The following is a 144,179-nucleotide window of genomic DNA, read 5'->3' on the forward strand; positions in this document are numbered from 1 at the left end:
TGTGTGTGTGTGTGTGTGTGTGTGTGTGTGTGTGTGAGCTGCCGTATACTCCATCTAGCACCAAGGAAGTACCGATGACATCATGTCCGTCTTTGGACCGTTTTGCAGACTGCTTGCGCACTGGAATGAATCCATTGGCCATTCAGAGAAGAGGATGTTGGCTCAGCCCCCACTAGTACCTTGGATTATGATCGTGAAGGGCTAAATCGAGCAGTGGAACGGTTGGAGCAGGATTTGTTCAAACTAAAGCGCATGCAAACCCAGAGACAGCATTTCGAGGTTTGCTTACAGCGCCGGCTGGTGCCCAGAGGACTAAGGGTATTGAAGATGCCGACAACTGGCACCTCTACCCGGAGCTATTGTATGATTGGCAACAGCTTAATATTGAGGTAAGCCTCAAATATTTGAAACTTATGAATGCTTTTTTTCTCTCGTTAGAGGAGAAACTTAAAGAAGATGTCAGGAAGGCGAAGAATGAGATAGTCAATGTGTTTCCGGTCTCTGTCAGACCATACCTTATCTGTTTTGTTGGACAATGTTACGGTTTATGAGCGGCGCCTTCTGAATCAGAAAAGGCCAAGTTGCAGCGGACTCAACGGATTTCCGTCTGGGTAATATCTTCACTTGGCCCAGGCACAATGATTACAACAATACCAACAATACAAACAGTGCATTCCGTCAGGCCCCGAACTTGTACCTCTTCCTCCATCACCACAGGGAATACCAGTGACTCAGGAACACGGACCGTGCTCCCAATAGAGATGCAATCGATGTAGGCGGTTGAACTTCCTGGCTCATGCCTGGACAACGATCACACTGGCTCCAACAGCAACATTGGCCCAGCCATCCCCACAGACCAAGCTGGTCGTGCAGGTACCGTTGCCAATGCTGTACCCATCGGAACGGACTTTGTGCTGGAGCCGACAGCTACCACCGACTTGGATGCCAATGCTGATTCAGTAAGAAGGGCTGAATCTTTAGTCAGCAGGGCTGAACCAACTGTTCCGCCTCTTGAACCAGTCGTTAGGAGGAAAGTTTCCTCCCATGCATCGAGTAGAGATCCTGATGGACGGGATCCCATTTCCCCCTTGGATTCCACTTTTCATCATCCTCCCCTCCAGAGGGATGGCAGACACCCTTTTCCCATCAGGGTGCCTACGAACGAGGAGAAGTCGTTCCAGAATGCCAAGGGGAGGTACAAGAGGAAACTGCGGATCGCCCATCCAACCGGACAATCAAGAAAATGTGGGAGGGGAAGCATTAGGACTCGTGTTCAATTTGTCCAGTCATGTTTTAACTGAACATGAGTCACAAGTCCTCTCTAAGGGTCTCACTTTTATTCCAACCTCAGATAGTAGATACGAAGAGACTTTAAGAGACTTTAAGCTTTTTGTCAGAATTTGTCCCTGAAGGTTTTCTTCAACAGCACAGAGACAAGGCTAATACCACTGTGTTTAGGACACCTAGTACATTCCTCCCTCCGATACACCCTCTGGTTGCGTGCATATAGCAAACTGGTAGAAGATGAGATATATAGGTTGAATGGGTCAGAATCTGGCAACAGGAGAAGGAAATATAACCTCAGCCTTATACAACGAGGGCCTTGGACTCCCTACGTAACAACAGGGAGATTATTATCCGACCGCAGACAAAGGAGGTGGGATTGTAGTTTTGACATGGACAGGTATAATAATGATATGCTACTAATGTTGGCTGATGACAAGTTTTATGTTCCTATTACCAATGATAGGGTGGACAGCATCATTGAGAGCATACGCCCATATTATTTGGTCTTTTGATAATGGTGTTATTGATACTTCTCTATATGAATTTTTCAATGTGGTTCATCCCTATTACCTACCATTCAGGGTCTCCCAAAGATCCATAAGGATTCACTACATCCACCTCTTAGACCCATAGTTGCAGGGAGAGGGTGGTCAACTGAACCCCTGTCACTTTTTGTTGAGGCACAACTCAGACCATTGGTTGATGCCAATGGGTTTATTCTTAAGGATACCAGACAGTTTTGTTGGATTTCTACCAATATATCAACACTTGTTCTGTAATTGAAGACCTCATATGGGTCACCATGGACGTTCAGTCCTTATTTACGGTTATACCCAATGAGGAAGGTAGAGCAATGGTAGGTGCATATCTGAGGAGAACCGACCTCCCTCTGAAGTATGATGTTGATTTGATTCTTATGTTGTTGGCTGTTATTTTAGAATCCAATCTTTTTTGTTTCCATGACAAGATTTTTCTGCAGAAGGATGGCCTAGCTATGGGCACTTCCTGTACCAATAGCTACACCAACTTGGTGATGGCAGAGTGGGAACATAGCTTCTTGTTTCAGAATAGTTTGTTTCAGGAGTCAGTACCATTCTATAGGCGTTTTGTGGATGATCTCTTCCTTGTGTGGAGTGGCCCTACAATACAATTAGAGTCCTTTTTTACACAGATCAACATGTCTGTCACCTTTCTGAAGTTTACTATGGATTGGTCGAAGACCACTATTCCTTTTAGATGTCTTTGTTGATAAATTACCCTGTGGGATAGTCAACACGGGTGTTTATCGCAAGACCTGCTATAGGAATACACTGCTGCATCGTTCGAGCATGCATCCTGGTTATGTATACAAGAACATAGTGAAGGGACAATTAATGCGGATGTCTAGATATACACCCCTAGACAGTCATCTGGCAAGTGAATTAGGAGACCTTAGCAGCAAATTGAGGGAACGTGGCTATGACCACTTAGATATCTCCAGAGGGATGGTGGGCATTGCAGATCTGAGGATAGACAGAGCGAAACCATATTTCTCAGATGGTGCTGTTGAAATATACGCGGGAGAGGCCAGTGATGGCTTGGATAGCCAAGAGGGCGGTTCAAATATGGACAATGGAATTGCATTTCCCATTTTTTACACCAGGGATGTAGGTACACTTAAAGATATTTTCTCTAAGCATTGGCATGTTTTATCAGTTGACCCAACTATTAAGAGCCTTACAGGTACTCGACCTAGATTCGTTTACCGGAATAAAAAGAACTTAAAGAGTTTGCTTTGCTACCCAAGGGTCCATAATGATCCACCTGCTTTGTTGGGTCCCTACATGACCACATGCGACAAATGCAATTTTTGTCCATATATAGAAACCGACCCTGTCTTCCGATATCCATATGGTTCGGGTATTTACTACATCAGGACGAGGGGTAATTGTATGTCCAGAGATGTAGTTTACCTAGCCTGCTGCACAGTCTGTCCAGCCTACTATGTAGGCAAGACCAATAGGACACTGAGGGATAGGATTCGTGAGCATGTATACCACACAAGGAGAGGTACTACACATAATGCACTATCCAAACACACTAATGACAAAGGTCAAGAGCATCGTTTTAAGTTTAGGATCTTGGAACAGATCTCAAGGACATACAGGAGAGGGGACATTAACAATTATACAGAGACCAGGGAAATCCATTGGATTATTAAGTTTAGGGCAGATATCACCCCAGGTCTCAATGGAAGGGTTCCCCTGCGACCTCTGCTGAAATCAAGAAGGTTATTGTCCAAAAGATGTTAAGAGGCTATGAAGAGTTTTTTACTTTGTGGCCAGTAGGGTCTTTTTGAACCTTTATATGTATAGATGCTCTGTCAATGTTTTGATGGTTATGTTACTAAAATTTCCCCCCCCCATCTGTCACACATACTTTTGATTTATTTATTCCAATAATGGATATGAATATGAATGGCTTTGTTTTGAAATGCCGTACTGTTTTATGATGGTGTATAGGAATTTTATATATGACTTTTTTACATGATATTTTTAATGAGCCATGTACCTTTAAATAATGGACAGGATTTTGGCGCCATTTTGGCTTTTTAAACTGATGTTTACAGACAGTTTAGTTGTATAGGTCTGAAGAAGCTCATGCGAAAGCGCTCACCTCTTTTTATTAATAAACCTGCTTTTTACATACCTTGCCTGCACTTGGATTATTTACATCATTGGCTATTGGATTTAGGAGCTACTTGTGATTTAAATGAGACTGCAATCCTCCATTGTTTTGCTCAGCGGTGTTTGTTTTTAACTATTTATATATATCAGTATGTGTTTTCTGGTAGTTCACTATGCAAAATAGTTATGGCCAGTACCGCAGGTAAGATTGCACTGGAAGGCAATGGGGTGAGACAAAAGTGAACATCAAGGAAGCCAGTGATAATAATTCCACCCTTTGGCTAATCAGTATAAGGCTTATTAGGGTGTGGTAGGTTTTGGTCATAGCCCAAGGCAGCAATGTGTATTTTCTTTACACTCATAAGGCTATTCACCTCTTAGCTATTAATTGTTAGTAGTACAGATCTTGCAGTCATACCCCCCAACCATAGCATGCTATAAGTGCCAGTAGTACAGGTTTAAATCCCATAACATTATATATAAATTGATGACATCAAGTGGGATTATAGGCTTGTGTCATCAATTTATATATCACTAAAAAAACAAAAAAACTTACAAAAATAAAATAAAACATAAACCACAATTAGCCAAACAGAAAATGACATTATTGTCAAAACAGAGCAGAGACTAAAAAAATCTAAACTACAGGGCATTCTCCTTCACTAACCTAGTTTTTCATATTCTGCTCTCAACTTCCAATGCAAAACAGTTCTATAGATAATCTGTTTAAACTACAACTGTGCAATACTTGTGTCATTGTATTTTTATGTAATTTTTTTTATTTTTTTGTATTCTAGATTTTGACCCAACTGAGAAGGTCCGATGAGAACAGTGTTTTACCTTGTTTATCAATTAAAATAAATATCTGATGCAAGCAATGTTTGAAGTATGGCCTACCCTAGTGAAGCATGTGGTCATTCACAAAGATGCATTGCATGAATACAGCACTGTTCAAAGGCACTCTATTGGGCATTAGGTGGGCAGTATCTGGAAAAAGTCACAAAATATTCAGGATATGAATGACGATGTGAACTCCTTCTGATAACATGCAAAGAGGCACAGTATGGCTCTAAAACAGAATATGTCATTCCTCATGAATAATGCATAGAGAGTTAGGAAACATGAACAAAGTGGATGAGATGGCCTCAGCATCTGAGATGCAATCAGATGACAATGAAGCCCAACACAAGTCTGAATGAACAATTTTTAAGGGGATTTTCACCTTGACATCCAAACTGATATTTTGATTAGTTTATTTAGGCCTCCTGAGCTATGCCCAAGGTGCATGAGTTCTCAGTGTTGAGGGGCTGCCTGTTAGTTTTCTATTTTAGTAGGTCAGCAGTTACATAAATAATTTATAAAACTATGATTTTAATAGGATGGCTACAATATAATTAATTTACAAGTCTTTCCATTTTTATCAGTTAACTGTGCAATGATGTTCCACTCATATATTTAACTACATCCTGCTGTCACATGACAATTAATAGCAGGGATATGGAGAATGGTTTTATAGCACTTTTGCATTTGGTGGGAGTTTTGACGGGTGTTTTTATTTTACTTAGAAATTATTAAGAAACTTCAATTTGCCATAAAAGCATTTTACCCACAATTGAAAATGTGCATGGACACTCTTTTATGGAAAACTGAAGTTGCACTATCGAGTAAATAAAATTTGTTAAAATGCATGTTGCATGGAAATAATAAAAGAATGATAGTAAGTTTTGTTTTCTTCTTGATTACGCTATCTGTGGGATTCATGATCAATCATGTAGGCTTCACGCAGAGCCTACACAATGGTTGCATGTTAGCACAATAAGAAGCAATATTAATCACATATGCATGCTGCTTATCATACCTACATGAATACAAGCAAGTCTTCATGGCCAGCAACAGTGCTGGTGCCCAGAAAAATGTACTGAGCAGCATAAGCACACACAGTAAACAAACAGACTTGGCTATGGGCAAACCTGTTAAATGTGATCAAGTGGAAGCGCCAACAGCTACATAAGGCAAATAATGCATGCTGTACACAGGCAGGGAACATGTACTGAATCTACTGTGCACATAAATGAAACATATGAATACAAAATAAGTAAGAAGGAATGTGAAATGACAAAAGCAACTACAATGCATGAGTTACCAGACAGGAACAGTGTACAGAGGACAATGTGCATAGAAATCAAACAGGTGTATACAGAAATATGTAAGAATGGGAAGATAAATGTTCAAATTCTAATATGATAATTGATGTGAAAGTGCTTATGTCACAAAGACAAATTTGCAATAATATACTTTTGCAATATATATTTCAGAATAATTAATGGTGGTCACACTTCCTGAATAAATGTAGGTAAATAAAAGCAGACATGATATTATAGGATATGACATTTATACAAATGCACATTGTGACAGAGGGGAATTACATGACATATGAATATCATTCACATGCTCAGTTGAGATGACAGCTCTCAAGGACAGTACATACATTATGGAATATTTGTTCAGCGACCATTTCATCAATATAACATGTTGGAAAATAGAAATGTCTCAGAAGCCACAATCTCCTTTTGCAGAATCAAATCCATCCTATCAATGTCAACACTGACCTGTGTATTAATTATGTGTGCCACTGAAATCGGCCTAACACGTGTACAAGGCGTATTTATTGAAGGGAATTATGCACCTCAATATTCTAATGGTTCTGCACCCCATATGTCGGTGTATGTGGTTTTAGAAATGTGAGAGCAGAGTGTGCCGTACATTATACCCTTTTATAAGGCACTCCTGCCTGACACAGTTTTTGTGCCGACAGATAAGTAGAGATGAAAACACTACACTATGATGCAATATATTCCCAGAGCTGTGTATTGTTGTCATCTGCCACAGGATGTAGCAATTTGTATTGTGACAAACAAATGAAATTAATGTGTGAATTAAGAAAGGATCACTGAGAATGAATGTCATATCAGCATGTCAGATTGCTGTCAATTAAAAGAGTATGCTTGTGTGCATACAACTGTGATCAGTCCTGTATCAATGATCCATGGTGAAGGAAGGTTTTTCTGTATGTCTGCACACATACCACACAAAAACTGGAACACACACACATGTGTACACCACAGTACCCGATACATGTGCCAAAGTAACACTTTCAAGATGACATTGGCAGAGCAAATGTCTACTGCCATGAAATCCAAAGCTACATTCACATGTGTTCATGCAACATATCAAGGGATAAGATTGATGTGATATAATGGTTGTTGTGTGACATCAGTATGTTCACACAAAATTAAAACTTATGCTACAATTGAACATCAAGCTGCACAACTCCTCCAAATAACAGTCTGATTTTTATAGTATGACAGTCCACTTTATAAAGAATGACATCAGTGTGGTGTCACAGAGAAGATGATGTTGGCGGAAGGGTCTGACATAGATGTAGACTCACCCTTCAATGTTAAAGTACTTCCAGGCTACTAATTTATTGAGCCCACTAGTAGTTAAGGTCATATTTACAAAACTTCACACACACACACACACACACACACACACACACACACACACACACACACACACACACACACACACACACACACACAAACACACAAACAAGCTGACTGCTGTGAGATTAGAACACCCTATTTATTGATACAATCTAGAGGTCACAGTACTTAACACAAGTGCTATTGCAGAAGTCTGAGTTTTAAATTGTGACAGTGCAGTGTAGACAGTATTAGCTTCTTAGTCAGAGCAAATATTGTGATGTTGAAAGTTTTACGCAAATCCATATTTATTGATATGAGTAAGTGCAATGTTATGATCAAGAATACATACATACATACATACATACATACATACATACATACTGCTGACTTATGTCAGCTACGCAGTCATTAATGTATGTTACGTACTGATCTGTCTTGTGTAGATGAGACACACAGATGTGAAATACAGGATGGGCAATGAATCATTCATGGATCATCAGGTTATCATGATGGTATGTAAAACTTAATGAATGGTAATGATATTGGCAGTGGTATGTGTTCATGCATGGGCAATGTGGATTGTCAATACCAATTGCTTCAGTGCATAAGGAATAAAAAAAATTATGCTTTATGTGTCAAGTCTTTATGTGGTTGCATATCATTTGTGTCAGGAGTGCAGTGTAGATTCAACTCTCCAGAATGAAGTGTTCAGTTAAGTATACAGAGCACTGCATTTCACATGAGTAGATTAAAGAATTTCCATGCAATGAAGTAATATAATCCATTATTAGCAACACTTATTTCTGTTCCAAATGTCTTCCTAAAACACAATGCAGAGAAGTGTATTTGTGAGGATGTTGGCAAAGTGTTAGCACATGTGTGATTATACTTTTATATGTTGAACTCGGACTGTGAAGTAACAGTGGTTAGCAGTGTTCACTGGTGCTTCCTACCAAACTTTCCACAAATAAGAATCAGAGAGGAAATGTTGTGATTCCTATTATATGCACAACAGATCTGTTTTATTTTAACATGTTGCATACATATGCACCAGATGTTGTATTATACCTTTCCATGTTAGGTCAAAAGCTTAATTCAAAAATGAATTGTTGTGTTTGCCTTCCCCATTTGTGCAACAGTACACTGCAAGAAAACAGGCCTACTAATGAAGGAAAAAATGAAAATCTTAAATGTGGTTTGCCTTCTGCAGTGCAAATAGGCTTAGCAGTGATGTGTGGCCATCAGCACTCTGGATAGTACTTAGTGGAGAAAATCCAGCTGTCAAGCTACCTATCTCTGTGGCACAAGGTTTAAACTCACCAAGCTGAATTAAAGAGCAGAGTTGAACCAGGGTTTGACTCCAGTAGATGGATCATTTTCCAAGAGTCAGACTGTGATTACTATGGCAACATTTTATCATGACTTTAAGAATACTTAGGAATGACTATTATAAATATGTTGCCTGGGCAAACTGCGGGAGGAATAGCTACTGAAATAATCTTTTATACCTAATGCACAGGAGACATGCTTCAAGGGAAATCACAAGTTAATGGTGTGGACAGGGATCTTCCTTCACTTTGTATTTTGGTAGCACAGCAAGTTTAAGCACCTTTGCACAAGGAAAGCCAGACTACTGTGGGTGATGGCAGCAAATGAGCAGGTTTTGCCATAGGACATGAACAGCCATTCACCATCACTCAGCATTAGTGCACAATGCCAAACACAGTGCAAAGTCTGAGGACAGAAACTGAAGGCTTTCTTATTTGCCATTTCTGCCTATGCATGTGATTCTATTTTTTGACCAGATTAAACATGTGAAAATGGGGTTGACAGGAAAGTGGAGAAATGTAGGGACAGGCAAAGGAAAAGAATAGAGGAACCTGCAGGAAGGTAGTGAGAGGGAACCATAGCTACCCACTTCTTCACAGCATAACTGTAGAACTGTAGACAGAATTTGCTGAATTTGGAATGTCACCACACCAAGAGTAGGTGACAACAACAAAATGATGTTGTACAACCTATTGTATCAAATCACATGTTTCAAATCTGTTTTTTACTACAATAAACTATTTGCACTACGTGGATCGTGACTTTTCATTCTGGGGAACTAATTTTGTTTCGTGTGTATTTTCTGAGTTGGAGTTCCCTGGAAATATTCTTGGTAATCAAATCACATGTGTCAACAAGACAGATAGATGACATGGAGAGCTATGTATGGGTCATTATTTTTTGTAACCATAGCTCCCCAAGACAATCAGGACAGCAGATTCAAGGAAAAAATAGCCTTTAATGTTCACCAACACAGTAATAGCAGAAATTCACAAAAACACTATTTTTTCCTTGGATAACTGATTTTTTTTTGTGAATTTCTGCTATTACTGTGTTGGTGAACATTAAAGGTTATTTTTTCCTTCGATCTGCTGTCCTGATTGTCTTGGGGAGACGTGGTTACTGGTTGAGTGATTGTTCGTTTTTCACTTTCATTATTTTTTTGTGGAACAGGTGCCAAATTTTCAATTTTTTTTTACTTTCAAAGAGAGAGGGGTGCTGAGGAAGGTGGTTAGGAATGTGAGAGTCATGTAGGAAGTTTAGGTAAGGAAGCAGCCACAGATATACAGGACAAATAAGACAGACAAGGATAATGATGGACACAGAAGGTTGGGGAAAACCATGATTGGGAATAATTAGGGGACATCAGAGGCACACCCACGTCAAGCCTGAGAATAGTGAGAATCTAGTCCTCACCCTAAGAACCATCATCACTGGCTCCTGTCTCAGTTTTCTTTGTCAGTGTTCCATGTGGCATCATCTTTTTAATGTGACAAAGCACCTTGTTGACATGGCAGATTCAGGCACTGAGGCCCCTTTACATTATACCCTCCACCAGCCATGTCAGCTCTTGGTGGGTGAAAAAAATCAACACCTCCACTAATACTACTCCCACAGAACACCAGTGCACCAGCTGCTGGGGTAGAACTACCTGATGCAGATGGGGCAGGTAGGGTAGGGGTTGTGGAGGCAGTGCTGACAGCTTTGAACTCTAAAGTGCTGGGTGTCAGTGCTGGAAGAACGGCAGGCTGAGTCAAAGTGGTTGGGTTAACTCTCTGTGCTGTGTGTCAAGTTTTGTAAGCAAAAAATATATATATATGGGTGGGGTGAGACAAAAGAGACAGGGAGTTAGATCCATGGCATATCATAAGACTGTATAATTACAGAAAAAAACAATTATGATCAACCAGTCTATGCACTTATGCCACATCCAGGTATGATGGGAAGGTCTTACTCTGTTGTACCATTAATTAATTGCACTGCTATGATGTCTGAGATACAACTATTTATTCCAGTATTGACATAATATATACAATTACAATACTTATTAGCTTAACAGTAAGACCTACGCATACATACCCCATGCCTCTCTGAGACTATTTAACCTCTCTTGGTGCACCTCATGGTTCACTGCAATTTCTTCAGCAGCTGTATCACAGAGAATAGGAGACATGAAAGCATTTTGGATCACAGACTTGGCTGTGTCCTGCATTCTATAGCATTTAACATTGATGGGTCAGTATACTTACGCAACTGAGGGATGTCAGCAGTCCTAAACTCATCTTCCCATCAGCTAAGGAGGTCCTTCTTTTGCCATTTCAGGTCACTATAGTGGTGATACAAGTTCGCTCCAGTGTGTGGGATGTGTGTTGCACTGGAGACAGCCTTGACTACTTTATGTTCCAAGCCTCAGTCTTATACTGAGACCCAGTATCATCCTCCTGCAGCAGCCTATGGCTGTAGAACTTCTTGAGGAAAGCCACAAATATCCTGGACTCCTCAAACCAGCCATGCCTGCAGAAGTCAAGCAGCAACTCTAAGTCTGAAATGGCACCAAATTCTAATCTCACATTTAACGGCTAGGGCACAAGCATGCACAACCATGCCAACTGCATTTGTGCAATGACAAGCACAGAGAGGCACCTGTAAACAAAGCATAAGGTATTTTATCAAACAACAATGAATGCGTGAGACATGGCAGTGAGATTTGTCATGTGTGATACCGAACATATTCACACTTTTTCAGATGGTCAACACTGACAGCCTCAATGGCTTGGCTTATTATCCTTTGTGTTTAGGACATTAAATAGGATGACGTGGAACATAACATTCTGGAATTACACACAGCCAATGTGAAAATCAAACCTAGAGAAGAAAGAATGCATAATTTCAATCAAGATGATGATTTGTCAGTGCTACAGGAGGAGTCCCTTTCAAACATGTACATTACAGATAAACTGAATTCAGTATGAATGGAGATTTACTCCACATAGGCCTGTATGTGTGTGACCTTAGGAAGTACCGTGAAATGCATTCCCATGAAAGAGGCACTATTACAGTTTATAAATGTATGTCAGATGGATAAACTTTTATGAGCTGATTAGTACAGTTTGGGATATGATACATACATACATGCATACCTTACTACACATACTGTCCTAAGCACATAGTTTCCCTATGTGAGGAGAGAAGATGATTTTAACTTAAGTATTCTGTCCATCATAGATATGCTAGTGCATTTTTATTCCATTATCAAAAATATCCAGCTTAAACAATTACACACACATTCAACTGAAAAATTAATTTATCAAAGCATTAATGAATCATGTATTGCAATAAAATAATTATGATAGCCATTTGTATGTAGTGTTACCTTCCTAATCAAAGTGTTGTTAGAAATTGCATTCTGATACCCATTATAAAATAAAAAGTAAAACCAGCAAAGCTTTGTTGGTTTTGCTTTTTACTTCATTTTGTGGGAAAAGAGGTTACCATTATAAAATAAGTGTTATATGGATTTGAAGGGTCTACTTCAGAATGACGAAAACACAAAATGTCGAGCGCTCACATGAGCGAAAAATCAGGAATTTGGTATTGATTTTTTGGGATCGTAGTACAGTGAAGATCGGAATATTTGCCCTTTCCTCACTGTAGTGCGATCTCGGAGAAGGAATATATATTTAGCGGAGGGTGTGGGGGGTGCAGCCCCCACAATAGCGATTTTGAGTTACTGATTATTCACTCGTGAGCGTTCGATAGTTTGATTTGTCATTGTTCTGACATAGACCCGATTTGAACCCTCGATCACCTGTGTTCTGTCTTGAAAGTCAGTGCCACAGAGACAGTTACAAAACAGGTGGATGTTCTCCACTCACTTTTGTCCACAGTCCTGACATCTATGCACTGCTGCCAAGCCTGTTTGCACTACAGCAAGCTGTCCAAATAAAACTGTTTACTTTTTTTCTAAGCAGGTAAGTATGGTTGTGCACTGCTCAGCAATGAACAAGTACACTAGGCAGGAAAAAGAATGAAAGTAAGTCATAACTCTGGAGTAATAATTTACCTGTTTCCTTCACACAGTATGGATATGAACCACAGAACAAGTCTGTTAAGGTGCCAAAGTCAATAAATTTACAGCTTCTGCCACAGAAAGAGGTACTCATCACATGCACATCATTCAGTCATTAGTAATACTGTGCAGCAGTGCCAAAACGTTTTGCACTAATGAAGATTACACAAATTAAATTATTCACTCTTTCCTTCAACTGTGAGGCCCATTTGCACTCTGCTAAGCAGTGCTGAAATTACACAGGCAAAAAAACACATACATAATAATTTATATTCCACACAGCAAACACAAGCTGCATTTTTACATCTGCTGTAAACATTCCAAGCAGCATGTGGATTCAAGCCCTGCATCCTTTTTCCTGTTTATTTAAAGTCATTTCATTTAACCTTTTTGATGCAGCGATGCTCAGATACAACATAGAATTTTTTCTCTTACTGCTGTTCAGAGTACTGTAGCAAAGCACACCTTTGACACTGTGACATGCTACTGATTACAAGACAAATTACATTTTTTTCAGTTTGTACATTGGGCAGTGGACTCTTGTTCACTGCTTTTAGATGCTGCCAGTCAAGAATGCACTCTGCCAAAATGCATGCAAATGAGGAACAAAAAAAAAATAATAGACAATTGTCAACAGTACCAAATATAGGGTAATGATAACAAAAAGACAGGATTGTGACATTTCCCAGATATGTGTGTGGTACAACATGATCATATATTCAGAAAATACGCACTAACTCTGTTAGAACGCTATGTGTATTTGAACCCTTGATTCAGTGCAGTAACAACACCCCCTCAGATGTGTTCCGTATCCCTCTTTGCCACCAACACAGGTCCAGAAAATGTTCCTTTCTCATTTGCTTGAACATGTCTAACGCCATTTATTTATTTATTTATTTATTTGGCATTTGTTTACTGGGATAGTCCAACTGCGTCTAAACGAACCCATTTTTAGTGGAGGCCCGGAGAGAAAAGCTCCAGCCAAAGACCAAAAATTACAAACCAAAATTTACAAACATATGATGCACCAACATATAGTATACATACATAATACCTACATATTACAACTTCTTAGTATAATACAAAGAGAAAAAATAAGTGTTGAAATTCAAAAACAAACAACTCAACAGTTTAGAGAACCAAGTGGTATCAAGAATTTATACAGTATAATGCATGCATTTTTTTTACATAGGTTATGAGAAATGTACTTTTTTAGTTTTTATTGCATTTTTAAATAACGTGAATTCAAATACATAAATCAATAAACAGATGACACAAAAAAGAAAACAAATACAAAAACTATATACAGTGTCCATAACAAAAGCTGACATTGAATGACATCATTAATATTTATATAATAAATCTTTTAAGTTAGGTGAGTTAGGGTTAGGGCGCAGGTCAGGTAAGTGTGCGATTGTGTAGACTTGAGGGTTAGGGTGGGGTAGGGGAGTTAGGGTTAGGGAGCGGGTAAGGTAAGTGAGCGATAGTGACGGACCTTAGGGTTAGGGTTGGGTTAAGGTAAGTGGATAGTGTAGGATTTTGTGAAATATGTGTGTGTGTGTGTGGATTATTTATTTTGGTGTGCTTGTGTTGTATGTATGTTTGTCGGAACAGCGAATCTGTTCAGTATTCTGGTGTTTCGCTCTACTGGGGTCGATATTATAACATTCAAAGTTATAAGACTTTGATGTTATGATATAGACCCGATCTGGCCAAGGTGTTTGATACCATTCACATTCAGGAATCAAAGAAAAACTTACTAAGCTAGACATCAATCCCTATATCACTAGGTGGGTTGCAAACTGGCTCACAGATAGAACCCACAGTGTGAAAGTCGCAGACTCCAAGTCAGACTGCTGACTAGTCACAAGTGGAGTCCCACAGGGTTCGGTCCTGGGATCTCTCCTGTTTATTATCTCCTTCTCTGAAGTCCAGGCCAGCACAAAGTGCCTCTGGCTGCCAAAGTTTGCAGACAATTGCAAGTTGGGAGCTATTATTAACTCCCCAAGTGATGTTGACATCCTACAGAAAGGCCTCACTGAGACCAATGAATGGTGTCAGAACCATGGCCTTAAGCGCAATGCCAAAAATGTGTCATCATCCCCTTTGGGAAATACCTGGTTCCCATGAATTACCACATTGATGGTAGTCCACTGAACACAGAAGATGTTATAAGAAATCTGGGAACACAGGTTGACAGCAACCTCTCTTTTGACCACCACATTGCCACTGTGTTCAGAAAGTCCTTCTATGTGGCACATCTCATTACTAAGGGTTTAGCATCCAAGAAGAAAGAGGTCATTGTCTCCCTCTACTCTTCCCTCATTAGGCCAATCATCAAGTACAATGCCCCATTTGGCATGTACCTCACTAGACACCTGCAACAACTAGAGAGGCTGCAAACGTACCTCACAAAGAGGATCCTAGGCCTTAAACACTTGTTCTATACAGACAGACTCAAAAAACTCCAACTATTTTCTGTCTCATATGGCCACTTAGAGGCGTTCTCTGCTTGACATACAAAGCCATGTCTGATCCAGCTCTGTTAGAAATGCTACATCTAAAGAAATCCCAATCCCTCCGCACCACATGCTCCAGTGACCTCAACCTTATTATCACAATCAACAGAACATGCTGGAGGGACAGGTTCATAACCCAGAGACTGCCCTTGCTATGGAATAGATTTCCCATGCATGTCAAACAGAACACCTCACTGGCCCTCTTCAACAGAAACCTTGATGACTGGATGGGAAATAGAAAATTCACCCCAGGGATCACTCCAGTGGCTCTAGTTGACAGAGGCACTGGGAACTAAGGTTGGGTGGCATGATGTCAGGGTAATCCTATGGGTTAGGTTTGCAAAGGCTCCAGGGCCATTAGCCTAGTACACACCTATGAACCTATAACAGTTGTTTACCAGGAAAGTCTGACTTGAAACAATCCAATTTTCAGTGGAGGCCTGGGAAGAAATGCTCCAGACACGTCTTTGTAATGTGGGAGGAAACTGGAGCACATGCAGAAAACCCACACAAATGCAGTGAGGGAATGCAGACTCCACACAAAAGGCACCCCAGCCAAGAATCAAACCAAAGAACCTCTTGCTGTAAGGTGACAACAGAAACCGCTGCACCACTGTGCCATCCAATGTTACACACATTTGTTTCTAGACAAGAAAATTCTGAGAAACAGAAGCAACTTCTACTTTTCCAATTTAACATAATGACCTTTCTGGCAATAGCCAGGAAAGACCATAGGAGACACACTTGAATTTTGGTGATAGGACCTAGAAATGAAACATTAAATAGAATTAAATAATTCATTATATCACATTTGTCTGACCATAAGTCTTTAGCAAAATTTCTAAATTATTCCCAAAATGAGACAACCTTTTGACACTTTAGAATCATATGCTCCCAATCTGCCTCTAAATTATCATTGCATCTCCAACATCTTAGGTTTTCTTTTTTATAAAAAAGACCTATTTTGTACAGTGTTAAAAAACTTCTATACAAAAACTTCTAAGTAAAAACTCTCCAGTAAATGGATGATGTGAAGTTGCATACAGACTTTAAATAAAGCTTTTTGTTGACCTCTGAGAATGGTTCCCTGTTTATTTTTGGAGATTATTCCCAATGAGACGCATAAAAACTCATAAGTTTAGATCTTAAATGTAAATTTATTATTATTATTATTGATAAGTATGACTTATTTTTATATTTAATAAAGCTAATCTGAAAAAAGAATTCTCAAATGTTAGGAATGGATTTAGTATTCATGGCTAGTGGTATTTGCAAACTACTATTTATGAACTCACTTAGAGTCTGTATATCTAACCAATTTGTATTATTTGCATTATATCTAGCTAAAATTTGTCCTGCAGAAATTATTTTATTTCTGTCTAAAAATAGGTACCAAAATGTTAATTTGTTCTTTCCAAGATTACATATTATTATATTAAAAGATTCTAGACAGCCGATGGAATAAGCTATAGAAAAATCAGGAACAATAACTGCTAAACTAAATAATTACTTTCCATTGCCATTTTAAAATGGGTCTATATCACTTAATTGAATCTCACATCATTGAACCCCTCTTCAACGAACAGCTTTTAATCAAACTGTCAAATAAGCAAATGGAATATTAATCAAAAATGTTCCTAGGTCAGACCAATGGTGGCCACCCAAGTGACCATGGAAAAAATCAGAAAACTTAAAATCTACCCAGGTGGGGAGCTTTGCACCGCCACACCCCCCAATTTGGAGGGTTGCACTCCTACACCTCCCTAACTAAATATACCAGCTCCAAGATCACACTACGGTGTGGAAAAGGGCAAATTCCATATGGTGACCAACCATTGGTTTGCCCTAGGAAAAACTTTGATTAAAATTCCATTCACTTATTTGAGAGTTTGATTAAAAGGTGTTCAACAAAGAGGGGCTCGGCAATGTAAGATTCAATTAAGTGATATAGAACCTTTTAAAATTATATAGGGCATGTTTAATTCCAAAGGTATATGCATCAATTCTTCCATTATTTATACAATAGTCTTTTAGCACCCAATATATTACATTAATGTTTGATGAAACATTACATTTTGTTTCAATTACCATATTTGAAGCTAGAATTTGTTCATGCAAACATTTCCAATTTGAGCTATATGTTGAACTTAGCCAAAGACTTACACTGTTTAAAATAGTAGATTTAATATAAAGATCAATGTTAGGGGACCCAATGCCATTTTCTTTTCAACTTTTAGTATGCCAGTCATAGGATATTCTTGGCTTTTGGGAATGCTACAAAAATTTAATAATATACTATTTAACCTCTTAATAGTTTTTTTGGGGGTAATAATAGTAATGATTGATTAAGATATAGTATATTTGGTAATATTATCATTTTTATTAGTACAAGCCATTGAGAAAAAACATTCTGTTCCAGCTTTCAATTAGTTTTGAACTGCTATTTGTTATTTTTTTATAATTTAATGCCACTGTTTCTCTCCATTTAGTTTTTATATTAACTTCTAAATATTTAAGTTGTCTATTTTCCCAATTAAATGCTTTGTACTTTTTTATTATTGGCTGTAACTTTTTTATTTATTAACATTCTTTCTGATTTATTGCAATTAAATTTTAATCCAAAGATTTTATCAAAGTATTTTACTGATTTAATAATATTCTGTAATGAAGATTAAATATTTTTAGTAGCTAATAAAATATCATCCGCAAATAATTGGGTTTTGAGAGTTATACATATCATCAACTGAAAAAAACTTTGATTTCCTTATTGTGTCTAATATACACAGCAAAGGGTTCTATAGATAGGGCAAAAATTAATGGAGATAGTCAACATCCTTGTTTTGTTCCCCCTTGAAATTTTAAAAGAATGAAAAATGAAAGAATCAATTTTAGCAAAAGAAAAGGTGTTATTATATAATTTCATTACTATTTCTATAGTTTGGAGAAAAAATATATACATTAAGAACTTTTTGCAAATATAACCAATTATTTGAATCAGAGGTCTTGTTAATATCTAAAAATAATATTGATAACTCTTTTTTATTATTATTAGCTAAATCTATTAAAGATAAAAGTCTAATAATGTTTCTTGCACTTTTCTTTCCACGATTAATCCAGTTTGATCTTCACTAATCAAGTTTGGAATTATGTTTAGCCTTTTAGTCAATATGGCCATGAAAATTTCATAATCAACATTTAATAAGGAAATATGATGATATGAAGTGCACATCTTAGGGTCTTTATCTTGTTTTCAAATAGGGAAAATCAAAGAGTATTTTATGAGGGTGGAATATTTAATTAACTTTTAACTTCTTCAAATAAATTTATTACAGTTTTAGTACATTATCTGGAATTATTTTATATAATTCTGTCATTAAGCCATCTAAACCAGGAGCCTTATTATTTTTAGATTTTTTATTTGTTCTTTCAGTTCTCTAATAGTAATGCTTTATCTAACATATCATTTTGGTCTTTTGTTATTGTATGTTTTATATTGTCTTTTAAGAAGTTGTCAGTACTATCAGTATTATCTAATACTAGATCTATATTATTAATTTTTTTCATAATGTCTTCTAAAAGCTTCCAAAATGTCATTTGCTTGTTGCTCTTTTAAGATTATTATTTACTTGATATGAGATTTCTTTAATATGATTTATGCTATTTAATGTTTTTGATCTTATTGCTATTCTATGTAGATGTTTATTGTGACTTTCTGATTTAGTATTTCTATGTACTTTTGGTTCAATGTTTTTAATTCTGTAATTGTATCTCTATTGGAGGGTTTAATTTTAATTTTAAGTCATACATTTTTGATTGAGGCACATTCAATTCATTATCCCATTCCTTTCTTTTTAATAAATATCAACTCTTTATTCTACCATAAATATAGAGCTTTAACGTGTCCCTCAGGATAACATTAGAAACTTCACCATTGATATTGGTGTCCATAAAACATCCAGTTCATTGAAAAAAAAAACATTCTTTACATCCTTTAATTTTAACTACATATGCCAGTATTCTTTGCCAAAATATTAATTCACTTGTCTTTAGATTACATTTGAAAATAATGGCATTATGATCACACAAACAACAGGATGTTATTGATACTTTTTCTATTGTTGAGTATAGTCCATTAAAAGCAAATACTTTATCAATATTTGTTTGGGTGCCAAATCTATAAGAATAGTGTGTATAATTTAATATATTTGACAATTTTAGGTCTTCAATATCACAGATCCATCATATTGTTAAAATTGTTTAGTTGTTTATCAGTAGCAGTTATTTTGGGTTTCTTATCTTTGGCATTGTCCTTTTCTGAAAGTATAAAATTGAAGTCACCTGCCATTAGAATTTCACATTTGCATTGAAAGCTATACAATTTAAATACTTTTTTTGCTACTATGGAACCAGTTCCAGGAATCCAGTATGTATTAACAAAAGTAAACATTTTCTTATCTGTTTCAAGAACAACTAATCCCATCATACCATTTTGTCAGTGTAAAAATCAATTACTTTGGGTGTAGTTAACACTTTCTTCCAGAATATTATAGTGCCTCTTCTTTTGACATTATAATGTGAATCTGCCAGTATTGAATATTGTTTACATGTTAGTCAATATTTTTCATTATTAGATGTGTTTCCCATAAGAATACTATATTGGATTTATTCATTTTAAGATACTTAAACAAACTACCTCTCTTCATACGATTATTTAATCTATTCATGTTCAGTGAAATACACTTATATATTGTCATTTCTAAATTGTATTAAGTCTAGCAGATTTAAGTAATAATTTTCAAAAATTTGAAAGTATTTAGGTATAACATTTTTTATTATGGACAAAAAATATATATATACGGGTCTATGTCGCTTGGTCGAAATCCCAAAATCTCGAACAAGCAACATAGACACCCATAAGAGTGAAAGTGCACTACTGTGAAAGTGCATTATCGTGAAAGCCGGTTTTCCGAACCAGCAAAAAACAAAAGAAATACTGATAAAATCAGTATTTTGCAATGAGGCAAGCCCCCCTGCACCCCCCATTTAAATATACCAACTCCGAGATCACAGAGAAATATTCCCGTTACACGCTGTATGAAGATCTCCATGCAGTCCAGTCAAGCTTTCACAAACTCGATCATTTGGGGTGGGCCATATGAGGTTTGAGATTGTGGGAATTCAACCATTTGCAGTAGACCCGTAAATATATATATATATATATATATATATATATATATATATATATATATATATATATATATATATAGATAGATATATATGGGACTACTACACATGATCGATATTTCATTTCACTGAAATTAATTTGACTGAGACCATAATATCGAAATTTCAAAATACTAAAAACTCACTTGACTAAAACTCATAAGACTGAAACCTTAACAATGCTAGATTTCAACATACTAAATTGTAAATAATAGACATACTCACTTACAACACCAATGACTAACACTTTCCAGAACTGAAAAACTACTTACATACCCTCTTAACAGAAGCTGGATGATATAAGCCAAACTAGGTGGGGGGGCTACACATCCCACACCCCCCCTAACTATATATACTAACTTCATGATCGCACTACAGTGGGGAAAAGGGCATATACCTTTTACTTACCTTACAGTAGTCTAAACGCTGCCACTACTATGTTGAAATTTAGCATTGCTAAGGTTTCAGTCTTATGAGTTTCAGTCAAGTGAGTTGTCAGTATTTTGAAATTTCAATATTATGGTCTCAGTCAAATGAATTTCAGTCAAATGATATTTCGATCATGTGCAGTAGACTCATATATATATATAATATATATATATATATATATATACATATATATATATATATATATATATAATATATATATATATATATATATATATATATAAAACATTGTGCCACTGTTAAATCTATACTAATTATTAATGCTCCATAAATTAGTATAAACATATACCCTAGACATTAATGGTTAATTTATTATGCTTAAACATTGTTAATGTATCTGCCTATGACTATTTAACAAATTAATAACCAATTAATAATACACTTACACTAAAAGTATAATTTGTAACACTAGTACCATACAGAGACTACATGCTAGTTCATTTGTCAAATTCCCCCAATATTACCTAAAATCTTAAAACAAAAGATTGTATATTCCTATATAAGAGATTTATCTGAAAACAAAACAACATGTACATTTTCCAGCATCTAACAAAATAAACCACTCCTATACTTTATTTGACAAAAATATAGTAAATTCAAAGGTAATAAATGGCCTTGTCTTTGCCAAAGACTGATGACAACAACCAATCAGTAACCAATCTATAGATATAAACCCATTAGAAACTCAAATTTCATTTATTAACCCCCTTCCCCTCATGATACATATACGTATCATGCAGCTCGAAAAAAATATCCATCAACATATCATCATGCAGATAGTATTTTCACAGTATAATTTGCAAAACACATAAATATGTTTAATTTATATATATATATATATATATATATATATATATATATATATATATATATATATATATGTTACCTATTTATATACATTCTTGCCATCTAAAGTATAATTGAAGACATTCTTTGAGAATAGAGATAGATGGGAAGATAGTGGAACAGGTAAACAGCTTCAAGTATCTGGGAGGGGTGGTTGAGGAGAAGGGTAGTCTGAATGAAGAGGTCAAAGCTAGAATCAGAGGGGCTGCAGCCAACTGGCATAGAGTATCAAGTGTAGTATATGACAGAAGAATGCCAAAGAAGCTGAAAAGTAAGGTGTACAAGACAGTGGTGCAACCAGTACTACTGTATGGTACAGAAACCTGGGGAGTAAAGGCAGAACAGTTGAAGATGCTAGAGGTGGTGGAAATGAAGTGCCTGAGAAAGGTGGTAGGATGCACACTGTGAGACAGGCGAAGAAATGAGGACATAAGAGCAGAAGCCAAAGTAGCTCCAATTGCAGAAAAGATCATAGAAAACAGATTACGATGGTATGGGCACATGTGTAGAAAAGTAGAAGACAATCTGGAGAAGGAGATTTGGGACAGACAGGAAGAAGGTAAGAGGAAGCGAGGGTGTCCAGCAAAGAGGTGGATGGATTGTGTGAAAAAAGATCTGCGACAGTCAGGCATGAGTGTTGAAGAAGGCAGGAGAGTGGCACTGAATCGAGAGAGTTGGCGACAGTTATACAATACCCCGATCCCATGTAAATGGGAAAAAGGGGATGATGATGATGATGATGATTCTTTGTACCATTTTAACACTAACTTCCTTATATTAGATTTAAATAAGTTGTGCCAATATATATTCATCTGTTTGAAATTACATTTTGTTAAGCAAGTCATTTTCTTCTGACAAAGTTTAAGAACACCTTTAAAAAATAAAAAAAATTCCCCCAAAGGAAACTTGTACTGCTTAATATGGATAAAATACACATCAGTTTATATGTGTGTGTGTGTGTATATATATATATATATATATATATATATATATATATATATAAATAGTCATTTTGTGATGTTTCATTTCCATGTTGAAAAGAATAGACATTTGTCTTTGTTATTAACTTTCATTCATTTCAGATCTCTAATAATGCATCTACAAATAAAACTAGGTTCTAGGTAAATTCTAGAAGAAATAAAACTTAGTATATTATCTCTTACGTTTAGCATCACTTTAAGTATTTATTCCAAACATCTACCCAACTTATATTCAGGAGCATGGTAGTAAAAATAAGACAAAAGTAAAACTGTTTCCTTCAGTTTAATCAATGGAGTATTGCCATTTAAATATTCATGGTGCTGCTTTAACACTTTAACACTTTTTACACTATTCAAAATTTCCCATTTCCTCAAGAAAACATTAAATAGATTCATATATTTTATATTTTTCTATAAACTGCCTCATTTAAAATGAGACTAACATATATTTTATATTTTAGTTTTCACAAGTTTCATAAACATCTGCAGTTTTATTTTTCCATCGTTCATCTCCTTTCCATTTCAGCATTCCATTCCGATACTCTCTGCAGGGTTCAAAGGTCAATTTCAGACTGCTGGCACTTATGTTGCTTCGCATAGCTGCAGATTTTCTTTTCCAACTGAAAATGAATCTTGATCCTATTCTAAGCCTTGCAGTAAGGTAAAGTTTAAGATTTTAAGTGGGAACTTTTCTAAAAATGTTGTCAAAGTCTTTAAATATGCCTGTGACTGCTAAAACATGAGTTAAACAGTTAAAAAAATGTCCATAGAAGAAACAATCTACTGTGGTGTAACTAATATGTTAAAAACAGCTACTAGACTAGTTTGCAAGATTTAGGGAATGCCTAATCAATATTTATGCAAAGAATTCAATTAGTCAGTAGGGTATACACTCATTTAATGAGAGCTATAGAAAAGAGGCAATAATAATATTTGAAACAGCATTTCTTAACATATGTATTTTAAAAGGCCTCTAATTCACTCTGAAGCATTTTCTATTTTCCCCCAAAGTAACTCAGCATGTCAGTGTCTGAATAAATACTTTAGACTCTTGTACTAATAAAAGATATTCATTTAACTTATGACATTTTATAGTAGCCTGCATTAAAGTTTTATCAAAGTGTTAAATTACTCTGCAGATAGATGCTACTGTGCTATTTATGAATATTACTTTATGAATTATTATTTTTATGATTTAATAAAAGAGAGAGGATTACCTTGAAATATTTAGTTTCCTTTTAACTGTTGAGGCAACTTATATATACTGTAATAAAATATATTACCAGAGATATAGTAAATCCAAAAAGAGCAAGTAATCAGTAAAGTCCTTGTCACTTTTCTTTTAATTTTTTTACTGTTATTTTCTTTTGTTGACCATCCATTTCTGATTGCATGCCTCTTTAAACTTGCTGAGGACTAGTCCATTTATTTTCATTTATCTATAAGTTTGTTTTTCTGGGTAACATCAAGAGCTTCACCTAATGAGTTGAATACCTTCTGACCCCCAGATAGGAATATTTTGATTTTTGCAGGAAATAAGATTTGAGCCTTAGTATTTGATTTTTAAGACTCTTGATTAACGGGATGCAGGCTTTTCATTTAGAAATTATTGAAGAAGTATAATCATTATCAAATCTAATAGTTTTGCCATTGTAGGTAATTGGGGAGTTAGACCATGCTGTTCTCAGGACCAAATCCTTATCTTGTGTTGAAATAAACTTGACAATTATAGATCTCAATGTGGATGAGGTTTTTATTGAAGAGTTGTTTGAAAGAGACCTATGTGCCCTGTCTATTCCAAAAGAAAGTGACTCCGGCAAGTTCAAAGTTTTTTGAAGCCAAGTGTTTAAAAATCGAACACATTGTTTCCTTCTTCTTTCTCTGGAACACCATACATTCTTATATTGTTCCTCCTGGATCTGCTTTCAATATCATCTGCTTTTTCTAAAAGCAGAGTATTTTGCTTCAGCAGAAATTCAACCTTTCATTTTCATTTAATCTGCCATCTACATCACTGAGTGATTCCTCTATGGAGATGATTTGGTTGGAATGTTTCTTAATTGTTTCATTTAGTAAGTCAAGTTGTTTCTTATTTTCTTGTTTGATGCTGTCCATTTTACTTTCCAGTCTGTCTATTTTCACTGATATTTCCTGAATACTGGCTACAAGAGCCTGAAGTTCTTTCTTCATCCCTGACTCATGACTGCAATTAAGTGTAACTCTTAGGATTATAACAAAATAAAGTCTTCAAAAGTCAATTCTGTTGCTGTATTTTTTTCACACTGTATTTATTATCATATTAATGCTATTTTGAAGATAAATTATTTTTAGTTTTGTATATAAAAACCCTGTCAAAATATTAGTACAGAGGCAAAGTGGTGTTTTTGTGCTGTTAACTGCTAGGCATCTTAACCATTTCCCCAGTGTGATGTTCTTCCAGAAATGTACTTTTTTCATATGTTGCCCCAAATGGCAATAATTAAACTTTCTCAGATTGTTAGTGCGAGTAAAGAAAGCATTATTGGTAGAGAAGGGGGAGAGTAAAGGATATGGGAATAGTAGAAAGAATTCTATTACAGCCTGCACAGAAAGTGGTGAAATGACTGCTATGGAGAAGATAATTCTAGGGAGTGAATAATAGCCAGAAAAACAGGTGTGACATTAGCCAGGAGTAGAACGTGAGCACAGCTGTGAATTACTGAAATGTAGTTTTAGAGATGTTTTAAAGGCTCCTAGATAGGGAATTGTTCTGGAAGGTAGGGTGAGAAAGTTCCAAACTTTTGTAACAGAGTAAGAGTAAAGGCTCTGTCCTGGTTATTTTGGCATATTGACAAATACTTTACACTAATAGTAGCCCACACCATATTAATGTTTGGTTGCCAACTTTGCCGGCTATTTCTTCTCTTTATTTTCTAAACATCTTCCCTTCCTCTCAACTTAACTACAGAAATGCTATTTCATGGCCATTTATTTGCATCTTTGTTTCAATGTGTATTATAGATGATCAGCATTTCAGACACATTTTAAGCAGAGGATGGTCAGTATGCTCTTACTACAAGGACATTGATGATTTTGAGCTTGTTTCCATAGCTGTCAAGGTGCTTACCCTTTTTATTTTTAAGTCTATTCTGCATGACACAAACACTTCAAAGAGTAGAGTTTGTTCAGTATTGAGGAATCAGAACAGTGATACTTGCAAGCCATTAGCAGCTAAAAATTGTCATTGACCCTCCCTGCAGTCCTAGGGTGAGTGTATGCAATCATGCAGCTACTTACACAGTGTTTACACCCCCTGCACCAAGTAATTTTTTTTTTTTTTTTTGGTATTCAAGAATGCTAATGATTTCACACCTCATGTGCATCTTCACAGTGCTCTGAGGGCCAAATCTACACTATATAAACATAATGGTGTAGGTACGGAAGTGGAAGGAGGGGAGACTGATTGGTTACAGACGATTACTTCTAGTTACTTGGAGGAGATGGTTTTACAGATTACTACACTATGCCATATGGTATGTCTGTCCTCTTCATAAACTGCTTTTTCATATTTTGAATGTATTTCCATATGCATTCGAAAAAAGAATGTTAATATTAATGCAGTTTTAAAAATCACTGCTGGTGTACTGCACATTTGTCAGTTCTTGCTGTGCTTTCAAAGTTAGTATGGTTAAATCACATTATTTTGTTATTCACCAGGTACTGCAGACAAGTCTATTGTGTTTATTATCCACTTCAAGGGTTTGTGCATGTGTAGCTAATGGATGTGATAGGCTTATCAGATGGCCCCTGGTGACATCCACAGCAGTGGAAAAAACAATGGAACTTGAGTGGGCAGTTAGACTTTGAAATTTTGCCTAGTTGTTGATAATACTGTCATCAAACAGACATTTACACAACTGCTGTCATCATTACAGCTATGTTAACAGAATGGATGTAATGCTAACATATTAATGTTTCTTATTTTATGAGAGTGGCTCGCTCAGCTTGTCTGTGGTCAAAAATGAGGATTGTGTGTTCAGTTGTTTTGTGTTGAGGATGGGTGCACTGATTTGGTTTGAGGAGAATGAGTTCTGTATGTGTTAGAAATGTTTTTTTTTTATTCATGTCATACAGGATTATGGCACTCAGACCATCTGTTCCACAAAAGCCACCTTTCAGTGATATAGAGAATGAGGTCATCATTAAAGCCTTACGTCACCATGGATCCTTCTTGCTTGACAGAGGCAGAAGTAATATGTCAGCCAGGGTAGAGCATATAGCAGTAGGTGGGTGTTGACATAAACACAGTGGGTTGATGTGCCAGAAAATATAATCAAGTGTGGCAACATTCTACTGATATAATTACAGCTGCACGATAACAGATGTCTAAAGATGGGGGGGTCTTGCTATGGAACCACCACTCACTGAAAATGTGCATTTCCTGTCCACTGTCCAAGATCCAGACAGCTCACCAGAGAGTTCACACAGACTCCTTGATGTTGGTCCTGATGTGTACAACAGACCAAGCAGGTCCCAAGAAGAAATCCTAGGTATGCTACACACACATACACACACACACACACACACACACACACACACACACACACACACACACACACACACACACACACACACACACACACACACACACACACACATATATATATATATATATATATATATATATATATATATATATATATATATATATATATATAGCATGTAATGCCATTCTAGACGCCTTTATATGTTACTGCTTCTACATCTGAAAACATTGATACGTGTGCCTTACAAAAAAGAAGAGGCCAACAGAGATTATTTTGGGGAGGGGTGGTCAGTCTGACTGATTCTGAGATATTTCTTAAGGGGTAGATAGGAATAGCATTACTCTCTTGCCATTGTGTCATTTGCATCGTGGCATTTACTAGCTTTTTTCTGCTGCCTTCCCCTTTTTCCAGGAATAATAGCATTACCATATTAAAGACCATCTGCAGATGGTAAGCACAACCTTTCTTTGATTAGTAATAACCATTACTTAGATGCAAGTCCAAGGAGAGATTAAAAAGTACTGTATTGCTTTAACATCTGAAATTATTTAATGTGAGTGTGTAGAACCAAGTTTTGATCATTTTCAGTTGCTATTTCTCTCCTGCTTTTGTTTATTGATTGTTATCACACATGATCCTGGCAGTGGTAGTGTAGAACTCATACCAACTGATGTTAGAGTACTGGTAGCTTCTGATGATGATGATAGTGATATAGAGGCACAGTCAGGGTATTAAGAGGTTCAGTTTGACACTGAGGTTATGGCTCTCACATCCACTGGCTTTATTTTGGACACAGTCAGTATGCCTATGCATACCCATTTCACTCAGACCTCAAATATAGGACAGGTACAGGGTGACACAGTTGATTGGGGTAGTGTGGTTACTCCATTTGCAGAGCTAGTTGAGTCTGCCTGTAGCTACCATGAGGGCATGGCACCACTGAGGGTTGCTAGAGGTGCTAGGAGGAGGCCCACTATTCACCCTTGTACTATTGCTGTTGTGTCACTATGTGCCATGAGACACATGTATAGGGCCTTCATGGAGGCACAGGCACATTCCACCAGGGCCTTGGAAGAGATTATGTGAGTTCTAAATCTGGCACATTCTGAATTGTATAACTACCTCAACCATGCAGGTGACTCATTGGATAGGATGAGTGACACACTGGATTGGGCAGTGTCTGTGATGGAATGTCTGCTGGGGGAGGGCCAGCATCCACATATCCATAGAAATGCAACATCCTCTGGTGTTGTCCAACATGACCATGCCAGATTCCACTCCCATAATAGTGCTACTACCACTGCTCCATCAGTGATTGAGGTGTCCACACCCAAATATGGTACGCCACAGGGTCGTGGTCCTGGATATAGTCATGAAGACAACTCATCCAGCAGACATTGCTCATGTTTGGGTAGCATCCCCACTTTGAACCAAAGATGTGTAAGTGGCAGTGCAACTCCTGGCAAAAGCACTTTACATGGTTTGGAATGATGACACTGAACTGACAACTCTGACTTGCATGTCTCACACCTGTCCAACATGGCAGCTCATAGTACTAGCACAGAGCTTCATTGTGTTCATGCAGACACAGTCATTTCACAAAAACTGCCCATACTGTCCCACACACACACAAAACTAAGATAACCTTAACGTTGATTGGGATAGATCTCCTGCTAGTGGCCCTGAGATATTTCTGCTTTGCTGTATGTTTTGTGTTTCTTACTCACACACACTCACTCACTACTTTGGTGTCAGTCTTAGCCTACAGCCCCCCCTCCACCCTGTGCAAATGTTGATGATTGTACCATGTTGTTTGTTCATTTGAGTTTGACTTAGGGTTTCATATATGTCTGATGCACACAGTGGACAGCTAAGAGTGTCTTTCTCAGTATGTTGATTATATGCATAGTTGGTACATAATAGGATTGTGGATTTTTCTGTAAATACTAATTTCAGAAGGCTTTTTTTCATTTAGTATTGTGCGTAATTCATGTATTTAAGCCAGTGATATTGCATTCCTGTTTATTGCTGTACTTGTGAAACTGTTGATATAATTGTACTATTGACTGTTTTGTGTACTGTGGGTATGTAACTGGCTTGATGCCAGTTATTATCTATAATGCATACCTGTATATTGCAGATATCACTCCTATAAACTAAAAATGCCATTGGTGGACACCTCACACAGGTTCTGATTGAGTACCTTTATAACTGACAGTATACAGGAAGTTACACATTTGTTCTAAAATACAGGTTTCACATTAACTTGACATTACTGCAGTTATGAGTTTTGTGCTTTGGGGCTGCCTCATTCTGATGCTATCCATACACAGACATTACATGGGTAAGTAAAGCTGGTGGACATTGGATAGCATAACTTTTAATATTTGTATCTGCTTAGGTTGTTATGTGTATTCCTTTACTGGTGGGTGTGTGTGCTATTATTTGCCTCTTAATTGATGAGTGTGTGTGCTAACCTCTGAGTCTTAGGATGTGAGTGTGTGTGCTATCCTTTGCCTCTTAGCCAGGGCAAGGACATATTGTGTATGCCTACATCTGCCAGCTACCTCTGCAGCTGTAGATTCTCCCTCAGAATCCTCATGTGTGTGCGCTGGAGATGTTGGCCATGCCTGTGATCTAGGAATTTGTGGACTTGGCCCTTACTGTTCATCTTGAAGCTGTTTCCTCAAAATGATATTGTGCAATATTGTACAGACTGTGAGAATTTCTGTGCAGATGTCTGGGCCGTACTGCAGGGTACTACCTGTTGTGACTAGACAGTGGAACTGTGACGTCAGTATATCAAACACGTGCTCTATGATGTTTCTAATATGAGCACGAACATCATTGTATCCCTCTTCTGTGAGTGTGCGTGCATTTCTGATGGATGTCATGAGCCATAGTTTCAGGGAATAACCTGCATCACCCAATAGATGGCCTTGTGGAACATCACAAACCTTGTGCAAAGCTGTGAGATGTGCCATATGTGTGAGTCATAATACCTGCCTGGGTTACCTGTCCTGCACAGATATTGAGGATGATCTCTCGGGCATTACAGACAACCTGGTAGTTGATTGAGTGGAACCCCTTCCTGTTGATGTACGTCTTTCCCTGATCATCATGCGGTGCTTTTATTTCTATGTGAGTGCAGTATATGGCCTCCAAGACTTCTGGGAAGTGTGTTACAGCAAAAAATTCCTGCATTATTCTTCTCTGGGGTGCATGGAAAATATATATACTCCCTTACATGTTCTAGCATAGCATTGAGAGATTGGTGAAATATTCTGGAGGCTGAGGCCTGTGAAACCCCCTAGTATTTCCCTTGTGGGTCTCTGGAATGTACTAGTAGGTAATATCATTAATGCTACACATACCTTAATTTCCACGGGTATACCTTCTCCTCGAATTTCCTTGGGTCTGAGGTGGAGGTGGCAGAAGTTGCAGAGTTCCTGTAGTGTCACATATCAACTCATTATCACCCTACTATTTCAATGTCATGCACTCTGTGATATGTTAAACAGGATCTGAACCCCCGTCTTCTCTTTGGACAAGGTCTATCAGCAGCAGCATAGATTTGAGCCTGTTACACATACAGATGCAAGAGAGCAACAGCAACCCCTAACATTGCTTTTTTCTAAGTGTGATGGTTGCTGTAGTCCAATAGGTTTTAGTATTCATAGCAAAGGGCTACACCATCTCTACATGGTTACTTTATAGCTTTCTGAAAGGCTCAGCTATATTGGATTGGTTCATAGCATGTAATTTAGCTGACTATGCTTTCATTAGCATACTCTGCTAATTACCTTTGTTTGGCGTCTCTACACAACATGTAGAGCCATTTAATGAATAAAAAATGGTGCACTATCATATATTTGTAGGGCCATGACACACATACAAAAACAGTGCAGAAGTTAGTCGTTCATGAATCCAGCCTGTAGTATATTTATTTACTTTCTATTTGTTAAGTGGATAAGTAGACTGTTTCAAAGACCCTTTCCAGCCATGCCCCAGGCCCAAATGGGTATTACAGGTTCATAGGTTCATAGGTAGGTACTAGGCTATTGGCCTTAGGGCCTATATAAGCCTAGCCAAAAAAGGTACCCTGGCTTTCGCCACCCAAGAAAATTATTTTCCTGTGCTCCTGTCAAGCAGACCCACAGAGGTGATCCCCAGGGTGAATTTCCTATTTCCCATCCAATCATCAAGATTTTTCTTCAAGAGTGCTAATGAGGAGCTTTGTTTGATATAGATAGGTAGTTTGTTCCAGAGTATGGGAAGTCTCTGGGACAGGAATCTATCCCTCCAGTATGTTCTGTTTATTGCATTGACAAGGTTTAGGTCCCTAGAGCATGTAGCTCGGAGGGATTGGGATTTCTTTAAGTGGATTATGTCCAACAGGTCTGGGTTTGACATAGCTTTGTATGTTAGGCAGAGATCGCCTCTGAGTAGCGATATGCGACGGAGTAAAGCTGGAGTTTTTTGAGACGATCTGCATAGGGCATCTGTTTGAGGCCAGTAAACCTCTTTGTGAGGTATTTCTGTGGCCTTTCTAGTTGTTGTAGATGTCTTGTGAGGTACATCCCAAAAGGGGCATTGTACTCTATAATGGGGCTAATAAGTGACGAGTAAAGGGGAACAATGACCTCTTTTTTCCTGTATGAGAAACCTTTTGTGATGAGGTGTGCCACGTAGAAGGATTTCCTGACTACTGTGGTGATGTGATTATCAAAGGAGAGACTACTGTCCACCTGTGTCCCAAGGTCTCTTATCACACTTTCAATGTTAAGTAGACTACCACCTATGTGGCAGCTCATGGGTACAGAGTTTTTACCAAAGGGGATGACAATGCACTTTTTGGCATTAAGCTTGAAGCCATGGCTTTGACACCAGGCATCTGTCTCCATGAGGCCCTTTTGTAGGATGTCCACATCGTTCGGAGTTTTGATTATGGTTCCTAGTTTGCAGTCATCTGCGAACTTCATTAGCCAAAGACCTTTTGTGCTAGCCTGTACTTCAAAAAAGTAGATACCAAACAGGAGAGGACCCAGGACTGAACCCTGTGGTACTCCACTTGTCACTGGTCTGAAGTCAGATTTGGAGTCTGCTACTTTCACAGTGTGGGTTCTGTCAGTGAGCCAGTTGGCAACCCATCTTGTGACATAGGGATTTATACCTAGTTTAGTGAGTTTATCTATAATTCCAGAGTGGGGGATGGTGTCAAAAGCCTTGGCGAGATCTAGATAGGCTGTGTGAACCACCTTACCCTCGTCTACGGCTTTGGTGACTGCTTCAAAGAAGTCTATCAGGTTTAGGAGACATGATCTGCCTTTTACAAACCCGAACTGGGTGGGGTCCAGAGTTTGGAGATTACCACTGTCTTTGTGTATAAGATCCATGATGATACGTTCCATGGACTTGCAAACCAGGCTAGTTAGGCTAATGGGGTGGTAGTTCCCAGGGTCCATGGTGGCTCCCCCTTTGTGGAGTGGGATAACTGTTGCTGTGCACCATTCAGTGGGCACAAAGCCTGAGGTGAGGCTATGATTGAACATGGTGCTTAGGTGGGGTGCCAGTTCATTCTGCAGTTCATGTAGAACGCAGCCTGGGATGTTGTCAGGTCCCATGGATGCTGTGTTCTTAGCTTTGGAGAGTGTGGTTTTTACATGTGCAGCCATGATTACAGGAACTTTGCATTCTTCCGGTATAGAGATGGGCCCTTTAGGTGATGAGAGAGGGGTAAAGTTAGCTCTGAACCTATAGGCCAGGATGTTGGCAATATCAGTTGATTCTGTATATTTAGTGCCATTGTGCTGTAACTCAGAGCAGATCTGAATGTTGCCACTGAGATTCTTGACATAGCTATAGAATGCTTTGTGGTTGTCTTTAGAATCAGTGGCGATTTTGTTTTTGTAACTAGCTTTGGAGGATTTTATGGGGGATCTCAGCTTCTTAATGAGCCTGACCAGGGAGTTCCTCCAATCATGGGATTTTACTCATTTTTGCAATAGTTTCTTTCTTCTGTTGTTGAGTTTGTTTATGGCAGGGGATCACCAGATTGGCTTCCTTTTTTTGGAGGATAGCATCTTGGTTCTGTTAGGGATAGCATGATCCATGCACTCGTGTAAGCGCTTATGAAGTGAATTTGTGTAGGATTCAGCAGTATTGTAATACAAATATCAGTTTGTGAAAACATGCAATACAGGTACAACATCTATGTCACTTTTTTAATGTATTGTTTAATAAAACTAATTTTTAAAAAATTGCACATGTCCTTGAAGGGCAGAAGTATACAAGAAGACATATATCTTATATGATCAATTTCAAGGGAAATATATTCAGATTAAAAACAGATAAAACCACAAGTGAGTGTCTGCATAAGTGAGCAGAAAAAAGTCAACAGCAGAGCTGTAAGCATGATTCACTGAAAAAAGAAACCATGTGCAAAAAAAAAAAAAAAACACATCAGTGTCCCCATCTAATGTAGCAGTGTAAGCTACACACAATAGGGTTTTGATTGAAAAGTAATGTGGGAGCAAGCTATAGCTAATTTCTTGGAGTGAAAAGGAAGCCAGAAGAGCAGAAGACTTAACTGCATTCTAAAAAACAGAGAATGGACTTAAGGGTGATGATTAGCAAGAATGAGATGACCAAATCTTGTATTTATACTAGAGAAATATAACGATTTAAACAAACAGATCTGTATCAAATTATGCCTTCCAAGCCAGTATGGATTCTGAGGAAGTAGGCTGGGTGATTTCCATCATGGGACTAAACCATCTGGGAAGCCTCAGTCAGAGTAAAAGGTTAGGTTAAATGTGGAAATTCAGATGAACAAATCAAAAAAGTGGTTCTCAGTAGAAAACAGAGACATATTTTGCGCAGAATGAGATCCCAGGGTAGAAGTACAAAATCATGACAGAATATATCTGTTGTCATTCAAAATTTCTGCCAAGTAACATTTCAGTATGTTAACTGCATGACATTGAGGGATAACATGTTGATGGAGACCCAAACAAACCAGGTCTGATTAACAGAATGGGCACTGATAAAGCAGGAGGGATGATCTTCCTCTGAGACAAAGTTGAAGGATGTTCTACTGTTATCTAAAACGTATATAAAAGACAGCTTTGATTTTTTTAGAACATCTTTGTAATTGGTCTATGAAAGAACATTCTTTCAACTGTATTATGATAACAAAGGACATTCATTATTTACAGTGATTATGAATGAATTTGGTACATTCTGTAAGAATGTTTTAAGTACAAATTATAGTTTGAGAAATGCAGAAATCCAGCTGACACGTGAATGTTGCTGGAGTTAGTTTTGACCAATAATGTTTTTATGTACAATGAATTATGATATTTACAGAAAAAGGGTGTTGCATTGGGCAAACCAGCAGCCAATTATTATGCTAGCTTTGTTTTATCTCGATGGGAAAATGATTTTATATTTTTACAAACTACTTTATTTTAGATACGGTTCTGTTTTATAAACAGTTTGTTTATAACAGCTTTCTATTATGAAAAGGTGAGCCTACAGATTTTACTTTATTTACTGATTTTTTTTTAACTAACACAATAGACTTTCTGACCTTTAAGTCATCAATGTCCACAGAAGAAATACATTTCTTGGACATTACTTTAATTAAATCAAAGTAATAGAGAACTGGCTACAACAGTATACAGAAAAGATGTAAAAAAGAACACATTTTTATACTGGTCTAGTATGCATCCTAATATCTGTAAGAGTCAGGTGGCTTGGGTAGCTAGATTGAATAGCAATGATAAATTATGAATGACCAATTATTTGAGATCAAGAAACAATTTTTTTAACTAGGGGATATCAAACAGAACAAGGGAGTAACAGCAGCAAAACATGTCCATAGGCTAAATATACAAAAACACTTTACAGATCAAAAAGACCCTAGGCAGCTGTGGAAGGGCATCCTGTGCATTGCTTTTTACAAACCTCCGTCAACACAATGTGTAAATAATACAGATTTTCTAAACAAACCTAACACCTTCTTCAGTAGATTTGAGGAGACAGACAACACTATACCAAAGAAACTACCCATGGTCTGGGATGCCACTCCATTATATCTCAGCCTGGAGGCAGTTCAAAAGAACCTAAAAGTCCTCCCGGGTAAGGCAACATGTCCTGACATGATTCTGAGTCATCTACTCAAGGACTGTGCAGATCAAATGGCACCTGTCTTCACTGACTTCTTCAACACGTGTCAGACAGGCTAGTGTGCCAAGATGCTTCAAGTCTGCCATCATCATTCCTCTGCCAAAGAAGTCATCCCCAGTCACATTAAATGACTGCCGATCCATCACACACTGGTGGTGATCAAATGCTTTGAAAGGATGGCCAAACAGCATATATCATATTGGCTGCCTGCATCTTTTAATCCTTTACAATTTGCTTACAGACCAAATTGCTCCACTGTGGACATTATATCTCTGGCACTACATCACACCTTGAACCATCTTGAAGACAAAAATTGCTACATATGTTATGTTGTTCATAGACTTCAGCTCAGTCTTCAACACTGTAATACCACAGCGGCTGTTGTCTAAACTAAGCCAACTAGGGATAGAAAACACACTCCGCAACTGGATCTTAGACTTTCTAACCAACAGGCCCCGAACCATTCGAGTTGGCAAGAACTACTCATGAGGGATCACCTTGAATACAGGGGTCCCACAAGGTTGCATACTAACTATACTTCTCTTCACAATACTGATGCATGACTGTTCTACAAAACATTAGACAAACCACATCATCAAATTTGCTCATGATACCACCGTGATTGGCCTCATCAGGAATGAAGACAAAGAGGCATACAGAGGGGACGTGAACCATCTCACCACATGGTGTACTGACAACAGCCTAGCACTAAATGTTGACAAAACAAATGAAATCATTGTTAACTTCAGGAGGAAGCAAGGATCCCATGCACCCATCGCCACCAGTAGTACGGCAGTGGAAAGAGAAAAAAACACCAAATTCTTAGGGGTGCACATCTCAGATAACCTAAGCCGAGCAAAAAATCCCTCCTGCCTTGTAAAGGCAGCCCAACAACATCTCCACTTCCTCTGGAGACTATGCAGATCAAACCTCCCCTCCAATATCCTCATGACCTTCTACAGGGCTATGATCGAAAGCATACTGACTAACATCACAGTCTAGTATGGAAACTGCTCATACACAGATCACAAGGCATTAAAGAAGGTTGTAAAGCAGGCCAGGACAATCACAGGATCAACCCCCACTCCTTACAGGACCTTTATTCTTGCAGATGCTATGGCAGGGTCATGAAGTTGATAAGGGACAAGTATCATCTTGCACATGGACTGTTCCACCTCCTGTCTTCAAGGAAACGATATAGAAGCATCAAGTGTAGAACATCAAGATTCAAGAATAGTTTCTTTCTACAAGAGATCAGACTGTTGGACAACTAACCTTAAGAATGTCAACACTCCCTCAGTTTGTGAGAACACGATAAGTACAACATGACTGTCTTTACTGTAATAGAATTAAGTTATTCTATTTATCTAAATTATGCAATCTGAACTAAATTATTATTTGCACAAGTATGGGAACTGCTAATTATGCTATTCTGCTATACTATCTTAAAAATGATGGTGAGTAAGTTATTTATATGTGTATTTATATCTGTACTGTCTAGAATTTCTTCCATTATATGCTTCCTTCATGATCTTGTGAAAACTGATTTCAATGCACACGAGCCTGAAGCAATGAAATTTCATCCAGTGGTACATTTCATCTGTTGTTCTGAATGACAATAAAGTTCACTTTGACTTCCTAATGAAGAGGTCAAAAGACCATGGAAATCAGATAAATAAAAACAAAATGATGGGCCAAAACCAGCATTTGCAGATAATAGGGAAGCAGAAGAGGGGCAAGTACAAAAGCCAATACCCAAGTCAGATGTATGCATACATATAACGCTCATTCCAAGGGAATGCAGGAGATCAAGACAAACTGGTTCATTTTACAAAGTTTGAAGGTCACAGCTCAAAAAGAGTATTTGGCTGCACCGTATTTTGGATAAAGAAAGGCAGTGAATTTGAAAACAGGTTATGTTATGAAGAGCAGAAGAAAGGGCATAACATTATCTAACTAAAAGAGCTACATTTCCCTGTTTTAACTGTTCTTTCTGTAAATATATAAAAAAAGGAATGACAGATAGTTTCATACACCCAGTAAGTAGAAAGAAATATTTGGTAAATGGGAGCGCAACCTATAACATGACAAATATAATATATTGTGCCCTGTGTATGGGGTGTGAAGCTTTCTGTGTGGATAAAACTAACTACAGGCTGAAGGACAGAATATGTAATCACATAAGGAGACAAGTTCAAACTAGTGCCTTGTTTAAACACATGTATTGCAGGTGAAGGACACTCTTACTTTTATGACCATTGAGATCAGTGGCGGATCCAGGATTTTATGAAGGGGGGGGGGCGCAGTCTGGAAAGTCGACAAGTGAGGTGGGGAGGCAGGAAAGCAAACACTGGGGAAGGGGGATGTGAAGGATCACCTTATGATACTGTATCAGCATGTGTGAAAACACAGCAACATACAGTCATTTGCAAAACATTGGGGGTGGCTGGTCGATTGAGCACAATGGTTAAGGTTTTCACCTCAGACACAAAGTATTGTGTTTGATTCTGATCTCAGCTTATTAGCTAGCCTTATAATTACCATTCATGGCAGTTAGCCTAATATTCTCGTATGATCCAGTGAACCTGGTGTGGTTGTGTTAGTGGAGGTACATAACTCCTATCCAGCACATAGCATATTAGCAGACATTACCAGTTGTTTCAAGACATACCTAGAGGATATGTTTGGTTGCCCATATGAAGTCATAGTTCTTTTATATGTCATACCTGACATAAGCATTATGATAACATTGCAAAGAATCCCAGTGAAGGTGATATCACCCCAAGATCCACAGCAAATGTAAGCAATTTAAGTAAATAATGATTTATGTGAAACCAGCAAAGTTAATTTATGTAATTAATTTTGTGTGTGCAAGTGAAGTTCAGTTAAAGAACATTGCAAGTTAAGGATATACACGTTTTATGAAAAAATTCCTAAAAACAGTTAAATTATATGCAATGTATAAAACCAAATTTAAGTACTATAGCATTTCCCAAAGGACAGTAACACAAAATCTACTTTGTCTGGCCAGCCTAATATGCAAAGCGATGGATAGCCTTATTAGGAAACAGCAACCCTCTGAATACTATTTCCATTTTAGTTTGGATTTGTCAATGGCAGGTCATGCTTACCAAATCTAATGTACTTTTTTGCAAAGGTCACCAATGCAATATAGGAAAGCAAAATGGTACACATTGCATACCTCGACCTAGCTAAAGCTTTTGACACAATCCCCCACTCAGGCATTGCAGAACAGCTAAATAAACTAGGAATAAACTATGGTCACCTACTGGATTGCCACATGGCTCACAGATGAGATGCAGTAAAGCAAAATTGACAAAGTTACCTCCAGAAAGAGATGAGCTACTGGTGGAGTCCCCGGGGTTCTGTGCTGGGGCCTCTCCTGTTTAACATCTACTTTTCTGAAGTAAAAGCCAATACCAAAGGGCTCTGAATGACTAAGTTTGCACATGACTACAAGTTAGGAGCAGTCACTGAACCCCAAATTGCACAGCCATCCTGCGGGACAGTTTGTCCCAAATAACTGGTGCCACAATCATGGACCAAAATGAAATGCCAGTAAATGCATTATTGTATCCTTTGGAAGTCATCTACCTCAGAACAACTATGATGACAATAAGACCTTGTTTGGGTTTTCGGAACTTATCTGGACAGTGACCTAAATTTTGACCAGTATGTCTACTTATGTAAGAAAGTGCTTCTGTATTAAACAGCTTAAAGAAATGGGTTATGTCTAGATCTAGGATGTCACTGCCCTCCTTTACTCAGCACTCCTTAGGCCAGTCATTGAACATAATGCCCCCTTTGGCCTGTATCTGTCCAGACACATGCAACTGGAATGCCCACAAAGAAGCCTTACTAAAAGGATACTAGGGCTAAACAATATGTCCTACACAGACTAAAGGGAGAACATGCAGACTCCACTAAGAAGGCACCACAGGCAAGAATCGAACTGGCGAATCTCTTGCTATGAGGGGACAATGCTATCCACTGCACCACTGTGCCACTCTGGGCTTATTTAGCAGCATCTGATCCAGTCATCATAGTTCATTTGTGTTATCTAGTCAATTTAATAAAGTATAAGTTATGATATTAAAATACTGCAATACATTTTAAAAAAAGTTATTTTTTAGGGTGTGAGAAAGCAACCCAGACTAAAAACTTGTTGAAAACAGTAACATTCCCAGCAAAAAAAAATAAGCAAACATTGCCCAAGTGAGACAAAGACAAACACCACCACATATCTCTGCAGCTGAACAGGCAGATGCAAAGGCAAAAATGCAAACCCCAAGGTCTGTCACATAATTCAAGACTGGTAACTGGTAACAAAAGAAAAAAAATCATAGCTGTAAAATCCAGTATACAGTATTATTAAGAAAATGAGGTACATCTAGTCTGTCAAATGTATTCTCCAAACCAAAATATGGAATTTTTGACAGGAACAGTTCTGCTTTGAAACTGTGGTCCAAGTCCAGAAATAAGTGACAGAGTACAATGATTGCCAATTCAGCTACTGGCAAATAAAATATTTTTATAAACAACATCCAGAGAGCCAAAGGTTTGCATAATGTAAGTGTTCACTCCAGGAAGCAGTCAAAACTCAAGAAGAGAACAAATTTCTTGAAGCTTTACCTTTCTGAAAGACACTTATCCAGCAGGTAGCAACACAGCGAAAGCAAGAAAGAGGTGTATGACCATAAACTAAAGAGGAAAAAGTTAAGTCAGCAAAATTGATCACCCATAATAACAAATATATCTGATTAATTTAGATCAGAAAAAAAAATAAAAGCAAAACAGCAAAATTAAAATAAAGCATAAAAATGAAAGCTAGAATCAAAATATCAGAATATAAGAAGTCAAAGGCTAAGGCCTGACAATTTGTTGTTGTCATATTTTTCAGGAATATTGAATAATGACTGCTGCAAAAGGGAATGGACACCTTTTGTGTGTACATCATTTGCAGAAACAGAATGTTTTTTTTCACTTGCAATAACTTCATATTCAATTCATTGTCTGCGACTGACACAAAAATTCCCAGATCTGTTATTCAACAACTCTAAGCCTTATATCTTATAAGGGTTTGTCATTTCACAAATAGTATTTAGATGTTTGTATCCTTATGTAGATGTTCGCCACAAAAGGTTTTTGGGACAAGAGGGATTAATCTGGTCTAAACAATGAATCTGACTAATGAAATCAAAACTACCTTTTAATTTTTCATCAGACATTTGTAAGGGCCCAATATTTAACATGTTAACACCAGGGAAATAAAACAGTGAATGCCTGGTTGTATGAAGCATGCTGGCGTGTATATTACAACTTTGCACTTACATTGGTATAGTTTGGAACATAAAATTCAACATGATATGGGATGGCTGTCTTAACTAGGATGCAACTAATTTGCTTTTGGTCTGTTTGGCTACTGTTTTCTGATGCAGAATCTTGAAAGTAAAAGGCCAGGGTGGTAATCTTCATACTATGGCTGAAACGTGTGGCCAGTCAGGAAAAAGTTATGCACCAACCATATTCAAAAGTTATACATGATGTCAAAACTGCACCACAAGTCCTGCTTAACAATTTCTAACAGAGCACAGTAAAACATAAACAAAAAAGCACAACATACTACAAAGAAATAAGTCATCAGGCATTTTTGCAAGAAGGGCAATGACCCTGCAAGCATCAGTTATACATACTGACACAAGATTGAACAGTGACATATAGAATAATTCAAAAGGAACCAATAGTAGTCAGACAGTTATTCACTTATACTTTAACACCCAACGTGTAATACCGAATCACAAGATAGTCTAAACTTGCAAAATAACATTCACACTCCAACATTCAACAGCCATATATTTTAAAAGCTAGGAAATTTGATTGCTATCAATTGCATGTGTCACATTTAGTGAACTAGCAGTCACAACATTATGTGTTTATGGTAGATTTAGCCATTGCTGGCTACTGGCACTGCTGTGTGCCAATTGCAGTACAAAGACTGAACACAAACATAGCATTTGCTGTTCTTTTCCACGTGTGATGTGCTTCTGTTTTAACTGACATCATTATTATTTTATGAGAGGCAAATATTGAGGAAAGGACCATACAGACTGTACATGAGGGGAAGCAGTGTGAATGCATATTTTCAAAGTTGTTTTGATGTGTTCTTCATATGTACCTTGATACTTATGTTTTCTCATTTTTGTACATGCACACAGAAATATGTTATTACTATTATTAGTGAGGCGACCACTACAGGAGATATACAAGTAACATTTTCAGGTTTATTACCCACAGTCAACAAATATATTTCAACATCACCATTATAAATTGTACGTGTGTCTAGAAAGTGCAGGATACATTACATCATATTATTATGACACATAGAAATATATAGGTGCAGTATCCATTATGTGGATTAAAACCTTGCATCTATTACACTGTCATTCAGTACGTACTTCATTAACACATAGCACAATTTAGACAGTTAAAGATAAAAGTAATTTTCTGCATTCATTAATGTTCAGTATGCTTTGTAGTGTGTACTTCTGTTAAGTCTCATTTATGTGACTGAAGGCCAGGTCTTTGCCCATGTAGAATAATTTTTTCTCCCCATAGGATGAGAAATGTCACTCAATAAAGGACACTGATAAGTGGCACCAAACAGCAATTCCTAATGCACAAAGGATGAAGCAAATAAAACTGATAAATCAGTCTTTTCTGATTTATTAAGTTTGTGGGTTTTAACAAAAAAGTAAACTAATTATTCATACTTTCAGTTTATCAACACCTTCACAAGATTTGAACACTGCACCTACAACATTTCATTGGAACTGCCACCAGGAACATGGTGCTCCACATAAATAGTTAAGCAAAAAGCAGAAAGTCAACTACATTTTCAGATCATTGTACGTCTGAAATGAGCACTTATGTTTCTTGTTTCACTATAGTGATGGTATCAGACTTTGTTTTTATTTTTCCTTATATGGTACAATTGTGTTACTGGGAGTATTGGCCACATGAAGATGATAATGATTAATGAATGTGAGGGTAGAAACATTTTCAGACTTACTCATAAAATTGGTGTGCATTACTTTATTTTACTACCTTTGTGAAAGGAATGTCTTAAAGCATGGCATACATATAATCCATTGTTTTAAAGTGTATATATGCCTTAGGATTTAAGCTACATTCACAGTGTTGTGGATTGTTCACATTAAAGTGTCCCTTATTGTCCCCAAACTACTTCTAGATTTGTAACCAAATGCAAACGGAAGGTGCAAAAAGTCACTAGTAACCACAAAAAGCATTTCCAGATTTGTCCCTGATTGGTTGAAAGCTATGCTGACAACAGCACTGCTGTAAATACTTGTAGTACAGAACAGGATCATTGTGAGGGGTGCACGTGCATCAGTTCCTTCACGTAACAACCTTTAATAATTGTGCGCCACTTTCAACTCCGTCTTCTACTCTGAGGAAGTTTGCACTTTGTAAGTTTGTCTACCAGACCTTTGTGCGAAACTCCATAATGATTTACCTCCCACAGGTTGACTGGCCTTGGCTAAATAACAAGTAAGTGAGAATTAAGCTACAGTATTGTACAACGGAATGCAGATGTTTCATTAGGATGTAAAGATGGCTTATGTAGTAATCAACACAGTTGGAGTCTCCTCCGTTCGGTAGCATACAGTAAACTAAATAAAAAAAAAAATCATAAGAAAAAGGTAGACCCGTTTGGGGGGTGTATGCAAGGATTTGTCCTAGTAAATCGTTTTATAACAATCAAAAGATACGAGGTTGATCAAGTCAATTCGAATGCAATACAAATTGACAAATGTAAATCAATGCATGCCAAAGCCAGGGCACCAGCTTTTCTGATGTGTTATTAGTCGACTGCATCTCCCAAGAACAGAAGTGGGAATGAGTAACAAAGGAAACAATCTGTAACTTGTTTAGCAAAAGCTAAGACCCACAAAATGAGCAACAGAAAGTGAAACTAAGAAAGTAATAGCAGACTAGTACTATTTTTTTTTTGGTGGAGTGAGCGTGTAAAGAATCATTTCAGCCACGAATACCTCTCAACTGTTCTGTGTTTTTGACTCAAAATTTAGGACTGCCCTTCCTAAAACTGTTGACTGTTGGCAAAATCTGCGAGTTAATCGGTAAGATCAGCAGAAAAAGGGAAAGTAAAAGGAGGCATTTGACGACAAGAATGATAGATCAGATTAAGAAAATAGATGTCACCTTTCAGATGGAGCTTATGAACAGACATCCAGTAGAAAAGAGTCCATAACAGCATTTATCATTTCCTAAACTCATTATTTAATGAGAAAACACTACCAAACTCTCAGTAATAAGTAAATGGTAACCTAATTTATACTGTCCCTGACCACAGGAGTCAACTCTGTGTCTCACTTATTAGTGAAATTGCATATTTTCAGCAGTGCCTAAAGAAATAATTTCTTTCATGCTGTTATTAATTTGGAAAAAAAGGCAATGGTATCCTTTCATTTTCCCTAGGCTATCAGCGCCCATACCCATTTGAGTAAGCCTTTCTTCTTGTTCATTTCTTTTTCCAGCGCTCTATGACTGAAGCACCTGAGCATCTGCATCTTACTGGGATACCCAGACATTTACATTTATTTCCAGCTCTATCACAGTCCTACAGGGCAGTTTCACTGTGTGCAAATTCTACAACTCAGTCTGTATTCTTGTAACAAATTACTTCAGATGTGCACAGTACAGGGCCTCCACTGAAAGGGGACTGGTGTCCAGTCTGACTTTCCCAGTAAACAAATGTAAAATAAATAAATAACGTACTCTAGCTAGGGACTGAACCAGAATGCTGCCAGCAGGATGGGAACATCTTGCTTTTCTCCATAAAATGTTCCTGTTGATGGCCCTATGTATCTCTGGCTCTTATTTATGTGCCTGCATCCTGCATGCATACTTTAAGACAATCTAAGCTTTCTGAATGTGGTACTGCAATGAATCTGTGCTTCCAGAAATAGCTAACTATGGCTTTGTTTTGCCATATACAGATATACTATTTTCAGCCTAGTATGGGTTTTATTCCAGTTTCTCATCTTTGGATCACCTGCAGAGATGCATTGTATCCCATCTAGCTCCCTGCAGCATCAACTGTATTAAAATAAATTGTCTTAGTACTGAATCATCTCACTGAAGTATATACCCCATTATTAATGACTTTTCATCCTGTCAACCAGTCTACCACAGTATTCCATGTCTTGCAAGAAAAGCTTGCTATGTATTCATGCTGGATTGTATCAGATACATTGCCAAACCCAGAGTTCCTAGTTTACTACATTGCTTACTTTCTGAAATAAATCTAGACTGATTCAGTATGACCTACTTGTGAATCAATGTCTTATTTGCTATTATTTCTCACAGTGACTTCTGGATATTTGATTTTTGTTTCTTTCAGAAGTATTTATACCATATTTTGGTTAAGTTACCACCTGTAATTTTCTGCCTTTTTTCAATCCCTGTTTCTTTGAAGGACAAATAACACTATCCTGCTCCAATTCTACTTATCAGACCATGAGAAGAGTATCAAAGGCTCACTGTTTAGTTCAATCACATATCTTTCTTCTATAAAATAGTAGAAATAATCTGCTGTGTGCATGGGGTTTTGAAATCCAGTCTAAGCACACATATTCCTTCTTCAGTAGTAAATGCTAAACCAAAATATTCCACATATGTCATTTTTACACTGTTGGCCCACTTTATCCCCTCTGTATTAAACTTGCAGACACCCCATTAGTTTTTACTGTTTCTCCAAGGCATGTTAAAAAAACAAAAAGATCTACCCTTCTGCTTGACCCAGAGCTGGCTATGTTTTCATCTGAATGAATCTTTCTAATTTGGCTGTCTTCTATGCTGCCTCTTGTTTAATGTATATTGTTACACAAACTTTACTCCTCCAGTTCTTCCCATCACTTTAGTGTAATTTTTCTCCTTAACCTTCATGATAACTGATCACATTTTGAACATAAAAGCAAAACTTACATGATTTTAAATTTGTAATTCACAATTTGCACTTTGACAAAACATGAACATCAGCAGTAGCTAAAACAATGGACCTGGTATCATCAAAGGCCTCGGGGACAAAGTTCCTCAATATTACATTGTTATAAAGATATAATTACATAAGCAGAAGGGTACTACGATATTTATAATCTAAATAACTTACCTGATCAAGTGATTCAAGTCCAACTACATTTCCCGCTCGCAGCGATAATCAATTAAATAATTTGCACGGTCATTACTGCACATTTCCAGCCAGCCGGACATGCCGTGAGCTCACTGGCTGGTATCCTCGCCAACACAAAGCTACTTTATGTATGCCAAAGCTATACAATTAGTTTAAAAAAAGCCTAAATCCGCCACTGGAGATAGTATAGCAATCAGGCACAGGAAGTGATTTAGAAACAAAAACGGAACATATGGAATATAAATGGATTAAAGAACTGCATGCTAATACAATGCCTGCTTTAAATGGAGCAGTAAACTTGAAACCTGTTTTAAAATTACTGCAACAGAAGTGTAAATAATACTATCTCTTTAAATGTGAATGTGAGATCATTTGAACATGTGATCCTGAAGACTTTTGAATTGCAGAATTTAAATTTGTTGCAGTGGTGGTGCTGTGGTAGGGTTGTTGCCTCGTAGTAAGACGTTGTCCTGTTCGATTCTCAGCTAGAACATCTTCTGTGTGGAGACATGCATGAATGGGCGTACCTTCATTGAAGGTTGTGCATCATGGCCGGCAACCTGGCACGTAAAAAAAAAATCTACTGCCAATCATTAGCAGACCGGAGTTCCACTGTGGCGACCCCTAACAGGGAAAAGCCGAAAGACACAACAACAACTAGACCTGATGAAGCAGTTTGTAAAAGCATTTTATCTCCTCTTTATTAAAGTTATTTGGTCAATAATACAATCCATGTTTGGTGAAGCTGTTCTTGTTGTTACGTCTCTCATAATCATTTACACTTTCTTACAACATAATGCCATTAGGGTTAAAAAAAAAAAAGACACAGACTGACAGGCAAACTGATACGAGAATGCTCTCTACCTAGCACTGTACTGATATTCCTGCCATACACATGTAAAGTATATCAACAAACAATGAAAAAACATGAAAAAAAAAACACTAAAGCACCATTTTATATGAAGACATTAAGTAAGTTAAGCAATCTCTTTTTTTTATAAATTGTGTCATTGTATAATAGCAATAGCCCACTCCTGGATGTGGGTATTGCAGGATTAACCCATGGTTGTCTTTGCTGAAGTCGTGGGTAAATCCTGTTTTACACAAAGTCACATGTCGGTTATTTCTAAAGTCTTTCGTTGTTTCACATACCTAGCTCCTTCCTTAATGTGTGCACTACACATTGCTAGTCCATTTCAGAAATCCTCTGTCACATTTCACCCAGTCGAATTTTCCTCTTTCTTTTCTCTTTCTCTTCTAATTAGGTATCGTTTAGTGTACTGGCATTCATTTCTCCTATTACATTTTTGAAGAGAAACATAGTACATTTACCACTGAAAAGAAAGATATTATGTAAATTGAAAGAAATGTTAATGTCCATATGTTGTGTTTACATTATTAAGTAACTCCAGCCTTTTGTAATAGCTTCTGGTTGTATTAATGAGGAGTTCACTAGTGCTGAATCCATATTCTCTTCTGTTTTATGCTGCGATTAACAATAAGCAACAGTGTGGACTGTAAACAAATGATATTGATTGAAATGTAGCAGTCTTTTGTCATCCATTCTCATGCTTCAGAACAGTAATCTGTTTTTATTTCACAATCACTGATTTACAGACAAAGACGTACAAAGCATAAACTAAAATGACTGCTAAAAAGCTAGCTATTTTGGCATTTAAAATGTACTTTTTCCTACACTACCAGTTATTAAAGTACACTTGGTAAACATTTGTGACAAATGTCCCTGCCTGATAATTATCTAGATTGGTTTGAATATTGTCAGTATTTTCATTAGAATTTAAACATATAAAGAGGAAACTGACTGGATCAGAAAATGAATTAACAAGTTGGGAGAAAAGGAAGATGACAAATGAAACTATAAATGCAGGAACATGGAACATTTCTTTCTAGGCAGAGAAAACCAGAAAATAAATTATACGATTAAACACTACAGGAAGAGAAAATATAAGCTAGTAAATCAATTCAATGCATGCCTAAACTGTGTACATTAAAAGTAAATACGATATGACTTTCCCAGCACAGCTGGTTTAATCACTTTTTCTGGGGGGAGGTAGAGAGCCTCAACATTGTGGAGTTATTTATCTTTTTTGATAACTGTTAAGATGAAAAGGCACTTTCACCACATTCACCACTGCCTTTCCCCGTGTACAAACCAGGAGAAAGCAATTGGAGTGAGCAGTAATAACGGATGTTAAACGCATACAGAGTAGAAAAGAAAAAGCACATAATGTACAATATAAAGTGCAAGGGTGACAGCAAGAAAAAATAAGTAACTATTAATCCTACTGGGAAATAAACCTAGAAAAAAAGGAAGCTGACTGTTTCCCCACTGGTAACAGATAAACAGCCTTGTACCTAATCATACACTTGACCCAGACTACTTGTATACTGAGTAATATGAGTACTGTTATTATTACATTTTGTATAAGATCAAAAGTGGGACAAAATAAGGGAACCAGCATGCATGTAGTCCTTTAGAATGTGTTATGTTTGATGCAGGTTTTCTGCGTAACACAGTTCTGGAGCATCAAAATAAGATTATTACTTTCCATCTGTAGTCACTGCGATCTTGCACAGATTCAGTGACTCATTTTTTCTCAAGTATGGAGCTGGCTGTGGGAAGTCTGTGTTTAGATTCACCACACTGTATGACCAATTCCGTGGTTTTCTACTAAGCATACCTTCAATTTATTATCTAGGTTTCCACATCAGTGATGCCTTTTTGCTAGGTTTGACTGTGTATTCTCAAACAACTAATAGAAATGAAGCTGTATCTGCTTCTTCCATAAGACAAAGTATTGTATTCTTCTTTTTCATGACCATTTGAGTTATTTTTTTACCAGTGTCTGTGTACAGCAGTTACAGCAGAGAGTCGATTATCCAAAACGTCAATTATCCGAACGCAGCCTTCGAAAGTGTTCGGGTAGAAAAATCATAAAGTCTGAATATGTAAACGTTATACATATTTACTTGTGCATTTTTTTGAGCTTGTAGCTCACTCATGTGTGAAAAATATTCTTTATTGCCCACTGGAATCACTGAACAGTTGAAAAGTGTATTCCCTGCATGCAGAAAAATTTTTTTTTTATCCGGTTCAATTATATGTTTGATTATCCGAACTACCCTAGGTCCCAATTAGTTTGGATAATCCACTCTCTACTGTATTAACATTATGTTATTATTCCAGTGAATGACAGTGTAGATGCAATTCTACTTGTGACTGTTTGAGGCTGACATATTTATTGTACACTAAGTTTTCAACATATTTATCTATTTTAACTTATCTTCCAAAACAGGATTATACATTTAGGGATATTTAAACTTGAGTAACATATAAAATGTGAGTAACAAGTATGAATCAGTCTCTACCTCACTTTGAGAAGTACAGGGATGTACACATTAGTGAGCAGACCATTTCCAACCCACTGAAAGGTATTACATGTTTCCACTGCAGTAGTCTGAAATGTTTCTTTGCAACTAAGCTAACTGTTGTCCCTAAGTGTAAAAATCAGTTACCTGTTGAAAAGCATGTTTTGTATGTTAATTAATGATAAAATGCTCTTAAGCACATCAAATGATGGCAGAGATGTGACAAAATGTTCTCTGCACAAGTCTAACATACACTATGGGCAATGCATAGTACTTAACTTGCAGGGTCACAAACCCACGTATAGCGGTTTGTTTATTGATTTTAACTGGAACATGACAGAAACCAATTTCTCAGCAAGTCACTCGCTAATTATTCAAATACACACTTTTTAAAAAAGAATGCAAGGAAAAATTAGTTCTACATCTACCAGCATAATGTGTGTGCATTCCCAGTTTTTATGTTATTTTATAAAGTGGTATTATTATTTAAGCAATAACTGATGAGTGGGTATGGATATATTGAGGATTTACCCACAGCTAACATGGTTTAATCACAGGGGTGATTATTGCTATTACACAATGACATTATTTAAGAAAGAAATTGCTTATCTTTCTTAAGAAATTTCTTTGTATAAAGGCACTTAATTCTTGCTCTGTGATGTCTTCAGTAGGCTGATGTTCTACGCATGCATATGGAACTTACGTTTCCACACTTGCACAGTATATCAGTACAGTGCAGTGTAGGAGAAGCAACTGAGAAAAAAGAAAGTCTATTACTTTTTTTCCGGTTTAAAAAAGTGAGGTTTTAATAGCCTGTGGACATTGATAATTGGGAAAATTGGGACATGAATGGATAGGTTTAAAAAGAGCTAAGGCCATTAGCCAAGTAACATTCTATGATCCTATGATAGGAACAGTGCAGAAATACAAGGAAAATCAGGTATGCTTCTGTTTCTTCAGTTTTGCAGAAAGTACCTGATTTTTCTAATATTTTGCTCTATCCCCAGCAGATACCAACAGAAAGGCTGGCTGCTCAAAGGTACTTCAGCTGCTGGACTTGATTTACCACAGGCACACTGGTTGGGCTGCCCAATCAGCATGCACATTTTGGAATACTAATGACCTCTTATTGTATAATCTTCATTGTCCTGTTTGTTTGCCTTCTTACTCTGTTTTCATCACACTTAAGATGGGAAATATGAGTAGTAAGCAGTATCAGCCCAATTAATAAAAATACCCAAAATAATAATTATTTATTTACACATACTGATCATTTTCTACATTATAGCATATAAATATATAGAAAAAATAATGCCTGCTCTATGCCTAGATTTTTTAGTTTATTTATCATTTGCTAATTGTGTAAGTGGGTTGGGCTTTGGGCCCTTTTCAAGCATAATGAAGGCCACAAATGCAAGGACAAATACAAAATGTATATTTATAGACAATTTAGTAAAGCTAAATTAAATAGTATACATTTGGGAGGAAAGCAATGCAGCCAGAAAAAACTCATATAGTCACAGGGAAAACTTTCAAACTTCACACAGTGACCAGATGTCAGGACTGAACCGCACAGCTGGAATACACTTAACCAGTGAGTCACAGTTTTGTCCCGATACTCAGTTTTGTCACTGTCAAATTATTCATTTCCCTAATAAGCAGGTAGAAAGAAGTGAGTAATTTTCAATTATTGTAAAGGAAACTTGGCAATGCGGTAAAATATATACCATGCCAAATGTGTTTGGAAGCAGGTTATTCTCCGAATCCCAGTCTGTCAACCATGTTAACAAGAAAGAAGTGTTTTCCATCAAGAAGTCTTTTGAATTCCAAGATGTTTTTCCATATAGATGTCTTTTGAATTGTAAAGCTTCTGCCTGTGACAAGTAATACAGTAAGAAGGAGCGTTTTCATGGTTAGTAAGTTTTACAATTACATTTAAGTATGTGGGAGTAGAAAGAACATAGTCCCTTACATAGGAGTTGCAATTAGCTATATCACCATATGAAACAGCTGTCAGTTCATCCCTTTACTAGTCTTTTTACACAATTACTGATGTCAGAGAACCCTGTTTGACAAAAACATAACTGAAGAAATCCTGTTTCAATAAAGTATTTGTAATGGAATGTATCTGAAGGAAATTCATCTGGGTTCTACGCAACCAATAATGCCGGACAGGGTATGTGTTAATATGTAATTAACGCCCGCTCAGGGGCATCGGGCCTCTACACCCCTGGAAGGCCTAAAATTCATATTAACACACACCCTGGAGCGCATTATTGCACTTACAGAATGGGCTGTTTGCAAAATTGTTGTTTTACTTATTTATTTTTTAAGCACTATATTCTTTTTTTATATATTTTTGATGTAAAATAGTTCCTCCACCTAATGTTTCAAACTTGCTGTAGTATATGTTAATGGTATTCGAGGAAGATTTTATATTCAAAATATAACACTTTAAAAAAATCTAGGTATTTACTAAGTTTTTTTGGTCCCTTGGTCCCTTACTCCTAAATGTTTGGTTTCATTGGAAACAGAAGTTACTAAATAATGACATACATTTGAGTCTCAGAGTTTTATTTCCTTCAGAAAATCCATGCTAACACAAATCTTTTTATTTAAGCAAGTTTGTAATTTTTATAAGATCAATAATTAAAATATGTTCTTATTTTTGAACTTTTATTCCCCTTTTATTTTAGGTTTTATCCAGATTTCTTCAGCTGAAGTGTCCTGAGATATACAAACCTCTTTGCTGCTGTCAGTGGTAGATCTCACTCAGTCACTCTGACACACACAGACACACACACACACACACACACACACACACACCTCTTCTTCAGAAAATGCATGCTAACACAAATCATTTAAAATATGTTCCAATTTTGAGGCTTTGTCCCATTTATTTTAGGTTTATACAGATATTTAGTCTAAGAGCCTACCTCTCAGCTGTACATATTTCTGCAGAATACCCAGATTTTTGCATCATATTTTTGTTCTGTTCCTCATAAAAATGTGTTTTTTTGACAAACCACTGGGATAATCTAAAGATTAAAGTCATCTAATAATGACATGCATTTGAGTTTCAGATTTCTTATCCTTCAGAAAATACATGCTGACACAAATCCTGTTATTTATATTATATAAGAGCAATATTTAAAATCTACAACAGAAGGAGGAAACTGATACAAAATAAGGTGAAGTCCCAAGACTGGAAAAACTCCCTTATCAGCCTCAACAAAAAGTTTAGATCCCTCATCAAATCCTCTACAGCTCGTTAGGAAAACAGAATTGCAGAAAATAGTAAAGACAACCACAAGGCCTTCTATAGTTATGTAAAGAACCTCCACGACAGTACCCAGATTTGCTCTGAGCTATTGCACAATGGTACCTCTTATACTGAGCCAACAGATATTGCCAATATACTGGCTGACAGATTCAGTGCCAACTTTGCCCCTCTCCCCCCAAAGGACCAATCTCAATACCAGTAGATTTCCAGGCACCCAGTATTACTACTGCACAGGTTAAAACAGCACTGTCCAAGGCCAAGAATACAGCTTCTATGGGACCTGACAATATCCCTGGCTGTGTTCTACATGAACTACAGAGTGAACTGACACCTCACCTATGTGGCTTGTTCAGTCACAGCCTCACCTCAGGTTTTGTCCCTACCAAATGGCGCACTACTATAGTCATCCCTCTCCACAAAGGAGGAGCGACTACAGACCCTGAGAACTATCGCCCCATTAGCCTGACATGTCTGACATGCAAAGCTATGGAACGCATCATCATGGACCTAATAAACAAGGATATAGCGAATCTCCAAACTTTGGATCCCACACAGTTTGTTTTTGTGAAGGATAGATCATGCCTGCTCAACTTGGTCAACTTCTTTGAGTCAGTCACCAGAGCTGTGGATGAAGGCAAGGTGGTTCATACAGCCTACCTTGATCTGGCCAAGGCCTTTGATACCATTCCCCACTCAGGAATCATAGAAAAACTCACTAAGCTAGCCATCAACCCCTTTATCACTAGGTGGGTTGCAAACTGGCTCACAGATAGAACCCACAGTGTGAAAGTAGCTGACTCCCAAGTCAGACTGCCAACCAGTCATGAGTGGAGTCCCACAGGGATCAGTCCTGGGTCCTCTCCTGTTTGGTATCTACTTCTCAAAGGTCCAGTCCAATATGAAGGGACTCTGGCTGACAAAGTTCGCAGACAGTTGCAAGTTGGAAGCCATAATTAACTCCCCAAGTGATGTTGACATCCTACAGAAAGGCCTCACTGAGACCATCAACTGGTGTCAGAACCATGGCCTTAAGCTCAATGCCAAAAATGTGTCGTCATCCCCTTTGGGAAAAACCCAGTTCCCATGAATTACCACATCGATGGTAGTCCACTGAACACAGAAGGCATTATAAGATATCTGGGAACACAGGTTGACAGCAACCTCTCTTTTGACCACCACATTGCCACTGTGGTCAGAAAGTCCTTCTATGTGGCACATGTCATTACTAAGAGTTTTGCATCCAGGAAGAAAGAGGTCATTGTCTCCCTCTACTCTTCCCTCATTAGGCCAATCATCAAGTACAATGCCCCATTTGGCATGTACCTCACTAGACACCTGCAACAACTGGAGAGGCCACAAAAGAACCTCACAAAGAGGATCCTAGGCCTTAAACACTTGTCCTATATGGACAGACTCAAAAAACTCCAACTATTCTCTGTCTGAAATCACCTACTTAGAGGCGATCTCTGCTTGACTTACAAAGCCATGTCTGACCCAGCTGTTAGAAATGCTACATCTAACGAAATCCCAATCCCTCCACACCACATGCTCCAGAGACCTCAACCTCATTACCACTATCAACAGAATGTGCTGGAGGGACAGGTTCATAACCCAGAGACTGCCCACGCTATGGAATAGACTTCCCATACATGTCAAACAGAGCACCTCACTGGCCCTCTTCAAGAGAAATCTTAATGAGTGGGTGGGAAATAGAAAATTCACCCCAGGATCACTCCAGTGGCTCTACTCAACAGAGGCAATGGAAACTAAGGTCGGGTGGCACGATGCCAGGGTAATCCTATGGGCTAGGCTTGTAAAGGCTCCAGGGCCATTAGCCTAATACACACCTATGAACCTATGAACCTAATGAATACCATGACCCTATACATGTAGAACAGAAAGGACAGTGATAATAGCAGTAAGAGACAAAAGAGTAGTGGTGTACTGAACACTTGGCCAGACTTCATGCACAGTGGTAAAACAACACATCCATCAAGGCCATATGTGCTGTATGGCACTGATCTAATGAAATATATTTGTCATTGTGACTCAAGTTCATCATGGAACTATGAGCTGATGAACAACAACTTGCAAAAAAAAGTCTAACGTTATGAAGGAAACAACAACCACAGCATCACTCTAGACATATGCTGACAAAAGAACAAAACATCAAAGGTCAAGAAACCCATCAGCCATCAGGACAATTCAAGGAATGCAACCTTTAGAAAGACAGTCCCTAAATTACTAATAGTCTCTCTGTAGGAGTTCCTAACAATATAACAGTGTGCAATGGTAACACCCGAGTATTCAAACAGTGCATGTACTCATCCTATCAGAAAGGTTGAGAGGCATGGCATAAATGATGCAACTGTAACATTTGCTGTGCTTCCAAGAATATGTCCAAATGGAGAAATAAAGTAGAATGTAGTGCAGCAAGATGCATTTAAACAGGATATGTAATTGTAATATGATTGGTAGCAACACACAGACAAGTGTAGCAAAGCACGTATCTCACACAGAAAATGGCACATGGGTTGACATTATCAGCAAAACAGATGGAAGCAGTCAGCAAAGTTCAGCAGGCTGTAGGTAAACTCACTAAAACCAAAGCCTTAGTGTTTGGGTACCAAGTAACATAAGCAGAATCCCTGTGGATGGGGAGATACTTCGACAATTTGAGCAAGCACTTAAAACAGTGTCTTGAAATCTGTCTGACCCCTCACATTTCAGCAACACCTCAGTCTGCATATTGACAAAATTAGCAAGCAGCTTAAGTTACATGTCAAAGACTTGAGAGTTTTTCAGATCTAAAGCAAAAGCTACAATCTGCAGTAGGACATGTAATGTTCATCTCAAGTGCAACTTAGCCCTTGTTACTTCCATAACAAGCAGGGCATCTGTTTAGGGCAACACAGTATCAGTGTAAGTGAACTACTTATAGCTAGGCCTTACACTGATGTAAATCACTTACACTGAGAGCAAGGCTTTTGGAATCTGGTTCCTGATGTAAGCCTATTTATAGATAGGCCTTACACCTGAAGAAAATCACTTACATTGTGACCAGGTCTTTTGGAATCTGGTTCCTGATATAAGCCTGTTTATAGATAGGCCTTACACCGAAGTAAATCACTTACATTGTGAGCAGGTCTTTTGGAATCTGGTTCCCGATGTATCCTGTTTATAAATAGGCCTTACACTGAAGTAATTCACTTACACTGAGCGCAAGTCTGTTAGAATCAAGGCAAACTTACACTGAGAACAACTGTTTTGGAATCTGGCCCTTTATGCCTTCCCCATGTCTGCATGGGTGTACTCCATGTGATCGGATTTTACTAAAAACACATTGGTTGATTGGAGTTAATAAATTGTCCCTATATGTGTTGTATATGTTCTGCTCCTTGTGGTCTGGGTCATGATTAATAAAGGTGTATATACATCCTCCTTACCCAGTTACCAATAAAAAATTACATTTTTCAGCAATGCTATTTTTGTAATGAAATGTGTTTACTTTACCTTCATACCAGCAAAATATTTCAAGTCATCTTGCTGTTATCTATTATTTTTTCATGCTGCCATGATATTCAACAAGAAATTTTTATACTACTTTTGTTGTTGCTGTAGCTTTTTTTTTTCCTGGATTTTGCCAAACCGCCAGTGGATGTAAGAAGGTAGGAAAACACAAAAACATACTCGGAGGCTCTAAATAAAAATCTGCCTAAGCAGCAGAGACCTCCAAAGTAGATACCCAAGCAACCACTACCCCAAAGCAAAACACGTGCAACACATAGCTCACAAAGCCAGTGTGCTGAACAGTCACAGCTCTTAAGGCTAAACAACACACCTGATACACTTATAATAGGTGACTCTATCATCAGGCACACTGACGTCCCGCTCACCAGGCTGAACAAGGAGAAGGTCACGGTGAGCTGCCTGTCGGGCACTAGGATCTGCCACATAACACAAGCACTCAGGTCACTCCAAGGCAAGTACAAATATGACTCAGTCATTGTCCATGCTGGTGTGAATGACCTGAGACGTACCTCCCTGGACTACATGAAAAGAGACATAGAGGAGCTCTCTGAGCATGTAGCCCAGGCTGGTATGACCCTGACCTTGAGTAGCATCTTACCCTCACCAAGAATGATGCCACAATATGAAGACAAGATGATCAATTTCAACAATTGGCTTAAGTATTGGTGTCATTCAAAGGGGATCCATTGCCTGTCAGCCTGGGATGACATGCTTGACAAGCCACGATGCTTCGCTAGGGGCGGCTTGCACCTGTCACCCCTGGGCTTTTGGATATTGGCAAAGGCACTTGCCACCCCCATAGTGCCTTTTTTAGGCAAGGCTCAAAAGACAAACCCACCTCCATAGGTATCACAAGGGATAAGAAACTAAGAGTAATGCTACTCAGCGCCAGAAGTCTAAACCTCAAGATGCATGCACTCGAAACTCTCCTTAGCATGGAGAACATTGATATCTGTGCAGTAACAGAAACCTGGTTCAAGGCTCCCGAGAGCACCCCAGCACTAACAGGTTATACCTCATACCATGCTTTTCGGCCCCAAAACTTGGACCGAACCACAAAAGGAGGGGGAGTATCAATATTCGTCAAAGATACCCACACCTCCAGGTTGGTGGCACAGCACAAAGCATCAGAGACTATCCATGTGCAACTAACAGTGGGTAAAACTGCCTTCCAGTTTATAGCCTGCTACAGACCACCCTCCCAAACCCAGGAACCCCACTCAGCCTTCCTGAAAACACTGGAAAATATGAAGGTCTCTCCAAACACCATTATATTGGGCGACTTCAACTACCCAAACATAGACTGGGAGCATTACTCTAGTTCCAACACCCTAGCCCAAAGGTTCCTAGAATTTATAAACTCAAATGCTATGGAACAACTTGTTACCACTCCCACAAGAGGGGAAAACATACTGGACCTGATCATCACCAACATGGGGCTCTATGCTCCAGACCAGAAGTGTATCCCTCACTGGTAAGATCAGACCATAAACTAATCTCACTGGATATTCACATCCCGACCCCACCCCCTGCCCAGAAAACCACAGTGAAAAACTTCTCTAAAGCAAATTTCACACTCCTCAAAACCAAGGTGGAATCCTTCAAAGCCCCGGGCCTGTGGAAAATACGGCCCAGACTGCAGAATCCTTTATAAATGCATTCTATGAACACCTTCAGGAATGCATGGATCATGCAATCCCAAATAAAACCAAGACCCAATCCTCCAAAGGCAGGCGTCCTGTCTGGTGGACCCCAGCCATAAACAAACTATACAATAGAAGGAAGAAGCTACTACATGATAGAGCAAAATCCCAAAAAGGGAAGGCATCTCTGATCAGTATTAGCAAAAAACTATGGGCACTCATAAAATCGTCTAAGGCCAGCTTTGAGAGAAAAATTGCACAGGACACTAAGGATAATCACAAGGCTTTCTTTAGTTATGTTAGGAACCTGGGTGGGAATTCCCAGATATGCTCAGAATTAGTCCAAAATGACAAAAAATACACCAAACCCACAGACATTGCCAACATCCTAGCTGACAGGTTCAGCGCAAACGTCTCCCCCCCACCACCACCAAAAGGGCAAATATCTATCCCAGCAGAGTGCTGCCCCCCCTGACATCTCAGATGCTCAGGTAAGAGCCGCCCTCTCCAAAGCAAAAAACACAGCATCAATGGGACCAGATGGTGTCCCGGGTTGCGTCCTACATTAACTCCAAGAAGAGCTAAAACCAACCATAAAACTACTGTTCAATCTCAGCCTTACTACAGGATATGTACCCAAAGAGTGGCGTACAGCAACAGTGGTCCCTCTCCACAAAGGTGGTGCCTCAATGGATCCTGGAAACTATCGCCCCATAAGCCTGACTAGCTTGGTCTGCAAAGCTATGGAAAGGATCATCATGGACCTCATAAATAAAGATATTGGGGACCTACAGACACTGGATCCTACCCAGTTTGGCTTTGTTAAGGGCAGATCCTGCCTCTTAAACCTGGTCAATTTCTTTGAAACAGTCACCAAGGCCATTGACGAGAGGAAGGTGGTCCACACAGCCTACCTGGACCTCACAAAAGCCTTCGATCCAATACACCACTGGGCATTATACATAAGCTCACCAGCTTAAATATAAACCCCTATGTCACTAGATGGGTTGCAAACTGGCTCAAGGACAGAACCCACATGGTTAGAATTGCTGGAGCCATGTCAGACTCCAAACCAGTTACAAGTGGCGTCCCACAAGGCTCAATCCTGGGACCTCTCTTGTTCGGTATATATTTCTCGGAGGTACAGGCCAACATGGAAGGACTGTGGCTGACCAAGTTCGCAGATGACTGCAAACTAGGTGCCATAATCGACTCTCCAGCTGACACAAGCATCCTACAAAAGGGCCTCATAGAAACAGACAACTGGTGCCAGAGCCATGGCCTCAAGCTAAACGCCAAAAAGTGTATAGTCATCCCCTTTGGCAAAAACAAACTGCCCACAAATTACCACATAGGTGGTAATCCATTAAGTATGGAAGAAGTAATTAGGGACCTGGGGACCCAAGTTGATAGCAATCTCTCATTTGAAAACCACGTGGCCAAAGTGGTTAGAAAAACATTTTATATAGCCCACCTAATCATGAAGGGATTCACATCTAGATCAGGGAGGTCATCATGCCTCTTTACTCATCCCTCATCAGGCCCATAATTGAGTACAATGCCCCTTTTGGGATGTACCTTACCAAACACCTGCAGCAACTGGAAAGACCCCAAAAGTACCTCACCAAGAGGATCAAAGGGCTCAAACAGATGCCATATGCTGCCCGGTTAAAGAAACTCCAGCTGTACTCAGTGGCATACCGCCTGCTCAGAGGCGATCTGTGCCTGACGTATAAAGCCATGTCCAACCCGGAATTAATGGACATGCTGCACCTCAGAAAATCCAAATCCCATCGAGCTATGCTCAGAGACTTGAACCTCAGCACTGAAATAAATAGGACATGCTGGAGGGACAGATTCATAACCCAGAGGCTCCCTTCACTCTGGAATAAAATCCCAGTCCAGGTTAGGCAGAGTCCCTCATTGACTCTCTTCAAGAGGAATCTTGATGAGTGGATGGGAGATTGTAGGTTTACCCCGGGTATCACTTCTGTGTCACTGTTAGACAGAGGCACAGTATATTAACCTCGAAAAAGGGCATAGCAAAATTAATTTAAAATGGGTGGCGAAAGCCAAACACACTCTGGCTAGGCTTATAAATGCCCTAGGGCAGATAGCCTAGTATGAACCTATGAACCTATGAACCTATGAACCTAAGTCACAAGAGAGTATGTTTTGTAACACCCCACATGAAACCAAATATGCAGTGATATTGATCCGCGCTTGAGCCTTTCACCTCAAAACAATAGAGTCCAGATAAGAACTGAGGTTGTGTTCCTTCCTAGATTCTCAAACGTTGCTCAAGAAACCCATCCTCAACTTGAACTGGCCCCTGGATGGAACGATACATCATAGGTCATCTCGGTCTACACGTCTGCACCCCCTTATCAAGCAAGTTAATACGGCATCTTTCATTAGAAAGGACAGATTGTTTTCCTTCTTACAAAGAAACCAATGTTTATTGTCATTATTATGTTTAAACTACTGTGAAGCAAATATTCTGTCCCTTTACTGTTAATAAATTTAAACTGCGAGCTCAGTCTTAGTCAATGAGGTCTAAGAAAAAAAATGCCAGTCCTTCTCTATAAAGTGACTGTTCCCTTTCAGTGATTGACCTTGCAAGACACTGAACATTCACTCGCATTCTGAATAACACTACTGAACGTATGCATTTGAGGAGAAATCTTATCAGCTTCATCAAAACATCATACTGATACAAAAGATACACTTGCCTCTGCATAACTCCTTCCCTGTTTGCCCCAGTAAAGTTAAAATAAGGTGATAATCTCTTGGGTCACATTTCACGGGCTGTCTGAATGCTGGGATTTATTTACACAGTTCTAGTTCATAACAGAGTCATATTCGTAAGATGATACATTTTGGTTCATCAATTGTAGCACTTTGAAACAGGCAAAAAAATAATCATCTATCTTTGTGCGAGATGCTAGTGTATTGTCCTTGAATTACATTTAAATAACTACACCATAGTGCTCATAAATGGTTATAATAACTGCTTTGTAACTCCTTATAATAAAACTATGTCTCTGTCCGCTGCTGCAAGTACATCAGCTATGTGACAGGTATGGTATGTATGGCTCTCACTGTGTTTGTTTTTGGCATAGGCTGTGGAAGTAAAGGACCAACCTGAAGTAAATGCATAAATATGGTAATACCATGGCAGTGCATATGCAAAGAGAAGTCAGGCATACATGCATGAACAAGGACAGCGTGAGTACATAATGCCAGTGCAATACATACACAAGGACAGCATGAGAATATAATGTCAGTGCAATGCATGCAAAATGACAGCATGAGTACATAATCTCACTGCAGCAATTGTGACCCATTTAGGGGAAATGACATCTGCAAAATTCCAGCTGAGGAAAGTATAGTTAGGACTGAACAGAAGGTAAGGTTTATTCAAGAATGCTGTCCACAAGGTTGTACAGCATAGAACCTGGAGGGTGGCAAGATATATAACCCCAGTGGAAAGAATGAAATGTTGAATTAATAACACCATGGACAAATTATTATAGAGTCAGGGAAATGAACATAGCTAATGCACATATTCGAGCTAAGTGGCCAAAGAGGTTTGACAGGGATGGGTTGCACTTATCAATGGAGGCCATGTCGATTTCTTATGATGAACTGCATGTACAGCTAGCTGGGCTGGGTCTGGCGCTACAGTAGGGGTATGAGGGGTATGTATTTGGACAAAAGGGGGAATCTCATCTCTTCTGTGGTGAAAGTCTGGAAAGTCAAGGGTGGTCAAAGAATATGCATGGGGAGGTCTCAGGACTTATTAGCTTGGACTTTCACACACCAGGTGGCCCTAAAGTGAAGGTTTCCTGGGGACTTGCCAGTCCAGAACTCTTCTCTGGAAGACTGTAAGGTGGCCCATAGGATATGACTGAATTTGATATGCTGTGGGTAATAAGTGATTAAACTACCAGATATCGACAGTGCTGCTAGCTCTGTAGTTTTAGGTGACACAGCTATGCATTTATGAAATCCATTCCCTGTAATTCCTGCCTTACGCACATCTCCTAAAGAATTGGCTTAAATTATACAAGGTAATTTGGCAATAAACATATAGCTACGGTCATTTAATCCATTCAGTGTGTCAGTATCTTATTAACGCCGTTTGTCATGATGATCATATGACATATCTATAAATGCATTGGTGTGGGTAATATAATTGTAGAATATGTTCAATGGTACCAAGATGGTCCATGTTATGAGAAATGACAGCAAGTAACAAATACCTGTATTATTATATGATGTTGGCATTATCTGACTTTTTTTGAGTCAGGCAGGGTATGATGCTGGCATTATCTGATGTTTTTATGAGTCAGGCAGGGTATAAGGAGAGCTGTACACCATCTTGGACAAATCTGACAGTTGCACACAGTTTTAAACTGCAGTGATGGTCTGGGTTGTTGATTGAATGATTGCAAAGCATGTGTAAGAGGGCAGTGAGCTTTCACAGTTATAGAGGTCTGTGATTATTCAGCACAGAAGAGAAGCTACTAATGTGGTAGCAAAGTGTACAGAATAATCTGGGAGCACTGGGAAAGGTGAAAGATCTGCATACAGGGAAACAAGCTACTTGACAAGGGTGAAGTTATGAACTATTTACAAACATAAGGCTGGAGATGCTCAGAGACAGGATTGTTATTCAGAGACTGAGACATACAAGTGATTATGTGGTAAAATGCTGGGACAGAAACTGCAACTTTTTCTGGTATGGATACTTGTATGTCTGTTCTTGTGGAGACTACACACGTTGACTTGTTAAATTTAAGAGCAAGACATTTTTCATAAAAGTGGTATGCTCCTGTTACTTAGGAAGTCTTCACTCCAGTAAAGGAACCTGCTGGCCTGTTAGACCCATGTGTGCCCTTCCCTAAGGTTATATCTGTTGATCCAAGCCTATTTGTTATCTTGTTAAGTAGTAGACATTAAAACTTTCAAAATGATGCAAAGGAAAAAGAGTACTAAGCCTGTCTTAGATCTCTCTTACTCTCTCTTAAATAGCCATACTTTTTTCATATGTGCAACAGTTTTCACACTGGATCCGAATGGAATACATTAGTTATTCTGCTAGTCTATGATGTAATGATTGATGGACCAATCATATCCACCAAGCAGTTACGGGATAACCTTCCATAAATGGACTGAGAATTCTGACTCTTCTGTGTCAAGGATAATGTAGAGCTGTGTGCTACCAGGGTATCAAGCAAAAATATTACAAAGATCTACAGCTTTATGTAAAGGAAGCAGTGATGGTGGTCCCAGGGAGAGTATTGGCAGTTTGTGGAGAACTGTGGGATATTTGATCATATGCATATATGTACCACTATCTATAACTTGAAGAATTGCTGAGTGTAAGGCCATATGTTAATTGTAATATTCTAGTAATGGTATGGTCTTTGGTGGTGATTTGAACTATGTATATGAGAAATTTGAAAGAGGGGAAAAGGTATTGTGACACCTGTTTTTAGATGGATCTGGTTTGTATCCCAGGGCTGACAAAACTGTTTTTTATCTTTGTTAGAAGGAGTATATACTGACGATGTATCAGGGATATCATGACTGATTTTGTTTTCTTTACTAGGACTGGCATTTAGGGAGGCTGTCATTACAATGTTATCATGTTCTGATAATCATTTGGTATGGTTTAGGGTGGGTTAGAGGGAGGTAGCGATTGTAGAGCTGGATATAAGAAAGTTGAGAGATAACATTTGAATTCAGCATGACTTTTGGCAAGTTGAAGTATTTAACATGACACTGTGTAATGACAATGAATGAGGACTGCATAAGTATCAGAGAACTCCTTGACTATATGAAGTAAATTGTGGATTACTCATTTGATTGATCACTATATCAAAACATCTGAGGAAACTCCAGGTCACAACATGGAGGGGGTTCATTTTCCTTTCTCCAAAGCTGATTATTATAATTAGTAGATGTAGGAGTGACAACCTGCACAATGGCAGTAGGACTTTGTCCCAACATAAAAAGCACCGGATTTAATATATTTATGTATTTTTTCTATTTCTACTTGTAGTTTTAATCAGTGTGTTTAAGTGGCTTCATGAGAGTGACCACATCCATGCATACCATTCAACTTCTTTACACAATAATTCAGGACTAAGACAGAAATCCCGGAAGTGGGGGCAATTCTAAACATGTGTCTAATTCACTTAAAAACATTAATTAAACAGCAGATTTTGCAGTAACATGCATTTTCTGAGCAACAAGATGTATAAAACAAGAAGTATGAAACTATAATTCTTGGCATTTTTGACTGACTATAATCCTGAGATAATTTGCAGAAACTCAAAAGTTTTATGAGGAATAGGGCACAAATATGATGCAAAATCAGCTACATTTTGCAAAATCAGGGACAGATAATAGGCATGCATGTCTGAGACATTACTGAAAGTTGGAAGTTTTAGGAGTCTGGCAAGAGAAGGCAGGAAGAATATTTAAAAATATATATCTCAGATAAAAATGTATTTTAGAATGTTGGGAGCATTTTTAGAGACATAGATATCCATGGCTCTTATGAAAATACTTATCAGCACTCTTTTACTCTGATACAGTATATGGCTCCCTTGTATACTAATGGCTGTCAGTCATGGCAGTAGGCCTTAAGTGTCATACAGTATACTATGTCTTAGAACTGATGTTTGGCATGGTGAAAAGAGGTTTTGATTCCACACTTTGGAATAATTTTGAAGGTTTGCCAAATGTATCTGCTTGGAATGAGTCAGATTTGTACAGCCTTATGATTCAGTGGAATGGTAATAAGTCATTACATTTTCTGTAAGTGGAGTTTTCTGAGAAAAGATCAACCTTTCATGTGAATTATGTGCTAGGTTGTCTGACCTACTAGCCATTTTGAATGAGGTGATTAATGTGGCTGCAGGTAAATCAAACACATTGCTTTATATGGATTTAGTTAAACCTGAGAAAAAGAAGAAAAGTGATAAAGGAGACTTGATACTAAGTGGATTAGTACTGAGCTATGACAGCTGAGGAAATTAATATTGATGTTAGTAGGAAACGGACAATTTTATGGAATATTGGGAAAGGATATGAATAATAATATGCATAACTTGTGGGAAATATTTCTTAAGATTTCTTTATCCAAGGATTATTGTGTCATGCTTATGTAAGTGTCCAGGAGCTGGAATTCATTTTCTGTCCTCCAGTCATTGCTTGTTTGGGGTTTCCATTTTCCTCTCATGTCTATAAGGATTTTCTCTAGAAACTCCAGTTTCTTCACAACTCACAAAAGCATGTTGGTTTATTTATATCTCTAAATTGTCTGCATATATTGATCTTACCCTTTCTTTTATTACCTAGGTTGTGGCCAGGGTATAGAGTTGTGTGTGTGTGTGTGTGTGCGCGCGCGTGTGTGTGTGTGTGTGTGTGTGCGTGTGTGTGTGTGTGTGTGTGTGTGTGTGTGTGTGTGTGTGTGTGCGTGTGTGTGTGTGTGTGTGTGTGTGTGTCTGCAAATGGGAGATTGGAACTGTGAATGCATGACATTTGAGGATTTTCTTATTTCTCAGTTGATAACAAGGTAAGTGAATAGATGCTAAATGGCCATTTTCAAACATGAGCTGGAGCAAACAAGTAAAAATATACTAAACAAGTAAGTAACATCATCATCTTACTACATATCTTAACATCTACGGATTAATAACCATTTGTAGAGAAATATTTAACAACACAAATGCAAAAGTTTGAATCTGAAGAGTCATTTTTATTCAGGAAATATCCAAATATTGTCTTAATTATGTAACCTTGAGTACTACTTATTGTCCTTTGAAACTGGTTAAACATTACCTTACCTTAACTATACAACTCTAAGTATTGCTTACATTTATTTGCGGATTTTTAGCCATGGCAGTCCCACTGTGTAAAGCCCATTACCACAGGAAGCCACTGGTAAAAGCTCCAATAAACAAGCAGCAGGGAATATAGGTGTGTGTGTGTGTGTGTGTGTGTGTGTGTGTGTGTGTGTGTGTGTGTGTGTGTGTGTGTGTGTATTTGTAAAATTATAAAATAGCATTCATGATAATAACGTTTATTTCTGATAACTATGTGGTGAAAATATGGACAAAAGATAGAATTACTAAACAATGCATTGCAACCAACATATTTTCAAGCAAATAGTAGTCAAGTAAGTGTAGCATAACATTTCCTGATACAGTGGCTGCCTTCTCTATGGAAAACACTAAGAGATTTTTAAGCTTAAAGACACTGGGTATAAAAAATACAAATGATGCTAGTGCAATTTAGAGGAGAAGCACAGTAAGATATACGCTTCGCCCTCTGCGTCAGAAGAAGCATAGTAATACTGGTATGTAAGCATCGCTCAAGCACGTCAGCCTTCACTAGTATACCTGATACTTCAGTTTTATAATCTTTCTACTATACAATACTTAAGAGTCTGCATATGTTCAACTGTAAGAGCATGTACATACAGCAATTTGGCAGTGTTTGAATGTGAGATACATACAACTGATGTAGGGTCATGAGGAAATATTGTTACTGAGGAGCTTTTGTGAGAAAACTTTAGGGTTAACTGAGTTAAGTCATGGAAATCCACTGTCAAGCATTGAATCTATGATATCTTTAGTTATACACCTCACAGGCCTTCACATATGCTACATTTTTTCATTCAGAAGTGACTATAGTATTTCCCCTATGACTGATGTCAAACTGACTAGTAAACAGTTTCCAGCCTCTGTACTGCTCTGACTATCATGAAGGGGGATCGCTCTGCTCACTTCAAGTGTTTAGGAACATAATCTACAAGTCAGCCTTCATCAGACCTGTTCCTAAAAATGCAATAGCCTGCTCCAGCAGTCATTACAGGGCCACCTTCAAAATTTCCACCCTTGGCAAAATACCAGAAAAGCTAATTAGTAACCAACTTACCTCATATCTGAAAAAATATAATTTGCTCTCCTACAAACAACATGACTTCTGGGCAGGTAGGAGTATTTTGATTGTACTCTGGACTCTGACAAAATGTGAAAAAAGTCATCTTTTCTTTCATCTCATCCAAATCTTTGACGTGGTGGACCACACAATATTGCCAGCCCACCTCCTGGACAGTGGTAGCTGTACTGAAGTGATTCATGGACTCCCTAACTTATCCTGTACTGAGAAGACTGGCTCCTGTCTGCCACATACTGCCTGTATCCATTCAGGTGTACCACAGTGATAAATACTTACCCCAAATTTATTTTCCATTTTTATAAATTTTACCTCTTAATCTACGTTGGTTACAGCTCCTCCTATATGACAATGATATGGTTCTGTACAGATCCAACCCAGGACAATACATAATCCAAACAGAATTACAAACTGGCCTTCTTGAAATAAACAACTGGCTAACCTCCAAACAGCTTCTCCTTACCCCCCAAAAACAATAATAAGAAAACAAATTTCAAAAGTTCCCAGCTCCCTCAAACCTTTTTAACCAGCACAACAACCTTATTGACATCACCCTTAATTCAGATAGCTAGATAGCTGGCTTAACTTTCAGAAGAATAATCAAAACTTTAGATCTAAAATGAAGTACTTCCCTTTCTGGGCTCAGAAAATATCTAATTGCCTTTCATCTCCAGCTAGGGTGGCCACAGGGCATGTTGTCCTGCTCATACAACTTGAGGGCAGTTTACCTTTTTGCCTCCTCATCTAACATGAATACATCAATACTAAAACCCTTATCTAAGAAAATATGTTGATTCATCAACAATTCCACTTGCCTTGACTACCATTGCCTTATTTTATCCAAGGTAAATTTGCTCCCAGTACAAGTCAGATCCATCCTACGTCAGGGCATCCAACTCTTCAAACTAGTTCTCAAAGATTCCCTTTTTCCACATGCAGTGAAAGCTATCACTGACACCCCAGCCTACAGCCTCAGAAGTCACAGTACAGTGGGTCCTGCTCTTCAAAACCCAACTACTAATCTACAGAACTCTGCTCCAGAACTGTAACAATCTGCATCGACATATCTCAATGAGTATGTTCAGGCCTCAAATCAAACAGTATCAAGTTTGAGCAATTCAAACTGCAAATGCAAGAAAGTAGGACATGTGACAATGTGAGAGGTATTGCCAATTATGCCAGGAGAAGTAGGACAGTGGATGTGTAACACATGCCAGCACAGCTAGCTGGAATTTTGTAAAGAATTATACGCCATTCGTACATCAAACTGTTTGGTGTTGAAAAATGTATTTGTAAAGCGCTTGTGTTAAAAATGTACCAACAGTGTGCTCTGCTGGACAGAAAAATAAATATACAGGCATTATTGTAACTGTTTAAATATATAAGTTTTAATAGAGAATACTGGAAGAGACAAGGTTAATTTCAAACTTTGAAAACAGTTTGAAATTAAATTACCTGGCTTAGGCCACAAAGATTGTATCTTACAGTTCTCACTACAGCCAGAGACAAAAAGTCTGTACTAGGAAGCTTCCTGCATTGTCATTGGGGTCAACTAATTGCTACTCTGGAAGGCTGAAGGTTTGAAACTGTGTTATGTCTTCCAGGAGCTGCAGCAGATCTAAGCCAGGCTCTCTGTGTCTATATTATTAAAAATATGTGATAAATCCTGACAACTTCTAGCCAAGGGGTGAAGCATGGGAACTAGAAGTCAGATCACCAGATTTTTGTGGTGTCATTCTGTAATCCATCACTAAAATAATGTGTAATACTATGTGAGACTGAAGTCTCAGAGCACTCGCTTTTGCAATCTGAAAAAGAATAATCTCTCACCTACTTCATCTTGTCTTGCTCTAGTAAGTAACTAGGCAGAATGGTGTGTTTGTGTGTGTGTGTGTGTGTGTGTGTGTGTGTGTGTGTGTGTGTGTGTGTGTGTGTGTGTGTGTGTGTGTGTGTGTGTGTGTGTGTGTGTGTGTGTGTAAAAATCAAATCTCAAAGAGTGTGTGTGTGTGTGTGTGTGTGTGTGTGTGTGTGTGTGTGTGTGTGTGTGTGTGTGTGTGTGTGTGTGTGTGTGTGTGTGTGTGTGTGTGTGTGTGTGTGTGTGTGAACTACTTGGAGCAGGGACATGAAGCACTGGTCTTACAGAGAGGGTGCTGGAGGGCTTAGCTTTGATACTCTACTGAGAACTCAAACCTACAGTTGTGCCAGTGGGGAGTCTTCTAGAGGTGGGTGACAGATACAGAAACCCAGACCCTGGACTGAGTGCATTCCCTGTGTGTTCTTAAGGGAAATTGTGTTTGATGCAGACAGCTGCATCTGGAAATACTGGGTGTATCCCTTTTTGTTCCAAGTGAAATCCCTCTCCAGTGCCAGTGGTCAGGATTCAGGCTCATTGATTACTGGCCCATAGTGGGGATGTCACAAGACACATCACTTAATAAATGTTATAATGTACTACATTCATTTCTTTGCACATCACCAGATTTACACTACTTCTGTATCAGATACCACTATGTCTGCTTTCTGTAAATATGTACATAGCTTGTCTTTCTCCTTATTCACTGTCATCTTACAACCTTTCTCATTCCCAATGCCTCCTTAGACTCTGTGTCTTTACCATTACTTAACTCTTGCTTTAGCTTCTAAACATGTGTGTTACCCCCTACAATTTCCAAGGGTAAACCTACTTCTCACACTTTTCTTGGTACTCCTATGAGTCTACTTTTCAGCTTCTAAAATGTACACTTCAACATGATGTAAAATTTCTACACAGTTTCTCTCTTTTTGTTGTGATCACTTTGTATTACTTTTGTGTTCCACTTTTGGTTGTTATTTGTTTCAATTTTGTTTCTACTATTTTGAATGCAACCCAAGCAAAGCCTGCAATTGGTCATGTTATATAGTCACTGCTCTATCCTGATAATTTAAATGTAAATAAAAAATGACAATGAAACTTAGCACCACACCTGCATTATTGAACATGTTATTTATTTCTACTTCAAGTTCTCCCCAGAGTTACCTAAGAATTCTAGACTGAAAGTCATTAGCCCCCATTGCTTTCTGTATCTTTGTTTTTTGGTGTTCTTTCAGGAATCCTTCTTGTGTTACAGGTATAGGGTCTGCAGAATTCGGCAGCCATCACTTCTTTATACTGAGCAGAAGAATTCATGTATTAGATGTCCTTTCTGGTGTCCATTTCTGTGCATCCCAGCCCAGTTTATTTAGCTTCAGTAATGAGTGTAGGTCATCCAACCTATCAGAAGTTGCTCAAATACAGTTTTTAACTAAATACTAATGAGAAAAAAATCTGCATTCAACCAATGGTCAAAAACATAAAAAGTGCCAAGCCTCCAATGCTCACATATACAGGACTGCCCCCCTTGTACTCCCCTGATCTAATATGGTCAACACTGCTGTCATTACAGTTCGGGAGAGTGTAAACAGTGTCCCCTGCATCGACATGAAGTGTCAATGAAAAATCAGATTTTATGAAGTGGCTCTTGCAATGTATTTCATATTGCAGAAATACTGACTTATCCTTCACATTCTCCTTTCCTGCTCCGTTTTACATTAGTAAATGAATGAGTCTTCCTTTTTGGTAGATCCTGTACAGTGGTCATTGCTTCTTTGATTGCCTTTCAAACTTCTTTGTGATTGATCAATACTATTCTCTGTCTACTTTGTGAGTGCAGGACAACTCATTTGCAGCACTTGCATCAATCTCCATCTGATCAGCTCCAAATAGTGAACAAATAGATTACTGACTCCCACATAAAAACAGCAAAACAGTGTTTTGTTTTTTCAAAGAGACAAGCCTCCTGCAATCCCCACATCCCTGCATCTATATAGACAGCAACTCTGAGATTACTTGACAGTAGAGATAAGGGAAAATTTTCTCACTCCTGGTATTTCAAGAGATACATAAGTCAGTCTCACATATGTATAATCTTTACTGTGAGGTCATAGATAAGTCAGTCTCACATATGTATAATCTTTACTGTGTTGTCATGGATGAAACCATGAGCCATACATATGTACAATCGTTATTGCAGAGATAGAATGTATAAAGAAACAATTGTGCAAGCACTCAGGTGCACCTGCCTACCATATAGATGAATGCACAGGAATGATTGCACTTGTGACTGACTGTATGATCCACAACAACATTGAAATAACTGTACAGGTGTATGTGACTCACTGACAGATCCTTGATAGTACAGTAATGATTGTACATACATGACACTGACTCTCTGATTCATAGTAGCACATAAATTATTATACATATGTGTGACTAATTGTCCACATGCATGCTTCTTTCATCTGTCAAGTGAACTGTTCTTAGTATTATCATACTACAATGTTATGCCCAATATAATACCCTGTTATGTGCATTCAAATATGTATTGAATGATGTGCTGTGTGCACTGCTCTAGCTTTGCCTGGTGATCTTTCTTTTGGTGTATGACCAAGGACCTAACTCTATATTGAAATATTAACTGAACCTGTTGGTAGGATGGATATCTCTCCCAAAGGATCCCCCTATACACAAAATAAGTTTTTAGTCCATATCAAAAAAGTGCCTTTCTGTTTTCAAAACAAATCTTGACATGTGGATGAGGATCCATAAGCTCAGCCCAGGGCTGTCTATTTTTGCCCTTATTGATAGAAAAATAATGAGACTTGCAGTGGCTATACATCCGAATGGTCCGCCGGATGGAGTGCCTTGTATGAGCCTATGATCCTATATATATATATATATATATATATATATATATATATATATATATATATATATATATATATATATATATACTTATGCACTGATGCTGCACTGCCATGGTTATATCCGTATTCATTGTCATCCTGTGAAACAGCATGATGACCAGCACTACAAAACAACCTGCTTCTGTGGGATGTTTTGTATACTATAAGGCATGCTATGAATATGACACTACCTGTATGTGACTAGGTTTCCATCTTGAGCCATAATAGTAACATACAGAAACATAAAATACACACACAATAATCTGCTTCATTGTATCATGAAGCACACCTACTACACGTCTACTTATCATGCCTATAAGATGCTAGAGCTTCATACCCTTCATTTCCTGAAATGTAATTATTCATGTAACCATGGTTTAGACAGAGCATCACTTCAGAGTACTAAAGAACTATCAAAACCAAAGAAAAACACAACAACCTAATAAATCGAAAAGGTGTACACAGATTTGGAGTACCAAACAGCTTTAATCCTGGAACCTCGGCATTTCACCTTCAAGGGATATCAACATTTCAAATTCTAAAGCTTAAATATGCTAAACAATTAAACGACTGTGTTTCAAAATTCATTTATACATCCCACTTTTAAAGTGACCAGTGCACATTATACATAAACACATCCCTTAGTCATGAAACACTATTACATTTCCCATAGAACTTCAGCAGCAGGAAAATTACAACAACAAAATTACAAGGAATTATACAGCAATAATATCATCAAAAAACGTAACCAAGTTTACATAAAAAATACAACACCCTCTCATAATGTGTGTATGTACTCATATAAAAAATACACACACACACACACACACACACACACACACACACACACACACACACACACACACACACACATATACATTTATGGACATATTATCAATGAAATTTCTTCAAAAATTTAACAACACCTCCTGATTTAATCCATGTGGGACCAAGGTTCCAAAATTAAAAATGAAAGTAGTCTCCAGCTGATTTAACTTATTAGCAAATAGAGTACCACTACCACAGTTGCCAGATGGTTGTGCTAATACACTATAAAACAGGGAATCAAAATTTCCGAATGGGCTTCAATAAAATGTTCTGCTAATGGACTGAAGCCTGTATTACCCCTTCTAATATTTCCCAAATGTTCCAAAATTCTAACCTTAACTTTTCTTTTGGTCTGACCTATATACTATCTAACCTCAATCACACCCACAACCCAGAATATATATAACACCACATGATTGAAAATTAAACCTTGCTTGACAGACAAATCTGTGTCCATTGATCATTGTAGTAGCTACATTTCTGATTCTATGGCACACACTGCATCTCCCACAAGGAAAAGACCCTAATGAGCTTATTCTGGGTCTGATTGAAAATTGGGTAGTTCAATAATTATTTTAGGTTTAAAAATCTACCAAAACAAAAAGTCACATGTTGTAAAAATAAAGTGCTGAGTTTATCATCAGCTGTTATCATTGGCCATAACCTTGTAACCACCTAAGTGTGTCTGAAAAGGGACTAAACCTAGTAACATAAAACATTTTATTTTCTGTCCCCTCTTCTCTTGAAGTGAATTGAATTCTATGTCCAAACTTGCTGTTCTCATACAATTGTTCCCTGCTTATCACATTATTCAACAATTTATTCTTTGCTTCATTAAGAACAGATCTAGAATACCCACTGGCCGATAATCCCTCCTCTACTTCAGCCAGAGATTTCTCTTTAAAAGCCATCTCAGAAGTATTCATCTATACTCTTCTAAATTCACCTTAAAGCAAAGACTTAATGAGATGTTCAGGGTGCATACTGGAATCATGCAAAAACGTATTCACAGCAGTAGTCTTCCTAAATGGAACATATTGAATAACTTCCATCTCATGACTAAGGGATGTGTTTATGTATAATGTGCACTGGTCACTTTAAAAGTGGGATGTATAGACAAATTTTGAAACACAATTGTTTAATTGTTTAGTATATTTAAGCTTTAGAATTTGATATGTTGATATCTCTTGAAGGCAAAATGCCGAGGTACCAAGATTAAAGCTGTTTGGTACTCCAAATTGGCTGGTGGGGGCAGGTGTAGCCAGCCATACACCATGTACACAACAGCCAACTCTATTTAAACTTATTGTAGTTGGCAATGTGATGTGCTACCTAGAGTTATAAAAAAAACACTTATTGCAGTTTGTGGTTATATATTTAGTTTTCTTAAGTTGTCAATTATAAGTTTAACTAAATGGGTTTATTTATCTGTACTTACACATCTTCTCTTAGTACTGCCACCCACATCAGCCACACCTGTCAAGTATGGTTTCCACTGCTGTTGTCTGTTATTTTGCTCTCAGCTTTGATTTCCAATATTCTGCTGCTCCCTTTTCCATCCTTCCTTGTGAGGCTGACCTATTCTTCTTTCCATTACCAGAGAAAAGGCTTATCATGTGTGAATCACCTTCCTCTAGTTATGCCTTGCTCATAAAATCATTTTACCTATTTCTGTAGCTGACAACATACTGGAATAAGGTTTTCTAGCCTCTTTTGATCCCCATTGGTACCTGGTGGTCATTCCTAGCCAGTTCATAGAACAGCCTTTCCCAGGCATTATCTACTCTATTCTAACCTTGTGTTTATAGGTTCTTACTAAGCTTATAGATAAAGCTAACAATCATAAAGTTCAGTCACATTACACTGTACTCGTGGAAAATCAGCAGGCCTACCCCACAAACGCCATTACGTAGGGAAAGTAAGTAAAGTGTTACTTTAAGTATACATACATACCATCCTCTACAGAGTTAATGACTAGCCCTTTAGTTTCCTACCTTTATAGGACTTCACCCTCTGTTTAACAAAGTTCGTACTTGAATGAAAAACCTGTAAAATGAAAGTGACTCCAATATTAAAATGCATTATAACTATTTTTTTTTATTTAAAGCACACATTAAAATGTGTGTTTTGTCTTGCAGCATGTTATCTTCACTGCGACACTACAGACAACATATGCCACAGTAAGCAAGAAACATAAAAACAAATATTAAAGGATTTCTGACATGAACTTTTGAATTCACTTTGATTAGAAATACAAACTTAACATGGATGACTTCTTTTGGCACAATATCAAGTCTATGGAATAGTCAGGCAGCCCCAGTTTTGAAACTTTAAACACCAAGTCTGTTTCCTCTTTTTTTTCTTCTGCCTCTTACTGTAACTCATCTAGTGAGGCAAAAGAACAAACATTTTTATTCATCCTTTTCCATTCACTATTCCTGAGAAAAATCTATTTGTGTTGGCCCTAAATGTTGCCTTCAGTGACAAAGCCAGTGTGACTGGATGATAATTGACCTTTTCTTATTACTGATCCATTTTCATCTGCTGTTAACTGACTTTGAGAGAAGACTCCATTATCTACTCAAAAAAAAAAATCGCATTTCTGATGGCAGCATAGCAACATGGCAGCTGAGGAAAAAAATGTATGCCTTGTAATATAACAGTTACTGAAAGAGCTATACTGCCATCTATTGACCATTTGAGAACATACTGACTTATCAATTTTTCTGGCATTTCCAGTGCTTTACTGTGATTTGTTTAGTTTGCATTGAAGCAATTCTCTTTTTTTGGCAAATTGTTCTCACTATGTGTCTCTTGGACACATCATAACTAGTGGAACACCTGCATGAAGCTGTAGATGCCATATAAAACAATAAAATGAAAGGAAAATGCACTAACCTCAAAAACTAAAGGGGGATGGAGGGACATAGCAGTGCCGGCTTGATTTAATGCACAGTATAAAACAAGAAAATTCTTTTGTGTAGAAGGTTATATATAGCGTGAGGATGAAAATCTTCTTGAAGTCAAAGTCATCTAAGGGTTTCAGTAATCTGTGTTTAGTTATGTTTCAGATTTTACAGTAAATTCTAAAACCCATATTTTTTATTTTTTTTTTCAATAGTTCCACCAAATTAAAACTTAACTTACTGAATTATGTATGAATTCCTCCTTCTATTTGATATTTGGAACTGTTTATTTACACTTGAATACTGCATTTTTCAGAGTCATATTGCAAAATGCTTTACAAATGGCATTTGCTGCACAAGCTATGATGTCCCACAGAGCATAATCTTTCCTATAGCAGGAACTCCTAACTCAGTTTACTGTGCAGATAGCACAGCCCTGATCATGTGGGCTTCACCTTAGTATTGTGCTGAAGGGATTAATTCAGAAGAAAGCTCAACGGTGATATTTTGTACAGTGAATGCAATTATGTGCAGAGACACACAACGTAGCTTTTGATAGTCCTAGGAGAATGACACTAAGAATTACAAACCAAAAATGGGGAAAAAAAGAACTTTAAGAGAAATAGCAACTTTATGTAACAGTATGCTCTGTTTTAATTCTAATCAACTAAATCTAGATGTGCAATCTGTAAATTTAAAAGATATGTTCTGATAATACTTTCATCCTGCTCTACCCATTTTGAATTTTGCTGGTATGCCCTTTGAAAAGTGCAGGTATATTATCAGTTATTGCAATGCCCGTTTTGCTAACCATTTCTGTTCAATAAACTTGCTTTAATGATGCACAACCATTTCAGCAATAATTCACTGATTGTTGAATGGTTGCTTTTGTTTTTGTCAAATATAATATCTGGAAAGATGGTTAGGTTTACAAGTGTATGTGTGTGTGTGTGTGTGTGTGTGTGTGTGTGTGTGTGTGTGTGTGTGTGTGTGTGTGTGTGTGTGTGTATGTGTGAGAAAGCAAGTTCTGTTAAGCTTTGGTAGTCTGTACATATTGCTGTACAAGATGGAAGCACTATGACAGGGATGCTTAATGCAAGGAACCAAGGAAGTACTTATGAGGTGTCTGTGTGCATCTTGTGGCACTATGGAGGTGTTATTTCATTTTTTATGCATCTCTGAAAGGGAACAAGACCACTAATACAGAAGCAGGAGGAAGGGGAAGTGATTCAAAAGAAAGCTAGAAGGAACCAAATGATATACTAGCCCTTTGTCATCATATTTCATATCCATGGGGATGCACAGCATAGTGTGTTGACATGCTGGGGTAGCAGTTGCTAAGACTTAACCAGCCACATATCCTGCTGTGTATCTAATTAGGCACAAAGTATCCCTTGAGTAGGGTTTCTACACTTTGAAGTAGGATGGAATTAACTGGGTTAATTGCTTTTTGGGGTAATATGTTCACACTGAGAGTACTGAACTGTGAAGGATGGCCTTGGAGGAACTGTCGTGGAACAGATTGTGTCATCTAGTACATGTATGCTGAATTTGGTTAAGCTAACCAGATACTGACATTTAAGCACACAAACAAGTTTCAAATAAGTCATGGGAAGGCAAAGAAGTTGGTCAGGCTTATGACATCATAAACAACAACTAGGCTAAACCAAAAGTAATATATCAAACATGGTATATTTCTAACTTCTTTTATCTTTTTTAATATATTTTGTGCCTGCTGCCTGCTGATCACCAGCCTCAACCAGCTGGGGCTATCATTAAGGCAGCAATCAAAGGTGGTTTGATTTTTTTCTCATTAGGTCCTCTCTTTTGTACTAACCCAGCAACACCCTATGGATGGGATGAGCAATGTGTGTCACCATTGTAAATCCACTCAATTCTGCAAGAGGATTACATCGACAGGATGATCTTGTCCACCCACAAGGAGCACTGTGCAGTCATTCCACAGGTCTCCACCAGGAAAATGAATCATGCTCATGTGACCCTAAGTGTGAGTGCTCACTGAAATGTGTGTCATTATTTAGTGACTTCATTCCTCATAAAAAAAATTTTCTGACAAATCACTGAGTAATGAAGTCACTAAATAATGACAGGCATTTCAGTTTCAGACTTCCTTTCCTTCGGACAGTGCACACATATTCACATTTTTTTTAAATAAAAGATCAAGAGGTACATATGAGACCACAGAAAACACAAGAAAAATCAGGTACATACTACAAACTAAAACATTCCTGATTTTCCTTGTATTTTCCTGTCTCTCTCATAACTCTAAAATTTCAGGAGGTTACACTTTTTTCTTTAAAAAAAAAATAGCAATGGAAATTGTTCCTTGCTTAACCAGTAATGTACTGCATAAGGCTGGGAGTGTAAGTCCCATTCGCATGTGCAGTCCATCATCAAAGGCCACAATTAGGAAACAATGTGGAAGAACACTATGGCACCGTTTTACAAAGACATTGTTTTCTTAAATAATATCATTGTATAATAGCAATAACTGACTCCGTCAGCATACCTATCAACCTCTCAGTGCAAGAAATCTGAACAAAGACTGACAAAAGGGGGTACAAAGGCCCCAAAATAGGGACATAGTTTAAATATTACTCTTATAATCTTAGAAAGTTGCTAGAGTAACAGGGTTTTTTTAACATACATTTTCTGAAGGATTTGAAGTCTGAAACTGAAATGTATGCCATAGGTTCATAGGTTCATAGGTAGGTACTAGGCTATCGCCCTAGGCCCCATACAAGCCTAGCCAAAAAATGTACCCTGGCTTTCGCCACCCAAGAAAATTATTTTCCTGTGCCCCTGTCGAGCAGAGCCACAGAAGTGATCCCCAGGGTGAATTTCCCATTTCCCATCCAATCATCAAGATTTTTCTTGAAGAGTGCTAATGAGGAGCTCTGTTTGACATAGATAGGTAGTCTGTTCCAGAGTATAGGAAGTCTCTGGGACAGGAATCTATCCCTCCAGCATGTTCTGTTTATTGTGGTGACAAGGTTAAGGTCCCTAGAGCGTGTAGCTCGGAGGGATTGGGATTTCTTTAAGTGGAGCATGTCCAACAGCTCTGGGTTTGACATAGCTTTGTATGTTAGGCAGGGATCGCCTCTGAGTAGGTGATATGCGATGGAGTAAAGCTGTAGTTTTTTGAGACGGTCTGCATAGGGCTTCTGTTTGAGGCCAGTAATCCTCTTTGTGAGGTATTTCTGTGGTCTTTCCAGTTGTTGTAGATGTCTTGTGAGGTACATACCAAAAGGGGCGTTGTACTCTATAATGGGTCTAATGAGTGATGAGTAGAGGGGAACAATGACCTCTTTTTTTCTGGATGAGAATCCTTTTGTGATGAGATGAGCCACGTAGAAGGATTTCCTGACCACTGTGGTGATGTGATTATCAAAGGATAGACTACTGTCCACCTGTGTCCCAAGGTCTCTTATCACATTATTTAGTAACGTCAGTCCTCAGATCATCACAGTAATTTGTCAGAAAAATACAGATTTTATGAGGAATAGACTAAAAATATGAGCCAAAAATCTGGACATTCTAAGAAAAACTGTATAGCTGAGAGGCTGTGGTGTGGTATATTGAAGATTTACCCATGGTTGTTTTTGTTTAATGACTCAGGCTTCGTCCTCATGATTAAACCACACCAACCATGGGTAAATGTTCAATATACCACACCCATGTCACCAGTTATTGCAATATTACTTGCATGCAAGCCAGTTTCACATGAGAGGACATGTTTTAGTTACCTTCTAAAACAAGCAAGCAGCAGTAGCAGTATTAAAAAAACCTGCACAGCAGCAGAGGCAGGAGAAATCTAGACTGTGATACCACTATGAAGAAAAAGGCACAAGAGGGGGGCCTTCTACGAATTTATGGTTCATGTACAGCATACCTCTTAACCTCTTAGTGCAAAAAATCTGGACAAAGCCAAAATTAATGGGAGGACAAAGGCCCAAAAATAGGGACAGATTTTAAATATTGCCCTTATAAACAGAAAGTTGATAAAATAACAGGTTATGCATTAGCATACATATTCTGAAGGGTATGAAGGCTGAAAGTGAAATGTCTGTCATTATTTAGTGACTTTAGTCCTCAATGATTTACCAGGAAAAAAACACACATTTTTTGATGAACAGACCAAAAAAATATGAGGAAAAATCTGGACAGTTGAGAGGTATGATGTAGAGATGTAGGAAATGGAGTTTGAGCCAATACACTGCTACAAAGGGACACATCAGTACCTGGATGAGGGCTCAGTCAGTGGCTTAGGAAACCTGACTGTCACAGACTGAAGTAAAGGAAAGACAGAGTACTAGGAAGCAGGAAAGACAACAAGAAATAAAATGCTGGAGAAATGCACAAATGGTAAAAAATGCAGAAAGCAAACTTTGTTCAAGAATGCAGGAATTACCTAAATCAAGCCGCACAGCTTTAACAGTGAAAATCCAAAAATCAAGACCCAAGACTGTAAACTCAATTTCAAAAAATCATCTTATAATGTCTCTCTGTTGTGAATAAAATTATGGTTTTCAATAGAGTGTGGAGGGCTCATTGATGTCTTTGTATGTACCTATGCATCCTGACACATACAACTGTTAGAGCTCAAGGGGAAGGGGTGGTCACGCAGTGGATGAAATGTGTGGATCAACTCTCTCAAACAAGTGACCTAAGCCTTCATACAACCTTATCCCACCTCAAATTAAGATGGTTTTCATCAGGTACCCTATCTCCACTGGAGATACAGTGGTGGGATGTACACTGTCATCTCACATTCCTACCCCCAAATGCCAGCATACTGACATCCAGGTCTTTAGCTGAACTCACTTCATTGCACAGGAGAACACCCTGCTTTAAATCTGCAGGGTGGATGCATACAGTAGAATGTCAGATACACAATAGGAAATTACATATGCAGGAAAGAACCATAGCAGAGATGGGGTAGGGGTGCTTAAACTGAACTGAAAGCACCTTGCATAAAAATGAAAACATATGGCATATTAATTCACCTTTGCCAAAAGCACATGTTGGTACATTCAGGGTATACATGGCACGTTGCTGATGAATGGACAGGTAAGGGTAATACAATCAAGACTTATTTACTTTTAATAAGCACATAGAAATTCAGCAGAAAATCATAAATCAGATCTTCCTACCTTTTTGGAAGAAGAGCCTAGTTTAGCTGTTAGAACAGTATGTACTGTTTCCTGAAGTAAATGGTGAATATATTGTTTACCTTCAAGACATTGACGTTACAAGGCTGCATGAAGTTTATAGAACTTCCATTACACAATTACAGATTGATGCAATTTCTTAAAGCTGACAAAACTGCATTGAACATGCTCGTTTCCTACTCTTTCAAGCAGCACAACAGAATTCAAACATTTCAGCCACATGCTGTTCTTAAGTATTCACCATCAAGGGTGCAGCAGTTGTTAGAATTTAAAATACAGTAAACAACCCCACAAACAGCACTGTTTCCATAACTCTAGACTATTAAGTGTTTAACAAACTGGAGGTGTATGTTTGGGCAAGCATGATCATTTGTCAAAGCACAAGTGGCTGTAAGAATTACTGTAGCACACATTTGCAGTCACAGTTTCATTTTTTTGAACTGATAGCAAATGAAAATCATCCCGGAATTTTCTACCTTACAAAGCATTAGTTATTCAATAAATCCCACTGAAGGACTATGACATGCCTGCACAGCTATGTTCCTACTGCATTCTCCATTTCCTACAGTATACATTTCTCAGTGCTGTCACAAAATATGATGTATGTTCATTTGCTTAAATGTCATTCTGCTAATACAACACTCCTCTCCAACCTCATGTTCTTGCAGAGCATTTGAAGCATGAAAGATTCTCATAAACAGCTTTCCTTCTCTATCTCTCTCTCTCTCTCTCTCTTTATTTCCCATCCCGTGGGACTGTCACTGCTTGTGCTAGGCTGCCACGGGGGTCTACAGCTGCTGCTGGTGTTATGAAGTCAAGTGGCACTAATCTGCAGGTAAACATTCATCAATAATGAAAGCAGAATGTTCACAGTTTATTTCTCCTACATACACAGAGCATTAAATGACAGGCACAGATGTAACTGGGTGACATTCACAGCACCATGTAAATCACTGCAATCGAGTTAGTAAAAGACGAGTCCCTCCCTCTGCTGAAATGAACCCACCACAGATGGAATCTCTGAGCTTTGAGTCTCAACAGATTCTGAAACATATTCATTATATCTAGCTGTGGTACTGTAGTATCTGGGGTCAGGATTGCCACCTTTCTGTTGACAGCAGTGGGCTCAAACTGCATGCTTCCAGCATAATGTCAGGCAGGTCTGTTTATGTTGCAGATGCAGCTATAATTTAAATATTCCAATAAATTATTTTGAACCTGTTCAAAGGCACTGCTCACCCTATTGCTAGCATTTTAGCAGCCTTTCAATAGAAGAGTCACAGTGCCATCTACTGGCAAATTGGCACAATTACAAAGACAGTTGATACTGCAACAGTTTCATCTCCAGTTTTGTTTTCCTCAGACTATTTGCAGCTGCGTATATTGATCACAGTACTTCATTTAAGGGACTTAATGCTGGGAAATGGTATCAGAATATGTAATAAGAGACTCCTGGCATAGTTTATCAACATGCAATTGCACTGCTCTGCTGATCTTTTTGTACAACATGTTTTGAAGCTCAGATTTTATCTGTCTTTAGATAGCACCATCTGGGAAGCAGGATGAAGCAGGATGTGATGTCCTTATCTCACAACATTATGTTTATTACTTTTAAAAATATAACTTGTCTCACTGATGTCTTCACTGAAAACTGCTGTCTTCTAGTTTCAGTAACTGCCACTACATTTGAGGGTTGGTTATCATGCTACATGGGAAATCTCCATTATGACTTAAAAAAAAATCTAGAATTTCCCTCAACAAGCACATATGAATACTGTTATCAAGGTTGTAACAAAACCAAACTAAATTATTCAATGGGAAAGTCAATCTTGTGTGTGTGTGTGTGTGTGTGTGTGTGTGTGTGTGTGTGTGTGTGTGTGTGTGTGTGTGTGTGTGTGTGTGTGTGTGTGTGTGTGTGTGTGTGTGTGTTAGTTAAACCCAGTAACAGTAAGCAGCAGTGCCACCAGTGACAAACTCATTATAATATTTGTAATGGCTGTCAGGATGCCCAGTAGATATTCAGGCAATTTGGATGTGTGACCAGCACCCATGAGGTCTTTACTGTTACTGTCCTCTTGAAAGAGGTTTACCACCACATGGCATGCATTTCCTGTCTGTGAGAGCTCTACTACTTAATTAGGGACACTCCAATATACTCTACCCTGTTTTCTAGTTATACACTATAGCATTTTTATTTATTATGTTTTGCTCACTAAGTCTATGACCTATTTTCAGGGGATGTTCTAGGTGATTTACTAACTTGGATAAATGTGGCCAGGGTACCATAGAAATTCCCCTTCTCACTAAGTGTTGACATATCCTTTATATTAACCCCCATTTGGGCAGATGAAATTTTGGTTTAACATCTCGTCCTAATGATGGGATACTCTAGACTGCAGCATCCTCATCTCCACACTGCATTGTAGTGCCAGTGGTGCAAAGCAATTCAAGTGTCTAATGTCGGAACAGAACCCACAGTCCTTTGATCTTTCAGCATCAAAAGTAAGTGTTCTACCTACTGAGCCACAGACACTGACATACAGAATGTTTTTAACCAAGCCTTGAGGTATCTTGCATTACTTTACACTGGCCATCTTTAAATTATTTTTAACCCTGTACTAAATGTGTCATAGGATTTGCCATTTCACAGAATGCAACGTTTCACTGCTTAGCATAATTACTGATCCTCAGACTCTCAACTATGTCTAGCTGGTTTCATGATCTTCCAAATCTAATAAAATTAATAAGGATGTTTCCATTGGATTTCTCGTCTTCCTTTTGTGACAAATAAGGTAGCTCAGATACTGAAGAAAGCAAAAAAGGAATATCTTCTTCATGTGGGATTACTTTCTGGCATGCATCTAGTACATTTTTGTATTGAAGCACTTCTCAACTTTTTTCTGGTGCACTGGTCTGGACAGTCTTATCAAGATATCTTTATTTTCTCTTGTACAATTGACCTGCATCCTTTTTAACCTCACAAGATTTTGTTTCAGCTATTTAACCAATTATTATACCTTCCAGATGTTTATACTGAGCCTGGCAGGATATTGGACTCTTCCTCTGTCTCTTTCCTGCAAATGTCAGACTCTTCTGTAGTGCTTGAAATAGTAATATTTCTGCCTTTGTTAATCTTTAACATCTCTTTTACCTTGCTTTGATTCTCTGACATTAGTAAAGCTGTACACATCAGTAAACATTTAATGTTTCTCCTTCAGATGGAGACTGAAATTCTGTGATATAGTATTCTATATCACAAGACTACATGACATCCCGCCCCCATCTCAGTCTGTTCAGTAGCTATGCTGATCTCTTGAGATATTCTTATTAGGTCTGATTACTCACTAGGATATTATTATGTTCACCACCACTTATAAGCCTTCAATTACTTGTACAAATGCTCTTTGAAATATCTCTGCTTCAGGTGAGTTACCAAACAGAAGTCTCAAGAATCCACATCTTTCTAAAAGCACATTAAATGAATTAAGCTAAGAGCTTTTATCAGCTTGTTTTATTACCATAATGCCTCTTCAGCTGTAAGCAACTGGTAATGCTTTCGTTTAATCACATTATTAATTAAAATATTGTGAATCAGTACAACTGTGGCTTTTATCATGCCATTCAACACTGACCATTCATCAATTCAGTTGGCTCACTGTTTCTTAGTAATGTCTAATCTCTCTATTCCAGCTGAATTTTATTTCTGACAGCTACTACACTTTTATTGGGGCCTGTATTACTGACATAGCTTCCAGATTTTTTTAATATTGCATTCTCCAAGCAGGCTACCTTAGCCTGAAAATAAATCAGTCACGCTAGATATTTTTTGTTAGATTTGCTATGACTCTGTACAATATTTATTTATTTTATTTATTTATTTATTTATTGACATTTGATTTCTGACAAAATCCCAACTGAGCAAGAACCAGTTTTCAGCAGAGGCCCTAGAATAAAAGCTCCTTAAAATACAAATTACAACAGTTGATAAATATTACTTACAATAAAATATACCACTGTAAGAGAAGAATTTAAACATCAAACAAATCTATAGAAAATATACAACATCAATGCATTTGAGATCAATAAGTGTGAAATAGAAAAGGGACTCTCTCTCTATATATATATATATATATAGATCTATGGCAGAAGAGCGACGTTTCAGAAAGTCAAACTTCATATGGTCGAGACCATCTTAGTGACTTTCTGAAACATTGAACAAGACAAAATAACAAAAATCTACATTTTTGAAGGGGGGCAAGCCCCCCTAAACCCCCACACCCCTGCATATTATATATATCAACTCCAAGATTGCACTACAGGGGTGAAAGGGTTAAATTCCCCGATCCCTAATGTGCCGTAATCTCCATACAAAACCTTCGACATTTTGGAAAGTGGATCATATGGTCTTGACCATATGAAGTTTGACTTTCTGAAACTTCGATCTTCTGAAGGGGACCCATAGAAATATATATAGATTCATACAAAAGAGGAAATACTGAGTTTAGTGGAATAAAAAAGGACCATGGTAAAGCATCACAGAGTTGTAGACCAATGCAGAGCAGAAGACTGAAATATTCATTTGAGACAGATTAAATATGGGAGTTGGGATAAAAAAATATGAGGATATGTAGAAAATAAAAAAAAGAAATATTGGTATTAGCCTGGTGTGATACAGGAACAGAGCCAACAGCTGGAAAGGAATTATTTTAGTAAAGATTTTAGTAAAAAATATTCATGATGACTGTACAACTGTGTAGTCATTCATGTATACATTTGCTTTGCATTTGGATGTTGTGAATATGTTTGTCCATGCCGAACTTTTCAGTAATACTGAGAGAAGATCTTATGGTTTTCATTTTTATTTTCACATGTAAGTAGCTTCTCCCATAGTGGCTCTACTTGGTGGAGTTCATAAGTCATCAGTGCACACACACACACACACACACACACACACACACACACACACACACACACACACACACACACACACACACACACACACACACACACGCACACACACACATACAAATTCTCTCTGCATTCCCCTCACTGCCTGTCATCCCAACGCTTTAAAAATATTTCCTGACAAAATATTAGCTCTGCACTTTGTTAATTCTAGGCATATTTTAACCATCTAACTATCCTGATGGATTTCTTCTCAGACTCAACTGTTTGCCATTAGTTGATTGGATAACATATATATTCTTTTTAACATTTGTAATCTTACTTTTGCACATTTTTAAAAATTATTCTTTCTCTCATAGTTCCTATAAGACTAATTAAACACTGGGCATTTCTTTCACCTGTGCACTGATTAAACACTGGGCATTTCTTTCACCTGTGCACTGATTAAACACTGGGCATTTCTTTCACCTGTGCACTGATTAAACACTGGGCATTTCTTTCACCTGTGCACTGATTAAACACTGGGCATTTCTTTCACCTGTGCACTGATTAAACACTGGGCATTTCTTTCACCTGTGCACTGATTCACCTGTGCACTGATTAAACGCTGGGTATTACTTTCACCTGTGCACTGATTAAACACTGGGTATTACTTTCACCTGTGCACTGATTAAACACTGGGTATTACTTTCACCTGTGCACTGATTAAACACTGGGTATTACTTTCACCTGTGCTTATACCATGCATAGTACCTGTGGCTTGACTACCATCTAGGTCGTATTTTCCTGAGCACCTCATAGTCTTGGTGTCATCTTCACTACCATTATTGCACAGTTTTACTTTACATTTTATTTTTACATTATTGCTTCATTCCTTATTTACTTGCAGGTCAGCTCTGATGACATGGGGAAGTAAAGTCTTGACTGCAGTCTAGGTGACCCAAGCTCAGTTAGCTACTTAGGCAGTTGTTGGACCAGGTGTGAGTGGAGGACAGGCATGATGAAGCTTTGCCTTCATACATCTCTTTGGCAGGGGGTAGAATGACATGCTGGTGGACTAGCCACTGCATATAGCCCATTGAAGACCAGGAGATAGGTGAATGGTGGAATCCAGGCTATGTGGGTGGATGTGATTTTGGCAGCATCAACTTCATTGTCTAATGGGGAGTGGAATGTTCCTAGTTCACACCTCATAACATGTTATGATCTATATGTGGACTAGCACATCAGAGAAGGTTAAGCCCTCCATCTACACTCATTCTATTCCATTAGCCAAATGCAGCATGATGACTGCCCCAGCCATTCCACTTCCCAGATGATGGGACCTGGATCACTCCATGTGGGCTGCAAGGTACTTTCACATGAAGAGGAGGAAACATGTCTAGCTATGGAACATATACCAGTATAGTGATGGGTCCCAATGTAGGATTGAGCCATAGGCTGGGAATAGGAGCAAAAGTTAACAGTTATTTACCCTGGCATTCAAGACAACACAAACATAGTAGGAGTGAGATGGAAATGTGTATGGGTTTTAACTATGAAAAATTAATGTACTTGGAATTTTACTCACTCTGCACACATCCTTGTTGTTGTTTGTCTTTCGGCTTTTCCCGGTTAGGGGTCGCCACAGCAGAACTCCGGTCCGCTAATGATTGGCAGTAGATTTTCATAATGCCGAGGTGCCAGCTCGACATTCAACCTTCAACGAAGGCACGCCCATTTACGCATGTCTTTCGAATGCCCACCCAACCATGGGGAGGACATGCAGACTCCACACAGAAGGCACTCCCCACACTCCAGCCGAGAATCGAACGGGAGAACCTCTTGCTGTGAGGCAACAACGCTACTGCTAGACCACCGCGGATGACTTCTGCACACATCCTTAGAAATGTTCATTTTTCTCTTAGAAAACTGTCTTTTGTCTGATTATTTCTTATACAACAAACTAGTCTTCCTGTTATCAATGAATTGTGGAACTCACCCTATTCACTGTCTTTGCTGTATTGTAGTAAGTGTTTTTTTTTTTTGGCTCTCTTATTGCTGCAGTGTTGTCCTCTTCCTCTTCTTGAAAGCTAAAAATATTAAAAGCCTTCAAGGCTTCAAGTGCAACAAGCAACAACACGGCACATTTTACACTTTTCAAGCTTATTAGTTATTTTGCTCATAGTGAGAAACAAACAAACTGAATTTCAATAGTCGCAGTTTTCTTTCCTTCTAAATTGTCTTGCAGAGAGAGAATTCATGGTGGATGCAGCTAAGCCTAAGCCATCTTCTCTTTGAAAGGACATATTACTCTGAGGGCTCATTATAACACATATGAGTGAAAAATGTGATAGCAAAACTAATTAAAAATATTTTACCCATCACTGTGGCATAGGGAATTATATCCTGAGAATGACAACAGAGATCAGTTAGTGTCTTAAGCACTGGATGAACCAGAAACATGAGATGCAGAAGATTCTACCAGATTTCAATCCAAGGGGAAGGGGAATGGTGGTCCCTCTTAGATGACTGCACCCATGCAAGTGCAGTGCTGCATATTCACAATGACCATAAGGATAGGGGGGACATAGGCTAGGTGATTCCAAACTGGCAATGACAGCTCTGAAGGTGTGTGTGACTAACACCATGCACATGCAATATGGAGAGTGTAGGATGACCTCACAGTCATGTGGGTGTCTATGTCAACCACCAGGGACTGAGTTTGGGTCATTCAAGTGAAAAACGCCAATGGCTGCATGCATTACAGCTTACATGAACATATCTCACCCTCAGAGTGAATGAAGACTGACAGCGAAGCCTGATGATCAGTAGGTATTGGGAAGAAAAAACATGATTTTAGATTGTAAATTTCAGGATATTTCTACATTAGAGAATGAGACTAAAATATAACTTTTGTAATGTCTGTCATGATGGTCAGTAAAGATTCAGACAATTTGGATGTCTGACCCGCCTCCAACAGGTCTTTACTGCAACTTCCCTCTAGAAAGAAGCATACTAAGTGGCACGCATTTCACTTTGCAATATTTAAAGGTATGTACCCAAATGCATGACACACCATAACTACACTGCTGCACTGACCGACTTCTCCTCATTTGTTATTTATACCAAGTGAAGTCTCACTGGCCAGTGTAAGCTTACTGCCACATACTATAAACCATTATAATCTGTCCCTCAGTCATAACCAATGATATTATTTTGTACTTGAACAGTGCAATATGAAATTCACTGCACAGGCTTTGATCTCATTATGAAGCCCTTATTATATCCTTCTCAAACAGAAAATAATATCATGGTTATGATCAAGGAATTGTTCATAATACTTTGCATTACAGCTGACTTTTCCATAGCACATAACTGCTCTTTGAGTTGCTTATCTCACAGGTGGAGAATACCATTCACCATAATCTGCATTCATTCTATGAGACAGTAATGTTAGAAACATAAATAGTGATTAGAAGAAGGTGAGCCTGTAGTGTATCAGGGCTGCCCAGGGAAATGACCTGGCCTTACTACCTCTAGTAGGTAATAGATCATTCTCAGTTACTACCGACTGCTAACTGCTTTGCAGTCCTCTGTCACTTTGTCAGCCACCTCTGTAAGGCTCTGTGCTGCCCATACAGGAATACTGTCACAGTCCGTATAGTACTGATGCTATGTTCAGTATCAGTAAAAACTAACCCCTTCTTAGGACAGTATCTAATATAAAACCAGGGTTCATCCTACATAAACATTATGTCTCATACCTCCATGTTCAAGCTTGCAAGCCCACTACCAACTACTGCTTGTTAGATAAATATTCACGCTACTTACACACTTTAACATTGTCATGTTATTGCTACAAAGACAATAACCACTTGCAACTTATTACCTTTTGCGTTATCTCGTGTGATTGGTAAACAAAACACCTGGCTCAAATGGCTTTCCCCTTGAATTTTATGAAAAGGAGAGAGAAAACCTCTGGCACATCCTAGCATGCTTATACAATACTCTGGGGTTTTTGACCATTCCAAGCTACACCACAGCCAGTCAGTGAAAACTCTGGTTTCAAAGATAAAGATGCAGTACTCAGCTTGAGTGATTTTAGGTCAATATCCTCCATTAATCTAGAGGTAGTTACTAATATCTAGACTTGAAATATATGCTCACAGCTAATTAACAAGGCCAAAGTGGATTTGTCAGGGCTAGGTCAATCACTGATAATTACTGAGAAGTGGCACATTTCCTGGTAGGCCACTCAAATTTCTTTTCCTGGTAGGCCACTCAAATTTCAATGATAAGGCAGGGACAGTCCTATTTGACATTCAGAAAGCCTTCTGTACAGTAAATTGGAACTTTCTATTTTCTCTGGGTTATTACCCGTCTTCTCTATTCCCCAAGTAGGGAGTGTCCTATCCAGCATTATCAAATTGATATGTGCCAAAGAATGGAATGCTAAGGATGACTTAACAGAAAACCACATCAGGAATACCACCCCTAAACACCTGGATTGAGTCCTATATTCTTTTAAGGATGCAAATTATTGTACTAAGATATCTTTTATGTGGGAATTGTTCTTTGTTAAATATAACAGTTCTTGTTTTTAAGCTATGATTGACATTAAGCACTAGAATAGCTACAACGAACTTACTGTATATCATTTGGAACATTAAGTGGATTACTTATTGGGTTAGCTGAGCGATTACATACTAAAAATAGTTAAGGTTTCATGCTGTTTTTCTTAACAGTTGATGCAATATTGCTGGATTTCTATTTCTCTCTCATATTGCTTGTTATTGTTAGCTATATTACTGTTTTAATAAAACAAACTTTAGTGAAAAAAGACAGTAATGACGTTTTTCCAGAGAATCCTCATTCTTTACCCTTTATACTATTATCATATACTGTGATCCTGGAAATTTTCAGTAATTCTTTAAAAATGTTCCCCTTCCCAGAGACCTACCCTCCTGTAAATCAGTCCTCCTTGCTTTAATGCTTATGGACATACTTTTTTGCTACGGTGTATGCAAGTAAAAACACAGAAATAGAACCTGAAGATGGATCACAACTACCTGATGCAAAATTCCTACTAATTTTACTGATAAAATGGAAAACCTGTTCTTCTTCTCCAACTGACTCATGTGTTTTCTTTGTACCATTGAAACCAGCCACTTTGAGTTACTTGTTTATTCAGTTTTCTACTAGAAACTGGGACATTTTTCCAGAGGTGACCAGTAAGCAGTGTTGTGATTAAATGACTTGCCCAAAACATGAGCCGTATGTGAGTGATCTTAGTCAAAAGGCCAACTGACTTGAAGAAAATCAAATTCATGAATACAATAAAAACTTAATTTGCTGTTGACAACCCTGAAACATACTGTTTTTCAGTTCTTCAGCATCAACAGGAAGTCTGTGCCATATATCTTTCCAAATGGAAAAACATACTTTCATTACCTCTTTGTTGCTTCCTCTGTACTCATCATCAAACAGTTTTCCTACTGAAAGTTGTTACTATTTTGAAACTTTGTATTATGATGATCAGTAGATTTATATACAAATGCACACACACACATACACATATACACACATATACTAGAGTAAGTGTCTTTAATAGTACTTTAATGTCACTGAGTGTAGAACCTGCACCATTTCAGATTTGACTGCCCTACAATAGCCTGCCTTCATCTTCTTTACATGTCTGTCTTCTTTCTACAGTCTTGAGGTATTGCCTGCCCCTTCTCACAGACAGTTGACACAAAGCCTATTCTTAACTATTCAGAATGTGTAAGTTTAAAGAGATCTATTATCTTCTGTGAGTGGAATGGCATCGTGTTCCCAGTCTTAATATTTATCTTTAATAACTTAGGTACCTCCCCTAAAGTGTAAAATAGTTTTTTGACCAGTAGCAAATCAATGTACAATATATGAAATGTAACTTTTTGACCTATAATTTGTCTGAAAGGTGCATGGAAATTCCAGTGCAAGTGCTTCATGTTGGGCAAGCTGACCTACCAATCCCTCCGATTCTGGAAACAGAAGTACTTTGCAAAACCAAACATTTCACTTACAGAAACGTACATGTGCAAGCTTTAATGAAATCAGAATTCATCCAGCCACTTTTGTTGTTTCCCATTTGAAATGTTGGCACGTGTAACGTCGAGTGCCAACAGACTGACGGAAATTTCAGGAGAAGAGTGAATGCCAAACATCACTCTTCTGCTTTAAACTTGTTTTTGCAAGCAGCATGCCCTTCATGCCCCAAACTTACATATACCAACTACAAGATCCCCCTCAGAGAAAATGGAATATTCCGAGAAATGTCCATCTTACACTTGGTATAAAAAAGAAGTTATATACTTACCATAACATTCCATGTTTGTTGTCCTTGATCTCACCTTCCTTCTTGTTGGTTGCTCCGACTCGGCCATATTCTAAAGCTCGAGCTTCCACTGGCTCGAGGCTAGACCCTATCCCATCATGCCTAGCACTAGTTACCCAGATCTCGTTTGTGATAACCTATAACATTAGACTACAATATGCAGATATATAAATTATAGGCATATATAAAAATATATATGTGTATATATACATACATATAGAAGGAAACCATCAAGCCATAAGAAGAAACTCTTAGTCTATCCAATTCATAAGGCAGGAAGGGAATCAAGGCCCATATAGCCAAAGATGGATAACTCCTCTCGATCCTCCAGGAGGGGGACAGAGAGTGGGATGCAAGAAGGAAGGTGAGATCAAGGACAACAAACATAGAACGTTATGCTAAGTACATAACTTCTTTATGTTATGTCGTCCCTATCTCGCCTTCCTTCTTGTTGGTTGGGACCACATCCTCAGCACCTTTTCCTTGGGTGGCTCAATGGAATAGACTCTTTAGGACTGTGGAACCAAAGGATGCTCTGTTCAGGGAGGCCACATCTACTTTGTAATGACTGATTAAGGTATGGTGGTTAATCCACATAGCTGCTGCACAAATTAAGTGTAAAGGCAGTCTGGCCTGAAAAGCAGTAGAGATAGACAAAGCCCTGGTTGAGTGTCCTCGAATTTTTCCAGGCAGTTGTTTGTTCTGTGAGTTATACGTAAGTAATGGTGTCTGAAATCCATTTTGATAAAGTTACTTTTGAGACTGAAGTTCCCTTTTTGTTTTCTGCAAAGGATACAAACAGTTGGTCAGATTGTCTGAATTCCTGTGTCCTGTGTAAGTAAAAACATAATTGTCTATGAACATCCAGTTGGTGGAGTTTATACTCTGCCTTATCGCCATGGTTCGGGAAGAATACAGGTAGTTCTATTGACTGATTCAGATTGAACTCTGAGCAAACTTTTGGTAGAAAGGAGGGGTTGGTTCTGAGAGAAACCCTATCATTGTGAAAAAATTAAATAAGGGGGATGAATGGAAAGGGCTTGTAACTCTGATACCCTCCTCGCTGATGTAATGGCAATCAAGAAAATCGTTTTCCAAGTCAAAAATTTTAGAGAACAAGAACTAGCCGGTTCGAACGGAGGATGAATCAAGGAAGCTAGGACTGAATTTAGATCCCAAGAAGGAAGTGGCTCTCTTATTGTGGGTCTCAAAAGGATAGTACCTTTTAGGAAAGCTTTGCATAACCTGTGGGACATAACATTAGAACCCATTTCTCCCACATGGAAGTTAGAAATAACAGCAGTTGAACTCAGATAGTTACTCAAAAAACAAACGGCTTAAAGCAAGGCAGGTGCAGATAACAGTAGAAAGCAAAACAAAAGAAAAAAACTGCACCAAACTCATCAGACACATGAATAAAATTAAAGACAGCATTTATAGTCTAACTAGTAGTCAGCTGATATTAAAAAAATCACGTCTACTTAAGCAATCATCACAACCCATATTATAAAGCAGTTAACAATATAGAATATAGCAAAAGAAATGTATATTTAAAAAAAATATATATATATATATATATATATGCATAATATATAATGTATATGTTATCTTCTTATATGATTATACATGATATGTTATCTTCTTATATATATATATATATATATATATATATATATATATATATATATATATATATATATATATACATTTTTTATATATATACATTTCTTTTGCTATATTCTATATTGCTAACTGCTTTATAATATGGGTTGCGATGATTACTTAAGTAGATGTGATTTTTTAAATATCAGCTGACTGCTAGTTAGACTATAAATGCTGTCTTTAGGTTTATTCATGTGTCTGATGAAGTGACTAGCACAGTCATGAAAGCGCTTACCTTATATTTTATTTTTTATTTTATTTTATTAAATATTTGGTGTGTCAGTTTGGTGCAGATTTTTCTTTTGTTTGGAACTCAGATAGTTGCTGCTGCTGCTCCTTGGTTAAAAGTTTCAGCCAGGAATTCTAGGATCTTTAAAATAGGTGAAGTAAAAGGGTCAATAGTATTTTTATCTGCCCAACAAGAGAACCGTTTCCATTTGCTAGTATACCGTTTTCTCGTAGAGGATTTTTGAGAGGAAATTAGAATATGTTGTACTGCTGGGGAGATGTCAGGAAGCCTGGCTAAGCTGGGAAGTGGAGGAACCAAGATGTCAGCTCGAGGGTCTGTAAGGAAGGACGGAGTGTGCCCAACTGATGCATCAGCAGTTCCCGAACTGGGTCCAGAATCCAAGGCTTCTCCTGAAGATGGGGCCAGAGAAACAGGAACCAGATTTGATGAGGCCAGTAGGGGGCAATGAGAATTAGTTTGCAACCCACAGATTTTGCTTTCTGAAGAACCTTGGAATCAGATGGAATGGGGGGAAAGGCATACAGAAGTTCCAGGGGCCAGCCGTGAACAAGTGCATCCCTGGGTGATTGTCACGGTGGGGGGACTAGGTGAAATAGCTGCTGCATTTGGCATTGATGGATGTGGCAAAAAGATCGCAGCAAGGCTGGCCCCACTTGCAAAAAAATTTGATTCGCAATATCCTGTTTCAGGGACCACTCATGAGGCATAAGTATAGCCCTGCTTAGCTTGTCCGCTATCACACTGGATTTCCCTGGGAAGTGCATCACAATCAGAAAGCGTTGGGAAGACATCACCCATTTCCATACTCTTAGAGCCTCTCAACACAAGTGGTAGGATCTGGTTCCACCTTGCTTGTTGATGTACCATACCACTGACATGTTGTCCATCTGAATTGCAATCGTCCCCATGGGGAGAGAGCTGTGAAGTGCTTGCAGTACTAGGAGGACCGCTCTCATCTCGAGGATGTTTATGTGCAAGTGATACTCGTGTTGTTGCCAAGTCCCATGAACAGTCTGTCCCAGACAATGCACCCCCACCCTATCTGATAAGCGTCCATGGTCACTGTGGCCACTAGTTGGGAGAGGACGAATGGTCTGTCTATTGTCTGCTGGGTGGAATGAAGCCAGCATTTTAGGTCCTTGCAGGTCTCTGTGATGAGAATGTCATGGGACATGGGTAGATCTTGTATGGACCATTGAGCAAACAGCAGCCACTGCAATAACCTCATGTGGAAGCGCGCCAAGGGAACTAGAGTTACTGCTGCTGCCATCGAGCCCAGGACTTTCAGAACAAATCTTGTTTGAGTCTTTTTCCTCCCAATTAAAATTGCAACCTGGTGCCGAATGGTCAACACCCTCTCCAGAGGCAATTTTACAATCATGTCTTTGGTATCTAAATCTGCTCCTATAAATGTAATATATTGACAGGGCAACAAGGCAGACTTTTCATAGTTTATAGTGATGCCTAGCTGGGAGCAGAGGCAGATTTTGGTGTCCTTTGTCTCAGTTAGTCGATTCTCAGTGGTGGCGGTAAGGAACCAGTCGTCCAGATATGGAAACACCCAGAATCCTAGATGCCTCAGATGAGCCGTGACTACTGTCATGCATTTGGTGAACACCCAAGGGGCTGTGATGAGGCCAAAGGGCAGAGCTGTGAACTGGTAGTGACTGGCTCCCAGCTGGAAGTGTAGAAATCATCTGGATCACATATCCATCTTGATACAGTAGTACGCATCCTGGAGATCGATGGAGCACATCCAATTGTCCTTTCCCAGGAAGGGAAGTATGGACTTCAGTGTCACCATCTGGAACTTTGTCTTCCTGACAGACTTGTTGAGTCTTCTGAGGTCCAAAATGGGCCTCCAGTCCCCTGTTTTCTTTGGTACTAAAAAGAACCTTGAGTATGTTCTGGACCCGATTTGGTCTGCGGGGACTTATTGGATGACTCTTTTTCTTAGCAACTTTTGAACTTCTAGAGTTGCTTGTTCCCTTAGATTGGGTGACACATCTGGGATGGATTTTTCCTTGCTGGGGAAAGGTAGCATGGAGAAAGGAATACTGTATCCCCTGGATATTATCGACTGTACCCATGTCTCTTTTGTGATATTTTGCCAGGCTTTTGGGTACAGTGACAATCTTCCCCCGACTGCCTCCAAAGGTGGACAGGCGGGCCTCCTTTCAGCAGTGCTGGAAGGGCCTACCAGAGAAAGTATCTCTGTCACCCTGACACTGCGAACTGCCTCTGCCGTGAGGGTGGTGTCTCCCATTATTATTCCCCCCTCTGTCCCGGGGAGAAAAATCACCAAGTGCGTCAGGCGAAGCTCCCTGAGATTTCCGGAACTACATTTTTCTGCCTTTTTGACCTTTGGGATAAGGTCTAGAAGGTGCAGAAAAATGTACTCCCATGGCAGAGAGAGTCTTGCCATCCTACTCACAACTAGTTAGAGTCTCTTTTACCTTAGACCCGAACAATGACGAGCCATCAAAAGGGGCATTAGTAAAGGAGGACTTGAAGGGCTCCACAAATTGACAAAGGCACATCTAGGAATGTCTCCGTAAGGCAACTCCTGTGCCTGCAGCCCCGCTTGCTCCATCGGCTGCATAGGAAATAAGCCACACACAGGAGTTAACTACCAAGGATAAGGTCGCAAGCTGAGAAGCAGTTCTTTCTGCAGCTCCCCCAGCTGTAGCATCCTGTAGGGTATCTCCTAGCTCTTTCAGGAGATGCCTCTGAAGATGGGTAAAATGGGATAAATAATTCAGTAATCTAAGAGTAAAGGCCACTGAAGAAAAAACATGCTTCCCATATCTGTCCATCGTACAGGACTCTTTCTTTGGTGGATGGACAGAAGTAGAGGTCTCTGCTAATTCCTTCTTAGTGGCAGCCGCCACCACCATAGCATCAACTGGCACACCCTTGGTCAGGAAAGATTTGTCAACTGGTGCAGTTATGATGTTATTGGACCTCCGCGGAACTGGTTCCATCGATTCCGAAGAGCTCCACGCCTTTCAACTTACTACCCCTAGGAGCAGGTTGAAGGGCGGAGACACCCAAGAGATGCAGGGTCGGGAACCGAATGCATCCACGTGCACAGACTCATCTTCAGAAGGGGAAAGGGACTTCCAGCCACCCCTCTGCTTAAGGATTTCCAGGATGTCTGAGAATGAGACATCCTCAGAGGGGACTGTGAGGACCCTTCTGAGTCCTCCAAGTCTGTGTCCGAATTCAGGGACTCAGGGGAGTCCATATGCTTCCTCTTACATGTCCTCTTCCAAGGGACCTCCTCAGCGGGATGCTCTAGGGAGATTTCGGAAGAGGGGGGAATCACCCAATGGGGTGTCCTGGGGCATTGGTTCCCTACACTTAGAATGGAGGGGTGGTGAGAGGGACGACACTGGCTCCATAGGGGATGGAGTCAGTGAAGCTGAGGGAAGAGCTGTCTGAGAGGACAGTAGGTTCATAGGTTCATAGGTTCATACTAGGCTATCTGCCCTAGGGCATTTATAAGCCTAGCCAGAGTGTGTTTGGCTTTCGCCACCCATTTTAAATTAATTTTGCTATGCCCTTTTTCGAGGTTAGTATACTGTGCCTCTGTCTAACAGTGACACAGAAGTGATACCCAGGGTAAACCTATGATCTCCCATCCACTCATCAAGATTCCTCTTGAAGAGAGTCAATGAGGGACTCTGCCTAACCTGGACTGGGATTTTATTCCAGAGTGAAGGGAGCCTCTGGGTTATGAATCTGTCCCTCCAGCATGTCCTATTTATTTCAGTGCTGAGGTTCAAGTCTCTTGAGCGCGTAGCTCGATGGGATTTGGATTTTCTGAGGTGCAGCATGTCCATTAATTCTGCTTTGGACATGGCTTTATACGTCAGGCACAGATCGCCTCTGAGCAGGCGGTATGCCACTGAGTAGAGCTGGAGTTTCTTTAACTGGGCAGCATATGGCATCTGTTTGAGCCCTTTGATCCTCTTGGTGAGGTACTTTTGGGGTCTTTCCAGTTGCTGCAGGTGTCTGGTAAGGTACATCTCAAAAGGGGCATTGTACTCAATTATGGGCCTGATGAGGGATGAGTAAAGAGGCACGATGACCTCCTCTGATCTAGATGTGAATCCCTTCATGATTAGGTGGGCTATATAAAATGTTTTTCTAACCACTTTGGCCACGTGGTTGTCAAATGAGAGATTGCTATCAACTTGGGGCCCCAGGTCCCTAATTACTTCTTCTGTACTTAATGGATTACCACCTATGTGGTAATTTGTGGGCACTTTGTTTTTGCCAAAGGGGATGACTATACACTTTTTGGCGTTTAGCTTGAGGCCATGGCTCTGGCACCAGTTGTCTGTTTCTATGAGGCCCTTTTGGAAGATGCTTGTGTCAGCTGGAGAGTCAATTATGGCGCCCAGTTTGCAGTCATCTGCGAACTTGGTCAGCCACAGTCCTTCTGTGTTGGCCTGTACCTCCGAAAAATATATACCGAACAAGAGAGGTCCCAGGACTGAGCCTTGTGGGACGCCACTTGTAACTGGTTTGGAGTCTGACATGGCTCCAGCAATTCTAACCATGTGGGTTCTGTCCTTGAGCCAGTTTGCAACCCATCTAGTGACATAGGGGTTTATATTTAAGCTGGTGAGCTTATCTATAATGCCCGAGTGGGGTATTGTATCGAAGGCTTTTGCAAGGTCCAGGTAGGCTGTGTGGACCACCTTCCCCTCGTCAATGGCCTTGGTGACTGTTTCAAAGAAATTGACCAGGTTTAAGAGGCAGGATCTGCCCTTAACAAAGCTGAACTGGGTAGGATCCAGTGTCTGTAGGTCCCCAATATCTTTATTTATGAGGTCCATGATGATCCTTTCCATAGCTTTGCAGACCAAGCTAGTCAGGCTTATGGGGCGATAGTTTCCAGGATCCGTTGAGGCACCACCTTTGTGGAGAGGGACCACTGTTGCTGTATGCCACTCTTTGGGTACATATCCTGTAGTAAGGCTGAGATTGAACAGTAGTTTTATGTTTGGGTTTAGCTCTTCTTGGAGTTCATGTAGGATGCAGCCCGGGACACCGTCTGGTCCCATTGATACTATGTTTTTTGCTTTGGAGAGGGCGGCTCTTACCTGAGCATCTGAGATGTCAGGGGGGGCAGCACTCTGCTGGAATAGATATTTGCCCTTTTGGTGGGGAGGGGAGGGAGAAGTTTGCACTGAACCTGTCAGCTAGGATGTTGGCAATGTCTGTGGGTTTGGTGTATTTTTTGTCATTTTGGACTAATTCTGAGCATATCTGGGAATTCCCACCCAGGTTCCTGACATAACTAAAGAAAGCCTTGTGATTATCCTTAGTGTCCTGTGTAATTTTTCTCTCGAAGCTGGCCTTAGACGATTTTATGAGTGCCCATAGTTTTTTGTTAGTACACTCCTCATCACCTCAAAGGCCCGACTATCCTGGCCTGAGAGGGTCCCCGGCTCTGAAGAGTCGAGAGACCTCTCTCATACTGAGGGGGATGGCTCAGAGGCTGATGTGAGAGCTGAGCTCACCTGTGCCAAAGCTTCAAGAGGGAGAGTGGAGTCAGACAAGGGATCGCTGCTCCTTCCCCCCTCGTAGCAGATGGAGTGTTGGCTCCCAGATCCCTAGATAGAAGGAGGTATTGAGGAGATTTGAGCGGATGTCAGAACCGAAAGACCAGAGGTTTTCAGAAGTGATGGTTCCACCACAATGACTTCCATGCACTCTGGCTCCGAGCTCAAGTGATTCAAAGGAGGAATAGATGATCCCGGGGGTTGAATAGTCAGCTCCACATCTATACGGGCTGGGCTCAATAAGATTTTGGTGAGAGCCAGTGTCTTGAGTAGCCTCTTCACCACACTCTCCACATCATCGTCTGAAAGGCTCCTGCATGAACGAGAGGAGTGGGTGGATGATCGGTAACTGCCCACCACAGACTAGAGCAATGGTGACTGTGGAGTGGACTACACCAGTTCCAAAGAAATAGACCAAGTACTTTTATGACTCCTGGATGGTTCCAAGGACACTGACTGAACCACAGGAGATAAAGTCTTGTCGGACCTGAGAGGTTTCATATCCGACAAACTGGAAAATTTCTCTCTATGATTCGATGGCTCCGAGGTCGAAACTGATGGAGATGTCGGTTTGGAGGATTTTCCTGGTTTATTTGACTGATTCCCTTCCACTGGTGTGTCAAAGGGCCCTTTTAGTAATCCTCTCAGTATGTTTGTTTTTGCACTCCTGCAAGACTCTGGCGCTGAAGGCATGACAAATGGAACACAAGTCCTGCAGGTGCACTGCTCCCAGGCAATAAACATAACTCGTATGTCCGTCAGTCAGGGACAGTTTTTGGGAGCATGAGTCACACTTCATGAATCCAGAAGGTTTGGATTCTTTGGGCGCTTCTTTAGACATTATTGAAAGCACAAACACAAATAAGCACAATATGCTAAATCAACAACTCTACAAAAACCACAACAACACTATATCTATTTTTTTGGTAACGGAAGGGGGAGAGCCTCTAAGTTAAATGACAATTCCCCCAACCGAGGAGAACCTCTAACTTAATCGGCTAACTCCTTAAGCATAAAGGGGAAGCCCTCTAACTGAAAGTGGGCCAAGAGCAAGGGGTAATCCTCTAAGTAAAAACGGATTTGAAAGGGAGGGGATAGGCCTGAAGGAAAAATGATGGCCTAAACAACAACAATAACAAACAGAAACAAAGATAGGGATCCCAGACAACTACTACTAATCTAAAGAAAGATTTCCTGAAAAATTTTAAGATTCTAATACAGAATATAACAAGAAAAATCAAAAACTTAGCCTGAGCCAGTCTCCAGCAATCTCGAAGCTTCAAGCGGCAAACAAGATCTGGGTAACTAGCGCTAGACATGATGGGATAGGGTCTAACCTCGAGCCAGTGGAAGCTCTCGAGCTTTAGAATACAGCCGAGTCGGAGTCGAGGATCGGCTCCAAACCCAACCCACAAGAAGGAAGGTGAGATAGGGACAACATAACATCATCCTTTTTTCAAGCATTCAGTCTCTGTATATTGGGACTTGCTCATACGCACCCCAACATTTCAAATGGTTATCATATGTGGGTTTGAAAGTCATTTGGTACACATACCACCAATGTCTTCCTCATGTCTTCTCTTGTGAATATGCATTCCTTATCATTGTTTTACAAAATAAATAGTGCTTCACTGTTTCTTCTGGTGTGTGTTTTAAGAGAAATATATTTCAGTTTGCAAATCTGCATCTGTACTACATCTCTGCTCTTTCACAGTAATACATCAGCCTTATCAACACTTTATTAGGTCTCAGGATCATGTTTCACTTTCTAATATACCAGAAGAAGATATGAGTCCTCTTCAAAGGCTTCAAGCAGTTTCTTAATCTTTTGTTCATTATGATCTTTTATTATTCTGACTATGTTTCCTGCTCGCTTATGTTTAACTGGTATTACTTCTGCACTATTCAGTTTGCATCTACTTTTAGTGCGTGGTCATTATCCTTTGGTCCTTGAATTACTCTGTTGCTTATTTTTGAAAACCATAATAGATTTTACATAAGTTTTCATTTCTTTTACACAATTTATTACATCCATGATACAGTCTTAAAATTTCCCATTGTCTGTTCTCACTTTCTTTTCTGTTTTGTAGTTCTTTTATATGGCATGCCTCAGTCATGTTATCCTATATAAAACCCAACACATTCCATTTCTGTGACTAGACTCTGTAGTTACATTTATTGTGATTAACAGGAATGGGTTACTGGATGTTTACCGTTTAGTATGATGTGAATGTCTATATCTGTATTCTCCTCTGAGATCCTCATCTGAGGATATCACATACTAGCCTGCTACTTATTTTGCATATTACGAAAGCAGTTCTTAAGGCTGTTCTTTGAAGATGGTTACAAAGAAGGTGCTGTGTTAATCATATGGCAAATGTAGAATCCTGCCAACCATGTATCTTTTCTTCTGCTGTTCTATGAATTCATTTAGTCATTCCCTTATTCTTCTTATAACTGATAAGAATGAAATGAGGGCCTGTAACAAACATCTGTGCATGATATAGTTCTATCCTTGTTTACAAGAAGATTCATGGTGCTTCTTGCCCTTCCTGTTTGCCTGCTAATTCTGTTTCTTTGACTCCCTGCTTCACATTTAGGACTATAAAGAACCTCTCCTTTGCTTTTACCCTTTCTGTCTTCCTTAAAAACAATGTACTCTAACAAGTTGGCATCCAAATAATTGGCTGTCTGCTCTGTTTCTGGGACTGTCACAGCTACAGTATAGGCTATTACTCTTCTAACAGGTATATCAGTTAAGAAAGCTTGTTACACAGAATACAGGCACTGCTACCACCCAGGCTTTCTGGTGGCCTTATCCCTTTTACATTCATTTTAACTTACTGTAACTGTTTTTGTCATGGGTATACTTTAGTTGGATTACTCCTATCATAAATATTTGAGCTGTGACATGTTCTGTTTTTGATCATGTCTGGGTGCGCGTTACATCCTGTAGTGATGCATTAAGTTAGTGCTAGTGTATTATTCTTTCTCTGAGATTAAGGCATTACAAAAGAAGAGAGTAAATATATGTTTTTAATTATTCCAGTGACCTCTAAGTGAGGAAGATAAAGTAAGGAGTCTGTGTGGGTAAAGGCACAGGAGGCTTGCCATTTTTGTCTGTATGTAATTTTGGAGTGATACTTTATGTACTTGAGGAGATGGTTACACTTCTTCTAAATGCATTATATTACCAGGGAGCCATTTGTATGTTATCTATAAAGCACTGCTTTCCCTTTACCGCCACTTTCATACTACAGAAGCACTACAAGCAGTTATCAGTACACCATAATTCAACAACATTGTACTTAAGTGCCAATTATTAATACTATAAAGATGCTGGAATTTTTGAGTTCCTGACATACTCTGTCATTTCACAAGTTCAACCTCTTTGAGGGATATCCTTAGGCATTCAGGACATGTCGCTGGGGGCCAACAGGCCCTGGACTCCAGCTCCATTTTAAGTCTAAACCTAAATGTTGCAAGACAGGCTGTTTGAAACTTGGAACTAGGATTGGCTTTTGTTCAGTCCTGGCTTTCATGTCTTTCAATGCTCTCATTCATTTACCAAAATTATGCTTTGTCTCTGTTAGCAACTATGATTATTTTTCCACTGCACCTTTGGCATGTTTGTTTGTTTTGCAATTTATTTATTAATTTATTGGCATTTGATTACTGGGAAAGTGATTGGGTAGGATCCCATTTTTAGCAGAGACCTGGGGAGAAGAACTCCAAAGTATTATAAAACATTTTAAGAATAATACTTTTACAGTCTTTAAAAAATAAAAAACAAATATGGTTGAATTAATTATACCAGATTAGTCATGTGACACCCATGCACTGGCTCAGTAATCAAGGAGCCTCAATCCTCACCACTGGCAACAGTGGTAAATGTACACACTGGGAGGATGACAAGTGCACACACAGTAAAGTGCAATTTCCCTTAAGAGCATACAGAGACCACAGTCAGTCTGGGGCTGGTTTCTTCCTCATTCTCCAGAATCCCTAGTAAGACTCCCCACTGGCACAGCTATAGGGTTAAGATCTCAGCTGTGGGGTCAAGCCAAGACCTCCACCACCCTCTCTGTCCAATCAGTGCTTCGTGTCCTACCCAAGTAGCTGACACACGCTCACTTTAAGGTTTGATACACACACACACACACACACACACACACACACACACACACACACACACACACACACACACACACACACACACACACACACACCTGGGGAAGGCTGGCACAGGTTTACTAGCTATGCCCCCTTCTTCCCAGACTATAAGATAGTTTCTATTGCCACCAGCCCCTACTTATCTGCTACTTTAAGGCCCTTAACAAAGGGTGTTCAATCTTATTGTGTAATGTTACTATTAATCCAAATGGTAGTCTGACCAACAGCAAGGCTATTTAGGAGTAAGGTTACCATGCATCCGGGTTTCCCCGGACACATCCTCTTTTTGGGCTCCTGTGTGGGCATCCGGGCTGTTTTTGAAAATTCTGCGATTTGTCCACAAATTGCAGAATTTTCAAAAACCAGACGTCCCTATATCCTCTTTCCTCGTTCCTCCGCTTTGTTTTTTTGTTTTTTTTTTTTTGATTGGCTCATATACCGGTATACGACCCAATCAAAAAATTGCAAAACGGAGCTCTGTTCAATGCGGAACTGCTTGATGTTCCGCACTGAACAGAAGAGGGTCCGCTCTGCTCATATACCGGTCCATTTTCAGTGGAGGCCCGGGGAGAAAAGCTCCACAATTAGATAGATTAAGTAACAAAAACAGACAATGATAGCACAGAGACATTCATAATAACAATGGTGAGCTTAAACTGTCCCAATAAACTATGAAATAATTACAAGTCTACAAGTCTAGACCTTATAATCTTGTGTTATTTTAACAGTAGGAAGAAATACAGTCATCTTTATGCTATACATGGGCAAATCCAGGTTTTCTTGAGGTGTGATTTGAGTGATTTTTTTTGAATTGTGTGACAATAGAGGAAGAAGTTATAGAAGAGGGGAGGTTATTCCAGTTTTTAGCTATGGTATGAGAGTATAGAGCTTTCCCTGCAGTATTGTTGGCACTAGTTATACAGAGGAGAGATTTATTGGTAGAACAAAGTGGCCGATTAGTAGAATAGTGGGAAAGTACTTTTTGTAGAGCTGGAGTTTTGTCGGGGTATTTCAGGATGCTGAAGGCACTGACTAGCTGGTTGTAGGTGAGTAGTTGAGGAAATTCTACCCATTGAATATCCCTATGTGCCTGGCAGTGATGAGTTCTGAAGGTAGAGTTGTTAGCAAATTTGGCAACTTTGTTATAACATGACTCAATTTTGTCAAGGTCAGTTTTTCTAATGTGGGTCAGGATTGGTGCTGCATACATAAGGGTAGACAGTAGGTGAGTTTGATCTAAGGTGATTTGTGCTTTGTCTGTGAGAAAATTCTTGTGTCTATAAAGAGTTCCCATTTTTTTATGGACTTTTTGGATAGTATCAGCAATACGGACATCAAAGAAAAGATTTTTGTCTATTTCTACCCCAAGGAGATTAGTATGGGCCGTAGGATTGATAACAGTGCCATTTCTAGAAGTGATAGAGAAAGTTAGGCAAGTAGATTTAGATTTATTAGGGGTGAACAGGAGTAATTTAGTCTTGTTTGGCTTTAGAATAAGTTGGATGTCAGTGATCCAGCTTTCAACAGAGGTAAAGGATTCTTGGGTCACCTGCTGTGGGGTGTTCAGAAATGGGGCTGAGCAGATAGGTGTTGAGTCATCTGCATACTGTATAAGTGTGGCCTGCTGTGTGGCAGTATGTAGATTGTTTGTGAAGACAGAAAAAAGTAGCGGGCCCAGGATTGAGCCTTGTGGTACACCTATGGTAGCTGGAAATAGAGGAGATTGTTCACGTTGCCATTGGACTGAATGCTGTCTGTCTGAGAGATAGTTTTTGAACCAGGAGATGGCAGAGGGGGCAAAGGATAGGGAGGTTAGAGCATCTAATAGTTTTGTGTGTGAGACCATGTCGAAAGCTTTGGAGAGATCTAAAAAAAATAGCAGATACATAATTATTATTGTTTCTATGCTGGTTAACCTGATTAGTAAAAGAGAGAAGAGCAGTAGTTGTGCTGTGGTGTGGGCGGAAGCCATGTTGACTGGTGAAAAGGAGCTTATGTCTGTTCAGGAAGTGCATAACTTGGGAGTGAATACATTTCTCAAGAAGCTTAGGTAAGGGAGGAAGTATGGCTTTTGGACAGTCATTTGAGAAATCATAAGAACTGCCACCTTTATGTAGAGGTATAATATATGATATCTTCCATAGTAGAGAGACATAGGCTTCTTGAATAGATCGGTTGATAAGGACTGAAACTGGGTAAGATAAGGATTCAGCTGCTATTTTTAGGAAGTTAGCAGGTAAACTGTCAGCTGCAAGAGTGGTAGGTTTCAAGTTTAGAAGGAGGTTTTTGATTTTAGAGCTAGAAACAGTTCAGAGAGTGAAGGAAGTCATGTCATCTGGACATTTACTAGAGGCAGATGAAGAGCTATTTGTGGATAGTTGGGTGGACAACATCTGGATTGAGTTAGTAAAGTGATAATTAAGTTGGGAAGCCATGTCTTTATTATTATTATTGGGGGAGATGGGGGTAGGAGTGGTTGTTTTTCCAGGTTTTAATAGAAAATTGATAGCATGCCAACATTTTTTTTTTTGGGGGGGTCTTTTGAATGTCTGTTTTGGAGACCAAGGAAGTAGTTTTGTTTATCAAGTTTGGTTTGTTTTTTAGACAGATTCCTAACTTGTTTGTAGTTTTGATTAGCTTGGTTAGAGCTATCCTTTTTCCATTGCTTCCAGGCCTTATCTCTAGACTTTAGTAAGACTCTTGTGTCCCTACTTAGCCATGGAGCATAATTTGCCTTAGCCCTAATTTTCCATATTGGAAAAACTGAATTGAGGACACTAGTGAATATATTGTTAAAGCAGTCCACCACCTGATCTAATCCTAAGGTTCATAGAGGTTTCCAGTTGCACTGTTTTAATATATTGTTTAGATCCTGTGGGTTTAGTTTGTGGACATCCCTGATTTGTCTATAGATTATAGGCTTGGGAATGCTGGTACGTTTCCTTAGGAGGAATGTAGGGTGATCACTAAGACCATATGGTAGGCATCCTGTCTGGTAGTTTTGTTTGGAGCTGTTCACTAGTGTCCAATCAATAATGGATTTCTTTTGGGATTTTGTATCTATTCTGGTGGGTTCTTGAATAAGCTGATTAAATTCAAACAGGTTGATTTGGTTGGTGGGCTTGTTAGAGTTACAGGCTAGCCAGTCAATATTTAGGTCACCTAGTAGAATAGTCTCTTGTGGAAGGTTATGTCTGACCCATTGAAGGATTTCTTCAATTATGGGGGTGTTTCCTGGAGGGATATAGCTACAGAGAATGTTATTTTTTTTTGTGTGTGATTTATAGCTAAAACGGAGCCTAAGGTTTCAGCATTTTGAAATTTGGGTAGAGGGGTTTGTAGAAGTTGAAGGTTGAGTGATTTTTTGAAACGAATTGCTACTCCACCTCCCTTCCTACCTGTTCTGTCTAGCCTTAAGATATCATATCCTGGTGGGAGAATTTCTTCATTTTGGGTGCTAGGTTTTAGCCAGGTCTCTGTTATGTTTAGTATATCAGGGGAGTAGGTGGTTATAAATGCATGTAGGTCAGGGAGTTTGATGAAGATGCCTCTGGTGTTGATATTAATGATCAGTAGATCAGATTTTACTTTGTTTGAGAGTATGTTGTTACATGGTCCTGGGTTTGGATGTATGTCTCCTGAGATGAAAAGTGTTGTGTTTTATAATCAGAATATGTTTAATTATATGTGCTATATCTATGAAGGATCTCCATGGAGTTTTTCTAATGCAAGGATCTGGTAGGTAGGTCTTGTTTGTGTGCAATATAATACAATTATTAAATAATGTACAACAGATGGTAAAGCCTATGTGGCCTTTAGTATGTGCTATAGTATGTGTTGTATGATTGGAAGTGTTATCTAGTGGTATGTTAGTATGTATGGATGTGATGTATGCTAAGGTAGTGAGAGTGAACAAGAGAAGTGATAGTAGAACTTGCATTTTAGGGTGGAAGTGGCATTTAGGTAAAGGCAGTGTTCTGATCCAGATACAGGGGGAGGTGAGGGGGTGTAGCTTTTTTGCTGCTATTACCTCTTTGTAAGACTGCTACTGTTTTCAGGATATTTTATGCAGTAGTTTAATTGTGTTGCTAAATACTTATAAATATGCTAAGGTACTAATAAAAAGGAGCTGTGATCAGTGTAACATTATGCAAGCAAATAATTGGTCGAGCAGTTTAAGTTTTCCCACAAGAAAAACACTTGGGACTAGCCCCAAAATATGAAACATAACCCACACGAGATACTTGGAAGGGGCGTGTCCTCAAATTCAAAATGACTAACGGCCAAACTCAGCTAGCAATTTGCCATGCATTTCAGAATGTGGAGTAAAGAAAAAAAATTTTTAGAGGATCAAAAATATAATTTAATAACAGAAAATGTCCTATTTCAGTCAGTTGATATCACAAAAAAGCGAAAGGTAATATACTTTTGCACCAATACGCTGTATGTTAGTGCGAGCACTGCTTTAAACAGTTCATTCTTTCAACAGTCTATCTCTTGGTTTTGTTGCCTTTATTTGGGCTTTGCTGCCTTAACCGGTTTCTTTGCTGCACCTACTGCCTTGGTTGGCTTATTAACCTTTTTCTGTTTGGCAACAGACTTAGGCTTTTTCACCTTTGCGGTGGCTTTAGCCTTAGACTTTTTCTAGATCTTCTTTTTGGGCTTGGCACCGGATTTTTTGGGCTTGGCGGTACATTTTTCTTTTCAGGCTTCCCTTCCCAGTTTGTAAATAAATAGTCCAGAAATCAGCGGACTCATGGGAGAACAACAGTCTGATCCTCTGTGCACAACCTTGCCTTCCCTACTGTGAGGACCTACTCAATGTCTTTTCTTAAGAACTAGCCCTCTTGACACCTGTCCCTACCCTGCAGGCTGATATCCTCAGAAATGGACAACTGCACAAAGGACAGCTCCCCACCCCCAGACAACTTATGGATTCAAATGCAAAACCCAAACAGTTGTACCCTGCAGAGAATAAGTAACTTGTCTTCAGCCATACATGCTGCCAACAGCAGGACCCGATCCTGAAACCACAAACAACTGTCTGTAAGGAGGGTTATTTTCTTTCTTTCTTTGAGGGAAAGGCATATATTGAAGCTGTTTTATATTAGTTGCCATAGATCCTCCCCTACAGAATCTATTTTAGCCTACAACATCAGCATTAAAAAACTCTCTCTTCCTGTCCCCAGAAAGATAAAAGGTAATTGCAGCTTAGCTTTCTGAACTGTCTACAATGATTCCAGAAATCACAGAGGAATCTTGTTTATAAAATGATTTGACGGTATAATTTCCTTGAATCAGTACTACCCTACACTCCGCATCCGGTTTTAAAGTATCCAGTAATCCAGCAGCAAAGCAAGGGCAAAATCTCCTGCTTCTGCTGCTATATGATCTACCAGCCTCTGGAAAGTCACTGGGGCATTTTTCATCCCAAAGGGCATCTCAGTGATCTCATACAAGCCAAAAGGAGTCACAAAGTCTGACCTCTCTCTAGCACTGGGAGTCAAGGGCACCTGCCAGTAACCCTTGGTAAGATCAATAGTGGTAAGACACTTAGCCCCACCCAGCTGCTCTAGGGCTTCATTTCTCCTAGGCATGGGGTAAGCATCTGACTCTGTGTGATTTTTTTAATTTTTTGTAGTCCACACAGAACCTGGTGCTGACATCTTTCTTTGGTACCAGCACCACTGGGGAATCCCAGGGACTGCTGGACTCCTGGATTACCCCTAGTTCCAGCATTTCCTGTATATAATCCCTCAGAGTCTGTTTGACTCTCTCAGGCACCCTATAAGGGACCTGCTTAATAGGCCTTTGGGGCCCTGTATCCACATGGTGCTGCACCGGGTGGGTGTACTTTGGTTTCCCCTGTGAACATGTCCCCAAACTCCTTGGATCATAGGATCATAGGAAGTTACTAGTCTATTGACCCTGAGGCCCTTACAAGCCTAGCATAGAATTTAGCCCTTGTTCCCACAAGTCAGCACCCTATGCCAATGTCCAGCAGGGACATAGGTGGAATCCCAGCGGTGTATTTTCTGTTCCCCATCCAGTTATCCAGGTTGCACTTAAAAAGGTTTAATGAAGTACTCTTCTTTACATGGAGTCTATTCCACAAAAGGGGGAGTCTCTGGGACACAAATCTGTCCCACCAATAAGCCCTACTGATGTCACAGACCAGACTGAGGTCTTGCGTGTGGGTTACTTGAGTGGAGCTTGACTTGCAGATATGCAGCAGTCCCATGAGGGCAGGGTCTGAGATTGCTTTGTATGCCAGACAGAGATCACCTCTGAGGAGTCTGTAGGAGACTGAGTAGAGGGACGGGACTTTTAGCCTATCGGTGTAGGGTAGATGCTTGAGGCCCTGGATGCTCCGAGTGAGGAATCTCTTTGGTCTCTCCAGCTGCTGCATTTGCTTTGAGGTACATGCCGAAAGGGGTATTGTATTCAATAATCGGTCTTATAAGGGAAGAATACAGGGATGTTATGACCACCTTGTCCCTGGATGAGATACCCTTACTAATGAGGTGGGCCATGTAGAAAGCTTTTCATACAGTGGAGGCAATATGGTGGTCTAAAGTCAGTTTGCTATCAACCTGGGGTCCCAAGTCCCTCACGACTGATTGCATGCTTAGTGCCATATTATCAATGTGATAATTTGTGGGATGTCATTCTTCCCAAAAGGGATGATGATGCATTTTTGGCATTCAGTTTGGGGCCATGTTTCTGGTACCAGGCATTTGTTTGGGTGAGACACTCTTGGAGGAAGTCCACATCACTAGGGGAATTGATGACTGCACCCACCTTGCAGTCATCTGCAAATTTGGTCAGCCATAGCCCACTAGATTTGGCCTGCACCTCTGAGAAGTATATCCCAGACAGCAGAGGCCCCAAGACCGATCCCTGGGGTACACCACTTGTTATGGGTCTACTACTTGAGGCTGCTTCCCCTATTTTTGACTAGGTGGGTAACACTGCTCAGATTTCTCAAACCTGGGCAGAGGATAACTGCTGGGACATTGCTTCCCCTTCCACTGAGGGTCAGTCCGAGCCTCACTGAGGAGATCAGTCACCAGTTCCCTTCAGTCTCCTCCTGCCATCCACTGCAGATATTCAGCACGAGGGCCTCCCTATCATGGTAAGGTTTCATCATGTTAACATGGTACAATTTATGCCCATGCCTTCTGCCTAGCAGTTCTATCATGTAGTTAACATCACTGACCTTCCTTACCACCTTCAAGGGTCCCTCTCAAGCTGCCTGCTGCGTGTTGTGTCTGACAGGAATGAGAACCATTACCTGCTAGACCCACACATACTCTCTAGCTCGAGTATTCCTGTCATACCAGATATTTTTCTGTTGTTGGGCTTCTGCCAGGTTCTCCTGGGCCAAGTGCATGAGCTCCCTGAGCCTTGTCCTGAGGTTTAGGATATATACCACAACAGACTCCTTGTGGGTTTCACACTCACCCTCCCACTCATCTTGAATCAAATCTAGAGGTTCCCTCACACTATGCCCATGCAGCAACTCAAAGGGTGAAAACCCTGTGGATTCCTGGGGAACCTCTCTGTAATCAAACAACAGATGGGACAAATATTTGTCCCACTCCCTCTTAGAATGTTCTGCTAATCCCCGTATCACCATTTTGAGTGTAGAGTTTAACCTCTCAACAAGAACATTAGTCTGGGGATGGTATGGGGTGGTCTTTAGGTGCTTCATCCCACAGTGCTTCCACAGGCAAGCCAGCAGGTCTGACATGAAACTGGCACTTCTGTCAGTCAGTATTTCTTTTCGGAAACCTACCCTGCTGAAAATCTCTAACAAAGCATTTGCCACCTTCTCTGCTCAATGGAGAACAGAGCCACTGTCTCAGGGTATCTGGTAGTATAATCCACTACCACTAGGATATACGTTTTCCCTGTGAAACATGGGGTACTCAGAGGCCCCACAATATCCATAGCTACCCTCTGAAATGGCTTCTCAATCAGAGGCAAAGGCATCAAAGGAGCTTTTCTCTTGTCTCCGGCCTTGCCTTTGGCACTGCTTATGGGTCCTACAGTACTCTGCTACATTTTTGGAAATCCCAGGCCAATAAAAGTTCTACATAATACGTACCTTTGTACATTTTATGCCCATATGGCCTGCAAAGGGAATATCATGGGCAATGGCTAGAAGTGCCAGTCAGCAGACTCTGGGCAATACCACTTGTTGCATTCTCTCACCCTTTAGTCCTCCCTCAGGGGTCCACTCTCTATACAGTAACCCTTTGTCCCAGTATACCTTGCTACCCTGGCTACCTCCCTCAGGCCTTGTAATGTAGGGTCTGAGAGCCGAGCCTGTCTCAACTCTCTCTTTGCAACCCTTCCCAGCTCACTTTCTACAGGAAGTCTGGCATCCTCTGTCAACTGTGCCTCACTGTCAGCCTGGGTACTACTACTCACCTCTGCCCTTACAGTCACTCTGTCCAAGGGAACATCAGTACCCACAAGCAGCTGTGGCTCAACTTCAGTCTCACTGCTACTGAGTAGCTCCCTCCCTGAAGTAACTACCTCATCAGTCCTGGGTTCAAGTGTGTGGTCTGTCTGGATCCCGCCCAGGCTACCAGACCCACAAGCCTGTCTCCAAGCCTGACTGCGTGTAACTGCATGCACACAAGGTACTGCATTATCAAAATCATTCCCTATCAGGGCATCTGCAGGGATATCCTTAAACACACCTACTCGCTTGCTTCCTTTTCCACCCTCCCAGTCAAGGTGAACCCTAGCCAAAGGTATTTGGAATGGGGTCCCTCCTAAAGCTCTGACTGGAGTAGACTGCCCAAGCAAGTAGTGCTCCTCTTTAACCATTGCAGTTTCATGATGGTTATGTCAGAGGCTGTGTCTCTCTTAGCAATGGCCTCCTTCCCATTTACTAAGATAGGAGATAACCTCTTGTGTTAGTTTGATACCCTTGTTGTCTCGAGACAACTTACTGCTGGCATTCTGTCTTTCCCACTTGCTGGCTCTCCCACCTTTTATTCCCCACCTTGCCTCTGTGGACATCTATATGCTACATGGCTCCACTGGTTGCATTTAAAGCATTTAACCCTTGTTCCTGGACATGTACCTGGAATAGTGGCTTCCCCTGCTACTGGCGGACTCTGGTAGTGTGGTCTAGGCTGCCCACCATGGGCTCCCTTAGACCTATGAGCAGCACTGGGTATCCCTTTCCTGTGCAGTGATGCCCTGCTTGCTAGGTATAGGTCTCCCTTCTTCCCCAAGTCATCTGCAGTACTGTATTGTCTATCAGCTAACCAGATTCTCATGCCCTCAGGCAAAGTGCTAAGGGCTTGTTCCCCTCACCAAAAGGTCTGCCAGCCCTTCAAAAGTGGTGACCTGACATTTACTCACCCACCTATGAAATTAAGTGCTTAGTTCAGCAATATATTCACACACAGATTCATCTGCCTTGAATCTATGCTCAAGAAATGTTTTCCTATAAACTTCAGGTGTTAACTTAAAACATTCTAAAAAAACATTTTTGACTGTACTATAATTTAAGCAATCAGTATCAGACAATTTAGAAATAGCAGTTACAGCTTTACCATGGAGTAAGGGGGTCAGGAACTGTACCAAGAGCCCTTGGTCAACATTATACTGTTTACATACCCTTTCAAACATATGAATGAAGCTATCAAAATTATCCTCCTCTGTAAATTGTGGAAGAAATTTACTAACCTTTGTTGCTTCTGGTGTTCAGTTACTCCCTTCCCCATTACCTCCATGACGCTGGCAAAGAGCCAGCATCTCCTTTTCATGTTGCCTCTGCCTCTCATTCTCTTCAGCTTCCAGATGACTCAGTCTCTCTGCTGCTTCTAATTCCATGTGTTTTGCCTGCCGCAGTCTCTCTCCTGATTCTATTTCCAAATGTTTGGCCTCCAGTTCAAGTCTCTTTAACTCCAGATGGATTTTTAAGTTTTCTGTAGATAGGTTGAACTGTCCATTTTCTAAGAGTTATATATCTCTAAGACCAACCTGGTTGTCCTCCTGATTGCTGGTCTGTGATGCAGCTGTACCCAAGGCTACAATCATTTCTGCCTTAGTCAGGTTGGTATGCACTGGACCTTTAGCCTGGCACATCTCAGCCAACTGGCTCCTTGTCAGCTTGCCATACCCCTCTTCTGACATTCTTGCCTGCTCTCCCTGACTAACTAAGCTACCAAAAAAAAAAAACAATTGTGAAATGAAACTCTGAATGTTCACTGTGTGGCTGACTGAGTACAAACACCTTCCTTAGTGACCACTGTTTACAGGCTACAGGAATTCAATATCCACACCACTACAAGCCAATAAATATGTGATGTGGCTATCCCACCACTGCTAACCAATTAATATGTGACACCCCTGCACTGGCCCAGTAATCAAGGAGCCTCAATCCTCACCACTGGCAATAGTGGGGAACATACACACTGGGAGGATGACAAGTACACACACAGTAAAATACAATTTCCCTTAAGAGCACACAGAAACCACAGTCAGTCTGGGGCTGGTTTCTCCCTATTTCTTCAGATCCCCAGTAAGATTCCTCACTGGCACAGCTATACGGTAAGATCACAGCTGAAGGGCCAAGCCAAGACCTCCAGTGCTCTCTCAGTCCAACCAGTGCTTCTTGTCCCTGCCCAAGTAGCTGACACACACACACTTTAAGGTATGATCTACACACACACACACACACACACACACACACACACACACACACACACACACCTGGGAAAGGCTGGCACAGGTTTACTACCTATGCCCTCTTCTTCCCAGACTATAAGGTAGTTTCCACTATGCCCCCTTCTTCCCAGACTATAAGGTAGTTTCCACTGCCACCAGCCCGTACCTATCAGTTACTTTAAGACCCTTAACAAAGGGTGTCCAATCTTACTGTGTAATGTTACAATTAATCAAATGGTAGTCTGACCAAGAGCAAGGCTATTTAGGAGTGGCCCGTATAGTGTCACCATATAGATATGCAAGTAAACTAAGAGATTAAATATCTCTAAACAGACCAGCCACAATAAAAATGTTTAAATATATTTAATAATAAATAATAAAAGAATAAGACAATATTCAGTAAATAATCAGTTACATCAGAGTTCAAAATCACAGGAGATATTTAAAACAACATTGCAGGACAGTCTCAAATAAATAAAGAAAACATCCAAGCTATACTTTACTATAGTCCTATCTGAATATAAAAGAGTTACTATGCCCTAAAAACTTACTTACAGCAAGGCAAGACCAGAAGGTGATGAATGGATGTTGTTGTCAGGTCAAAGACAGATACAAAATGCACAGTCTCTCTCTCTCTCTCTCTCTCTCTCTCTCTCTGAGATAGTTCTTAAATTAGTGTTAAATATTACTGCTGGGTTAGCTTGGATGACATCACTTTTTGTCATCTGACTTTCAGTTCCCAACCTAAACCCCCTTTGTCAGAACCTAACAGAATTTAGCATCTCTCTATGAAAACACATAGCCTTCAGATGTTTGCAACTGCTAGGAGACATAAAACAATAAAACACTTACAAAACAATGCAGAAGGCACCCTAGTTCTAAACATCTTGTCTCCTTGCTGCATTGAAACTAAATTTTATGACGCAATAATAAAACAATTTTAATTTCAACTATTTTCTCTGAATTTTTTCAAGTTAACCTCCTGTGCTCCAGTTTCCATTAAACATATGCATCTAAACAGTCACAATAGTGCAGCTACATGCCTGTTCTATTCCAGTAGGGCATGTTGTGGTTACATTTTAGCTCAGTACTTTACACACACTTCTGTATAAATCATATCAATATTCACAATGACATATAATTATTTACAAAATTTCTGATAGCTGGGCTGTCAGTATTTCCCTGTTTGACAAGACATAATACAAAAAAAATATTGGTTAAGAATAAATACAAGTTATATGACAATAATTTAGTAGTTAGAGAAATTTTAGCCAGTTTATAGAAACATTAAAGGTAAGTTAGTATAATACAAACAAAAATTGCAATACAAAGTGAGAGAAAAGCAGGTTTATGGTATATTTAGAGAGACGTGTTCAATGTGTTAACAGGAAAACACTTCACATCAATTTTCCATATTCATTCTCTGCCAAGCAGGAGTGGCCATCCTTGTTTATACACACACAGGAATAGTATCTGTGTTTTATCAGTTTGTGTCGTTGCTACCTCAAACTTTTATTCAGGAGCCACTTTCTTAATAGAATGGAGCCTTAATAGCAATTTTGGCTTTTTGTGGCATTTTCAGAAAAAAAGCAGTGTTTTCTCCATATCTGTTTCAATTTTCATTTTCATATTAGTCAACTTCTGAACAAGTCAAGCAATTCTAACATGTTCATTTAGTTTATGTAGCTCTAAATTAAGTATTTCATGTTCAAATGTTGCATTACTTTCTGTTTCCTCTAAATCATTCCACCTTCACTGTTAGTCAGATATGAACAAATCACACTCTAATTACTTCTCATTGCCTATTTTTTTGAAAACTTCATTTGTTCCATATTTTGATCATCTGTATGCACAAAGGACTTTATATAAACTGCCTTGTGCAACTGTTTCATGGTTAGTTAATCCCTCCACAAAAAAAGTCCTGCTTTAAAACAAATTCTGCACAAAATAAGTACAAATAAATAAGCAAATGATTTCACATCTACTGTTGTTCAGAACAATTGCTGATATACCCCTTCTAATACAAAGGCATTCGTTTAAGGGACTAACGTCCCTTTTGGGGCAACAAGCTTGTAAACGTAAATAATATGTTGGTAATTCTGAATAAAGTCTTTCATACCTTGCTGGGCAATTTATGCAAATGAGTAAATGTCTAAGCTTTTGTGGGTAGATACAGTCTTTAGTCGCGATTAAGACAAATTTGGAATACATACTGTCTGAATCACTAGAGCAACTAAAAATTAGTGATTCTCAACAGAAGTTATATATGTGTCCTGCAGGGAGAACCCCTGTATGCAAAACCTATAAATATCCACAACGGTAAGATAAAACCTCAGGCAGGCCAGGGGCAGTGCAGAAAAAGTATGTTTATGGTGTTCTTTAAACATGCCACAGCACAGCCCACCACCTCATACCAATGTTATAAGAGTCACATTCTTTCCTTTCCCCCCTTATCAATGGCAACCTGTGCCACAGAAATGTAAAATGGCACTGGTCCCCAAACCTGGCATCAGTCCATATCTGAGCAGTATCAATTACCGTTTGTGTCTTTATACAGTTGTTTAACATTCCACATGATTGTTATCTCCTTGTCCCAGGAACAAAGTTGAGGCCTTCCTGGTGTCATGGTGTTACTTCCCATTTCAGTGTGTAAACTGGATCTTGTACATTTGTACATCGGTATATGTTTCATTCAGAACTCCCACCAACAGCATTATATATACTCAAGTAATAACTTATGGCTTCTGCATCTGCAGGGTGTTTCCAAACTGCTCTTCATTCACCTTTGGTGCTGTGAGCATGCCATACATCCTTAATGCAGTTACATTATGTACTGCATTTTGAAATCACAATAGGCACCAAGCATGTAATAATGGAGACTGTGACAATGTGCTGAGTTAACCATGGGAGCTGCAATACACTCAGCACATTACAAGACATTATCACAGCTGCCTCCCTCACCTGTCTGTAACAGAGGCATCCTATTATACCATACAAGGGCAAGTATCACAGAACAGACTGGGACATCACTTCCCTCTTAGCAGACTGCTTCTGCTCTACTGCCTTCATCTTTTGGAACCTGTCTGAAAGTTTCTTCCATCCAATATGCTTTCTAATTTTCCATCTTTCCTTTTTTCCCGAAAATTTGTCTAGCCATGTGTGTTAGCTTTCTTACCAGTATGTTGTGACCTTCTGAAACTTTTTTACTGCACAATGATTGCAATCAGGCCCAGAAACTGATAAAGTATGACATTAAAGCGGTTTAAAAATTACTATTGATATGATCCATCCTACTTGGCATGTGTTCTCACTCAGTAACATGTGAACAAACTGCAGAGTGATATGCCACTGTCCTGAATCATATGGCTATATAAGCAGTCAAATTAATCTGCTATAGCTAGTTGCTAACATAGCTCAGCTCTCATCAAAAGCCAAGCAAAACTGCATCTTGGACAAGATACTCTTTAACGTACTTGACACATTACGTTTATCCAGTATCATTTCTGATGAACCAAGACATAGTTCTTCTGCCAGTAACTGTCACAGAATCACAAGTTTCAAAATACATTCTGAGTTGATTATTAATCTGGTAGGATGTACATGATTACATGCTTTAAATCTCAAGATGCACGCGCTCGAAGCACTCCTCAGTATGGAGAATGTCGACATCTGTGCAGTAACTGAAACCTGGTTCAAGGCTCCAGAGAGCACCCCAGCACTACCGGGCTACAACTCGTACCACACGTTTCCGCCACAGAACACGGACCGAAACACAAAAAGAGGGGGCGTATCCATATTCATGAAGGATACCTACACCTCCAGGTTAGTGGCACAGCATGATACCTCTGAGATCATCCATGTGCAACTAACATTGGGCAAATCTGCAATGCAAATTGTGGCCTGCTACAGATCACCCTCCATGACCCAGGGCCAACACGCCACCTTTCTGGAGACACTGGAAAACATGGAAGGGCCTACCGAATACCCTGATATTGGAAGATTTCAATTACCCTATCATTAAATGGGAAAACTACTCGAGTACAAATTCCCAGGCCCAGTGCTTCCTGGAATTCATCAACTAAAACTCCCTGGATCAGCTGGTAAACTCCCCTACCAGAGGTGAAAACATATTGGACCTGGTCATCACAAACATGGGCGGCAGGTGTTCCACACCAGAGGTTAACCCGTCACTGGTTAGATCAGACCATAAACTAATCACTCTGGATGTCCACACCCCACCACCACCCCCAACTAAGGAAACCACAGTAAAAAACTTTTCTAAAGCAAACTTCGCCTTACTTAAGACAGAGGCGGTAAGTTTCACAGCCCTCACGTTAAAGGATAACACTGCCCAAGATGTAGAAACCTTTACAAATGCACTCTATGAGCACCTACAAGGATGCATGGATAGTGCCATCCCTAGCAAAACCAAGACTCACTCCTCTAAGAGAAAGAAACCAGTCTGGTGGACCCCTGCCATAAACAGGCTATACAATAGAAGGAGGAAACTAGTTCAGAGAAAAAGCAAATCCCAAGAGGGAAGGACATCCCTGATCATTATTATTAAGAAACTAAGGTCCCTCATAAAATCATCCAAGGCTAACTTTGAAAGAAAAATAGCCAAGGATTCAAAAGATAATCACAAAGGCTTCTTTAGCTATGTTAAAAAATTTAAGTGGCAACTCACAGATATGCACTGAACTAGTGCAAAATAGCACAAAATATACTGAACCTACTGATATTGCCAACATCCTGGCAGATAGATTCAGTGCAAACTTCACCCCCAAAAGGGCCCACAACAATACCAGAAAAGTGTAGTGTCCCAGAAATCACAGATGCACAGGTGAAAATAGCCCTTTCAAAAGCCAAAAACACAGAGTCAGTGGGGCCAGATGGTGTCCCAGGCTGCGTCTTGCATGAACTACAGAATGAACTAACCCCACACCTAAACACGCTGTTCAAACTCAGCCTCTCCACAGGCTATTTGCCCATAGAATGGCGCACAGCAATGGTTATTCCACTCTGCAAAGTAGGGGTCACAACTGACCCTGGTAACTATCACCCCATAAACCTGACTAGCCTGGTCTGCAAGGCTATGAAACGCATCATCATGGAACTCATTAACAAAGACATTGGGAACCTCAAAACACTTGACCCGACCCAGTTTGGCTTTGTTAAGGGAAGATCATGCCTAGTAAACCTGGATGACTTCTTTGAGACAGTCACCAAGGCCATATACGAAGGAAAGGTTGTTCACACAGCCTACCTTGACCTCGCCAAGGCTTTCAACACCATTCCCCACTCAGGTATTACAGAAAAACTCACCAGCCTGAACATAAACCCCTATGTCACAAGATGGGTTGCCAACTGGCTTACAGACAGAACTCACATGGTAAGAATAGCGGGCTCCAGGTCCGACTCTAAACCAGTCACAAGTGGTGTCCCGCAAGGCTCGGTCCTGGGAACCCTACTGTTCAGCATATACTTCTCAGAAGTACAGGCAAACACAGGAGGACTATGGCTAACCAAGTTCGCCAATGACTGCACACTGGGAGCCATAATTGACTCTCCGGCTGACACAGACATCCTCCAAAAGGGCCTTACTGAGACAGATACCTGGTGTCAAAATCATGGCCTCAAGCTAAATGCCAAAAAATGCATAGTCATCCCGTTTGGTAAAAACAAAACACCCACGAATTACCACATAGGTGGCAGCCCCCTTAATACAGAAGAGGTAATAAGAGATCTGGGGACCCAGGTAGATAGTAATCTCTCCTTTGACAATCATATTGCCAAAGTAGTTAGGAAATCCTTCTATGTGGCCCATCTAATTACTAAAGGGTTCACATCTAGAAATAAAGAGGTTATAGTGCCCCTTTACTCATCAGACCCATCATAGAGTACAGTGCCCCATTTGGGATGTACCTCACAAGCTACTTCCAACAGCTGGAGAGACCACAAAAGTACCTCACCAAGAGGATTACTGGCCTCAAACATATGTCCTATGCAGCCCGACTGAAAAACTCTGGCTGTACTCAGTGGCATATCGCTTACTCAGAGGTGATCTCTGCCTGACTTACAAAGCCATGTCCAACTCAGAATTGATGGACATGCTCCACCTAAAGAAATCCAAGTCACTGTGAGCCACGCGCTCTAGTGAGCTAAACCTCACCACAACAATAAATAGAACATGCTGGAGGGATAGATTCCTGTCACAGAGTCTCCCCATGCTTTGGAAGAAAATTCCAAACTACATTAGGCAGACCCCCTCACTAACACTCTTCAAGAGAAACCTTGATGAGTGGATGGGTAACAGAAAATACACCCCTGGGATCACTTCACTTTGGCTCTGCTTGACAGACAATTAATCAATGGGGAGGCAAAAGCCAACACACTCTGGCTAGGCTTATAAATGCCCTTGGGCAGATAGCCTAGTACCTACCTATGAACCTGTGAACATAAATACTTTCTGGGGCTATTAGTCACTCGGGATGTACAGGGTTATAGGCTTTAAAATACATTCTGGAACTGCTAGTCAGTCAGGCTGTACAGGTTTTAAAATACTTTATGGGGGTATTACTCACACAGGGTGTACAGGACTAAAGGCTTTAAAATACTTTCTGGGACTACTAATCACTCAGGATAAACAGGATTATAGGCTTTAAAATACATTCTGAGACTGCTAGTCACTCAGGACATAAAGGCTTTAAAATACTTTATGGCGGTATTAATCACATGGGGTGTACAGGACCAAAGACTTTAAAATACTTTCGGGGACTATTAATCACTCAGGATGTACAAGATTTAAAATACTTTCAGCAAGTATTAATTACTTGGGGTGTACAGATCCCAAGGGCTTTAAAATACTTTCAGGGACTATTAATTACTCAGGATTTACATGATTACAGGCTTTAAATACTTTCTGGGAGTATTAATTACTTGAGGTGTACAGGACTGAAGGCTTTAAAATACTTTCCAGAACTATTAATCACTTAGAATGTACAGGATTACAGGCTTTAACATATTTTATTGGAGTATTAATCACTCAGGATGTACAGGATTACAGGTTTTAAAATACTTTATTGGAGTATTAATCACTTGAGGTGTACAGGACTAAAGGCTTTAAGTTACTTTCAGGGACTACAGGATGTACATGATTACAGGCTTTAAAACACCTTCTAGGATTTATAATCACTCAAGATGTGCACGATTGCAGGTTTTAATATAGTTTCTATGAGAAATAATCACTCAGGATTCCTCCAGATGATGCAATCCTCATTCCTTAGTGAATTTACTTAAACTGTGATTGTCTGATTTCTCCCAGTCTGACTACAATGCTTAGTCAAAACATCTGCACAGGGATGAAATGCTTTAATCAGCTTCAGCCACTGAGAACAGCTACAAGGTCTCTTTCTTTGGAAGTAATTAATCTGCGCTAGATTTCTAGCAGGGCTTGCTGTAGCATGGTCTAAGTCCTACATTGCAAATTTTGAATGTTGATGTCTATTGGTTCACAGTGTTCCATTTTGGAAAATTATGAAAAATCGTGAGTTTTTTTTTTAATATTGAGATGGGTTTGTCGAGTAATATCAGTTGTTAGCAATAACTTAAAAGTAAGATGTTACCGTGTAAAATAAACTGTGATATCGTAAGGTTGTACTTATTTTTTATTATATCAAGTCTTTTTGCAGTTCTACTTCATTTGTTATTGAAATGTGTGAAAAGACTGCCACTATTACTCTCATAAAAGCTGGTGTGTCACTCTACGAGTTAGTGTTTTATGCAGTGTTTCATTCTCTCTAGTGCACTGTGCCCATACACAAGGTGTACATTAAGAAGTGGTGCACTGCCCTTAACCAGCAGCGACCTCTGGGACACAAATTCTAAAAAGATGGCCTTTCTAATGAAGAGGGGATTTAAATGCATTCCTTATTAGTAATTACAGTGTTACCTTTTTTTTCAGTTTAGTGTCCAGGAAAATGGTAACAGCTCATGTATGCTAGCTGACTGGAATTTGTACAATATAGAAACCTAAAGAACATCTGTAAAATGTCTACCCATAGTAAAAAGAGTTTGCAATCAATGCATTCTTTCCAAAATTCAAATGCTTTGTGGACATACTATCTGCAATGGTCCAGTTATTATTTTCATGTTTTCACTTATCCCTTCTCTGTCTACTTCGTTCATTCAATTCCTACATTGTCCCTGCAAGTACTATCTTCTGTAATCAAGAAAACACTTTATTCAATAAGCTAAAACCTTAGATAACCGCTAGTATTATTAAGGTCATTCTTGCTGATGGCAGCAAATGTGAAATGGATCAGCTGAAGGTTTATGAAGGGTGCACTCCGTTTCGACATTGTTCACAGTTTTAATCCAGCTACTGTATCAATGACAGACTATAAGATGCCAAATAATTGTCAGTTAAATAAACTTCTACTACTACTCACATTGTTAAGGAAAGTGCATGTAATTGCAGTGGCCTTCTTTCAAAGCATGACACTTTGAACAGCAATTAGATATCTGACAGCAACATGGCTTTCATGAAAACTTAGCACCACTAAAACTTTTATTCACTGGAGAAGTAATGATAAATGCTTTGCCAAAGATGTACTTAGTGATAAAGTGATACCGATGCAGTTCAGCTCCTCATGCCAGTCCCTAATAAAATGTCGTCATTTGAAATGACGAGTGCTGACATGCAGAAAAAAAGACCAATAGTCCGGGAGAACAGCGAATCACAAACATGACTCTTTTCCTTTAATCTTCTTTTTTGCAAGGGGGGGCAAGCCTCCCATAAATCTCTAACTTATATACACCAGCTTCAAGATCTCCAAATCCTGGAGGAAAAGGGAATATTGTGAGAAATGAGCATTTCAAGCATGGTATATGTAAGTCCATTTTTTGGCCTTTCAGTCTCCATGTTTCGGGACTCACTCTAGTGGGTCTCAGCATTTCAAATGATTATTTCTCACTCATTCTCTAAATGTTCTATGTAATATTTCTGGAAGTTTTCTTTCCAGACTTTAACTGAAAATGGCCTTTTCCCACTCAGCCTATTCTGATAAACAATAAACAAAATAATTATCCTAAACTGGTTTCAGCTGATCACTCGGCTGCCAATGCAAGTCCTGAAATGGTCACATAGCATGCCTAGTATCCTGCTGTGCTTTAGCAGTCCTCTGTGCTCCTTCATTTTGTTTCTTGTTATATAAAGCATCCTTATCTGACCTTGTCTTCAGGTAACCAAACTGTAATCCACTTTAACAAGGATTATTGATGCATCTACTTGCAGTTTTCATACAACCAGACAGTAAATATACTTCTGTATACCTTCTCAGAAATTCAGACTGTACCATTTCTATTTCAGTTTAAGAATCCTGCATTTACAGAAGATGTGCATGGCACAGATGAAAGTGTGTCTTTCCTGTAATAAGATCACACTGAATGAATCCATGCATTTACAGAATGTGGCTAAATGTCACTGGTTCATATAAGCTAGTATCCTATTACTGTTTACCTTCCAAGGAACTGTGGTTACAATAATATGTCTTTTAAGTTAGAATACTCACAACTCATGCCATCCTAGCAGTGTGTAGAGACTAGATGTGGTATAATTAACATTATTACCATATCATAAAGACTGGGAATTTATTTAGAATGATGACCAGGCAAGGTCAGTACATCTACCCAATGCAAATTGAACCTGAAACACTACCAGTCTTCCAAGCTTTAGACTGTTTCTGAGCACTTAAAAAGACAGTTTGGTATTTCTACTAACAGAGCTGTAATACGCAGTGCATCATGACAGCCGTTGAAAAGCAGCTCAGTTTGTTTGGCTGCAATCCTTTGGCAGGACAGCAGTCATTTTATATAAATACAGGATCTGCTAGAAAGTTCTGGCATCTTTAAATTCTAAAACCTGGGTCAAGGTATAGCTGATTGCAGCTATAAGTAATAGATTACACTGATTCAAATGTTAGAGGCTATTTCATACTCCTAAAATAACAATAAATTGAGCAAGAAACAGTCCTGCATGGAAGTGCCCATTTAGGAGCAGGACAGGGGCATGGCATGCATATTAATGAAGGCGCACTGCCCGACCTCCTAGGCTTACATGGAGCGTGTACGAGCACCAGGGGTGTGTCTGAGAGCAGAGCTCTCAGAATAAACATGCCCCTGCAATGTAGAACAGCAGAAAGTGGAAATAAATGAGCAAGACCACTCATATGTGTCCGCATATCCCCACCAACAGTCCCCCATGTGTACAACAGGAACAGTACATAAAAATCAAATGAAGAAACCCCTTTATTTTTTTTTTTTAAATCCGAGTACAGCTAACCATAGGTGCGTGGGTGTGCACATTGCCTAGCTATGGTTAAAGCAGCTTAAAAGGCTGAAGAGGATAACAAGGAAGATATATGCAAATGAAGCAGCACAGCAATATTGTAGTGGGCAGAGCATTCTCCTAATGAGCAGGCATTCCTGGTTTGAGTCCCACTGTAGCACAATCTACTTTACATGGCAAAGCATATTATAACCAATATTTTTTGCAAAACCCATGAAATAACATATATTTATAAACTGGAGTACTGCATTAAATGTACATGTGTAGTGTCAGTGTCATGATGAATAAGGCACTAGTAAGCATGTTTAAGCACAAATAAGCAGTAGTAAGCATATATAAGCACTAGTAAGTGTGTTTAAGTGTGTTTATATGGGGGTAAGCAGTGCCTACAAAGATTAATCAAAGTAGAAGCTAACTGGGTGTAAGAAACTGTAACCGGAAGTTAGCAGTGCTTACCTCCACACAAACCCACGCAAACCTGCTTACAACTGCTTTAAAGTGCCTTAATCACTCTGTATCCAATGGCCCATGTTCTGCCCAGCAACAAAATAAACAGCCTCTGCAAGTCTTGAACCCAAGACCCTGTATATTACAGTCACAGTAGTGAACCACTAAGCCATCATACTAGTACATAAGATTGAGGTTTCAACAAACAAATCCTCACCATAGGAAAATCAAACTGAACATGTGAAAGGAATGTATGTACAGTGTGCTATTGTATAACCCACTACATAACATAAATATGTGAACTGGAGTACTGCAGGAAGGCCAGATGTGAGGTGATATACTAATAAAGTGTGGAAGTCCCCATGACCCCATACAGTGTATGTACACATGAATCACAAAAAACAGACACATATATAACATGTAACAAATAATACAGCAATGCCAAAAGGAAAATATAATGCAAATGAAATATTAAATAACGCTAAGCATTGCACAGCTCAGCTTAGTTAGGTTAAGCAATGTGTCAGCCAGCTAACTCAATCTGCCTAATGGTATGCCCCTTTAAACAATGCCAACATTAGTTAAGCAGGTGTGCACATAGCTTAGCCTTTTCAAAACCATCCAATCACAGGAAAGTATGGAAAATTGGGCATATTTAAACCCCACAACCACCAATAATTCTCATAACTGGTTTCAGCTCCCTACTGTAGGCAGAATGGCTGGAGTTGTGGAAGGCACTTGATTTAGAGCACAGCGCTGGGGCACCCAGGAGTCCAAGTTCATGGTATGGCTTCCTGGTAAAACACCATGAGCAGAGACTACTGCAGGGCCAGTACCAGGGCTCTCAGTATAAAGTGGAGGCCTGGGACAGTCTCACCTGCGACCTCACCAGTGCCACTGGTATCCCCCGGACTGGTGAGCAGGTCAGCCATCACCATGCTGACCTGAAGTGGTGGAGGGGTGATCTCTTGGACCAGTGGATCCAAGAAGCAAGGCAGATGGCTGATGCCCCAGCACTAAGTACCCATTCTACTACGTAGATAATGATTGCCTAGCTTGTGTATACTATGGATAGGTAATGGATAAATATCACTGTATTTCTCTGACAGCTGCAGAACCAACAAGCCCATGCTGCTAGGCTGCAAAGGCTGTGTCGCAAGGCAAGTTAATAATATGCCTGCATGTACTGTCATAACAAATAAAGATAACAGTTCTGGAAAGTGTTGTACCAGTATAAAAATATATTGTGTATGGGATGTACTGAATAAACCAGACAATATAGCAGAAAGACTGTCATATAGGTTGCGTGGAAATAAAGGTGTAATATCTTGTGAATAAAGTATAATCCCTGGAGTGCTTGTGTACATCCATCTTACATATGTTGTTGTAGTGCTGTATTCTATAAATAGTACTGTTGTATTAAGCAGTGTTACCCACACTGTTGAATGCAGGTAAAATGTGTAGGAAGGTCAGTATAACAATGTTGGAAGTCCCAAGAGGTCAGTCATATAGAACAACTGAGGGAGACTTAGACAGAAACCACTGGAATGCTTTACACAAATTCCCTGATAGCACAGTGTACTGTGATGTCAACTGTAATACCTTTACCACACACAGCAGGGGTTTGAATCCCAGGAGTGGTAGTAAGTTGTATGCATAATCATACCCCACAACTGTATAGAGTTTGTGAGAATGTTCAGATAGAAAGCTGTATGCATAAATAGACCCAACAGCTGTACATAATTTGCTAGAATGTTCAGATAGTAAGCTGTAAGCATAATCATAACCATCAACTGTACAGACTGTGGCAGAATGTTCAGGTGGTCAGCTGTATGCATAGTCATACCCCTCAACTGTTCTGATCTGTCCAGCATGTCCAGATAAATGGCCCAAATTTGCTTCCTGGTAACCTGTTCCTCTAACAAATCAGTGTGATGATCCAAGAAATGTAGACAGCTTATACTGACTTATAGTGGATAGTCAGACCTGAACATAAAAAGAGAATGTATATGGAAACAAACCTGTCATTGTAGCATCTCATCCAAAGTGTATAACATCTATTCCAAAATATGTTACATTAACACCTGCATCCTGTCAAGCCTTGACCAGAGTGTGTGCAATAAAGCATTGCTAGGTATGTGTATAACATCAACATGGAATCTTGGAATATGTGTAGTATTTGTCAGGTAGTGTTAACAAAGTTTTTCTCCACAGCTATAACAGGCAAGAGGTGTAGACTGTAGGTACAACACGGGTCACATATATACCAGTCTACAAGCATGGAATCTGGGGGGATGTGTACAGATTGTCAGGTAGTGTTAACAATGATTTTCTCAACAGGTATAACAGGTAAGAGGTGTAGACTGTAGGTACAACACAGGTCACGTATATACTTGTCTACAAGCATGGAATCTGGGAGTATGTGTAGAAATTGTCAGGTAGTGTTAACAAAAACTTTCTCAACAGGTATAACAGGTAAGAGGTGTAGACTATATGTAACACATAGTCCACGCATATACTAATCTACAGACATACCACTGTACAAAGTAAGGACATTGAGTAGTGTAATAATACATGTAAGGGACAGATCACTGCAGTGACTAAGAAAGTTGTGAAAACTACAGGGATATATTAGTTGGTAATTGACCTTTCTCTCACCCCCTCCATATGTGCAACAATAACCGTATAACACACCTCACTGGGAATGTGTACACTCCAAACTTTTGTTGGGACATATGTCCTATTGGTTTATAAATATTCACATTTGATTCTATGCATGTGCCCTGTTAAAATACTCCCATATTGGTAGCCTGTTGCTATCAATGAAACCTGCATGCTGTTGTAATGGCCACTGTTGTCCCATATATGCATGTGTTCTGCTTGATCTGCAACTGTTGCAGACTGGTGTCTTGGGTCAATGGGAATACCTATGCATGCTGTTATAACTAATCCTGAATGCTATTAACTATGACTAACTGATATCTTTATTAAAACTGCAACACCATAGCTCGTATGGGAAGGCTGGTGCCAGCGGACCCACCTGTCCCACCTCAGCTGGCCATGGCACCAGGCACCAGCACATCTGGGGCCCAGTCTAGGACCTCCTCCTCCATTGGCCCTGCACTACCTTCAGGTGGAACGGAAGCAGGGAATGGGAGTGGAGAGGTACCTGTCACCCACCGTCAGGTCCGGGCCGTGGTGTGTAAGGAGCTCGACAGGGAGTTTCAAGACCAGCTATGCTAGCTTGAGGGCTGAGTGGTGCAATAAGAGGGTGAGCCTGCCCCTCCTACCCCACCCAGGGATTTGAGTGTCCAAATCTACCTCCAAATCCAGTGTATATGCACAGCTGTTGCTGTAGAAGAAATGGGCAGCTATGGACCTTCCCTACACCCTTCCTGCATATCCCTGGCTATTTTCCCTACTGTCTTTCTCTCTTTGTGCCCATTTTTTCACCACTGTCCTATCAACCCCTTTTTCTTTTCTTTTAAAGAAATTAGTGTGGGGGTAAGCAAAAGTAAGCACTTTTAATCAGCAGTAAGTGGGTTTAAGCCTATTTGCATTGGGGTAAGCACTGCCTAGACAGGTTAAGCAATATAGAAGCTGAGTGTAAGACACTGTAACTGGAAGTTAGCAATGCTTAGCTCAGTGCAAACCTGCTCACAACTGCTTTGAAGTGCCTTAATCACTCCGTATCCAACGGCCCGTGTTCGGCCCAGCACCAAAATAAACAACCTATGCAAGGATCAAACCTAGGACCCTGCACACCATACACAAAGTGATTTACCATTAAGCTATGGCAGATATACATAGCACTGATGTTTTCACAAACATATCATCCAGCACAATCAGTCAACAATACAGGAAATGTAGTAATATCATACCACACAACCTCTTAATGCAAGAATTCTGGACAAAGTGTGCCAAAATGTGGGTACAAATAGGGATATATGTCAAATACTGCTCTTATACACTTACAATGTTGCTAGTTAAACAGTTATATGTATTAAAACACATATTTTGAAGGAGATGAGATGGGAGGGTGGCTTAATGGTTAAGGTGTTTGCCTTTCAAACACAAGGTGCAGGGTTTGAGTCTCTCTGGATAGGGTTGGTTAGGGAAAAAATGGCTCACAAGGGCAGTTAGCCTAGTACTAACCTATATAACCTATGACGTCTGAAACACAAAAGTGTCGGCACTAGTTAATGACTTCAGTCCTGAGATCATCCATGTCAATTGCCAAGAGAATGAGGTACAGGCCAAAATTATGAGCCGAACATGCATGGACATATGGACAGATATACATCTGTAAATGTAGACAGATAGACAGCTATATATATATATATATATATATATATATATATATATATATACACGACTCACAAATAATCATATAACATCAATTGTATATAGAGAGATAAATATGTTCATATGTATGTGTGTGTGTATATATATATATATATATATATATATATATAGGGGGTTTACATATATAATTATGTAGATATACATATATATATATATATATATATATATATATATATATATATATATATACATACATACACAAATAGAAATGTGTATAGCATTTCCACATGGGAACAAATTCCTGAACCACTCACTACAACATAACAGACCATAAGCACTGTTAATGGAGGTGGGGGCTCAAATTAGGGATACCTGGTAATTAGTGCTATGTTACCCCACTCCACAGCCCTAACAGATATGCTATGCAATCCAATATCCAGCACATGCAGTTCTTGACTTCAGGACCTTCCACAACATAGCTACAATGCTTTAACAGTAATCCAATTCACCTGAAAAATGTCAGGGCAATATCTGTAACATATCATGCAAACAAGTCATTCTACCGTATGGAATGTACAATGTGGAATGAGTACACATTACAATGGTTCAGATATGCACACACATCTATACATTGACAAATATGTTCAGATATATATATATATATATATATATATATATATATATATATATATAAAATATTCGAGATATATATAGGTAGATACACATATACACAGACAAAAGGTATTAGTAGCCATACATATGTAGAATTAGTGTGGAAGTACTGGGTGCAAAGTATATCCCTCAGCCACAATCCCTGTAACTGGCACCTGTGAAATGTGTAGTGTGGCAACCATTCCCACAAATGAGAAGACTTACATTAAACATATACCCACTCACAATTCAAAGGACATGACACCACCCACGGGTATGCATACACAGAAAACCTTTATTTGTGTACTATACAATAATGTATGCCATTACTTACAGCACATACATTTTGAAATATGTAATCAATGATGAATGCAAGGCCCACACAAAACAGTAGATGCAAGCAATGTGGATACATAACATACAATGGTGTCCAGGCCAAGGCCTTCAATTAGTACAACAGTAGACAAAGGATTTCCCTTCAAGATAAGTAACAATCACCAATTACAGATGTAGTTCAGCAGCCTCCAATTACACCCTGTAGTCAAGCTCTAGGGGAAAATGTATTAGTTGTGGTAATGTCACTGTATCTGTCACATGTATGAACCCTGACCAACATATTTTGTGGAAGTCCACGATATGATTGGGATGATAGCAGGAATGCTAGCAGTAAATAATGATAGGCCATTACCTAACAACCCCTAACTGTATCACAGCAGGATAAAGCCTGCCATGTATGTGGAGGACAGAGGCAGGAATACAGGGCCATATTTGCAATATTGCTATTACACACCCTGGAAATTGCTGGTGTTACAGGATTTGTTGCAACATACCCTTATGCAGGAATAAGACATCAGAAACACAAATGGATGTAGCCATGTACTGACAGCACACAACAGACAGACTGCCAGTGATATATCTAGGACAAGACCTGTGTGGTGCACAGACAAAACCAAATATACAATCCACTGGCCATCATGTGGACAGGCCCACAGTTGAGAGCTATGCAGACAGACTGCATTCCATCCTAAACTACTATGTACACACAAACAATGCAATACCAGCAATATACAATGCACATAACAACACTATTCACTCTGTCTGTGGGTCTGGAACCTTATATAAATGTGTAGTTGGCCTGTGTCTGCAAGTCCTGCTGTAACAGATATTGCGACCTGCTGCCTGTAACACTGCTGCCCACATACAGGAAGGATGTCCTCCATACTGGAAAGGCTAAGGGACAACGCACATATGAGTCAGTATTTTATAGTACTGGGTTGCCATGACAGCGGTTATCTGAAGTACTACACAGCAGGTTGCATGTGGAGAGAGACAGAGAGTGGAAGAGAGGGAGAGAGAGAGAGAGAGACAGAGAGAAAAATAAAAACAACAGAAAGCTGTCAGAAAAAAAATACAGGAATGTAAAACATATATGTATTTAATTGAATGTAGTATGTGGTATAGAATAATAGAATATATGATGTGGAAAGATTTATATGTGCCATCTGTAGTTGTTCCTGTAATGATGTTTTGCTAAACAACTGCTCTGGACAATACTGTCTGTCCCTGTAGGCAGTGGGACATACCTGCCAACTGTGCAGAGCAGCAATGAATGACAAAGATGTAAGCCATAATATCTGTGTTTGGTATGTTAGTGTGGGCAATAGTTGGTGGTGGAAGTACTGCCATCATGATAGACACATGGGTGTCAGAGCACACCAGTTGCAGGACAGTCATGTTAATGTGCAATGTAACATACAGAAATGCCATAGGTGTATGTCATAGGTGTATAATAGGCTTACCAGCAATTTCTCACCATATATATCACCCTAATGTTAGTCTGTGTTCACATGTGACACCTGTCTGTGTTGCAGCAAGGCAGAATAGTGCAGCTGTGAATGAAAGAGAGTTACAGAATGTTGACCAGATGTCTGTATGCACCCCACATATAGACGTGTATGTCCACAGATATACAGACACTCATATAGATATAGATATATAACAACCCACAAGATATATCTACACATATATGTACATATATATATATATATATATATATATATATATATATATATATATATATATATATATATATATATATATATATATATATATATATATACATGTATATATATGTATATATATATATATATATATATATATATATATATATATATATATATATAGATACACACACACACACACACACACACACAGTGGCACTGACAATGGCATGCAGGTGAAATAGTCTAACAGGCCAGCAAAGACAGTGTCCCCACAGGGAACATGGCTACAAACACATAGCACAAAGCGTGGTACAATACAACATATGTCTCAGTTGTAGGTAAGCTGTCGACATACCAATTGCATTGTGTGAAGGGTTTGTTTTAGCTGATATGGTGGGGGGAGACAGAGATGTGTATGAAAAACTATGGTAACCCTGTTGTATGAGTTGCTCAGACCTGTTTACATTTTTATGCCTTCCAAGGAAGATGGCTCACACCAGACTGCCACCATTCAGTGCTGCAGAAACTGATGTAATTGTTGAACACATGATACAGCACTACCAACTGCTTTTTGGCTGGACAGCCTGTGATCAGCAGGAGAGGACTGCCCTGTGGAATGATCTTGTCAGGGTCTATGATGTCGGCCTGCAGAACCGCAGCTATGAGCAGGTCCGGCATCATTACTCTGACCTGCTTCGCCATGTATGTCAGCATGCAGCTGCCGTATGGGGAGACCACCTCACAACAGGGGGGGCATGCAGTCCATCCACCACTCACCCGTGTGGAGGAGCTTCTCAGCAGCCTTGTGGCACCTGCCCTCCTGCAGAACCAACAACTGGCAGGGAGCATTGTGGAGGTGGGTGACACCAACATACCAGCTGAGGAGCATGCAGGTAAGGCCCCAGGGCACATCAGTAGACCACTCTTGTGTATGCATCCACATCTGTACAGGTACATCATGCATATCTGAGATGTCATATACATAGTCTGTTGCTGTGTAGTAGTAATAAACAGTTGTGCATAAGTTGTTGTATTGTGGACTTCTACTGTTGATGTACCATAATGCTGCACTCACACTTTACAAATGCCACAGCTGTGGCCACTGACTTCAACTCTCTCACACTCTTATGTAGGTCCCTCCAGGATACCACCAAGGCAGCAGCCTGTAGCTGGTGAGTATGATTCATGTTCATACTTGACAATACACCGGGCATGTAATAGCTATGGGATATTCCAGGCACACATCTAACACACCTACCCATACTGCATGCTGTACACATTCATGTTTTGTTGCTGTGAAATGCACTGCATCACAGTAGAGACCATGATGGGGTATCAGAAGGGTACATCAGACACATGCAAGATAACTAACATCTTGTCATTGTGAAATGTGTCCACAGGGATGAGAAGTGTGGCAGGACACACAGCCTACAGTAGGGACATGTGTGAAACAACACCCTCATATGGTGCTACAACTGTAAATATACCTGTATTACAATAGCAACCGTTATGGATCGACACTATGTCATAACATAGAACTGTGGTCCGCATAATTAGCTGGTAGTAGGCTGTTGCACGTAGTGTCCCATTCTTAGGACACTGCAAACTGACACATGTGTAGGCCATAGTTGTCAAGCATCTGCAAAAAGGCTGGTGGTGGGGAGGTCGTGTCATCATGACACAGCAGTGCACTGCAGCAGGGATCCTACGTATGCTAAGAATGGCTGTATCTGCACACAATCAGGTTAAGTAACTGTGGCAGATGTAACCCTGACTCCACAGCAATAGTGACAGCAGTATGTGCACTCCAGGGGATGTGCACATGAGTAGACCTTGCAACCATGCAAAGTTGTGTGACATGTGTAGGGCACCCCCCCCCCCCATAGCCATGGTAAGGTCTGGCAGTTGTCAGTGTAATAGTCCTGTATTAGTCATACATGCACTGCTGATGTTGTGATCTGTAAAGCAGACATCAGGAATTCACAAATGACATCTGTTCACATATCATCCCAGGTATGAATTGCTCTAACACATAGGGGCTGTGAGCATTGGAGCTGACACAACTAACACAGTACTACACATGCAGCAATGGTTTGTACACCTGTGAGGTATGGTGCACAGTACAAGGCATGGTGCAGAACAGGTCCACAGTAGCACATTGTACATGGGTGCAGTGTTATCAAGGGGAAGGGCCATCATCTATCAACACAGCCCATGCATCACACACATGTATACTGGCACTAGCATGAAGTCACTATAGTTGCACTGTATGCTGTTGATTTCCATATGTAATGCATACTGACAGAAGGGTAATGGGAGGACTGTGTGTACAAAAGTTGTGCAACCTCACACAGTGTGTGTGTGTGTGTGTGTGTGTGTGTGTGTGTGTGTGTGTGTGTGGGTGAGTGTTGATTGTGTCTGTAAGTGCAAGCTGGTGGAGTGGAGTGTGGTCGATGCATGTCAGATGTGTGTGTACATGTGTGTCTGTTTCTGTGGGTGTCCATGTATGCACAGGTGATTGTGGGGTTGATCACATGGCAGTACTTCTCCTTGGGATTGTGCCATACAGGTACATGGAGTGACACTTGAGACACCAGGACAACCTGTCTGATATGTGAACACAAGACAGCTGATAGCATAACAAGGCCTGTAGCATGAAACATGCATTGGGAGGGAAAGTACACACCAGGTATACACATCATATTGCTAACAGCAGCTAGATAACCAACTACCCATGTATGCAGCACTACTATTGCAATGGAGAATTACCAGAGCACACCAGTGAATGTATCCAGATATTACCGTTGTCCACATGATAGGTTGATTGTGCAGCAGATGTGGCATGGACTGAGCAATACTGTAGTATGAGACTCCAGTGTGTGACATACGTAGTGAATGTAGCAGCCCCAACCATATAGGGGCCATGTACATCATGACTGGACATACACAGGGTAACACTGGATGACAGCAGTGAGGCCATGTACAACCTATTCCACTCAAGTCAGGGAGGTGATGGAGTAACAGGTCATGTGTTGTGATCACACGTGTAGGCATGGAGAGGAATGATATGTTAATAGGTAGTATTAATGAGTGTATGTTAGCAAGTGCCATGCAGGATGGGGAACATATGTAACTGAATGTGGGACTATCTGTAAACCCAGGGACAAGGAGGTAGTAAGGTGGACTGTTAGTGAGTGTGTGTGTGTGTGTGTGTGTGTGTGTGTGTGTGTGTGTGTGTGTGTGTGTGTGTGTGTGTGTGTGTGTGTGTGTGTGTGTGTGTGTGTGTGTGTGTGTGTGTAAATGTGTATAGTGTTATGCAATGTTGTACAGGTCTTAAAGTGTGTGTTTGTTTCCCCCACAGGTGGCGAGGTGGGTCAGGGTCCCTCCTGCATGCAATCTGAGGTTGATGTCCGTACCGACATCAGTGATGATGATGATGATGGTGGTACTGTTGATGCACAGGTGGGGTTGTCAGAGGCTGACCCTGTGCCATCATTTGTCATCAATCTCCTAGCCACCCCAAGACAGCACACAGTTACAGTGCCCATACAAACCCCACCATGAGTGGCCATAGCAGAGGGGCAGCTGGCGGGTGGTGCCAGTGACCAGGAAAGTGTGGTGTCCATGTCAACTGTGCCAAGTCACAGTCAGCATAGCCAGATGTTCGGCAGGGCACCACATTGGCAGATGTACTGTGGTGCTCATGGTAGGGCCACTGGTCATCATGCCCCTGGCAGACGCGAAACAACTGATACCACCAGGAGCATGTTTCAGGCTGTCATGGAGGCACAGGCACATATGGAAATGTACACCAGACAGGGCCTGAGGCTGCAGAGGGCTGCTTTCTCATCTGTAAGTGACAACATCCGTGAACTTGCTGCTGCCCTCCGTGAACAGACCGAGGTCATGGATAGATGGTGGGGTGAGATGGTGGGCCTCCTCGACAGTGGTATGTCCGTGCTTGAACACATGGTGGGAGTGGTGCGATGGCCGTGTGGACATAGGCCAGAAACACCAGCAGCTGGCGGTCAACGTGGACATGCTAGGATGCCAAGCCACTCCTGTAGTGGCAGTACCAGCCCCAGCACACCACTGGGTGTGCTGTCCACACCACACCACAGCAGGCCTTGTACAAGTGGCCCTGGGCTGTCCCAGGTGGGGCATGGTTCCAGCGAACATCTATCATCATCAGGGGAGAGTAGCACCTCAAGATCTGTACCTGCATGTGCCCATGGCACCCCTGGCAGGCACAGTCACCATGTCCATGGCCAGAGGCAGTGAATTGCACACCCTGCCAGGTATGGTCTGCAGCTGTCCAACAACACCTGTATAGGGCAGCCACATGGCAGAACTGTGTGTATGCATACCCACACACTATGCAACCACACCTAGGGCAACCCCATACCGACACACGCCACATCACCACGCCCAAAGAACTAATCCCCTCACCCACACACATGGTGACAAATGTATGGACCACCCTCAGCCTCTGGCAAATCAGCAACACACCCTGTGCATATGATAATACCTGTGCCACATCCCTGTCATCCATAACATCGATGCAGGGAAAAGCTAATATGGTTCTGATACACACGGTGACTGGAATAGAGTCCTGCAATGTACTGCAGTGTAAGCTGTTGTCAGGGGTAATGTGTAATGCATACATGTCAGGTAGTGTAGCCATGCAGCTATGATGCATTTCAGCTGTTAGTAACACTGATTGATTGTGATCTCCATAATGTTATCCATTTGTGTTGTAGGTGTACATGTGTCAGCAGGAGGATGGTCTGCAGTCATATTCCACAAGGGTTATGGCACTGTGGTGATACCATGGCCGTGACATATCCGGTGTACAGTTGCACACATGTCACAGGTTTGTATAACAGTTATTGCCTGTGTCACATTGACAGGTGACCTGCTGGGACATGTATAATCTGCACCCTTATGTCAAACCATCCACATACACACACATCCTTACTTGGCAACACTGTGACTAGACCCCTAGCTAGGTATGTAGTGTTACTGAACTGTGTGGCTTTCATTGCTCACACCATACCTTGTTTAGGGTGAGGTGTGTACCAGGTTACATGTTACATGTAGAACATCCACAGACATGTACAATATGGTAATGGGGATTTAATGTTTGTATATGGAGAATACATAGTTTGTCATACCATCATATACACATTGACAGACACAGAACAGGTAGACACACATCTTAGAGACCTGAGCTTATTGTTGTTAACTGACTAGTCCATGTGTCCAATGTGTTACAGGTTGGCTGCACACAGCACATGCATAACTGGGCTGTATCCTGTTATCAGTTACCTGTATGGTTGATGGTAACAGTGGTCACCAGAAAGTGGTACGTGGGAAATATACCGGGTGTACCATGGTGTAATGACAGTGTACACAGCACAAACATCCCCCAATGGATAATGTACAAACTGGAACCCATTATGATACTCTGACATACCCACTATCACACATTGCCCATGATGGCAATACAACCCATTGTATAGCACAATAGTGGTACCACAGGGATATGCATGTAATGCACATGCCACAGGCATAGTAGGGTTTTGCATTGCAATGCCTCACCTATGGGCAGTGACAACACTATCTGTACTACTGTGAGGCAATGTGTAGTGTAATAGGAGTATGTGGCCTCAGAATGGTGTACCCTACAGATATGCAGACATGCACACATACACACACTTGGCAGACCTCAATGGGTTTCCCATGCCTATCAACCCATTTGTACAACACTGTCGTGCTGGTACTGCAAGGCACATGTAGCTGTTAGGGAGTGGAGTGTAACAGGGTAATGTCATGTACAATACAGTGTGGCCACAGCTGACTATGGCAATGGGAGTGGAGGTGGTTGTGAAGGCTGTCATGGAATTCCCAACTACAGGTGTACTAACCCACAAACAATGCTATCCTCAGTAATGCACTCGTACACATGTCAATACTATGGTGCATTGCTGCAGGTGGTCATAGCTGTGTACCTGGCTATTGTCCATGGAGGGATTGGATGTGTAGAGGGTGTGTGTATATTGGTATCATGCCACCTGCCATGTGCCAGCAGGCAATCTATTGACAGACACCACATTAGTGACTGGCAGGGAGAGAGTGACAATGCATCAGCCTATCCTCTGGGTGCCTTCTGCACATGGCCACTGAGGTGATCCAGTTGACAGTATGCAACATGTATTACAGCACATGGTTAGTGTCTGTGATGGAGACCTGTACCCAAGCATATTCAGTTGACTGTGATAGTGTAGTGTAGGTACCTGTGGCATGTGGCCCATACAGGGTGTTGTCTCCTATATGTGACAGGTAGTACACAGCTGGCCAGACATGTCATGGTCAATCAAGCATAGGTTGTTTGTACATAATTCAGCTGGATACCAGCCATCTTCACATCTGTAGAGGGACTGACAGACATCAGTTTGGTGAGTAGCTATGCAGTAGGATGAATGTGTCAACAGATGTATGTTTGACAATGATATATATGCCATTACTACATGTTGTAAGCCCTCACTAACATGTGCTGTACAGACGGTACTCTACAGTTACATTCCACGTTTGATTATTATCCAGTAGGGGATATATACGGTGACACAGCCCACACACCAAGAACATGACAGTGAGCCCTCAGAGTACAGCTATGCCCACAGGTGTGCTTGTTATCAGTAGTAATGTTAGCACTCTATCCTTCCCTGGGACAGCACTATCAACAGTAGTAATGCCATGTTACTCTACATGCCAGTGTGACAGCATGTACCCTGGGTTGCTTCCCCTATATGTAACACATTCACATGGATAACAGTGCTGTGGAGTTCTCATATACTTATCTGTCCCAGACATGACACTCAATACCCTTTGCTACTGTAATGACATGGCAGTACATACACATATTACAGATGTCATTTCCCGGGGCTTGACATAGCCTTGTATGTTATGCAGAGATAGCCTCTGTGTAGATGATATGCCACAGAGTATAAATGGAGGCTTTCTAGATGGTCAGCATAGGTCATCTGCTTTAGGCCTGTGATTCTTATAGTGAGGTATTCCCACTGCCTTCCCAGCTGTCACAGCTGTCTTGCAAGGTACATATCAAATGGGGCATTGCACTCTATACTGGGTGTAATGAGGGTTGAGTACAGTGGGACAATTAACCCCTTTTTTCTGCCTGTAAAGCCCTCAGTGATGAGGAGTGTGACACAGAAGGATTTCCTTACTATTGTGGCAATGTGATTAATGAAGGTGAGACCACTGTCCACCTGTGTCCCTATGTCTATCAGCACACTTTCGGTGTTTAGAGTACTGCCACCTATGTGGTAATTCATGGGTACATGGTATTTCCAAAGAGGTTAACTATACATTACTTGGCATTAAGCTTGAGCCCATGGCTCTAGCACCAAGCATCCATTTCTGTAAAGCCATGTTGTAGCATATCCACATCATTTGAGGATGCAATAATGGCTCCCAGTTTGCAGTCATCTATGAACTTTGTTAGCCAGAGTTCCATAGTGTTGGCCTGTACTTCAGGGAAGTAGATGCCAAACAAAAGCTGTCCCTGGACTGATCCTGAGGTACTCCAATTGTCACTTGTCTGGAGCAGGGATTGGACTTGGCTACTTTTACAGTCGGGGTTCCGTCAGTATGTCAGTTGGCAACCCATTGAGTGAAGCAGGTGTTTATGGCCAGCTTTGTAAGTTTAACTAGGTCTCTAGAGAGGGGGATGTTGTCAAAGATCTTGGCCAAGTCCAGATAGGCTGTGTGGACCACCTTACCCTCTTCCAAAGTTCCGGAAACTGAATCAAAGTAGTCAGTCAGGTTCAGGAGACAAGACTGGCCCTTCCTGAGTCCAACCTGGGAGGGTTATAGTGTTTGCTGGTCACCAATGTCTTTGTTTATAAGTTGCATGATAATGCATTCCATGCCCTTGCAGATCAGGCTCCTCAGACTGATGTGATGGTAGTTCCCAGGATCCAAGGTGGATTCCCCCTTGTGGAGTGTGAAAACTGTAGCTGTGCGCCACTCAGTGAGATCGAAGCCTGAAGTGAGGCTATGATTAAACATGGCACTTAGGTGAGATGCAGGTTTATTTTGTAGTTCATATAGTACACAGCCCGGGATGTCATCTGGTCCCACAGATGCTGTATTCCTAGCAGTGGATACAGCGGTTTCCACCTGTGTGGCCATGATTACTGGAATTTGGCAGTCTTTTGGTACTGAGCTGGACCCTTTAGGGGGTGAGAGGAGGGCGAATGTGGCACTAAATTGATCTGCCTGGATATTGGCAAACTCTTTGGAATCAGTATATTTAATGCCATTCTGTTGTAGCTCAGAGCAGTTCCAGTTCATTGCTGTTTAGATCCTGGACATAACTAGAGAATGCCTTGTGGTTGTCTTTGGAATCTATGGCAATTATATTTATGTAACAAGCTGTGGTTGATTTTAAGGGATATCAGCTTCATACTGAGGCTGGTAAGGGAGCAGTTTGCATTTTGGGATTATCCTTTTATCTGCAACAGTGTCTTCCTTTTGCTGTATAGTGTGTTCATGGCAGTGGAGCACAAGATTTACTTCCTTTTTTGGAGGACAGTGTCTCAGTTCTATTTGGGATGGCACAATTCATGCATGAGTAGATGTGCCCACACAGTGCCTTAGTGTAGGATTCACCAGTTGCACTTTCAGCTCCCATCTCCATGGGTGTCATGAGGTTTGTCAATAAAGACTTGAGTAGCATGGCATTGGCTTTGGAGAGGGTTTTTATGGAGGTTTCCTTACTGTGGATGTCAACGGTGATTACCTTATGGTCAGACCTTATCTATGAGGGGTTGACGACTGGGGTGGAGCATCTTACTCCCATGTTGGTAATGACCAGGTCTAGGATATTGGAGACCCTGGTTGGACAATGGATTAGTTGATCCAGGGGGTTGAAATGTATGAATTCCAGGAACCATTGGTAAACTGTGTTGGTACACGAGTTGTTTTCACAGTTAATGGCAGAGTAGTTGGAATCACCCAGTATTATGGTGTTTGGTTGTATCTTAATATTGTCCAGTATGTTTATAATGGTGTAGTGAGAATCTTGGGCCATGGAGGGGGATCTGTAGCAAGCTACAATTTGGAATGCAGTCTTACCTAGTGTTAGTTGCATCTGGAGAATCTCAGATGCATTGTGTTGGAAACTAGGCTGGAGGTGTGAATAACCTTGGTGAATATGGACACTCCTCCATCTGTAGTGTTGTGGTCTTGGTTTGTTGCCCAAAATGTGTGATAAGGGTTGTAGCCAGGTATTACAGGTGTGCTCTGTGGAGCATTGAACCAGGTCCCAGTTACTGCACAGATATCGATGTTCCCCATTTGTAGGTGTGCCTCAAGAGAGTGCCTTTTTAGGTTTAGACTTCTAGCATTGAGTCGCATTACCATCAGTTTTGCATGCTTGTATCTGTTACAGTGGTGGCTTTGTCCTTTGAACCTTGTCTAGATAAGGCACTATGGGGGTGCCAAGTGCTGTAGCCAGTAACCTGAATTCCAGGGGCAACAGGTGCAGACCATCTCTGTCAAAGCATTGTGGTTTGTACATCATGTCATCCCAGACAGACAGATACTGGATCCCCTTTGAATGACATCAGACGCTCAGCCACTTGTTGATGTCATTGCTGTGTATATGTATATCTGTGAGTGTTTATATGTATGTATATATATATATATATATATATATATATATATATATATATATATATATATATATATATGTATATATATATATATATATATATATAGATATATCCATATATGTATGTGGATATGTATATGTCCATATATGTATGTGGATATGTATATGTGTATATATCTACATAGATATGTGGATATATGTGTACACATATATGTTTACCATATGTCCAGAACATGGAGTAGAGTCCTACCTCAGTACCAATAGTCCCAACCCAGTAGTGCAAGGGGATGTCATGGATGTATTGCGGGTATATATGTAGAGTGTTGCTACTGTCATAGGGGTGTCTTAACAGACATGTTGGGTGTGGGAGGTCACATCTGCTGTAGACATGTGCACCATTGGCTATGGACAGACATCCTAGGGGCAGCATAGTACAGTCCCGCTGCTAGCACAGTAATGATCCTGTGGACTACAGCAGGGATATGACCAATATATGTGGACAGTCTGGCACTCTGTGGTCAGTCCAGAAGTGTACACATGTCCCCTTCATGAGAGACATGTGGACCACGCCTCCCAATGTGGATGTTATTAGCCATGTACATGGGTATATCATGACAATATTGGGGTACATATGTCCACACAGTGTATGCACACACACACGCCAGTCTGTCCAGACACATAATACCTGGTGGTGCTGAGTTCACATGGCCACATACTACCCAGTAGATAATGACATATATCTGTACAGCATACCACTGCTTTGTCAGAAATACACAACAGTTATGCTGGCCTGGCAGCAGTATGTCTTGCAAATAACTGGACATAGCACACTGGGTATTTACAGTAGGCTGCTAGGCATGTCACAAAGCACTGGGCAATCTGAAGGCAAACTGCCACAACACTGGAATACATATTGTATGGGGAATATACATGTACCTGCAGTTAAAGCGGGCTCGACACACAGGTCACAGCACAGCGTAGCAGACACCTGTGAGAAAATGCATACCCACATCCAATGTCAACACAGCCACAGCCACATATGATACACAAGCTTAACACTGGAGCAGCATGTAACATCAGACAGAACAGGACAGAGAACAATCTGTACAGAGCCCATAGTTCGTAATTACAATAACTCAGTGGTCTGCAACCTGTGGATCTGGAGCCACATGTGTGTCTTCAACCCTGCTGTAGTGGCTACTTGTACCTCTGAGGATTAATGGACACTTTACCACACAACACACAAACACACACACACACACACACACACACACACACACACACACACACACACACACACACACACACACACACACAGATCAAGCAATCCCAACACAGGAGCACAATTATGGACATATGTTAGGTATTATTCTTATACACTTAGTTATATTATATTTAGTATAACTATATATGAAACCATATATGCTCTGCTATATTCGTTTTAGGCATCAGATAGCTGCTGTGCCTCCCGATGAATTTAGTTTGGTGGGTGAGGGGTCAGGAATGGCTCTTTGGATAGTGAAGGCTGCAAACCCCTGCCTTTCATACACAGACCACATGTTCAAGTAATGCCCTCAGAAATAGCCCCTACTGCACATAACATGTCCAGCAGTATGTTATCTGACTGGCTTGTTATCAGGTATGATGTCAGTAAATAATGGTGTACAGACCATATGCACCATATATATGTGGGCTTCATTTGCACAACACATGTGTGCACCTCTGCAGTCTAGAGGTCAGTGTATGTAACAGTGTGCTATGCCTCTGTAAGTCAGTGTATGGGGGGTATGCACCATAAGTATCCTAGGGTGTTACTACATGTGAGGACCACCAGTAGCAAGCTGCCTTAAGGTATGTGGATGTACATTACCATACATTTCACCTTGTGAACATTGCTGGCCTACTGCTTACTGCCATCAGTGCGACTGTGATGATTACAGTTATGCATTGTTATGTGACAGATACCGCCCATAGTGTCAACCCATGTCTTTTCCCCCTAGGGACTGCATGCAGAGTGTATTAAGAGGCCACTGGGCTATATGTCTGCATTACATACTGTCGATTGCTTGTTATGCTGTGGCCAAGTCTGTCTTTCCTGCTGTACTACTTGAAGGCCTTGGCATGGACACCAATAGATGTGATGTTTTCGGATTTCTGTAATAAATGATCCGTTTGAGTGTTGCATTACTCTGTTTGTATGTATGTATGTCAAAGCACAATCAGCTATATGACATGGCATACACAACTGTAATAGTACACAATGGAACCTTTCCCATGTATGCAAATCTTTGTGTTGTGTTACATCCTTTGACTTCTCTGTGGATATATGTGTCAGACGACAATTGTCTGTGGTATGGGTGACTCATACACTGTCCATCAGATGAGGTTGCAACTGTAGGGATACTGGCTGTTCAGTATGGTGTGTGCCCCCTAAATATGTATCTTCCTAGACATACCTCTGTGTGTGTATGTGTAGTTACATATATATATATATATATATATATATATATATATATATATATATATATATATATATATATATATATATACACACACACACACACACACACACATATGTAAGTATCTGCATACATGTGTCTGTGTATATGTATCATATAAATATTTATTGCTTACACATTGTACATTCACTATGGTAGCCAGACTGTACTGCATGATATGTTATCAATACCAGCCTGACATAATACATGTGGGATGGCTTACTGTTAACATCTTGTGGCCATGTAGTGTCAGGTCCTGGTTATGGCATTTGCAACAGT

This window comes from Protopterus annectens, chromosome 2.part0 (genome assembly GCF_019279795.1).
Source record: "Protopterus annectens isolate FY-2018-M chromosome 2.part0, PAN1.0, whole genome shotgun sequence".
Classification (NCBI taxonomy): Eukaryota; Metazoa; Chordata; order Ceratodontiformes; family Protopteridae; genus Protopterus; species Protopterus annectens.